The sequence below is a fragment of the Tachypleus tridentatus genome, chromosome 2, assembly GCF_004210375.1.
Source record: "Tachypleus tridentatus isolate NWPU-2018 chromosome 2, ASM421037v1, whole genome shotgun sequence".
NCBI classification, from domain to species: Eukaryota; Metazoa; Arthropoda; class Merostomata; order Xiphosura; family Limulidae; genus Tachypleus; species Tachypleus tridentatus.
The window spans coordinates 139248216-139366886 of NC_134826.1; the positions used below are offsets into that span (position 1 = coordinate 139248216).

General features: G+C 34.4%; 2 protein-coding genes and 1 long non-coding RNA gene across 9 annotated transcripts; 2 read left to right on the forward strand and 1 right to left on the reverse strand.

Moving 5' to 3' along the window:
• Nucleotides 1-6701: 6701 nt before the first annotated feature.
• Nucleotides 6702-90737, reverse strand: LOC143245234 (transient receptor potential cation channel subfamily M member-like 2). 6 transcript variants are annotated; one of them, XM_076491356.1, is made up of 30 exons: nucleotides 90286-90737; nucleotides 77584-77739; nucleotides 72604-72783; nucleotides 67925-68137; nucleotides 65479-65677; nucleotides 62928-63120; nucleotides 56270-56426; nucleotides 53192-53285; nucleotides 52171-52298; nucleotides 51251-51442; nucleotides 50608-50936; nucleotides 49075-49327; nucleotides 42682-42775; nucleotides 42237-42336; nucleotides 39148-39274; nucleotides 37533-37676; nucleotides 37064-37294; nucleotides 36330-36504; nucleotides 30127-30192; nucleotides 28418-28526; nucleotides 26017-26218; nucleotides 25030-25172; nucleotides 24347-24486; nucleotides 21301-21496; nucleotides 20258-20407; nucleotides 19339-19425; nucleotides 18211-18304; nucleotides 12786-12887; nucleotides 11226-11402; nucleotides 6702-10519 (listed from the first exon to the last, which is right to left on the reverse strand). In XM_076491356.1, exons 1-30 carry the CDS (start codon nucleotides 90286-90288, stop codon nucleotides 10409-10411), a joined length of 4545 nt encoding a protein of 1514 aa, XP_076347471.1. In that variant the 5' UTR covers nucleotides 90289-90737; the 3' UTR covers nucleotides 6702-10408. The 6 variants fall into 6 exon arrangements, with proteins under 6 accessions (XP_076347471.1, XP_076347470.1, XP_076347469.1 ...); XM_076491355.1 differs by lacking the exon at nucleotides 90286-90737 and adding an exon at nucleotides 88871-89460; XM_076491354.1 differs by lacking the exon at nucleotides 90286-90737 and adding an exon at nucleotides 82837-83260 and having other exon boundaries at nucleotides 39148-39271.
• On the forward strand, nucleotides 87837-108437 carry LOC143245236 (uncharacterized). 2 transcript variants are annotated; one of them, XM_076491361.1, is made up of 5 exons: nucleotides 87837-88148; nucleotides 103320-104424; nucleotides 105794-105862; nucleotides 107142-107234; nucleotides 107600-108437. In XM_076491361.1, the coding sequence occupies exons 2-5, from the start codon at nucleotides 103441-103443 to the stop codon at nucleotides 107696-107698; spliced, it is 1245 nt and encodes a 414-aa protein (XP_076347476.1). In that variant the 5' UTR covers nucleotides 87837-88148; nucleotides 103320-103440; the 3' UTR covers nucleotides 107699-108437. The 2 variants fall into 2 exon arrangements, with proteins under 2 accessions (XP_076347476.1, XP_076347478.1); XM_076491363.1 differs by lacking the exon at nucleotides 87837-88148 and adding an exon at nucleotides 99782-99874.
• Nucleotides 108438-110164: 1727 nt separating this feature from the next.
• LOC143236653 (uncharacterized) lies at nucleotides 110165-113029 on the forward strand. The gene is made up of 2 exons (XR_013019646.1): nucleotides 110165-110510; nucleotides 112541-113029. It is a non-coding gene; the product is annotated as an uncharacterized LOC143236653 (long non-coding RNA).
• The last annotated feature ends 5642 nt before the right edge of the window (nucleotides 113030-118671 follow it).

The following is a 118671-nucleotide window of genomic DNA, read 5'->3' on the forward strand; positions in this document are numbered from 1 at the left end:
GTGCTAGTCGTCCCTAATTTAGCAGTGTAAGTCCAGGGAGTGAAGGCAGCTAGTCATCACCACCCACCACAAACTGTTGGGCTACTCTTTTACCAACGAAAAGTGGGATTGATCGTCACACTTTAACAACCCCACGGCTGAAAGGGCGAGCATGTTTGGTGCGGCGGGGATTCGAACCCGTGATCCTCAGATTACGAGTCGAGCACCTTAACCACCTGGTTATACAAGGCCTGGAGCAGGTTGAAGAAAATTCACGTACTTTTGTTATTCCGAGCAATAACAAAGTAAGCACGCACCCATAAAACATCTTTACAAGATTGATGAGGTTGACGAAACCCATGGGTATAGTTCTAAGGTCGATACATGGTTCAGGTTGTGAAGTTTTGTTTTTCACACTACATTAACTCACACTGACATTTTTGGTTTGTGATGTATTTGTTACAAATTAAGGAAAACTACATTTAGTGATGACTCGTGATTTTCCACAATTTTTTTTCTCATATTTGAACTCTGGCTGCACTCCTACCACTACAGTTCATCTAATATAAACTTTGGCTTCATTAGCTCCTGTCATCGTTTCTCCTGATAGCCTTGACACAAGAACCAAACATCGCCTGGAAACCGCGAATAAAATGGCAGATTCCCACGCAAAAACTAGGTCAATATCTGGACAAGCTGCTTAAACCCACTTTACACTGGGTACATCTGTACTTTATATCATCAACACCAATTCCAAAACCACATTTATTATTGAATCCTGCAAGTTTCAGTTTCTTTTCAGTCAATTAAAACTCTTGAAGAACATAACCACTAGAGACACCCAGTCTTCTTCCCCACAATAAAAGGATTAAATATATATGTCAGAACGGCTGATAAAGTATTAACACTTTTATTGATAAGCAGAGAACAACGTTTCGACCTTCGCAGGTCATCTTCAGGTTAACAAAAAGGTCACATGAAACTCAAGTTCTCATACGTCATTGTTGTTTTTGAAGTTAGGTAAAAACTACACAACAGGCTATCTGCCCACCACCGGTACTAAAACCTGGTTTCTAAGAGGTGCGAGTCCACAGACATTCCGCTGTGCCACAGGGAGGCAGTTCTCATACGAAGTACAAGATGCTGTTGTTTTTGAATTTTGCCAATTCTTGGGCTACTCTTTTACCAACGAAATTTGGTTTGATCGTAACGTAACGCCCCCACAGTTGAAATGGAGGGCATATTTGGTGTAATAGGGATTCGAACCTGCGACCCTCGGATTACGAGTCGAGTACCTTAACCACCTGGCCATGCTGGCCCAACTTGTACAATCACCAGTTCAACACTATCTCATGTTCTCTTCAAACTGAAGAGACCATGCACAATGTCAAAGCTTATAAGTATGTTTGTATTTTAAATATTTCACTGTTAATGTAAGTAAAATACACGTCTTATTATTACAGAAAATCGAGTAGGACCCGTATAAGTGAATATACATACATACTAATATAAATTAGGTAGTTTATTAAAGCTGTAAGAATACAGTATAGACTTTTAATAAAAACTTGTACATAACACAAGCAGACAAAGTTTAAAATAAAGTCTAAATTCAAGAGTTTATAATAATGGATAAATCACCCGAAACGTCTTAAACATAGCACCATTTAATGTCTTTTTAATTTATCAAAACTTTTCACGATAAAAAAAATCTACAGCTTATAATGACAGAGTATAAATTATTTATCTGTTTTCTTAAGTGTAAATAATTCTACAGGAACATTATGACGAGTCATACCAATTTTTCTGGAAGGAAAAAAAAAGGCTTGGTCTATTTCGTAACAATTCGTAGAATTCTTTTCACAAAGTTTACAATCAAATACGAATAATAGACAAAAAAAAATCGCATGAAATGTTTAACATTTTGTTTTAGCTACTTCTATTTGTTGTTAAAAGCTAAACTATACAACAATCCATCTGCTCTTATGTCCACTAGGGTTTTAACATTATTAGCCCTCAAACTTACTGTAGTTACACAGAAAGTCTTCATATTCATGGTAATAATATAACAATTTAAGACTGGAAAAATCATTAGCCCACAAAATATAACTGTAACAAGCTTTTCAAAATCACGAACAATAATAATCAAACCCACGGCACCCATATCACCAAACAACCTTTACTAACAACTCCAACTGACTCGCAAATCAAACACTCTCAACCTCAACCAACACGTACTTACGCGGACGTAACACGCCCGAAAACAACACAAGCATTCAACCCCACAGAATTCACCACAAACTTACTAGCAATGCTAATAGAATTGAGTGATCTCCCCCTCATTCGAATCGAGGCACGAGTCACTCAAGGCTGTTTGCAGCCTTGCAAGTTATTACTTTAACCTTCCTCACCTCAAACCACACCATCTTTCACTCAAAATTCATGCAAGGGAAATAAAACAACACAATGATACAACACATTAAAATCTTACACATCAACTGCCAAGGAAATCTCAAAGACAAAAGGATAGAAATATACAACAAAAACAAACATATAAACGCCAACATAATCATCGTTTCAGAAACACTTTGCACAGAGAAACAAAACACCACAATCCCCGGATTCATCTCACACAGCATACCTCACTCAGAAAACAACAGAGGTATAATAACTTACTTTAGTACGAAAATATCGCATTTAATCTCGATAGAAGATTCCTTTAAATCTGACATTAATGAAACCATTTTTTGTAATATACACTTTAACAACCGGCTAACTATTCCGATTCTAGCCATATATTGCTCACCAACCAAAGATATCGACATTAACTTCCTTCAAAAAATGTGTTAATCGTAAACCCAAACCAATTATTATTGGAGATTTTAATTCACCGCACACAGAATTAAGAGGTAACAGAGACACACGCAGAGGATCGTGCATAAAAAATTTTATCTCTAGCAATAAAATGCACTTAATTAATGACAATACACCTACACATTTCTCAGCCGCTAACGGCTCATACGATGTACTCGATTTCATCATCGCACCCAAGGACATGGTTAACAGAATATCTAACTTTAAAGTGCATCATGAAATCGCCAGTGACCACTTCCCCATATCATGTAAGATAAACCCGCGCCACCCTGCTGTGGCGTACGTGACTCCTTCCGCATACACCTACACTGAAACAGACTGGCTCACTTTTAATGCCTCTCTGGACTCATACCTACCCCATCCAATCGAACATGTAAATAACAAAACAGAACTAGACAACTATGTTGATCAAATTACAGAAGCCATAAAAAACACAATTCCTAAATCAAAAGAAAACAATCACTTATTCAATGGACTCTAACACCAGAAATTCACGCACTAATAACCAAACGCAGACAATTAAGACGAACACACTACATCACACACGATCCACACATTAAAACAGAAATCAATGCAACAAATACAAAAATTAAACAAGAAATTAAAAAAGTCAGAGAAAACAATTGGCATAACTTCTGTAAAAACTTAGAAAAAACCAAGAACAATCCAAAAGAATTCTGGAAAAAATTCAAGAGTATTGCTTCAGACAAAAACACAAATCACATGCTACAACACATCACACACAACAATAAAATCGCAAGGACGGACGAAGAGAAAGCTGACTTATTAGCTGACTGTTACAAATCCTCTTTTAGCGATTTAAACTCAGTAGATTTTGACACACAACACCAACACCATGTCAACAACTTCATAAATACAAACCAAGCTTCATTCTCACCAGGATTCCCCGGCGAGACACTAGAAGCATACTCAAATTCAATCAATAGAAAAATAACCATAACCGAACTAAAGATTAATATCAAAAACTTGAAGAACACTTCTCCTGGACATGACCAAATACCGAATATTATTCTGAAAAAAAGCTCCACTCTCCTACTACAACACCTCACAAACATCATGAACATTTCACTAGCGACCGGGTATTACCCTGACACATGGAAAAAAGCCATCATAACAACGATCCCCAAGAAACAAACTAACAGAACAAATCCAGATAATTTCCGCCCCATCAGTCTGTTAAGCTGCCTTGGCAAACTGATGGAGAGAATTATCTCCAACCGTCTCCTCCATTTTTGCGAATCAAACAACATCCTTCCAGAATCTCAAAATGCCTCCAGAAAAAATAGACAAACAACAGATCACCTCACACGACTCACCGAATCAATCTACAAAGCTTACAACAACAATCAAGTAACCATCGGGGTATTCCTAGATGTCAAAAAAAAAAGCATTCGACAGCGTTTGGCACAACGCCATCATATACAAACTAAATCACCTACAAATAAATCCTACGTTAGTCAAATGGATTTCAAATTTTTTAACCAATAGAACAGCACAAGTAAAAGTCAATAAAACCATATCCAAATTATTTAATATAACGGCAGGAGTACCCCAAGGATCAGTCCTCTCTCCACTTCTATACATAATTTTCGTCAGTGACATACCTTTTCCAAATCTAACATACACACACAATTCACAATACGCAGACGACATCGCTATCTGGAGCACCTCCAGAAACCCAGTAATGGCCATGTCTCGCGTACAAGAATCACTAAACAACGTCTCAACATGGAGCAACAAGTGGAGGGTCGTGTTAAATCCGACAAAAACACAAGCAACCACCTTCTATAGAAAACTAAAGAAGCAAAGAAAAAATCTAGAAAAAATAAAACTATCACTTGGAAACACAACCATTAACATGAGCAAAAACATCACATTCCTTGGCGTCACTTTCGACACAAAACTAACATGGAAAAAAACACATAAACAACATACACTCATCAATCAGAAAAAGGATTTCATATCTAAAGACTATAACTGGTAAACAATCGAAATGCACACCGAACACCATTATACAAATATACAAGGCTTACATCCGTCCACTAATAGAGTACGGATGTCAAGTAACATACAATATGTCAAACAACACACTCCAAAAAATCCAAGTGCAACAAAACAAAATATTAAAATCCGCATTCAGTTTACCATCTTTTACGCCAACAAATTATCTACACCAAATTAATAATTTACCAACTATAAGAGATAGAATAACAGAACTTTCTCTCAAATATTATCTAAAAGCAGAAAATAGAAACAAACTAACGGCATCACTACACAAATATTATCAAGTGCACCAACAAAATACATATCACCTTACAACATATTTCAAGAATCACAATCCACTTAACAAAGAATCTAAATAAATAAAATCCATGTTATTAACATGAGTTCCTTTTTTTCAGGTACAGGGCACACGACAGGCAAAACTTTCGGCGCCTGTCGTGTGAAAGTGGGTTTTCTCGGGGCACTCTCGTTTCCCCCCACATCAAAATCTTTAAGCATTGGATTTCTAGATCCCAGCCCAGGCAATTCTTTTGCCAGACCCTGAATCGTGCCGTTTGATTTGATCTGGATTTGAATGAATTATATTCATGTTCACATCTGCCCAACTTCTTCCTTTCGGGACAGGTCCCGGCCTTTCTTTCCACTGCTGCCTTTGCCTCCACCCAAAACAACATTTAGAGAGACATCCTCCACCCAAAAAGTTAAGAATAATAACAATAATTAATTTATTAAATAAAATAATAATAATTGAAAAAAACCCACCACTTAATCTTAATAACAATCCACGAAAGGGGACGAAGAGGAACCACAACGTTCCTGAACACCCCGGTTGGAGAGAGAACTCTTCTGATTTCTCTCTCTCTAAACTGAACCCCTGCCACGTTAGTTTAGTTTAGTTTAGCTAATGTCATCGTTTCTCCTGATAGCCTTGACACAAGAACCAAACATCGCCTGGTAACCGCGAATAAAATGGCAGATTCCCACGCAAAAACTAGGTCAATATCTGGACAAGCTGCTTAAACCCACTTTACACTGGGTACATCCTGTACTTTATGTCATCAACACCAATTCCAAAACCACATTTATTATTGAATCCTGCAAGTTTCAGTTTCTTTTCAGTCAATTAAAACTCTTCAAGAACATAACCACTAGAGACACTCAGTCTTCTTCCCCACAATAAAAGGATTAAATATATATCTCAGAACGGCTGATAAAGTATTAACACTTTTATTGATAAGCAGAGAACAACGTTTCGACCTTCGTAGGTCATCTTCAGGTTAACAAAAAGGTCACATGAAACTCAAGTTCTCATACGTCATTGTTGTTTTTGAAGTTAGGTAAAAACTACACAACAGGCTATCTGCCCACCACCGGTACTAAAACCTGGTTTCTAAGAGGTGCGAGTCCACAGACATACCGCTGTGCCACAGGGAGGCAGTTCTCATACGAAGTACAAGATGTTGTTGTTTTTGAAGTTTGCCAATTCTTGGGCTACTCTTTTACCAACGAAATTTGGTTTGATCGTAACGTAACGCCCCCACAGTTGAAATGGAGGGCATATTTGGTGTAATAGGGATTTGAACCTGCGACCCTCGGATTACGAGTCGAGTACCTTAACCACCTGGCCATGCTGGCCCAACTTGTACAATCACCAGTTCAACACTATCTCATGTTCTCTTCAAACTGAAGAGACCATGCACAATGTCAAAGCTTATAAGTATGTTTGTATTTTAAATATTTCACTGTTAATGTAAGTAAAATACACGTCTTATTATTACAGAAAATCGAGTAGGACCCGTATAAGTGAATATACATACATACTAATATAAATTAGGTAGTTTATTAAAGCTGTAAGAATACAGTATAGACTTTTAATAAAAACTTGTACATAACACAAGCAGACAAAGTTTAAAATAAAGTCTAAATTCAAGAGTTTATAATAATGGATAAATCACCCGAAACGTCTTAAACATAGCACCATTTAATGTCTTTTTTAATTTATCAAAACTTTTCACGATAAAAAAAATCTACAGCTTATAATGACAGAGTATAAATTATTTATCTGTTTTCTCAAGTGTAAATAATTCTACAGGAACATTATGACGAGTCATACCAATTTTTCTGGAATAAAAAAAAGGCTTGGTGTATTTCGTAACAATTCGTAGAATTCTTTTCACAAAGTTTACAATAAACTATGAATAATAGACAAAAAAAATCGCATGAAATGTTTAACATTTTGTTTTAGCTACTTCTATTTGTTGTTAAAAGCTAAACTATACAACAATCCATCTGCTCTTATGTCCACCAGGGTTTTAACATTATTAGCCCTCAAACTTACTGTAGTTACACAGAAAGTCTTCATATTCATGGTAATAATATAACAATTTAAGACTGGAAAAATCATTAGCCCACAAAATATAACTGTAACAAGCTTCAACAATAGAAATAAATTTTATTCAGTTCAATTTATCACTTTAAATTAATATGTTCCAGTCTCAAAGTCTTAAAAATTGCAAATAAATTAACCCCTTCAAACATTTGTCCATGATAACTCGGGGCAATTTTAATGTTTCAAAAAAATGTTTGTTGAAGGAAACTATTACTTGTTATATTTATTATTTGTCAGAACTTATTCACGTATTACAGTAGTTTATCAAAGTGAAATAATAAAACTTACTTCCTTATTCAGCATGTTTCCAAAAACAATCCATGCATGAAGGAGTCAGTAAACAAATTATAATCCCAAGAGTAAGGGTGTTCTCCAATTACATAATTTTCCAGGTGATACTGGAAAATTTATGTATATTTCTTGGAAATTACTTGTCACAATTATTCAACTAATACAAGCAAAGTTGACAAAAAACAACATAATAATAATATCACATATAGTAAAACCTAAATACCATCACGTTATTAAAATGTACAGAACAAAAACCTTTCCTAATATGGTAAAAGCTTTCACAAAATTTCCCTATTTGTTATTAAATAACATCCTACATGTTAATTGTATTTATTGTATTGTTAATAATTTACTATTGTTGTTATTACTTCTCTAACTTTTATTGGTGTTTCATTTTAATACTGCTAATTACTAGTTTTAAATTAATTCAAGCTTGTTTGTTTCTTTGTTTTGAATCTCGTGCAAAGCTACACGAGGGCTATCTGTGCTAACTATCCCTAATTTTGCTGTGTAAGACTAGAGGGAAGGCAGCTAGCCAGCACCACCCACCATCAACTCTTGGGCTACTCTTTTACCAATGAATAGTGGGATTGACTGTCACATTATAATGCTCTCATGGCTGAAAGGGCGAGCATGTTTGGTGCAACAGGGATGTGAACCCACGACCCTCAGATTACGAGTCGAACACCTTGATCCACCTGGCCATGCTGGGCCTAATTCAAGCTTAAATTAACTTTATATTTTTAATTTCAGAATTATTATGGAAATGCAAAATAGTGTTGCAGGAAACTTCTATTAGATACTGAATTTATTTCTTTTATTTACCTTTCACTTATACATTTTATCATTCAGCTGAACTATGAATTTTTAGTTATACAAAAGCACTAACTGACCTTCTCGCTGATTTAAGTATTGTGAAACTAACATCAGCTACCCTAGCACTGATATACATATATTAAAGTTCTGAAAGACTATGCAAATTTATTGTAACAGCTAGTTACATGAGACAGTCTTGTGGTCTAACAACTACATAAAAGCCTTACCATGAGCTTCCACAAGTTGGTTCACAAGATACTGGTAAAATGTATTACCACTGGTTGTTACTCGATGTTATTAATGATTTTGTTTAGATTCAAGTGTATTATTATTATTTTAGAATTAGATTTTATTTTCTTAACTCGTTTATTTATTGCAAAAACCTAAGATTGATACTTATGTCTTATATTGTGTTATCCATTTATATTTGTATCAAGTCTTGGACAGGAAAAAATTTATTAACCCTGTTTTTCATAAGTAATGAACATTATATCTTATCTGTTTGAAAGTTTTATTTTAGATTTCTGACGTTGTCAAAATTTAATAAATTGTATTTTTTCATTTAATCCTGGTTGTAGCTGCTTCCTGTTTCAATCCATAATGCTATTAGAATGAATAATTAATTTTACCATACTTTGTTAACAGCAGAATATGGTCCTTTACACAAAAATAATTATTATAATTCAATAAAGTTTTCATCTGAATGTACAATTTTTTAAGCTAAAGAAGACATTTTGCATAAATGAATTAAATCACATAATATTGTACTAGCTATCACAGATAACAAGTAACTTCTTACCACTTACAATTAAAGTATTATTTCCTAAATTGTAGATCTTAAAATTTCTCCATAAGTTTAAATGAGACAAACTGAATTGTTCCTGTTGAGCATGCATGTTTTCAAAGTGAATTAAAAGAGCCAAAACATTAAAAGAACTTTCCAGGTACATCGCATAATTTTTCGACAGTGATAAATGAACAACGAAAATGTCCCAAGACAATATTTTCCACCCAAAAAGAGGTTAATTAGCAGCTATAATGTATCATCAACACTAACTACATGTGCAATGAAGTAAGTTTAAAACTTACAGAATGCTAAAAATTTAAGTTTGAGTGAAAAAAAAAATTAGTTCTCTTTTCCCCCACTTGGGGTCTAGAAGCTCATGCATCCCTCAAGATTCAGGTAGTAAACCAACAAGAGAAGTAGCAACTTAAATTTCACGTTTTCATCTCTCCTCCTTTTTATACTTTACTTCAGTAACTGTTTGCAGAATCTATAATGCATTAATAATTCTTGGTCATTGAAAAACTTACTTTGATGGGAAACGTTATGCATTTGAAGAGCCCTTTCAAGATTTTATATGGAAAACCTTTATAATTATTATTTTAAAAATTTGATATATGTTTGTTTTTATCGTCAGGTTAAATGACTTCTGTTTGACTTTCACACAAATAACTTACTGACTGATACAGTTAAATACAGGTCAACTTCTATAAAGTTAAAAACATTTTTTTTAAAATAACAAAACAAAAAATTTAATAAATCATTGAAGCTATAATAACAATTCAGGTTAGAAATATAATCAATAAAACTGCCCAGTGTCTTTCCGATGTATTATAATGAAAAAAAAACAAACATTTGTCAATGAATGACTTGGAAGAACAATGGAAAAATATTTACTACTTCTTTTCTAATGATTTTAGGGTAAACAGAAACTACCATTATACAATTTAAGTTAAAAAAAAACAGCTGTAGTCTAAAAATGGAATAATTTAAAACATAACCTCCTGTGTCAATAAGTTAAAACTCTCATACCTAATACAAGTTCACTATTTTCTAAATAATCAAATTACTTTTTTTTTTCATTGTACTTTATAACTGGTTTAGCTCCAGAAACTTTTTATAAATCATAATTAATAACAAAAAAACAAGTGAAATACTGCATTACTCTTCAAACTGCTGAGCTATCGCAAAACACCAAAGAAATCTCTATATCGGAAATTAGTTTAGAAAGACACTCTAAGCTGTCTTTCGAATTAAAGTACTAATGGATGATAAAGTTCGATTATCTTCTGAAGAAGCATGGCTTGTCCTAATGGTAGCTTCAAGAAAACATCTTCTGTCACCACTCTCCAACTCAAATTCATCTTAAACAGAAAGACAGTTTCATTAGCTTATAAAATAATATTAATGTTATTGACTCTTATATACCAGATGAATACATTAAATATTTTAATAAAAACTGTTTGAAGTAAATTAGTTGTAACAATGTGCGTTTGTAAAAACTTCAATATCTTGAATAGATTTAACTGAGAACTTGATTTGTTTGTTTTATTATTCAGTGTTTGTAAAAATAAAAATATTAACTCATAAGAACAAAAGAAGGTTCTACGTTCTGATAACCTTTCACTTAACCCTTAAATAGCAGCCATCATCAACTGATGATTCCATGTTTTACACTCAGTAGAGCTATTATCAATTGATGATATTAGTTTCAAACCCCTTACACTGTAGTGATTGCATCCAAGTCATTTTCTCAGTGTAAGTCGCACCGTGCATTGGATAATGTTTTCTTGATTTTCATACCCTAATAAACATTTGAACTTGTAATAAACAAGTCTTCATTATGTTTTTCTTTTAATTTTATTTCATATTTTGTTCAATCAATATTCATAATAAAAATGCCAAAGATTATGTTTAAGATTTTTTTTTCCAATTTTTTACATCTGTGGCGAACTGCCACCTACAACATTCCTGCTGTTTGAGGGTTAAAATACGATTTATTATTAGAATAACATGTAGAAGGTCTCAATTCGTAAATGTATACAAACTATCCACAAAAGAACCAAATACCTGTAGTTTCTCTGCAATCTCTTCTTCCTTTTCATAATGAATACTCCATAATTCAACTTCTCGCCAAGCATGGTCAGTGTTCAAGGGGTCATCCATATATCCGCGTTCAACAACTTCACATTTCACGTCAGAACGACTCTCTTCATTTTTGGGAGGTGTAATACAATTCTCAAAAAACTGTAAAAAACAAAAAAAAACGAACGTTTAACCCATTTCATAGTTTTACCAACTACAGGGTAGCCCGTAAGTCCCTACCAATCCATATGTTATTATGTTATATTCAATTACGCATGTATTATAAATTTGTTTCTTTTTTTTCAGAGAAATATGGCCGATGTAAGCCCATTTACACTTGAAGAGCGTATTGTGCATAATATTATGCAGCGAGAATATTTTGGTTCTGTCCAACACCGAACATTTTGTTACTGTCCAACACCGAACATTTTGGTTCTGTCCAACACCGAACATTTTGGTTCTGTCCAACACCGAACATTTTGTTACTGTCCAACACCGAAAATTTTGTTACTGCCCAACACCGAAAATTTTGTTACTGCCCAACACCGAAAATTTTGTTACTGCCCAACACCGAACATTTTGTTACTGCCCAACACCGAACATTTTGTTACTGCCCAACACCGAACATTTTGTTACTGCCCAACACCGAACATTTTGTTACTGTCCAACACCGAACATTTTGTTACTGTCCAACACCGAACATTTTGTTACTGTCCAACACCGAACATTTTGGTTCTGTCTAACACCAAACATTTTGTTACTGTCCAACATTGAACATTTTGGTTCTGTTCTGCTGCATCCACTAGGCTCTTGCTCTTATTTCTCTATGAATGTCTTATTAAGGACAACCCAAAGAAATTACAGTGTAAGTTCAATACAGTAATCACTTTGTTGATGCTGATGATTGAAATCAAATTGGTAAAGTTTCTAGTTTGATAGTAACCTCAAATTAGAAGTAATCACGAGCTATAGTTACTGTTTAATTTACAGTTTACAACAAGAATAATCACTCATACTACATGTTTATTAATGATACAAGTTTTTCTCCTCTGAACTGGCAGATACTCACACATATGTAAACAACACACGGAATGGCAAATACAAAGATCACTTTTGGAACACAACACATTTATTTCTAATTAATTTTTAAGTAAAAAAAATGAATATTTACATAAGCGTGCATCATATCATAAGCAATGCATCATTACCGAAATTTTCTAAAATGTCACTTGTGTAAATGTTATTCTGGCTTTTATGAATGAACAGAATATAAAAGAGGCACACAATTATTCTATTTACTTTATGAAGTTTAATGTAGTTATTAGCCATAAGAGAAATAAAAAATGAAATTGTCAGTGCTACTTGTTTGTAAGTCTACAGACATCAGTTGAGAGATATGATGTATTAAAGTACAACCTTTCTCCCAATGAACATTAATTATTCAGGTTCACAAGAACCGTTTTCATCAGTTATCAAAGAGGAATCTGTTATACACCACTTTAGTATCAGTTACTGAACTTTTATTATATCACTACTCTGCTTTACCTGCGTCATATCTTCAGCACTTCTCCACGGGGTACTGCTTTCGGCTTCTGACTTAAAAAGTCCACGTATAATGTCAAATTTGTTTTCTCCACTCGCAAAACCCTAGAGTCAAAGACAGTTAGAAAATAATAACATGAAAAAAACAAACATAATTAAACTATTTCAAATATATATATTTTTTCCACAGATACAAAAGTGTTTAAATAAAATTTATACCTCATACACAGCTTCAAATTTCCTCAGTTTCTATTTGAAACGTGTTATAAAATTTAACAAAAGGTCTTTTGACTGGTCTGATCAGTTTTAAACAACCTGTCTACTGTATGTCTCACATAACTAAAGCTGTATGGATGCATGTTTAAATGAGAGTGAAACTTTTGTTCAGACATGCCCTCTATATGCAAGCATTTTTTAGAATGCCACATGCTTTGAGCTCCTATGTACATAATAAATTAATTCAAATGTATCTTGCATATAAATTATAATGCAACAACAATTCACCAATAAGAGTGCAACATGCATGACCTCCTCTATTCAATTCTATTGAACTATAACTTTGAGATTTGGCAGAAAATGAAAGCACTGCTTTTCAGTGGGAAGTGTAAGGGAAGGTAAGTACCAATGGAAAATTTATAACCTCTGACATGTTACATCACCTCCACTTACAGTCCCACACTGAAAAGGTGGAAGGACTGATATAGGGGAAAACAAAGAAGAATTACTAGAGAGCATCCAAAGAATACCTAAAAGGACAGACCCTCAAAAGAGAGGATCATAAGAGGAGATCACACCACTTCTGTACCAGGTATACACTTTATCCAGTTTGGACTGAGGTGTCACAGACATGGGTGGATAAAAAAGCAGGGAGCACATCCCTATGAGAGACAGCAATGATGGGAAAGGGATCCAAACCATCATATAACAAATCTCTACGTCACAGAGTATTGGAATCTAGGTGAAAGTAAAAGAATGTGCCTCTAAGTGCAGAGTAGCTATGGTATGATGAACCATACATGCCAAGTCAACTAGATCCAAAAACAGAAGTCACTGGAAGTTAACATTCATGTAAGGGTAGGAAAGATGATCACACCAGCAGCAAGTCAACTACAATTCAAAAGCCAGCCATTTATTGAGGATGGGAAAGAGGGTCACACCATCTTCACCTCAAGCTCAGCAGACAGGAAGGAATCTTGTAACCCCTGATCTATGAACGTGACACATGATAGCAACATGAGGAAGTGATTGACCAATCTGGGAATCTAACATTTGAATGATTGGTATTGTAATGATGTCTGTAATGTAAGCTATCCCACTCAAAACCAATCAGACAAGAATCACCCCTAACATAACAACATCTTCAGTATAATATCATTATCAAGGGACATCATAAGGGGAAGAACCATATTAATCTTCAAGTAACACCATCATGACCCTTAAAACAGATGGAGGAACACTTCCATAACTGATAAAAAAAAAAAGAGAGAGATCCATAATCACATGTGAGGGCTTGCGTTGGCTGGTTCTGCTCTGAATTCAAAACCCAGCCACTGGAAGCCATCATCCATGGATGGGGGCAGAGGGTTAGAATGAGAGATCCCAATCAAAAAGGTGCTCTGCAGTTTGGATGGCTCACTACAAAGCTATGACAACCCCTCAGATAACCCCATACAGAGATGAAGCAACACACTAGGGGACATTTCATCACCTACACCAGCAGAACACCACCACCCTACTCTCAACTGAATGGTATTATTATTATTATGGTACATTTAGTTTATCACAATCACATTCAGAAAAATGCTTTCCTGGTTCTCCACTCCAGTAGATTTGAAATTAAAAGTAGAAAGAACTCTCATACTCTACTGGAAGAAAACAAGGCAGAAGATGCAGTGGAGAGTCTAGAGGAACAATAACAACAGAGCCAGTGCAATGAGCAAACATGAAAACCTATTTTGAAAAGCATACCACTTGATTTATTCAACCTAAGGCACGATACAGTTTGGAAGTTAGCCCCTTCTGCTTTACCCATGATGTCCATTGGCAAATATGGTACAGAATAGAAATAATAATGAAACAAAGATATCACAGGACACACCTATTAGCAAGCTTGTGAAACACACTCTCTCAACATTGACTATGGATATTAGAAATAAGTAACCAATGTGGTCTGAAAGTGTAGATCTGATTATGTGAAGCATACCTGATCAAGCACCACTCACCACAGAGTGGGATCCAGACAGTAATAATAATAATAATAAAAATGAAACAACAAATAGCTCCTGAAAATGGAGATATATAAAAGATAACTTACCCAGTTGCAGTCTTACTGAAGTCTGAAGAATGGCTGCAGACTGAAGACAATGACCTCAAAATGAAGATGCAGATAGAAATGCATGTGGAATAGTCCACAAGCATGGCTCAAAAAGTCCCTCTAAGGGATAGTGGACATGAGGAGACACTTTGAACACATTACAGAAAAGAGATAAGGAAGAATAGGCTAATTGAATTAGAAACCAAACCCAATAGGTCTGGATGGAATGAGAGAGGTCATAAACAGAAGATGCCTACCAAGGAAAGAATAAGTGGAATTGAGCATAATGGAAGGAAGCCACATGGGCAACAAAACAATGAAAATCATTGACCGACCAAGGATAAAGATAGAAAATGGAAGGAAGGGAAATCAGTGTGAAAGAGGCATTATCCTCCTGAGCTGTTGAAGTATTAGGAATGAAAGATCAATATAGATAAAGGAGAATACATGTGGAATTATACAGAGCACAGGTAATGGAAATGGGAAATAAATCCAACCAATGATGTCCACAAGGTAGGAAGAAAAGGAAATATGCTTTAGGGAATAAGTGAAAAATCAAGCACAAGTACAGAAGTTCAAATGCAAACAAAGGGAAGAACCATGTTAACATCCCACTCTGAAAGAACAACATGCTGAGGTCAGTGACTAACCTGAAAGAAATGCAACATGAGATAAAGGGTAGGAGAGGTAAAAGCATGATGATACTGAGAAAAATGAAAAGCTTGGGGTAAAGCAGTTCTATAACTTGCAGCCAAAAAGACAGAAGACCCCTGATCAAATGAGGAAATCTATAATATAAGGAACAGTAAATCTCTCAAGTGAAAACCCTCAAACCAATGACCAATGGCAGAAAACATTCCATGTGTTGATAATCATCCCTAGTAAAAGGGTGAGTGGAAAAAGCCAAAAAGAAGTGACTCATCTTGATAAACCAGATTTTCTCACCAAGGACCAGATGAAAGACAAGCATGAAGGAGGAGGACAAGAAGTGCTAGATGAAATGCCAATAACTGGGGTTGATGTAGAATGGATGAAGAGTAAGAGGGAGATTGTAACAGGAACCAGAGTTGTGATCACCAGTAAGGAGCAATAAGAAGGACCTGCAATGGGGTTGCATGGATGATTGAAATCACCCTGAGAAGATAGATGGGAGGATTAACATACAGGTATCTGTTGGTGCAATCTTGACTGAAAGCACTGACAGACAGAGCAAAAAAATGGAATATTAGAGCCCAAAACACAGGTGATTTAGTACTAAGGGATGTGTCTAGAGGCCCAAAACACAGGTGTTTTAGTACTAAGGGATGTGTCTAGAGGCCCAAAACACAGGTGATTTAGTACGAAGGGATGTGTCTAGAGGCCCAAAACACAGGTGATTTAGTACGAAGGGATGTGGCTAGAGGCCCAAAACACAGGTGATTTACTACTAAAGGATGTGTCTAGAGGCCCAAAACACAGGTGATTTAGTACTAAGGGATGTGGCTAGAGGCCCAAAACACAGGTGATTTAGTGCTAAGGGATGTGGCTAGAGGCCCAAAACACAGGTGATTTAGTACTAAGGGATGTGGCTAGAGGCCCAAAACACAGGTGATTTGGTACTAAGGGATGTGGCTAGAGGCCCAAAACACAGGTGATTTAGTACTAAGGGATGTGGCTAGAGGCCCAAAACACAAGTGATTTAGTACTAAAGGATGTGGCTAGAGACCCAAAACACAGGTGATTTAAGTACTAAGGGATGTGGCTAGATTTGACTAAAAATTTGATTTCTTCCTTTTTCTTCAGTGTTTGTAAAAATAAAAATATTAACTCATAATAACACAAAATGTTCTATCATTCTGATAACCTTTTACTAAAAATATAATTTATTATTAGAATAAAATGTGAAAGGTCTTATTAAAAAATCTAAACACTTGTAGTTTCTCAGCAATTTTGTCTTCCTTTTCATAGTAAGTACTCCATAATTCAACTTCTCACCAAGCATTATGACAGTAATAGAACCTTGTAAGCTGTAACAAAGAGAGCAGTAAGGGGTCAGAGAACTGAAAGGGATATTCAGCTAGATGGTAGAACAAACTGATCTGAAACCTGTGGAGGACAAGGCATGATGGTACCCTAAACCATCTGAGAAACAAAATGCTCCACGTGAACCTTGATAACAGAGGAAGAACCAGGAAACAAAGAAGAACAGGGATCATACAAAATCAGGGAAATATGTAAAATAAAACATACCTGAGAAATCATGTCTAAAAATATCAAGTCTAGCTGATTTCACAGCAGGGGTATAGGAAGACAAGGCAAAATCAGATGGAGAAAGAAGGTTGTTAAAATCCCCTTCCATCTAAACAGATTTGGTAAGTTCAGGAGAAATACAGGCAAGATCAAAAGAAGTAGATTGATTCAAATACAATTCAATACAAAAAAAAATCAAAAATTGGGAGAGTAAATTGTATGAAAAGTGATTAATTGTTGAAAAACAAAATATCTATTTCAGTATAATAACAAAAACAAAGGTCACAAAGTTGAACAAATTCAAAGAGCACAACAAAAAATGACTAAACATGTGTACTGCCAAACATAAGGTAATAGTTTCGTAGAATGGACTCGAGGACGTCACAAGTCAAGACTGCATGTCGCACTCTTATCTTTTGGAAGGTTGTCCGTTACGATTTACATGTGAGACATATGAATTAGTTGATTCCATGGTACGTAGAAGCTCAACACTTGTTGCATGCAAAAAATTACTGCACATAGAGGGCAGTACTAAACTAAACAATAGAGAAATAGAGATAATAATTAGCCATATTCTACGTAATATACACAGTTATATTAATTAGAGAACTACTATTCAAATAATATAAATCTGGTGAAAACATAACTGGAACATATATACATCAAACAAAAGAACAACAAAAAAATAACAAATGAAACAAAGATGCACACAATCTTTAACTGACACTAGGAAGTATAGAGAAGTGTGAGTTAAAACACAACTATTGAACTATGAACTGTAAGAAGCAAAAATATAGACCAATTGCCATATATAGGAGCTAAAATAATTCTTAATAAGTGTTAGATTCTATAAAAAAAATGCATAAATCATATTTTTTGTTTTACCCCTGGTAAGGAAATGTGATTTTGGTCAGCCGTAAAGAGGGCAATAAACTCCATAGTTTTGTTTTCTTTTACTAGCAATGTGGTTTTCTGCCATCTAAAATTACAAGATACAACTTTCAAATAAAGCCTGTAAACAGTACTTAAAGTTAATTAATAAGTCCAATACACATCATTTCCATTAAAGGATAGCAAGTACGAGAGTACAACCAAAACAGCACTGAATGAAACACAACAACAAAACACTAAACTAATAATTACAAAATAAAAATATTTTGTAATACCAACACAAATATTTTTATACATTAAGTTAAATGTTCTCAGTTAGTCATTAATCTGTAGAATAAGAAAAACATGATTCCATTTAAACAAATTATGATAAAAAAATTCATGAAATTTACATTCATGTGAAAAAAAAAAATTTTGATCAAAATTCTGCCTAACCGATAAATTTTGTTATTAAACAAGAGTCCTCTTCGGCAGTGACTTTTACTACAAAAGATAAATCTGAAATGCCACTTTCACATGCTCGTAATTTGAAATTTAGATTTTTTTTTATATATTTTTTGTTCAATTATGAAATATTAAAATGATCATTGTACAACTGCTATTGTATTCACTGCCTTGGAATGCCACATTCTTCAGTAAACTGCTGAGGTGATCAGATCAAAGTCCTAAACAGATATAGGTTACCTGATATTTCATAAAACATACACATTCAAATATGTACTTAGATGATACCGTGTCAGCTTGCAAACATGTGTCTACATCTGACGAAACAACATGGAGTTTTTTTATCTGAACGTTTTAAGCTGCTTGTATAAACACTCTGAACTACATCAATGTGCCACAAATAATTTCAGCCACATATGAATGATGAACTAAGAATATAAAGTTTTAACATTTTATCTTTTGAAACTACCCACAAACAAATAACTTTGAACTATATCTTCAATACATTTATATGAAACCATACAACTGTGACATCTCCTTTCAACATAATATTTCATTAGCTCATTGTAAAGGCTATTAATAGGAAGACTTTGAATTAAAATTTGAAAATATTTAAAACATTTAAAATTAAAAATGTTTACAATCTTTTTGCTAATTTCTGGCAAACAAGGATATTACCTTGTGATGACAACAAATATGTAATGATTTGGTCCCCAGCGAGGTAGGGCACCCTTGCCTCTGAGGCCAGTTCGTCCAAGTGGATTTCTGGATTTACAGTAAAAAAAAAATATGGCATTTATAGCACGCTGTATACATGATTCTCAAAATCCTTACATCCATTGATATAAAATCCAATTTCTTCATTTTAAACCAATTTTACAGATAAGTCAAAGTTTCACACCATTTTATAAATGCTAGCATTTTGTTATTGTTTCTTGCAGGTTTGAGGAATACCAATTACTCTGTTACACATTTGATGACAAAGTATACATACTATTATTATTTACTTACATTTTTATGATGTTTACACAGATATTATTAAAAGGTGTGTTACAAGGACATACATTCAACATTATGTTACTAATGGATTTTTTTAAACACTTAAACAAGCCTTAGACACTGTTTATTTCTTGAAAAACAGCCTCTCTCTCCTTGTTGGTTTAATGTCTAAAGATTTAACATTTTTACTGTGCAACTGAGAACACAGTATCTGAACAATCAAACTCGCATTCACATACACACAAATGTATATATATATATATAAAACTTTTACTTCCAAACAGAACAAACAGTATGTAGTTTAAAAACCACACACTTATACATACATATACATCTTTTACTATCTAGGTGAGGATGCACATGTATAGACAGTTAAACTTGGTCAAAATACAGCCTTTTCTAACCAACTGAGCTAGAACATGCAATAATCATTCAAACAGACAAGCAAGATCAATATATGAATACAAATTTTACAATCTTATTACGAACACATTGAGGATACGACCAATCAATCAAGATCAGTACATGTGTGACTGTAGCTACAAAAGTGAGGGCTCGCAGCATACTTAACTAATTTTAAACTAAATGTGGTACTCACACGGGAAGTCCTTCTCCATTTAACCTATACACCAAAGATCTTCCGTCAGAATCGGGAATCCAAGACTGTCTGTCAATACTAAATCCTGCTGCATTAACTGACAAAGAGTTCCACTTAAGAACAGGAACAGCACACTTAGATCTGAGAAGGCTGTCAAAGAGTTTGGAAAATATATGAAGTAGAAATTGAACTATTTCAGTTGACCTATGAAAAACTGACCTTTAATCTAATACCAGTAATATTCATCATCCAAGCAATTATAATACGTAACACACACCACTTGAGTGAGTTTAATAAAACACTAATCACAAATACAAGAGGTTTTTAATTTGAAGCTAAAAGAATGTTTCCTTTTACGAGCATTTCAAATTAAAATAAAAAGCAGATCAGGTTAAAACCAAAGGATTTAGAAGAGACTGAAATAAAAAATAAAGTCTACAGTATCATTTCACTGTTTATTGTAAGTTATGCAAACTAGTTTAATACTTCCGTTAAAAGAAATTTAAAACTTTAAAAAACATGAAACACTGAAGTTTCTTTATAAAGGCTTAACAATTATATTTTTAAAAAATGTGCAAGTTATTCATTACATAACAGTCCAGAGAGCTCTAAGATGGGATTATTACACATAAGTTCATACATAATTTGTTTGAAATGTGAACGATTTATTTAAGATACAGATTCAGCTTTTTAAACATATTGGTTATCTTGCTTAAAGATGGTTTTGAGTTCAGGATATTACTAACGTCAAGCCCCCTTGTTTGTGCTTGGAGGAAACACAGTTACTGCGATGACAAGCATTGTTTCAATTTATAGGTTTTGTTTTACGCATACAGTAATAATTCTAACCTGCAACTCTGTCCTGGTATCACACTTTTATTTTTACAGAAAATTTGAGCTTAAAATTCCAGAACCTTTAAATAATTAAATTTATTAGCAGAAACAATTAGGGAAGTACAAGAGGGATATCTTATATGATGACTGTATGAAACATGGGTATATGATAAATCACAAACTTAAACACATTGAAAGTAAAAGCTTACAGCAATATATCGTCATCAACAAATGGTTGAAGATGAATTGGAAATTGTGAACGGTGCTGTGAATATATAACCGGGTCATACTCCACCCATAACACTTCCCATGCCACATACTTGTCTGGAACTGGAAACCGCTGAACAGCAGTGCCTTGGTAGGGACTTTGTCGAGCAAGATAATGAAGGGATATCTGAACAGATTCTAGAAAAACAAAAAATAAATTAATAAAAAATTAAATTAGGATTCACTTTTTTTCAATTCACTTAAATGTAGTATGACTGTACACTTATTCCTTCATTGTTAAAGTACAAAGCTACACCATGAGTTATATTTGCTCTGCCCACCACTGAGACATTAAATTACAGATGGTATTGTTTTTATCACTTAAGCATGACAATGGTAAGAAATAAATGTTATTTAAAACAGTTTTAATTGGTTGTTGAGAATTCATTTTAGGTTATTGGTGTTTCTTTATTCCAGAGAAGAAATACTGCTGGTTTTCACTTTGGGTTATTGTTTTTATTTATTTCAGAGATGAAACACTGCTGGTTTTTTTCTAACTTCTGTAGTTTGGCAATAATACTAGCACAGATCTTCATCAGGCCACTTGAAACAGGTTTGTTGTTTCCAAGTTACTTCAAATTGATGAAATTTGTTAACCTAATGTATCAAAAGCTACTCCCTGGACCAGCTCCAGATTCGACAACAAATGTAGGCTATAATTTTAAATCTATTACATCTATGTGAATGAAATATCACAAACTATTAGTAAAATGTTGTACACAATAAACCCGATGTATTACAGAAATATTTATACTTGAGACGTCTTTGAATTGATAATGCCTGTCTGACTTGGACTGAAAAGTCAGAGCACAAAGTGATTTTTACATGACAAATAAAAATACTTTTGTCCAGTCATGCAGTTTGGATGTTATATTTACATAACCTCTAAACTTTTGTTGTGCATATCACACTTTTAACACAGTATACAGGGATAATGTAACTGGTAATTACTCTACTATGAACTGTTACCAAATCAGCAAAGTAGGGTAGAGTTAATACCTGATAGCTCTAACATCAAATATACAATATCAAGTGGAATGGCATTCTATAAAAGGTCATAGCATATGTGCATTGTGATCCCCATATGCACATCTAGTGTTAATACACTATTCAAAATGACACTTTAGATCAGATATGTTTCAGAAGATTCTGGTCAAAATACCAGATATTCTTTTAATTAGTTGTTAATGGATTATCGTTCCTAACACTATTAATTTTTACATGAACAAAATGTTTACAAGTCTCGTGGATAAAAATGTCACTACGTGTTATCAAAATCTTAAAACTTCTTGTCTCCGTCTAACTCATCCTAAAACACTTCGATCAAAACAATTTAATACTAATTAAAGAAATGCTACACGTAAAAGTTAAACCATCCAGAATATCTCATTATCCTCTTGGGCATTTCACATTCTATCAATAGTTCATAAAACATACAAGTTTTATGATAACTGATAATTTTTGTTCGCAAATAGAACACTACTTCTGTGCAGCAAATAGCTTTAATAGAGTTCTTTTAAATCTTAAACTCACAAAATCATACAAAGAAAAAATTATTCTTCACTGCTAAAGTATTCACAACATAGATCTAGAAAATGTTTCAAAAACAAATTATTTAAACCTAATTGTATCATTGTGTTCAAATTTCTTTCACTATACTCTAATAAATCAACCTGTAATTGTTAAATAATTTCTTGATTAGTTATAGGGTTGCCAAACAAAAAACATTATTTTAAAAACTCGGGCACCTTCATACAGATAATTCATTACACTGGAAGGAATTTTAAAACCTTCATGTGACTATGAACTCAGTCAACTAATGCAGATTAACCAATTGCATTTGGAGTACACAGTTTTTAGGTAAAAACTGAAGTAAACTCCATGCATGATATTCTTATGGTTATGCATCCAGGCTTCCCAGATATTAATAAAATTTTTAAAATTATTTTTCCAGAATACGCATATTTATTCAGTCTTTCAATACAGTGGTGAGGAGATCACTGACATCTTACTCTTAAATTAATAATGTAGAACAATTTATTTTATGTTAGTGTATGTCAAAACCATCTATTGATTAAAAAAAAAAGATAGCATATACAAAAATAAAAATCAAAGTTTGTGGTTTTAGAATACCATAAATTCAGAGAATAATTAGTCTACAAATACATTATACAGGAATCATGCAAAAACATTAGCAATAACAACTGAGGAAACAGATGTCAACTAGCTGAAGCATATGTCATTATAAATAAGAACATTTATTATAATTTGCTAAAGATGGTTATATTATAAGATTAACTTACGTTCCCTTCAAATGCAAGAGAAAGACACAGGAGGACCAAAACCCATTTAGAAGCCTTTAGGGATCAATTTGTCTCTTTTTGTTTGTTTCTTAGGAGCTTCGTGGGATGATCCCCCCCCCCGCTTCAGTTATCATAATTTTTTCTAAGCTTTCTTATTCTTGTCCTGCTGTTCACTTACTTTATCTTTCTCTTGATTAAGCAATGTTTTCTTTCTTTCTGAACTATTTTTAATTATAATCAGAACTTTAGTTTAGAATTTATCTCATAGATGGTGTGAGAAGTGTCCAAGCTTGATGCTATAAACATGCCATCTTGTAATTAAAATGTTAACCAATATCTCAAACCCCTGAAAAACCTCTCTGTGAGAATACGGTGATTCATAACAAACAAATAACATAAAATTCCAACTCCACTTTCACATGAAAGTCGTGTGCTGTAACTACCAAGACATTTTGATATCAAGTGTCTGAAAATAACAAATATAGTTTAAAATACTCAACTGGGCTGATATTTTAATGTAAAACCTCTGTCTGAGGTTCGGTTGCACTGAGACAATTTGAGTGTTACCAACAGACACTGGTTTTATATGTATATTTATATTTCATAGAACTAATTTTGTAGCTTTTTACTGAGTATATGAATTATCACAGTTAGTTTTATGCTGAATAGCAACACCACTTTGTACCATCCTTCTGTGACATTTTCTTCAAGTCTTCCAGGACGACTTGAGCTTGATTCATCATTCTTTCTAACTCCCTCATTTGTCCTCTGATTTGTGTCATCACGTTCTTCTCATAATCAACATCTTCAGCTATTGTAGTTAATCTACAAGAAAGAAAGAAAACCATTTAACTCTTGGAGTGTCAGTAAAGCAAGTGCATTGGTAGGCTGTAAACATTAAATAACATCACACTTTTCTGGAGTGACACCCACACACACACAGACATATATATTCAAATTCATCACATTATTATAGGACTCATGATTCAAAACTTTGAAACAAATTATTCAACATACAATTTCCATGGTTAACGTAGCTTACTGAACACCCAGGTTCTATCAAATCTGAGATATATTTAAAATAATCTAATTTTCCATCTTCAAAACTATTTAATATCATTAATTATCTCCACCACAATCTTAATATATCAGGCAAACTACAGTAATTAGTATTGGTCAAAGAAACATGACTACCTATCTCTTCACACTAATATCGAAACTATAGTAATATGTACTGGTCAATGAACCATGATGACTTATTTCTGAACATACTAATTAAAAGTTTTAATAATTAAAAATATATAGAAAATAGTACACATCAAGTAAATATATACATTTGTTACCATACTAAGAGACAAGTGCACTTACAGTTCCATCTGTTTCTTTGGTATATCACTGTTTCTAATTTTCTCTTCTTGATGTCTGCAGTATTCTTGAGCCAGTTCTTTCCAGTAGTTATAGTCCTTGTCCTGGAGAAGTCCAAGCAGATCCTTGCCAAACAGACCTCCTTCCTGTGCACATGAACAAAATTTCAGTATTTTCCAAAAATATCCCGTAAAAATACAATCAAAACTAGAAAAACCTACACACTGTTTCAAACACTATATAGATTACTTACATCAAATCTCAGATTATTACTTTAGTGATAAATCTGAAATAAATTGTTTTTTACACTTATTTTATTTGTACATTAGTAGTAGTCTAACTTTTGAAAAGTAATCTTTAGATTGCTCTAAATTTCAGCATTTTATTACCTTATCTAAGCCTCAGTTCTTTGAAACAACTGTTTGTCAATTGTGTTGGACAATAAAGATCTTTAAACAGTCACAGTTTGTCAGACACTTTGATATAGCATTTGTAAAATAAAGATCTTTAAACAGTCACTGATTATCAGACACCTTGACAGAATACTTGTAAAATAAAGATCGTTAAACAGTCACTGTTTGTCAAACACTTTGATATCGCATTTGTAAAATAAAGATCTTTAAACAGCCACTGGTTGTCAGACACCTTGAGAGAATGTTTGTAAAGTAAAGATATTGAAACAGTCACTGGTTTGTCAGTAGCGTAAGACATCTTCATGATACTAGATTTTATAATAAATGATGGTCTTGAAATGCTGGTTTGTCCATAGCTCTAAGAACTCATAAGTGAAAGGATAAGAGAATACACTGTATGTTAGCTACATTGCATCTTCTGTATCCTATATTAATGATAGCTTATCCCAGTACTGAAGATAATCAAAATATAACAGATCCAGTAGTGATCTGAAGTGCTATCAACTTTTATATTGTTAGTGTCACAGGCCTTCTTGATTCTAGTATTTATAATAGAAAATGATATTAAAACACTCACTGGTTTGTCAGTTGTGTCAGAACTCTTCCTACACATAATACAACACAATCCACGATAAATCCATTCACCAAGTCCAGCAAGATAGCTGAATATACTAAGTGGAGCCGGAAGTCTAAGACGATTTGCGAAATCAACAACTAGCTGATAACGTTGAAACTTCCATATGGCATCAGTCTCATCTTGTATCTTGGATGCAGTTGCACTAAAGTATCGAAATGACCCTTCTTCATATATGTATATAGCAAAACAATATTACACATATAAGACAAGAATATGAATCAATCCCAATGCAATTAAGTGCAGGAATTATTTCTATCATAAAGTAACATCTAAGATTGATTACAGACTATATATATTTAACTTTTACTGAGTATTTCAATTCTAAGCATTATCTTCTAACTACAGTGGAGCCCCTCACTAACAACTTCAAAAATGCCTCGACAAAAAGGTCGTCAATGAGGGGGAGTCGTTAGTGAGGGGTGGATACCCAATTCGTTACCAAGACTAAAATTATGTACGTTTTTATAATAGGCAAAGTGTTCAAATACTGACTGGATATACGATCGTAAACTAAAGAAATCACTAATGTTCATGCAGACTAAAAATACGATCATAAAAGACATTTTCTTAAATCACTAATCATCACTCTCGATTTCTTCAGGACCCGCGATAATATTGTCAGAAACTGAATCATCACAAACTGGAGTTTCGTTGTCGAAGTTGACATATTCGCCAAGAGTTACACCATTCAAGACAGGCCTGAAGTCGAGGTCAGATTGGTTTTCTGAAACATTGTCTTCACTTTCGTTTGACACTTCGCCTAAACAGAAGTTAAAGCCGCATTTCAAGAAACACTTTTGAATTGTGGAAGTCTTAACTCGAAGCCAAGCGATGCGTAACCACACAATGGCATTCAGAAGAGTGATTTTTTTGCACAACTCGGGACCTGTAGCCGTCTGGTCGTTATCCATGTGAAACAAAAGTTGTCTCAAGAATGTTTTGCGATACAGCAGTTTGACGGTCTGTATAACTCCGGCGTCACAAGGCTGTAGCTTAGAAGTTGCATTAGGAGGAAGTAAAACGATTTTTACATTAGATAGAGGGATTGCAACATGGGCAGTGCAGTTGTCGATAAAAAGTAGAACATTGCTTTTCTGAAGTTTCATTTTGTTGTTAAATTTTTTTGCCAACTTTCTCTTCGACATTCTGGTGAAAAATGAGTCTGTGTTATGAGGAATCTTCATATTATGCACACTAATCCTGTCTGTTAAATAATCCGATTTAGTGTTCCTAATTCATTATGTACTATAGAATAAGCGCACTGAGAACATTGAGAATAAAATTAATTTACCAATGAAAATTAATCTTCTTTTCGATTCGACACACTGAAAATAGATTTATTGTTGAAGTAGATTACGTAATACTGTTTAACTACGGAATAATTAAACTCATTTGTAATATGCCATAAATGAGAAGGCAGACCACTATGTAACTTCACAGAATATGCCACATAATAATGTCACTTAGTCATTACTGAGAGGTAAAATAATCAAAATTGTTGAATTTGGTAGTTCGTTAGTCGCGTTTGAGGGAAAGTCGTCCACGAGGGGTCAATTTAATGCAAACAGGGTACCGTCAAAAATTTTCCGGTCGTATGATGGGAAGTCGTTAGTGAGGGGCTCCACTGTATTTACATAGAAGTTGCATTCGATTGCAAAGTGAAAATGGAAATATTATGATAAAACATTTGTTTTGAAGTTTTATACAACTCAAATTTACGAAATATATTACGAAAATTACTTGTCACTATAAAAACACACAAAAATGTATTGCATAAATTTTATTTTTAAACAAAAACACAACCAAAAATTAAGAACCTAATTTTATCACTTTTTTATTCATGTTTTAAAATATCCACGTTTACACTGTGTATTTTTTTCTTTGCATACTTTATATTTTATGTTTCTATCATGGTTTGATATTAATTTTTTAGAGAGCTTGATTATTTTCAATTATTCTATTTTCTGAATTACTTCATGCACATAGGGTTAACTGTGTGGAGCAAACAATGTACATTCTTTTAGTTATTAGAGATTATGAAGTTAACCCATAATTGGCCCTAATTAATTCTGTAGTATATGAGCTTGCGTATGTCTACTTCACTGACGATGTTACAGACATATATTTATAATGTTACTTGATCCAGTGATGCATTGCCGATTCAGTTTTTGCTACAAGTCCAATTACTCATAATAAAATTTAACTATCTTATTTTTAGAACTTCTTAAGTTCTACTATATTAAGACAAGAATATTCATTTTAAATCTTAGTTGCATATGTTTTTCAAATATTTTATTTTCCATTAAATTCAACATCAAATAGCATTAGAAAAAAAACAAACCTGAAAATAGCATATAACAGAGTTAGCAGAATCAGCTTCAGCAGAATAAAGTATTGAATAGAAAATATGTATGGCCAAACACCCGTAGTAGGACAAGTGTAATCTTTATCTGTAGATGGAAAAAACAAAAATTTAAGTCTGTTCCGTGGATTTTACAATAATTAGTATGACATAAAATAACACATACAATCAAATTAAATGTGATGTGTTTGTTTTTAAACATTTGAGAACTCATTGTTAAACAGGTTCACCCAATGCTCTGGACTTATCTCACTTCTTGCATGAATTACAGCAATGGCTCATAATTTTCTAAATCAGATTTCATCAACTCGAATAAAAAAATATTTTGAAGATAGGAACATTAATGGAGAAAAATACATTTGTGTATGTTTTCTTTATGTCAGTATTACATCTACAAGTGATTTTATTGTACCATGTTGAATAAACTGATTTGAATCGAATACCTTCCCTTTGACATTTGTTATATAAATGGCATATGTCTAGTAGCATTCACTTCAGTAGCAATCTTTTCTTGCACTCAATAAAATGACAAGGAATGGTGGCATTGGTGATAAAAATCCACCAATGCTACTCAGCATAGCTGAGCACTCTTATTTTGTTTGATGCACCCACTGCATCAAAAAACAAACATTTCTGTCAACAGTGCATTGCAGTCAGTCTCCTCTGACTAAAAATAAACACAGTGTACATTTCCTTATTGAACTAATACAGAACGACAAAATATGATCGTAAATGGCCCTCTATTTAATCTCATTCATGTTATGATCCAGGGCATTAGGTTACAACATATTTCTTTACATATTCATCAACATTTGTAGAAAATTTGCCATTACATTTTTTTTTAATGGGTAACTACTGGGACCTTACAAATTCATTCCGATACAAATTAGCAAAGCTATGATGGCAATTAGTTGTTTAATAAATAAGTTTCAGAGTAAGGAAGTGCAACAAGTACCTAGTCAAATACAATGACCATTGAATGATGTACAAAAGACCAAATGTAACATCACAAAGTATGGTCTAGCATGGCCCTCTTGCATTTTCATGAAAATATTCTAGCCAGAAAAATATAAGCAAGTGAAATAGAATTGAAAGTTAAAAGCTTTTCCATTGGTTTAAATGAAATTTATAATTTATAAGAGACAAAAATTAAGTAAATACTACAAAATAAGATTGTTGAATCAAAGTATAATGAGAAAAACATTAAATGAAATTAATATGTACACGTTAAAAATTTTATGATAAAAACAAATTGAAGAAAACTGTTTTAATAACAGCTTTTTGTGGTAAGTTTATTATTTCAACGACATAAAAATATCAAAATACTGAAACTTTATTTGTTGTTTATTGAATAATTTAGTCAAATGAAGATAAACAATTGTAAGTCAAAATCACAAATAGAATAACTGAAGGTATCAACACTGCATGTTCTCCATTTCTATTTTTTATTTTTCTATAAAAGAAATGGTAAAAATTCACTAAATTGCACAAACCATCAGTATTGTCTATGTCTATGGAACATAATGTAACACTACGTCATTAAGTCATTCACCAATTTCCAATGATCTGTGATTTAAAATCTTTTCTTTAAGTTTAGTTAGAAACCAATCTATACATATTACTTTTTGTTTAACAATGAAAAATAAATCCACATTAAATTCAGTAAAATAGAAACATGTCACACTTACAGTTCCCAACATGGCATGTATCAGAACTGTTCCTGTAGAACCACAAGTTATGACACCTATCTTGTGCTGCAACCATCATAAAAACAAGATATTAAGAAAAGAAACTTATCTTGCACTTACAAATATTCAAGCACAGTCTTCCAAAATATTCTGTTATTAATTTAATTTACATCTTGTATAAAAATAATATACAATTTCAAAATTAATATGACGTCTCAATTGTACTAGTTTGGTTTATTTTGAATTTAGTGCTAAGCTACTCGAAGGCTATCTGCGCTAGCTGTCCCTAATTTTGCAGCATAAGACTAGAGAGAAGGCAGCTACTCATCATCACTCACTAACAACTCTTGAGCTACTCTTACCAACGAATAGTTGGATTGACCATCACATTATAATACCTACATGGCTGAAAGGGCGAGCATGTTTGGTGTAACGGGATTCAAACCCTCTACCTTCAGATTACGCGTCAAGTGCCTTAACCACCTCTGGCCATGCTGGGCTCAATTCTATTAGTAACAGTCAATGTTTAATACTTCAATAGTCTCTTAATCTAATAATTTCCAATATTGAAAATGTCTTTCCCATAAATACCCACCTCCTCTCACATCTGACTCTTCTTGACTCAGTGGTGCCCTCTGTGTGGACTATATAACTCACCACTAGACTTAAGGCTTCCACATAATCCCAAGTGCTTTTTCATGATATTTCTGAATTGTTGAATGCAAATGAGCATACTATAACCTCCACTAATAAAAGTGTAACACCATTTTCTAGCACAACAAGCTCCCTCTATACCAAGTATTGAATCATTACCTCTCAATTAGACAAGAAAGTAAAATGCATCAGAATGAGTAAGAAAGGTGGGAAGTGTGAAATAACTGATTATCTATTGGAAATACATTTTCAGTGTTTAGAAATGTCAACTTCTGTAACCTTCACTAATATCTAGCTGTAATTCTACATTTGATGTGATGGAGAGATTAGTACAAAATTTCACCTATGAGTTCTCTTTAGGGAAGCATCCCACCAAAAAAAAAAAAAAAAAAGGTTACATTTGTGGAAGGTAGCATTTCATCTATACCAAGATACACTCTTACATTAGATTTTTAGAAGTGCTGTACATGTAGTCTGGCTACATGTCAGACCATACATGTTGGGTCCACTTCATACCAGAGCTAGGAAGAAATTTGATTTCACAAATATACCATCTTCAACTCATTAAGATAGAACAGGAAAGTAACATCTACTCAGCAACTGAATGAAAACTTGTGTTGGCCAGTTTGAAATCAATACAAGACCAAATAACCCTGGAACCTGACTCCCAAATAATGGTATAACAGATGAAAACTGACCAGCAGGATGAACTGAATTACGTGGGCTGAGTAGAAATGGTCACATTCAGTAGGTATACTATATAGTTCACAACCAATTGGCTAAGAACTGATAAGTGGCAAGAGCCCCCACACTCCACTAGAAGAAGAAAGGATGGAGAAAAGCAAGGAAGAAAGATCCAAAGGAACTCATCTCTGTAAGACAATGCAACAGGTTACCACAAAATCCCTATTGATAAAAGCAAGTCAGTACTGGGATTTTAATTAGGGATGGAAAATGCATACTTTATTCAGTGGGCATAGCTGGATCAAGTCTTATTCATGAAAACAAGGTTACCTCAAGTGGTCTTGTGGAACAACATATCTCCAGGGTAAGTGGGATATAAGGGAACAAAATGTACATCAAGTACATCTTGGCAGGCAACACTTTCCACTGAGGTGGATCCTATACAAACAGGGTAAGATAAAAAGAGAGAGTTACCCAGTCAGAGACAGCATTATGTGTAAGAATAATGACGAGGAAGAAATCACCAGTTTACTGTATAATGGGTTGTCTCCATACCACTTCAAATAATTTCTTCCAACAACAGTGGAAGTGAGAAGTCAGTGAGTAGGTCAGTTGATGCACTTGATGAGAGGACAACTGATGAACAACATGCTTCTCCATCCAACACAATGAACACTCAAGATGGCTAAAGTGTCAGACCCATTCAGAGAAAGTAACAGGAGAAAGACTGAAGAAGATGAAGGATTCCAGAAAAGAAACAGACAGGATCAAGAATTAATAACAACAGCCAAATAACAACAGAAACCCTAATGAGGCAATGAGGACTAAATTAGAAGTGAAGGAAGAGATATAGGGATGAATGCACTTTTCCTTACGTGCAACAAACACTTCATTGAAAACATTGCTATCTGGATGGTGAAAGATGGAGAAATGATGGAATAGTAATGACGAAGAATCAGTTCTAAAGGATAGATGGTACACAAGAGATAAAGTCAAATGTTCAGTGATAAGTAGGGTAAGAGCTTGGAGAACAACATTAAGGACACAGTCAAACAATATAGAAGAATAAGAAGGGTTAAGGAGAAAAAAATTACAACAGAATAGGAAATCTGGAAAGTGCCTGAGACAGCCACTTGGTAATCAGGAGTAGTAAAGACAGATAAGTTCTGGTCAAAAACCATATGAAGAACACAGATTGATGGGAAACAGAAAGATGGGAAGGACTGACTCGAAGACAAGCAGCAATAAATACTGATGAACTTCTAATGAGGATGGGCAAACAGGATGAGATGAGAAGAAGATTCCCAACCATCTTGCAATGAACCAGACAAATCCCGCCCAAGAAACCAAATGATGGCACAACTGGATAGAAGAAAGAAGTGCAAGTCTGAAGAAAAAGGAATTGAGAGAGTAGAATAGGGCGTTAGAAGGTTAAGCTGAGGAAACCATGATTGATCTGGACAATAGGGTGCCACTAGGATGACCCTTAAAGTATCCTAAATGAGGGAGAGAACTTGAGGGAGGTAAGCACAAAGAAAGAAACTGGACCATTCCTGATTGAACATATCTACTGCCAATGTATATGGGTGCAGAATAGCAGAACAGAATAGGGAAAGCTGCATGGTTGTAAGTAGCAAAGGCATCAATGTGAGGAATGCCCAAATAAGAAAAAAAGTCACAAAAACACTTCAGAAAAAGAAACTTGAAAAAAGTATTCCACTGATGATGTAGAGCTTACAGTAGAAGATACATGAGAACAATGCAAGAAGTTATGGGGTTCCAAGATGGCCCAAGCCCCCAAACAGATAAACCTTTCTTGTAGAAAAGAAAGAAGAGGCTAGAGCTGTGGAAACCAAAGCCTCCCTGGTCCACAAACACAGTAGTGAAGTGAAGAACACATCCATATTGGATGTATGAACAAGATATTGGAAGGATGTGAAACTGAAACTCCTCCAGTTTAACTAGTCACCTCCCAATGAAGGAGAATGGTATGGTTGGAGAAGTCCTGTTAAAATTAAACTAAAAGAAGCAAAGTTTCCATATACTGGTAAAATTTCAATCCCAATATGTGAATGTGGTGATCAAAGACACATATTAGGTACCCAGAAAGCAAATATTGGGTTGATGCCAGACCAAAAGTAAGAGCACAGAATAGATAAACTCAGCTGTGAGGTACAGACCAAAAATAGTCTGGATGTTGTGAATATGGAAACGTGAAGATAAGCATCAGAAACATCAACCTAGATCATCCAAAACCTCAGAAAAAAAGACAACCAGTGGTGAGAAAACTCACTTCTGGAAATTAGAAAAGGTTAATAAAATGGTGAAGACAACAACATCAGATGCCAATTTTCAATGTGTTGAAGAATAACAAATAGATGGGAATAAACTTCCAGAAGAAGATGGTTGAAAAACCATTTTGATAGCAATCTTGGCCAAAATATCTGACACCATCTCACAGAGACATTGTTGGGAGAATCCTTTGGAGAACGAAAAGGTGTTTGTGTTTTCTTATAGCAAAGCCACACCAGACTATCTGCTGAGCCCACCGAGAGGAATTGAACCCCTGATTTTAGCATTGTAAATCCGTAGACATACAGCTATACAAGCGGGGAAGGGCAAAAGGGAAAGGAACAGAAGACAGGAAAGAGAAGAGAAAATATGAATTGGAAGATAATTTACAGAACCTGTAAACCAAAGTGGTTGGTGCAAAATTAATTCATATGTCCAAAAACTGAGCCCACAAAATAGTCACTGACAAGACTGTTGCTACTGAAACCTAGAGACAGTACAAGAACAGAAGGGAGACAGAAAGTGTAAGAAAAGGAGATTGGGACAGATGGGGCACAAAGGTATTCAAGAAAAATGTTGGTTTATAGCCTTAGCCCACAACTACAAAGACCCAACTACCCTACCAAAAAACCCATTGGTAGGAGAAAAGAAACCAAGATGAAGGCCCCTCAGATAAGAGGGAGATAAACATACTGGAAACCTCATAGGTTGCTTCCAAAATGAAATGGAATAGAAATAATGTAAAAGGGTAGTGAAGGCACAAAACTGAGCTTGAGAAAGACTAAGAGAGAACCTCTAACATGAAGATACTGATTCTCAGGTTTTGGGAGTCCAAGGAAAAGGCTTTAAATCATCTGTAACTTAAGGCATATGTGCAACTAATTGAGGATGATGAGGAATACCATCACCAGAGTGAAGTTAAGACAAAACATGTTTTTCAGCATGGACTCAAGTATCAAGGAAAGGGGAAAAAAACAAAATTCTGAAGGAGGAAAGTAAATAAATAGAGAGAGAGAGAGAGAGAGATAATAAAGATTGTAACACACCTAAACCAGAAAGTCCCAGAGGGATGCAGAATTTTAAATAGATCAACATCTGCACTGGAAGAATTGTGTGTGAATACAGACTGTTAGAAATGGCTGTTGAAAATGCTTGTCCTTATGGTCAGGAATTATTGGATACAAGTTCATGTCAAGGTATGAAAAAGGTCCTGGTTACGTGCAAAATTGCAGCACCTGCTGTGTGCAACACCTTTCACGTCCTCTAACAGACAAAGCACCTGATGCTATTGTGGTAGTTGATCTAGACTGAACAAAGTTCAGACATTTACCACTAGACAGCATGAAAATTATCATCTTGGAGTAATTCATGTTGTGGAAAATAAAAAACATTAAGTCTGCAAAGGCAAAATTGCTTGAAAATTAAATTTCATAACAGTTGGTTTTGTAGATACCTCAACAGAAGATTTAGTTGAGAAACCTCATGAGAGAAAAAACAGATGTCATAACACGAGGGTGTCAGTATTGAGAAGTAATGATTGAACAATCATCATGGAAGGAGTCAGATGCTAGGAGGCCAAGTCACACTCCTACTGGTGGAACATTGTCACATGATCAGTTGCACAAAACAATACAGCAATATCAGAAGACTAGGTGCAAACCTCAAGATCAGTGGTGAGCAAAATAGTTTGCATATAAAGAAAAGCACTGAATTGGGAGAGTGAGGTGTGAGAGAAAGTCATGTAACATATCAGAAGATGTGGTTTAAAGGTTTGTATATTAATATACAATTGATATTCATGTGGTATTCCCAATTTACAAATATAATGGCACAAAAGAAACTATCTATAATTTTAATTTAAAACAAATGTAGATTTTCCAGGCTCAAGAAACAAAGTAAAACTAAAAGAACTGGAAATTCATAATTATCAAAAACAAGGAACATATACCTGAAAACACAACACTTTTAGACACATCTTGGCCCTTTCAAAACAGAAACTAATCTCTGAGAAAGAACCAAAATCTGCTCTCACAAATACCATTTTATCTGTAGTTGACAAATTACTGACTGGATTAAAAGAATCTATCTGTTCCATGTGACTGTTGTAAGGCAGTCTTACATAAATGACGTAAAATGAATAAATAGAATTATCTCAAAATCATTAATAACTTTTGTGATCAAACATGCTACAGAATGTATAAACACCTCTGGTTAAGTTTTGCACATGATTTGAATCAGATTTAGTGCATTCCAAAATTAAGCTTGAAAAAAGTTAAAATTATTATTTTTATTAGATATATTGTGAGATATGTAATATTTGCATACTTCAATTATCACGTTCTATGGGTTTTGTAGTAATTGTTTCAAATCAAATCTTTGATATGCAACTATATTAACTTTCCTAAAGTTTAGTCAACGTAGAATATAATTACTAATATTATTCATACTGAAATGCACTTAACATGCTGCAGACAATTCCAATCCTTCTAAAACTGAATAACAGAACTATGAAGAAACTTAAAAATTATATAGATTGTAAATCCTGGTGTAAAATAACCATCACACAAGCTTACCCTCCAAATCAGCAATTGGCGTTAGGAACATGGAAAACCAGGCTCTGTGAAACGTGCGTCTGAAAAGTTCACTAGTGAGTGGATAATCTGGGTAGATAGTTGCATGTATGACTACACCACAACTTATAATCACAAGCAAGGTCATTCTCATAAAGTTTATGAAGTCCACAGTTACCTTGTTATGAGAAAAAAAAAAGTTAAAAATGTTTAATAACTAAAACTCGATAATGAGAAATATTAATCTATATATATATATATATATATAGTGATGCAAAGTACAATTCTATTAAAGTCCTGCCCTTATTTGTCTTTTGCAAGTCATGTTTTTGTTCCACTATTTCCCTCTGTTTTTTTACAATACTTGGTTGGAATGTCATGAATCTTGTGAGAATGTGTTGAAGGAATCCTGCAGTATGTGACAGGATATCAATGATACACATCCTGGACATCTGTAATGAAAGAACTTGGAAGAACCATGATACTGAACGACTATTGCATCATCCTATATAACAGTTTATAAAAAGTAAAATGTAATGTATTTATTAGGTCAAAGGTAACACAGTAATGTACAATTCAATAAAAATTTGAAGTCTATACTTTCAGTGTCATATATAACTGCTTTGTTCAAATTTTATCATGAGAATTTATAATACATATATATCATTAAAATCTCAAGCAAACAATTTGAGCTAAACAGATATACTGAAGTTCAACTGAACATCATATCCACATACCATTAACCTCACTCGATACAGAAGAGGTCCTAAAGTTGGAGATATTGGAAGGTATATAGCAATGAGTCGATAATAGAAGTACAGGAGACCAAGGCACAAAAGCACCTTTCCACTGTATGGATCATAAAAGGCCCCAAGTTGATAGATCCGACCCATTGCGTACAGACACACGAAGGCTATTATCAGCAAAATTTCACAACATTTCAGGAACAAGGGAATACTGCTGTATTTCTATTGGAAAAATCAACATCAAATTGTTTGTCATATTGTACATCAGAATTGCCTCTTGAAGAAATAAAAGACAATGCTCTATTTTACACTTTTATAAGTAAAGTAAAATTAAATCCTTTATGTAGACAGTTCTTTTTCCCACATGTTCATCTATATGATATCAAAGTTAACAGTCTATAAACATTATTACTATTAAATTATTGAGTCACATCATAAGAAGCCAAAAACTTGTATCTACCCTGTACAAACGGTATGTTCGTCTTATGGTTTCCACAACCATGAGAGATGTCCAGGCACAAACAGTTATGTCTAGATAGTAGTTTCCACAAGAGGGCCACAAGACAGCCAAGCTGAACAAACCAAGGTAAATCATGTAAAAAACCTAGAAATGAACAGGTAGCAAAACTTCAAGAAAACAATGAATGATAGAATATCCTCTATTTTAAAAAAAAGCAACAACATAGAACAATTTGCACAACATGAAAACTAATACATGACCTGACTCCAGTATATATTCACTACCAATGTATCACCAACATTGTTTATCGTAGTGTCCTTAAACAGCAGCCATCATCAATTGACGGTGCTACTTACAACATTCCCATTGTTTAAGGGTTAACCTATATAAAAAAAGCTTAAAACTAAATACATTATACTATCGTATAATATGGCATAAGGGCTATCTGTACACAGATAATCCTAATTTTAAAAGTTATATACTAATGGAAAGGTGGCCAGTCAACAACACTCCTACAGTCAACAAGTACAGCTCCAGAATGTAATTTTTGTTATGGTAATAGAGAGCTTATACACAAGTAGCCAGAAACAAATATATTATTTTAGAGTTATATCACACAATTCAAAATAATATAAAGACACATTAGCAAAATGTACCTTACAGGATATAATCACATATTTACAATACCATACAGATTTAATAACAAGTATTAAACTACTGTTAGTTCATGGTATTCTAATTCTGAAATCATTGCTTTATTATGTAGAGTAATTTAGTTATGTTACCTGCTAAAATGCCTAGAACTTGTGAAAGGATTTATGATAAATTAATGGCAGCTAAAATACACTAACAATGCACATTTCTGAGAAAATAAGACATTGTTGGAACTTCTAAGCAGTTCAGGTAAATATATTCCCTTACATAAAACTGATAACAGCTGTATATTCTAGAAATACATCTCTAAAACCTTTCTTGTGTAATGAAAAACTGAGCAATAATTAGATAATACAGTTATATTTTTATTTAAAACTGAACACGAAAATGTCAAAAGAACAAAAATCATGAACATAGCATAAATAGATTCAAATCTTGTCATGATAAACAGAAGAATGGTGGTATGTTAAAGTATTAAAATAACAAATCATACGTAATACTTACATTACATTTTGAAACAGGATTTGTCTATGTAAAGAATACATTTACAAAATACACAAAATTAACCTACAGTAATGTAAAACAAAATTAACCTCTAAAGGTAATGCTAAAAACAAAATGTACAAGTCCCTCAATGACACACTGCACATAAGAAAATACAACACACAACAAACAAGTTACCTATTAATAAAATACTACATATATATAATAATTTCCCTATTATCTTTACATACAAGAGATAACATTCAAATAAAAACACCCTACACTACACAAAGATAAACTCTGAACTCAAAAATTATTACACAAAGATATCTTTTAAATGAAAATAAAATGAACAAAAATGCAGAAAGCAAAATAAATACCTCTAACGACAAACAAACTAAAGAATGTAATTAGTCATTATTGAAACAAATTACACTTTACTTTTTGAGGACAATACAGCTGGAGGTTCAGTTTTCACCTGAAATGTCCACAGTTTAGTGACAGGAGCACTCCACATGAGGTAAATCATTCTCCACAGTGGTGGATGTGTGACTGTGACAACAGTTGGTGGTTCCTGTTCCAATTCTTTCTCATCTTCTCTACTTCTAAAAACAAGGAAAGACAATTTTTATAAAAGAATACAGAAGTTATAGAGACCAGTTAATAACATTACTTTTTAATTCTACAGAACAAGTGCACGTACAAATTACACGTGAATACCATCAAGTGATTAGCACGTGAACCTTATTTCTCTGGAATATTTTTGCCACATGAATAATGATAAAAATGTTAATTAACATATGTAAAGTAACACGAAATTCAAAGAAACACATTTATCATGACCTTACATATTCATCTATGTTTTCCAAATATTACATATTGAATTCTTCCTTAGGCCTTTAAGTTCATTTTTTTTGCAGTCAGGTAACCTAGCATTTGTGCATACAGAATGTCTGTGAGCTATACTAATGATGTGATTACTTTATCTGAGATATATTGATGTTGTACTTATTAATTTATCCTCCAGAAATATTGTACTGAAGAGAACAGGTACAAAAGTTTCTATATCCCTGTCTTCAAATTCACCTGAAATACTCCTACTAAAATAGAAGCATGATTAAAAGACATGCCACTCCTGGAGAGAATGTAATAGAGGTGTTCCTATCAAGGCAACAAACTGTTAGCATGGAACTCGTAACATGTGTGACAATGTTGCAAACTTGTTCACGTATGACAACATGTACAAAGAAGACATGCCACTCCTGGAGAGGATGTAATAGAGGTATTCCTATCAAGGCAACAAACTGTTAACATGGTACTCGTAACATGTGTAACAATGTTGCAAACTTGTTCACGTATGACAACACTATTGGGAAGAAGACATGTTAGCTGCTCTGGCAGCTTAGATATGATCTAATACTACTCAAGAAGGTATAGTCCAGTCAATATGTATGTTAGAAATTAGTGCAACAACCCATGGCGAAAAATGTTCATCCTACAAAAACCTCAGACTCATTATCCAATGAATGTTGTTCACGTATGACAACACTATTGGGAAGAAGACATGTTAGCTGCTCTGGCAGCTTAGATATGATCTAATACTACTCAAGAAGGTATAGTCCAGTCAATGAGTATGTTAGAAATTAGTGCAACAACCCATGGCGAAAAATGTTCATCCTACAAAAACCTCAGACTCATTATCCAATGAAATCGGATAACAGTAGAAACAAATAATATCGTTATCAAACTACACCAGTAAGAAACCAAAACTGAATCAGGCAAAGTGATGTTCAGAGACAAGATTATAAATGGACATCTAATCAATCACAAAACAGAGTCTACACATGGTAAAGAATAATATAACTAAAACTGCATCAAAAAGGTTAGAACCACAAAAAAATTATATGATTCATTCCAATGAAGTTTAGGTTCATGTAAGGGATCCACAGTAAGCTAGAAGGCAACAAAAAAAAAAGACACTCAACTGAAGAAATAATAAAATAGCATATAATTCTTTGTTAGTCTAGAAAAAAAATCTAATCAAAGCAAAGACATAACAGACACTGCATTCTTTAGCCAACTGATGTTAAAAAGTAATTTTAAAGGAAACAAATTTTGAAGCAAAGATAAACACACACATATGGTCAGAAGTATATATATATACCTGTTCATATATAGCTAAAGACACTAAAGACTGTATATTAGAGTGCCGATGTGTTAAAACATTTTTCACTCAATGAAAACAAGTCCACTTAAATTTAATATTACATCTAAACATCCTGTGGAAATATATGCTTCATTGTTTGTTGCTAAGCACAATGTTACCAAATGGAATTTCTGTGCTCACTCACTGTGGATACTGAAGCCCACTTCCTTGTGTAATAAACTTTCAGATATACAGCTGGGCTACTGTGAACTTCTCTGTTGGTGCGAAGAAAGTTAAAACATAAAATTTAGAGTTACAGGTAACATGTAGGACATAACTTTGACATATTCTATTAAGGAGTTTTACAGCAGTAAGGTAAAAGTTAAAATGCCACATTTGACAAAATAAGGTTAACCATCACAGCAGAGGTAACAGGTTAAATCGGAATCAACATTTGTCATGTTATGTGTATGACAAGATGAAGTAGAAACAAACACAGTTCTCACTTTCAGCTGGGTACAAAATTAAAATACTGTTAACACGTCATTAACTTCAGATCCAGTTTAATAGTAACAAAAACTCAAATTGATAATCAGGTAATTGTAGAGAAAATTAACCATCACTAGTTTATAAGAATAAATTGCAAGACAAGTGATACATTATAGCAAGCATGATCCGAATGTTATGTGCAACACGTCTGATATCTATGTGATAATTCAAGAATGAATCAAGCACACAATTATCTTTGCAACAACAAGCTATACTTGGGTGAAGGAGTCAAAATGTTTTATTACTGAAGATGAAATTAACAGTGGTTGAGTGTCAATTGGTTTCAGTATTTAAATAAATGGAAATAATGAAAGATAATTTCACACAAGCTTCTCTTGAAAATATGTTGGAGATAAAACACAACACATGCCCAACAGAACTCACAGACATATCTTCTGTAAAAATACTTTACTAAACAAACTTGTCTATTTGGTGTACAACATTATTTTAGTTTTCACTAGAAGCTTGCCATATGATGAGACAATACATTTAACATAATTAGTTACAGTATGTACATTTCATGGTTAAATGGCAGTTGCAAGACCAATTAAATCAACACAGCCTATCTACGTAGGGTTAATGTAAACATTTCTCTTGACTTGGCAAACACATGTAATTAATGGTTTGAAAAACAGAGTAATGAGATCTGTTATTCTTCTATAGGAACTTTATTTACCTGATTATAGACCCAACACGAACTGCGTTGGTTCTGTACCGGGAACGTCGATCAATTAGCCCTGACACCTGTTATTTGTCTATAGGAATGTTATTTACCTGATTATACACCCAACACAAACTGCATTGGTTCTGTACCGGGAACGTCGATCAATTAGCCCTGACACCTGTTATTTGTCTATAGGAACTTTATTTACCTGATTATAGACCCAACACGAACTGCGCTGGTTCTGTACCGGGAACGTCGATCAATCAGCCCTTCATGTTCACCTTCTTTTTCATTGTCTGAATCAATAGCTGAAAACATGAATATTAAAATAGAAATTATCACAGTTCAAGTCTACAATGCAAGATGTATCTCTAAACCACTATGTTTCCATTTTGAGTAGTACTTGGATAGTAAAATATGAACTTAGAGTTTTATAAACAGAAAATTTATGGTTAGTACACAATGTCTTAGTACTAACAATATGAATAACAGTGAAATGTATTTTTGGTGTTAACATTTTTATCTGAAAATAATAAAAGCAAACATGCCAAGGTCGAATTTAATTGACAAAGTTTGACTCTGGTTTTAATAACTATCATTTGAAGTTGTTTCTGGAACATGCTTAAGTGCTACAACACGGAAAACTATCTTACCATAATCAGCAGATACTGGCTCACAGTCTTTGGAATCAGTTTTAAACCTCACCCAAAAATACATGGGAAAAATGAAAAATGCACACATCAACACCTGAATAATAAAAAAAAAAAAACAGAAATATAACTGTTATAAATGTGCTACACATTTCACTAAAAAAGTGTGCAATAAATAACATAATATTAAAAATCAATATACTGTACAATTAGTTTACAGATACAAACTTATTACTTCTTGAATATGTTTAGAGTCGTGAAGTCAGTGGTGTATTTAAGTTGGATTTGTTGGTTGATTTCATGTTTTATAGCACAAAGCAGCTAGGCTATCTGTGCCAAATGTCCGGTTAAAAGGTAAAAATAAATTAAATGTAGTAAAATACATAAAAGAAAATGAAGGTAAAACAAAACAGCATTGAAAAACAGAAAAAGCATAAACCAATGTTGACACCTAGTCTACAATGGTAAGAGAGAAACCAGAGTAAGAGAAGTTGTAAAGGACTTTCTCTAGCATAAAGGTAATGATCATAACCCACCAGGAAGACTAACAGGTAAGTACAAGAACCACTGTCAGTCACCTAAAGTTGGCCTTTCCGGTCCTGGTTCTGGGTTATGTTGTCATAACAACCATTATCAAAAGGTAACATAAGAAAAGTTCTGAAAGACATGCAGCAAAATCGTGATAATAATTAGCCAAATGTCCAGTAAAAAGGTAAAAGTAAAGTAAATGAAGTAAAATACATAAAAGGAAATGAAGGTAAAAACAAAACAGCAAGTAAAAACATAAAATGGCATAAAACCAATGTTGACATCCAGTCTACAAAGTTGTAAAGGACTTTGTGTAGCATACTGGTAATGATCATACCCTGCCAGGAAGACAAACAGGTAAGTACAAAAACCACTGCCAGCCACCTGAAGTTGGTTTTTCCAGTCCTGGTTCCAGGTTATGTGTCATTATGACCAGTACCAAAAGGTAAAGTAATAATAGTGGTAAAAGACATGCAGCAAAATTGTAATAACAACTCGCCAGGACGACTAATGGGTAGTTCAAATGGATAGTTCAAACAGCAGCGTTAGTAACCTGAAGTTGGCCTTTCCAGTCCTGGTGTTGAGTTATTTAATGTTCTGGCCATTTCCCAATTTCAAATTGAACTAGAGAGATTGAGACTCTTAAAAGGGAACCACAATTAAAAAGGTGTAATGAATAAATATTAAACACTTAAATGAGATTAAAAAGATTAATGGCTATTAAAAAACTAAAAACTTTATCTAGTTGGAAAGTGTCACCATCACCAATAACACTGTCTAATGTTATGAACAAACCTTGGAACAGAACATGTTTAAAATAGTACCGTTGTTGAGAGTCGTAACGATGGCAAGAAAGTAAAATGTGGCTTACAGTGATTTGAGTGTTACACAAACTACACACTGGTGCAACAGTTCTGAACAAAAGAAAATGATGAGTTAAAAAACTGTGACCAATGTGTAGTCTAGTTAGAACAACTTCCTCCTTCCAAACCATATGGAAGCTAGACGGCCAAAGCCCAATATAGAGTTTTATTTGAAAAAGCTTGTTGTTACGTTGCTCACTCCAAGTGGACTGCCAGCTGGCACAGAGCCGAGCCTTGAATACAGGACCATTGACCATGTATGGAATAGGTACAGTGGTGATAGTGCCAGAGTAGATAGATTTAGCTGCCGTGTCTGCAAGCTCATTCCCTCGAATACCAACGTGGCCTGGTATCCAGAAAAACTGGATAGAAGTAGATGTTAATGTGAAATGGGCCAGTCGGTTTTGAATATCAGCGAGAACAGGGTGTGAGCCAACGTGAAGCAATTCCAAGGCCAGTAGAGAACTAAGCGAGTCAGTATAAATACTGCATTTGGAGTACTGCTTAGCTTCAATATAATCCAGGGCAAGATATATGGCATACTGTTCAGCAGTGAACACATAAGCTGTAGATGGGATTCTAAATGCAACTACTGAACTGCAACAAACCATGGCAGAGCCCACAGAATTACCTGAGTTGGAACCATCCGTATAAATTGGAATGGAAAGATTGTTCGAAAGATGTTCAGTAAAGAGAAGACAGTACTTCCAATCAGGAGTATCTGCCCTTCTCAGATGACTTAAAGAAAGGTCACATTTGGAGACTGTAATAAGCCATGGTGGGATGGGCTGACCAGATTCTGCAATGTTATCCAAGGACAGACTAAATTCATCCAATTGCACCTGGATGCAAAGGCCAAAAGAAGCAATGGCAGATCATCTGTTTTGAAAAGTAAGGCCCACTGAGGAAGGAAAACACATCTTCAAGTGGGATGTAAAAATTTTTTTAATAAACATGGGTAAATGGCCACATAACCCATATATATGGAAGTCTCACAAAATGCCATACCTCCATGTTGTGTCATAAGCCTTCTCAATGTCAAAGAATATTGATACAAGATGTTGTTGTTTGAGAAAGGCTTCTCTGATTGATGTTTCAAGTCGAATTAGGTGGTCCGTAGTGGAGTGCGGTCGTCAGAACCCACACTGGGTGGGCGAGAGGAGGTTGTTTGATTAGAGGAACCAAACAAGACGAGCATTAACCATCCTCTCTAAGGTCTTACAGAGACAGCTCGTCAAAGCACTTGGATGGTAGTTTGAAGGAATCTTGGGATCTTTTCCTGGCTTAGAGAAAGGTAAGATAATAACCTGGTGCCAGGCATTAGGAAAAACATCCTCCTGCCAGATCCGGTTAAAAACAATTAGAAGAATATCAAGAGAAGCAGGAGATAGATGGCACGGCATGTTGTAGTGTACATCATCAGGTCCAACAGATGTACTGCCAGACCGATAAAGGGCCATTTTCAGTTCCACCAGTGTAAAGGGACGATTATAGTCAAAGAGATAGTCAGTTTGAAAGGAAAGAGGTGAATGCTCTGCCCAAGTATTGATGGCCAAGAAAGTGGAGGAACAAGCAGAAGTGCTTGATACCCAGCAAAAGCTTTCACTGAGAGTATCGGCCTCCAAGGGTGTGTTGAGTGACAAAGACAGAGTGGGCACATGCCGATCAACCAACAGTGCCACCCCTCCATGTACTCATCCATCACACAGCCTGTCATTTCTGTACAGAGAAAACTGCCGAAAGGTGACTGTATCGGCAGGTTTCAGAAATGTTTCGTATAAGGAAAGACATACAGGATGGTAGGAAGCAATCAATGTTTTGATGTCTTCCAGATTAGAACGTAAACCTCGACAGTTCCATTGTATCAAGGTGGCCATTTTTAATGATGGGTAGGTGAAGTGGCTGGAGAACCCTTCTGTTTAGAACCACATCTTTTTTCCTTACTGTCCTTATTCAGAGGAGGTTTATGTTGAAGATTGCTGCTCAGAGTCTTCAAGACGTGGTCATTTACCTATTGACTGTTTTTTCACTATTTTATTTAAATTTTTCGTAGGAGGATCCATAGGAAGGAAGGAAAACTTCAGTACCCTCTGACCCCACCCACCATGGAGCCCTACGAGAGGATGCACTACAATGTTATGCAAGGGCATTGCAGCAACGTCAGGGTTTTGTGAGCACTATACCCAAACACCGGCATCAGACACAATGTAAACACCTGTTGAGAACTTCCAACACTGGTACTTGGTTGACTCTAGCCCAAGTGGACCAGCCGAATGACCCAAGGGGGGGCATCTAAAGGCTGCCCATCTACAGGAATTCAAGGCCAAAGTGGTGTGTCAGGGTTGGACTCCTCAACCACCAGGATCCTCTCCTCCACTTCATGGGTCGCCACGCACTGCAAACACTTGGGTGGAAGTTTAGATCCCAGAGGAGTTAACCAGAAAGAACAGAACCTTCCCTGGGAGGTCCCCTCACCACGTACAGGAATCCACACCGAGGGGATTTAAGTTGGAAATAAATTACACAATACAAGATTAATTCACAACTGAACAGCACATTTTAATGTGAATCATATCAAATAGAGTAAATTAAATAAAGAAATTAATCAATGTTCAACTGCCTATTAAGTAACTATAAAAATTATAGATTCACATTACATTATCCTATTACTGAACCTAAATTTAAGAACATTACATTAACTTGTGTAGCATTATTGATGAGGAACCTTTAACATACCAACATTTTTGAGAATCGTGATAACTTTCTGATGGGATATTTAAACATCTTCCAATTCAATCCAAAAATCCCTCTATTAACAGATACAATGCCTAGCCTCTGTAAAATTATTATTATTTAAGGTTTGTTTTTATTTACTTTAATTTAATTACTTGTATTTATCATTGTGATCATTAACTGTCAGTTTAAATAAGTTTTGTAACCTGTGAAGCTCAAAAACAAACATCAAGTAAAATATTGAAAGCACATTATAAAGATTGTGTCCTAGTATGAATGGAGTGGCCACATGTATATTTATTATTCATATAAAGCTTTTACTGATTAGTAGAGTAAAAAGTAGTATCCATTGTTTATTTAAAAGCTCCCATTTATTAGTGGACTTAAGGATAAGTACTGTTCACACAAAAGTTATTACTTATTAGTGGAGTTGAGGATAAATATTGTTGACAAAAGTTTAGTGAAGTTGAGGATAAATATTATTGACAAAAGTTATTAGTGCAGTTGAGGATAAATATTATTGACACAAAAGTCAGTGAAGTTGAGAATAAATATTGTTCACACAAAAGTTATTAGTGCAGTTGAGGATAAATACTGTTCACACAAAAGTTATTAGTGGAGTTAAGGATAAATATTGTTGACACAAAAGTTATTAGTGGAGTTGAGGATAAATATTGTTCACACAAAAGTTATTAGTGGAGTTGAGGATAAATATTGTTCACACAAAATTGTTCAAATTGTGCATAATATTGATATGTAGTTGGTATAAGTGTTAATATTAAGTTGCAGAACGTTAAACTACTTAGTTTGTTGATCTACTATTTAAGTGAATTTGAAATTGTAATAGAAGTACATCAGTTGTTAAGAGGTATGATCCATTAAAAATATGACTTCGTGAACTTTAACAGATATATATATTTGCATCACAGCCAATGAATAATGCAGAATGTCTTTCTCAAAGCTAGATGTTTCATTCCTTGCAAACTATATGTTTTCAAAACAAATCTATCCTGAAGCTTTCTAAAAGAAAACAATTTCATACATACATTTAAAACAGAGAAAATGTAGAACTAAAACAGTGATATTTTGTACAGTAACCAGCATAAGGGATCCAACTTTAAATTGTTAATATTCTCAGTATAAAAACAACGAATAAAACAGTAACTTACAGAATGAAATCCATGGCCACTTTAAACTGTATAAAACTAATAGTTGTAAAAGTACGTTAAACTAATAGTTGTAAAAGTACGTTAAACTAATAGTTGTAAAAGTACGTTGTACACATACACATACCTCATCTTTATTTTGTTTGTTTGTTTTTGTTGTTTTTTTTATTTTGCACAAAGCTACTCGAGGGCTATCTGTGCTAGCCATCCCTAATTAGGCAGTGTAAGACTAGAGGGAAGGCAGCTAGTTATCACCACCCACTGCCAACTCTTGGGCTACTCTTTTACCAATGAATAGTGGGATTGACCATCACATGATAATGTCCCCACGGCTTAAAGGGCAAGTATGTTTGTTGCGACCGTGATTCAAACCTGCGCCTCATCTTTCGTACTTCACATTTTTGCATCAATTTCATGTCACATACCTTGGTGTTTACACATACCATGTGTCTTACTTAAAATCATGTAAACATTTCCAAATAAAGTTTTGAAAAATCAGTATATATCCAGCTTTTATGTGCACTTTATTGTTTTAATAAGGTTATAGGAATGTTTTACTGCATTGTTACACAACAACAGTTCTACCAACAAACTTTCACTCTTATAACACCTCAAAGCCTAAGGGGATATTTTGTGGTGTCATACAAATTGAAGAAATCGAACCAAGCTCATCACATCCAAAATCCTGTGTTCTACCACAGGGCCAACACAGCACTGCAAATGGTTTGATTCTCCAATAACTGAGATGTTCAATATACATTAGAAGATTGTAAACCTCAAATCTTGTTAAACTGATAAATTATTGAAAAGCTGTTGTAAATATTGATATTATGTATTGACTATACACAGAACACTGTTTACACCTACATTACATTTCTATGGACATCTAGTACTTCCAAAGACCACAATAGAGGGAGCTTTCCAAGTTCAGTACAACAAAATTTAAGATATCAATAATTTAAAACATTGAGCACTTTTAACTTCATTTTACAATTGTTGTTCGAAGTCTGAACCTATTAAATTCAATTAATTTATGTAACTATATGAGATTATTCAAGCATCAGTATCCGTAGCAGCTGTAAGAGTTATGTAAACATTAACATTACCTTGAACCACTGTGGGAACTTCATGAAACCCCAGCTAAGTTCCCTGATACGAATGCTGCCTAAAAACAACCACGTCAACCACTTCTGACAACATGGATGAGATAAAAATGTCCGATTTTGGGCATCTGCTGCGAGTTCCACTGCTGTCTTGTATGACCAATCTGGGCTCTCTTCGCTGAGAACATCAAAAGACCTACAGGTTGCTTCCTTGTAACTAATGTCGAGAACTCCAACTGCCAATTCAGAAAACTTTCTGAAAGAGTCACAATGAAATGGGCAAGATTTTAAAAAACAAAGAGGTCATTCTATGGTGGAACTTGTAACTGTTCACAATTAATAAATAATGTATCAGTCCAAAATAGCTAAACAAACAGATTACCAGTCATATGTGGGAAAATACTGAACAATTATATTAATAATTTCAGGGTTTGTTTGTTTTTTATAACATTTTTTGTGTAAATTACAATTAAGTTTATAGTAGATGAGTCCAAACATCCAATTCTGTTAAAGTTAAGATTCACATATTCAGTTTTGAAAGCAAATTTAAGTCTTTAAGGTAAAGGCCATGATGACATGAATATCATGAAAACAGCTGACTGATACACAGGTCCTCAAACTGGACAAAATATGATGCAACTTATTACTACACATAAAACATACTGAGAACCATTTACAGCAACTACCCTGTTAGTCTGTAGAATGTCACCTACATAAACAAAAAAGTGATTGAATGTTCATATGTGAATCATACGGGCGTTTCATTTTACTTGCATTTTAGTAGTCAGGGGCAGTTTTTGACAGCAAGCCACTCTCTGTTACTAAGAAATGATCACAAATGCTGATTCAAGCCATGCAATTTTCTACAATTAAATGCAAACAGCATTTACATAAAACATGCAACATAAAGCAGTATACAGTAATTAAAGTCTGACAAATTTACAGCTAAGTTTATCTCAGTTAAATATTTCAAGGTTTCTGTTGGATCAACAGCAACAAAACACTACCAGTTTACAACTTGCTATGTTGCAAGTTTGACAAGAATGCATTTGAAGAGCTCCATCATCATTCTCTTTGTCACTGTTTAACTCTTTTGATGTCCAGTAGAATTCCTTTCTTCACAATGAACTTTAACTGACCCAACCAAGGCTACTTATAGCCTTCCAAAAAAAATTTACAGATGCACAACTTCGCGACAATGTATATGACAAGATTTTTAATACAAAGCTAGTTTTGACACTAAAACAGAAGAATGGATGAATATAGTATTAAAAACTAGAAACAGGGTATCATGTATCTTTCTGGACAAAATTATAACAAATATTGCAAAAACAAAATTGTAATTATTTGATATAATTAACAGTTTGATGTTATTTCCAAAACTTCAAACCAATCTAATTAAAAACAATCATTTCAAATTACTTAAAATCAATAGTACAAAAAAAATTCATTATTGAATTTTATACATAGAAAGTTTTTTGTATATTTTACATCTAACCAAAATTTCAAATACGTACATTAAAACCAGTACTTTACCTTCTTGTTTTCTTCATTTCTACTTTGTAGCCTGATTCTGAAGTGTAATTTTTCAATACGTCACACATCTTCGAAATAACAAGAGCCAAATGAATAGGTTGGTCGGAGTTCTGCCATAACACTTCTGCAAGTGTTATTCGGTTTGTAAAGATTGCCCACATTGTCAGAAGAGTCAAGGCTTTTCTCTCAGCTGCATCGGGACTAACAATGTACATGCCTACAGCATTTACAGAGAGTTCCTGAGAACAAACAAACCTTGGAAAACCAGTTGCTGTCTCAATAAGCCAATTCAAGTCTTCTTCAAGGAAATTTTTGCCAATCTTTGACAGCTAATTAAGACAAGAAGACTCTTTCAGATTATAAACATTTACATACATAAAATAACCATTAAGTTCATTTTTATTTTACAGTACTGATTTCAATTGCCTATTAATAATTAATGTAAGTAATAATATTGAGGTTATTTACTTCATTATATATATTTATTTCTCAGAGGAACTTCCAAGGAATATTCTTGAAGGAGTCAGATTCTATTGTCCAATATTTAAGACCCATGACCAGTGAAAAATCTAACTCACACTTTAATATTTCTCAAAAGTTTCTCTGTTTACATAAACCATTGTTTAAGAATACATGATCCTACCATTCCATGTCCAAGAACTCCTTCCCAGCAGACAGACTGAAAAAACTCCTGATTCTGGACTCGAAGAAACAAACTCTTGAGTCGCTTGGGTGTTAAGTACTTGTGAAGCTTGAAACCTTCATTGAGGAAGAGATTTACAAATCTCTCACGATCTGGACGAAGTAATGCCTGTTCAAATACCTCTTTGGAAACCTGAAATAAAATTTTGTCACATAACACATTTGGTATGCAACACTTCTTTTAAGTGGAATGTGGCCAAGTACACACGCCATTACAATATAATACATATCAAAATCAAACTGAAAAGCCAAACCAATAGTACAGAAGCAAAAGTTGACACTTTGAACATCTAAACTCCATTGTTTCTTCTGATTAACCAAGTTTTCTACTTATTAACCACTACCTAACACAAATATTTAATGTTTCTCACATTATCCATTGTTCCACTCATTACTGAGAAAATATCACTACAGTAGCAATGCAACAGAACTACCCTTACCAACAAAAAATATTTTACCTGTGTTAAAATATAGGTTTTTTCAAGCAAGCAGTTACCCACACAAATAAATAAATCACAATACGTAACATGAGGAGTGAATCTTCCTAATCTGTTTGATTATTTAAAGAGTCATTACACAAGAAATGATTATAGAAAATTAAGATTTTAGACAACTTAAAAATATTCAGCTTGTTTAAAAATCTAGTTGACTAGATTTTGAAATTTACAAATTTATTATGATCCATTGCCATTTTTTTCTTTTAAACGAAAATCTGACAAAACTCACATAAAAGGTACAAAATTGTTGCAATACAAGAAGTCATTAATATTGATGAATTTTATCCAAATGTGTACTGCCAGACACTATCCTTCAATAGTGTTAAAACACTTTGTGAAACCATGATAGTTTTTTTCATAATACCTTGAACTTATTGGTAAGATCTTTTGCAAACACTTCGTTTGATGCTACGTGAGGACTGTTCCAATCAATGGTAAGATAAAGGTCTTTTTCCATCTGTTCATACCATTTTGTCACCTCTGGTTGCTGAGCTGTACATAGACAGAAATTATTGCTGCATAGGTACACAAAAAAAAAATCAATACATTTTTACACACTGAACAAATAAAAGTTTATTATGGTTAAATTACACTTTTATTTTAAATCCCCATTTTCTCTTATTAGTCCATTGATACAAGTGTAATATTTAAAAGTTTTATTTATGGCATTTGAACTAATGTTTTCAAGCAACTGTGGAATTCACAAAAGTTGCAACTAAAGATTGATGCAACAGTTTTTGTTTTTTTTAAAGAAAGTCTCACTGATGCACCATATAGAAGTAATCTCAAGAAGGATAGTCTAACATGTTTTATTATTAACCTCAATGCAATGAATAGTAACATATTATCCAAAATCGATACATATACACATCCTGTAGTTTATAGAGATAGATAGGGGGTGTAAATTTCATGGTGTTATTTACTGAGTTGTTCTAAATAACATAATAGAATCAGCATGTGATACAACTGTAATTTAACCTTTAAGTACACATGATGTTAAAATTTGCCCTGTTATAACCAGAGTAAACTCATATTGTTATTAATATACCAGTTAAAGAAAACATAGCACATGTGCTATCTATTATTTATTTTAATTATTCAGAAGATTATTTACCCCATTATTATTGAATGTTATTAAAGGTAATATCAAATCTTGTACACAACAATATATACCTATTTTCTATTTACATTTTAGTTTAAAAAAAAAACAGACATATATTGGTTATTGAAACAAGTATCTTTGGAAGTATTGTGAAGGTTTATTAGATAAAGTTATTTATTGAATTGCTTAAACAGTTTTCGAACATCGGATCTGAAATAGCTTACCCAAATAGCTGTGTGTGTTTGTCTACATAGTGGGGGGGAGGAAAAACAATTGAACTTACATTTGAAGAGAGCTCTAAGAATGTATTCATCCAAGTTTGTAAGGTCACAAGTATGGCTATGAATGTTTAATATAGTCAGATAGGTTTGTTGACCCTGCAATAAATAATTATAAAAAAAACATGTACAGGATATGTTGTATAGAGGTCTTGCAATGATATTAAAGTCATATGGTCTGTGGCTTACTATGCCAGATTGGATATCAGGTACTTGTATACTTTTTCATTAAAAAAATGACAAACTCATCTTTTATATTGCATAATCTGTAAACCAACTCTGCAATATACTTAAAGAAAGATGTAACAAGAAATGGAAAAGCAGTAAACTTTCAGATTTGTATCTTCTACCATTGTTTATGTTTATTCCATTGATAGCATGTAAAGCTTTACTGATTCAGGTATCACTGAATGGAATGTTTTATATTAAAGAAAGAGAAAGTTTAGTGACACAAAGTGCGAGACCTCGACACAAACATTTTTGCTCACAGATGTTAATAAAAATAATAAAATAACACATTACTATACAATTTTCTGATCAATTAATGACTAAACTTTTAATCCATACCTTCAACAGTTATTCTGTATTGATTATATCTTTAAATGTCAAAACAAATAACTTTAAAAAAGAAAATGGAATACATACAATACTTAAAGAAGCCAAAAGAAATCACATCCAACTTTTTGTAATGCTTACTTAAATCACAATAATCCAATTTTAACAATGATTTTAGCCAACATATGACCATAATCACATACTGTAAAAACATTGTTTCAAAAATATTTAGAAAAATTCATTTACATAAACATTTTTTGTTTAAAATGCCCTTCATGAAAATATAGATAAATATAGACACACACATACATATGTAATTTAAGGATAACAAGAAGCCTATTGGTCTATCTAGCATATTTCATCTACTAAACTACAAAATAAAAATAAAACATTCACAGCCAGCATTAATCATTCAAATATTCATCAAGCCTTCCACTGAGTTTCCTCACGTTAACTGAATCACTTACAACCAAAGGTAACCCATTCTGAAGGCCACCCACCTTATTATAAAAAATAAAAATTCTTAACTGAAGATGACTCTAATCCTGTCAAAATTTATTCACATTTGTGTCTAGTCCTACCATTCTCATTAAGTACAAAAAGAGACGAATCAACACTAAGTTCCCTTTACAATCTAAAACACCTCAATCAGATATGTATCTAAGAACAGCTGGTACAGACATTAACAAGATGACCTGAGAAGGTCAAAACGTTGTTCTCTGCTTTATTAGTAAGTGTTAATGCCTATACCAGCCGTCCTGAGATGCATTTTTACTTCAACCGGGTTTCTCATCATCACAAATACCTTGATCAATATATACATTGTTACAACACTGCTGCAAAATATTCAACAGTTCATTTCATTCATTGTTACAACACTGCTACAAAATATACAACCATCCATTTCATTCAATGTTACAACACTGCTACAAAATATACAGCCGTTCATTTCATTCATTGTTACAACACTGCTACAAAATATACAGCCGTCCATTTCATTCATTGTTACAACACTGCTACAAAATATACAACCGTCCATTTCATTCATTGTTACAACACTGCTACAAAATATACAACTGACCATTTCATTCATTGTTACAACACTGCTACAAAATATTCAACCGTCCATTTCAATTATTTCTAAATTCCACAAATTTGCATCACCCTCATGCTTCATTCACAAACAGAAGACACAAGTAGCATTATAATAAATGTTTTATCTACTAAGTTTTGATATAGTACATATAAGGACTTGTTGACATTGACCTCTAACAGCAAAAACTTAACTGAAATAATTTATACACTTTTTACTATAAACCAATAGTATTATCAGATTATAATTTCCATTCTACTGCAGTATGTTTCAAAACAACTGATGAAGTAAAAAGGATAATGCTTCGCTTACTCTAGAATTATACAAAGAAAATTAAAATTATTTTACTTCTAAAATAAGAAATTAAAAGTACAAGAGTAAATGTAACCACTAGATACTGATACAATTTGCTATTATTAATTACCATAAACCTCAAAAACCAAATACAATATTCCTGTATTAAGAACACAGCTCTGGTGTAACATTATATTACATACGTTATATATGAAAAGTTAAAACAAGTAGAGAATACATCGACTGTTTTTACCTAAATGACATACACTTCATTACAGTTCAATTTAATGTTGATGTTGTAGCACAATGGGCAACCTGCTCTCTGCCAATTCAGGGATTAAACCCTGGATTTTAACTTCGTAACTACAAGTTTACTTTTTTCCCATTGCAGTACATTAACAGTTTTTCAAAAATCTTACACATAAAATATAACTATCTGCACAGTAGATTTCACTGAATATTGCACCATGTCAGGCAATCAACAATAATAAAAGTAAAAGGTGAAGCATATCCAAGGTACAAACACTGTGCTTATAGTAATCTTTAACAGCATTATATACTTTTGAATAAAATTCACTCAGACATTACTTAAGCTAGTTCAGAGAGGTGTAATCTTTAAATTTTTTTTGTTCTGTGATGCAAATAACTAACCAGGAAAGAGACAAGCAAAAATAATAAACTGAAAACTAAAACAATTAATGGATCACCCAATAAAGATCTAACAGTTGTACCTAAATAATAATGTTTGAAAAATTTTATTAGGGTTTTAGTTCCTTCTCTACTAGCTATTTGTCACAGAAATTAAATTCACCACATACACTCACACTTTTCCTTTCACTTATTGGGAAATTTACAGTAGAACACAAATGAAATAAACATTTAGTTAACACTAAAAATGTTTTCATTTTAGGAGTATTTTGTTAGATAACTACTCATAGCACACATTACTGATTAATCTTACATAACAGCACATAAACACATTAAATAACCTTAATTTAAACTGTAGTCTGTTATCAAATACTGACATCTGATACTCACCAAAAAAAAAGTACTTAACTTTATTTCATAAAATCTTTTATAAGCTCTTAAGAAATATCACACTATTTGATAGAACTCATACGGCAAAGCATCAGCTACTCACTTGTTCTGCATACCGTGTACATTCTAGTATCCTGTCTCGAAATATATTTCTAGCAATGCTATTTTCTCTAAGTCTTGGAAAGTTTTCTACAATTTTTGTTGAAATTTCTGGCTTCAAGAAATTCTCCACAAATTCTGGTTCCCACCTTCCTTGAGTTCTAGAAGATTATTTCAGACACTTTTAACTAGTCCCATCTTGTTTGTATGAAACGTGAATTAAAACAGACAGGAAAAGTATTCCGATCGCACCCACAAGTGGGACATAAAAATTGTTCTCACATACTTTCTAAAATATATATGTAATATTTATCATCTTTGTTTCACTTCTTATCAAATACTATTTATCTACTTCTAACTTCATAATCATTAATTATCTATCTCAAATTTCTATTCCCGTGTTATATAGTGGTATCACGTTACCTCAAATATCACCAAAATAATGTTACAATACACCACAAATGAAAGCCAATCAGTTGAGTAAATTTGTGAGTGTTACTAATAAACAACAGAGACAAAGAATAATATACCACAATTAATAGTGATTCTGTTTTACTCTATTAACAAATAAATTTAAAATATGCATTGTCAACTGTACAGTTCTCGTCAAACGGAGCTAAGAAGATACTACGTACACACAAAAAAGATTCTGTTTTACTCTATTAACAAATAAATTTAAAATATGCATTGTCAACTGTACAGTTCTCGTCAAACGGAGCTAAGAAGATACTACGTACACACAAAAAGATTCTGTTTTACTCTATTAACAAATAAATTTAAAATATGCATTGTCAACTGTACAGTTCTCGTCAAACGGAGCTAAGAAGATACTACGTACACACAAAAAGATTCTGTTTTACTCTATTAACAAATAAATTTAAAATATGCATTGTCAACTGTACAGTTCTCGTCAAACGGAGCTAAGAAGATACTACATTACACACAAAAAGATTCTGTTTTACTCTATTAACAAATAAATTTAAAATATGCATTGTCAACTGTACAGTTCTCGTCAAACGGAGCTAAGAAGATACTACGTACACACAAAAAGATTCTGTTTTACTCTATTAACAAATAAATTTAAAATATGCATTGTCAACTGTACAGTTCTCGTCAAACGGAGCTAAGAAGATACTACGTACACACAAAAAGATTCTGTTTTACTCTATTAACAAATAAATTTAAAATATGCATTGTCAACTGTACAGTTCTCGTCAAACGGAGCTAAGAAGATACTACGTGACACACAAAAAAGATTCTGTTTTACTCTATTAACAAATAAATTTAAAACATGCATTGTCAACTTACAGTTCTCGTCAAACGGAGCTAAGAAGATACTACGTACACACAAAAAGATTCTGTTTTACTCTATTAACAAATAAATTTAAAATATGCATTGTCAACTGTACAGTTCTTGTCAAACGGAGCTAAGAAGATACTACATGCACACACAAAAGATTCTGTTTTACTCTATTAACAAATAAATTTAAAATATGCATTGTCAACTGTACAGTTCTCGTCAAACGGAGCTAAGAAGATACTACGTACACACAAAAAGATTCTGTTTTACTCTATTAACAAATAAATTTAAAATATGCATTGTCAACTGTACAGTTCTCGTCAAACGGAGCTAAGAAGATACTACGTACACACAAAAAGATTCTGTTTTACTCTATTAACAAATAAATTTAAAATATGCATTGTCAACTGTACAGTTCTCGTCAAACGGAGCTAAGAAGATACTACATTACACACAAAAAAGATTCTGTTTTACTCTATTAACAAATAAATTTAAAATATGCATTGTCAACTGTACAGTTCTCGTCAAACGGAGCTAAGAAGATACTACGCATTACACAAAAAAGATTCTGTTTTACTCTATTAACAAATAAATTTAAAATATGCATTGTCAACTGTACAGTTCTCGTCAAACGGAGCTAAGAAGATACTACGTACACACAAAAAGATTCTGTTTTACTCTATTAACAAATAAATTTAAAATATGCATTGTCAACTGTACAGTTCTCGTCAAACGGAGCTAAGAAGATACTACGTACACACAAAAAGATTCTGTTTTACTCTATTAACAAATAAATTTAAAATATGCATTGCCAACTGTACAGTTCTCGTCAAACGGAGCTAAGAAGATACTACGTACACACAAAAAGATTCTGTTTTACTCTATTAACAAATAAATTTAAAATATGCATTGTCAACTGTACAGTTCTCGTCAAACGGAGCTAAGAAGATACTACATTACACACAAAAGATTCTGTTTTACTCTATTAACAAATAAATTTAAAATATGCATTGTCAACTGTACAGTTCTAGTCAAACGGAGCTAAGAAGATACTACGTACACACAAAAAGATTCTGTTTTACTCTATTAACAAATAAATTTAAAATATGCATTGTCAACTGTACAGTTCTCGTCAAACGGAGCTAAGAAGATACTACGTACACACAAAAAGATTCTGTTTTACTCTATTAACAAATAAATTTAAAATATGCATTGTCAACTGTACAGTTCTAGTCAAACGGAGCTAAGAAGATACTACTTACACACAAAAAGATTCTGTTTTACTCTATTAACAAATAAATTTAAAATATGCATTGTCAACTGTACAGTTCTCGTCAAACGGAGCTAAGAAGATACTACGTACACACAAAAAGCTTTGGTTGGGTTTCTAAGAAGATACTACGTACACACAAAAAGCTTTGGTTGGGTTTCTAAGAAGATACTACGTACACACAAAAAGCTTTGGTTGGGTTTCTAAGAAGATACTACGTACACACAAAAAGCTTTGGTTGGGTTTCTAAGAAGATACTACGTACACACAAAAAGCTTTGGTTGGGTTTTTACCATTACTTCTCTTTTGTTCTAAACGAAGGTAAAACCTAACAGTGAAACATCAAAACAATACTTTATTTACTGTTAAATGACTTAGTAAAAAAAACAATCCTATTTGATGTTCCAGATAACAGTGCTTAGTACAAGTAATGTTTGGATTACAAGCAATTAAAAATGCATTCAGGAGTGTATTCACACCCTGATCTGGGTTACCATTTAAGAGGAACAATTTCAATAAGACATCAAACAAATACTTCTACTCTCCACCAGAACCAAAAGAATAAGACATGAAAGCAAGCTACAGGTAATCCTATGTTACTGAAATTAGCCCGATAACAAAGACAAGCTACAGGTAATCCTATGTTACTGAAATTAGCCCGATAACAAAGACAAGCTACAGGTAATCTTATGTTACTGAAATTAGCCCGATAACAAAGACAAGCTACAGGTAATCCTATGTTACTGAAATTAGCCCGATAACAAAGACAAGCTACAGGTAATCTTATGTTACTGAAATTAGCCCGATAACAAAGACAAGCTACAGGTAATCCTATGTTACTGAAATTAGCCCAATAAAAAAAACAAGCTACAGGTAACTCTATATTACTAAAATTAGCCTAATAACAAATACAAGCTATGGGTACTTCTATGTTACTGAAATTAGCCTGATCATAAAGACAAGCTATGGGTAATCCTATGTTATTGAAATTAGCCTGATACCAAAGACAAACTATGGATAATCCTATGTTACTAAAATTAGTCCAATAACTAATTGTTTCACCCAACAGTTGAGATATTCAGAATATGAATGTACACTTGGCAGTCTTGTTTTCTTATTTAGAAGCACACCAGGATAACCTGTCAGATATTAACACAACCTAATAAATCAGAGAAGGGAGAGACTTCTTCACACATGACCACATCATCTAAAGCTATCATCTTCCTAAATTGAAAATGTATTTCCAATAATACTCATCTCTGTTTACAATATACCTTCAACAGCAACTTTGATTCTCCAAGCACTGATCTCGCACATTACAGTCTTTTATACCCTACTTAAATATCCTTTTCAATACCTAATTTGCAAATTTCTCCACCCTTGTCAATGCACCCTCTGTCCTGCTACTGTTTGTGAGCACTTAATTCAGATAATGTACTCATTTTCGCGAGACTTACACCGGCTCTTATCAGGGTTAGCAAGGCAGGAGATTGTCACCAAAGGTCAGTATTATTGAAAATACATTTTCCATTTAGGAAAATGTTAACTTTTAAAACATACCATCCATTAAAATATGGCTAGAATCCTACAATGAGAAGCTAGAGGGGTTGGTGTAGGTATGATCAATACAGAAAATGTCTGCACATAGCAGGAGTGTATCAAGAGAAAAGTGGTACACAAGTGGGAGTGCCACACTACACTTAGAACAGGTATGCTACAGAGCAGGAGTGTATCAAGAGAAAAGTGGTACACAAGTGGGAGTGCCACACTACACTTAGAACAGGTATGCTACAGGAATCTACTTCTTGTATCAAGAATGAAATAGCACATGAGCAATCGTCATTGTACACTAGACCCAACCATCCCTATATCCCACATTGGTGGCGAGGGTTATTGGACAGGTAGGATTTCCTTTAGCTTCATACATGATTGTCCATGAGTGACGGTCCATGATAATACGATTGTAATATCTGGTAAGTGCCTAGATGGTCTTATAAAACACTTCATTTCTACAAAGCTTATTGCAGTCAGTAGAAAGAATAATCAAATTGTTGCTATTGCAGAAATGGACTAAGAGAATATCCTCGTCTGGACAACACAAACTACAAAGTGGGATCCGGTGAAAGCAGTATTTAAAGTACCCTAGAAAATAAAGAAACAAGACTGTAACAAAAGTAGTCTTTGATCTTTATAATCCAGCAGATGTTAAAAGTAGCCATGGGGTATGGGAAAACCCCAGGAGAATGTTGCCCAAGCATGTAAACAATGTGACAGAAAAGCAATGGGAGAAGACTAAATACCAGCCCATTAAATGTCCTCCACTAGATATATGTACAGTAAAAGATGAACTTTCTGAATCTGATGAGATATAACTCAGAAGAAACCTCACCTGTAAAGACCAAAATATTCAAAATAGATATTTGGGAGTCTATCTCTAAGGAAGTGAGTAAAATCAGAGAAAACTGAAGGATCCCAATAAATACACCAGTGAGACAATCACCACAAAAATATGTAAAGTGCATCATATAACACTTTCAATTGCCAAACTAAGAAAGAAAGGGCCTATTGTGATATAGCAAGATTTAAAGGAAAGAGAAAGTCGTGTCAACAGCCTAAAAATACACTTCTACCAAGAAGCAGAAAACCAAGACAAGCAAACAGACAAAGGAGGGAGGGCAAGGTCTATTGATCTCATCATGAAATAAAACAATAAATATACCAGCTTGAAGCAGAAATTCAGGAAAGTGAAGAAACTACTTAGTCCCCCCCATACCACCAACAAGGAAGGAGTAGACTAAAAGCAGACAAAAAAACACCCCAAAATATCACAAATCCAAATGATTAATAGAAAAAGAATAGCATCCACACTGAACTCATGAAAAATTTAAGAAATAAGTGTTAGAAAACAGAATCCAAATTCTTCACAGAATCAACAAGAAAGACAACTCCAGAATCCCTAGGAGAAAACACTGCAGGCCAAATGAATGTCTCCACCTCTCAGCAGATACAAACATGAACAGCTCTAATCAAAAATGACCTTTCAAACCAGAAAGACGTCAGATAACAGAAGAGGAGGTCCCATGAGTCACCTTGTTGATAACAGTGTTACCCACAAATATCACATCTAATTTGTTTTTTTTATTGTAATTCTACTAAAATTGCCACGGTCGTGCAAAAATCACAATCCAATGATGAGATAATACACAACACTTTGTCAGAGAAAAAAAAAAATCACAATTCATAATTGGATAATGCATAATACTTTGTCAGAGAGAACTGTGACTCACATTTTGTTGAGAAAAATGATTACATTATCCAAGGGAAGTGTTTATACACAATACAGGATAGAAGGAACATTGAATATGATGGAAAAATTTGGAAATTAGATACTGCAGAGGCAATTTAAGTGAGGTACAAAGACTGGAGCATGCGAGGTCAATGCTTAGAGTGGCAAAGCCAATGTTAAAGAATAGCTGTACTGTCATCAGATGGTAAGTATATTTTGAAATGTGTGAAATTCCCAGGTTGTGGTTGCATCAGACAGAGGTGAACTGTTAAAATCAGAGTAAATCTGAAAGTTTTAACAGCCAAGTTTATATACAAGAATAAAACTAACCTGAAATATTTCAAAACTTACAGGAATCTGAGCAATAATTGTCTTACATCCAAGGTTTATAGAAGAGACGCTTTTCCCGTGAAACCTACCCAACACGTTTGATGTTAATATAAGCCTCCAACTTCCATGTTTAAGCCATACTTTAGATTTTACTTGTTCATAATTTTGTGACATACTTTGACCATTTAAGAACTTTTAAACACTGAGTTAACAATTACCAACCTATTAAAAAGTTCTGTGTATTTCTCAGTAAATTTACTGTTTTACATATAAGCACTGAAGAGACATGTACTATAATTTTAAATGTAACTTAATGTACAGTAATGTTATGCATAACTTTGGTGTTACTGGTATTTTTATCTTAATTATACCTTATCCTTTATTTAGCTGTTATACTAATAACACCTATTTTTACATTAAGTGTACCCAACTCTACATACAAGTTACCTTGAAACAGTAATCAAAATGCATCACACCTGTGCTTAAGTTCCAAGTATGAGTAGGCTATTAGGTCAGCTAATCCTCCACTTCCTTGGACCACCATTACAGGAAGCTGGTTTTTTAGGTGTTGCATGACAATGCGTGCACAGTCATATCCCCCCTGCACCAAAACTGCTATTACAGGAACCTCCGAGCCTTCTATGTGAAACTTGTAATCAAACGTCATTACTGCAAACATAACAAAAACAATTATATGTGATGCACAAACAATAGAGCTTCATCATAGACTAAAACTACAAATTCTTGATGAATCACAATGTCAAAATCCACAATATGGCTCAAAACTCATAACTATTTCACAAACTGTTTGTACGCACTTCGTGAGTCATAACTTATATTTCAACATGCAGAGCTATGGTCTTTTGAATATTAATAACTAAACAGTGTACAGTAGTGAGAAAAAGAAAACATATTATAAAGAAACTTTAACAACAAAATCAAGAAAAATCACATACATGGTCTTGTCTAAATACTCAGTAGAACGTAAGTACAACAATATGACAGCTTACTCCTAATTATTTACATAAAATGATGTACAATTATAATTTTATTTATAAATAGGTTACTGTACACAAAACTATCTGTATCAAAGGTTTCTGACTTAATTCTTGTTATAATAATACTATGTTACAAATTTAATTTTTTGTATAAAAACAAACTGACAATAAGATGAGCTAAACATTTGTTTGTTTGTTTGTTTTGAATTTTACGCAAAGCTACTCGAGGGCTATCTGCGCTAGCTGTCCCTAATTTAGCAGTGTAAGACTAGAGGGAAGGCAGCTAGTGATCACCACCCACCACCAACTCTTGGGCTACTCTTTTTACCAACGAATAGTGGGATTGACCGTCACATTATAATGCCCCACGGCTGAAAGGGTGAGCATGTTTGGTGCAACCGGGATTCGAACCCGTGACTCTCGTATTATCAGTCGAACGCCTTAACAAACTATATATATGAGAACTTTCAATACAGCTCAGACATAGTTTATAAGTCACATTAACGATAGTACAAAACAGTTTCTATTACATTTACTTTTAACTAGAAATAATTTGTCACTATTAATATTCTCTAATATACTGTTATTTGTATGTCTGTGATATCCTAGTACGATATAAAACATTACTTCTACAAACATACTAGACAAACAAATAAAACTCTCTTGAAGTTGCAGTGAGCTGTTTTTTATTACCTAAATTTTATAGTGGAAAAAAAACATTTTGTTTTGAGTTTACGTGAGAATAGGTGGTGCTTGTGGCACTATTACCAACAGACTGATAACCCTTGTCAATACTTTTGTGTATTAGACTGGTATCCTTCAGTAATGCTTCACATTCAATGTCAAATGTATTTATAGAAAAAATGTTAGTTTAATAAACAAAACTTAATTATTTAATAACTTATATAGACATATATTTAGGAACATTTTAAAGTAATCAAAATATTTTAGTATTTCAAAATTACTATTAAAAAGTAAGCAACTGTTAAAATTGTAAATGCATATATATCCTGCTAGCCATACCTATTAAATTTAAATCTGTGGTCAGTAGAGTTGTATATATTTTACTGTAAACACGTTTTTATAGTTTTATTACTGCATTATTTCTTATAACTTAAACTTGGCTTAAAACTCTGGACTAAGAGGGACTTAAACTGAACCTGCTGGTAAGTGAAACTATAAATTCTCCTCAACTAAGTTTGTTATATCAATAATATTTGATTTTTAAATTCAATATAAAGTTTACCATGAATTCAGTTTATGTTTTTCAACAATATTTATTTTTTAATGTTACAAAACATATGCCAAATTTGTTCTACAAGACACATAACTAAACATTTCATTCAACTTTTCATAAGTTATCAAAGTAGAAGTTCCATTCACAGCTATGTATTTATTTGTTTACATTTTTCTCAATAATTATACAGTTTTCAGACTTTTACTGGTTTGTCATTAGTTGTTGGAAAAACAATTTTTAAATTTAGAAAAGTCACCAGTCAACTATATCTATGCAACTTTAACAAAAGAATATACCAATGACTAAAGTACAACACTGTTCTAAAATCTAAGTACCTTCAATATGGAACATGTCAGAGTGTTACCCAATTATGTACAGAGCTAACTAAGTATCAAACTTTCTACTCAGTTCAGATTCTGGGAAGTATACAGTAATAATTTAAGAGTTATCCTAACATAATTATTAACTTCACATCCATGTTTCAGTGTTATAGTTATAAATAACTCTGGTTATTTCATTGGATGTTTACTATGAGACCAACTCCGAGGAACGTACCATATAATGTACCGTTTTAACTTCAAAATATTTTTCATTATTAGATCTTTGTTTCAATCCCATACATCACCTAGTATTCTTTTTTATCCATTGCAACCTGCACATTTTGTGTTGTTACCTGAATGAATAACTTATTTCCAATTTGGAAAGCTTCTTCCTTACCATTTCTATTAATAAAACTTTATTTTTGTACAGAAGTTACAGTAACTGTGTATGTTTAAAACAAGCCGACCATACCGGCATCTCCATCTAACTCTACTTCTCTCAGCTCCTCGGTGTCAGCAATGTACTGCTCTAAACGATACAAGAACTGGTTGGCACCTATCTTGTTAACACTCTTATCCTTGATGATTATAAAATGTGAATGGTCCGGATTCAACTCGTACTTGTTTTCTTCTGGTCGATTTCCGTCATTTTCAATCTCCACACGTCCTAACTGTGGATATAAGAAAGTGAAGGAGGGGGGTGATAATCACTACAATACTAATATATATATATATATTAACCACACTGAAATATTTATCATTCAATTTCCTGTTTAGACAAGAACTATTTAAAAAAACCTGCATTGCAACTGTACATATAATTACCTGGAGTTACAAGTAAAATGTTGTAGGATCTTCAACAAAGACATTATGGTTCAGTTTTGAAGTTTATCTAAATTACTCAAGTGTCAAAAGAGTTGAGATATAAACTGAAATTCAACCAAATCTCTGCAATACTGCTAAAACGTGGGTTATAAACAAGGGTTAGCCATACACCTTTGGTGTTGGATGTGTAAATATCATAGCTAAATCTTAAATCAATATCACAGAAGTTTAGATTAAAACTTCAAAAACTGTCTTAAAATAAGCTAAAACTAATGCCTACATGTAACTAAATCTTTGTTGCTTAAATGAGATTCAAGTTACATTTGTATCTTTATCAAATATACCTTTAAAACTTGGGTTCAATCGAACCCCAGGGGTTTGGCAGAGGTCAAGACACCCACACTGTGTGTGTGTCTGTTCCTTTCACCCCACTCCTATGATTCGTGATGTCATGCTCCACTTAACCATCATTGGCTGCGGCTGATCACGTCACATCACTTGGCCTCAATATCTGTGCTGCAGGGAACTTCATGCGCTTAGCAGTCAACTTGTGACTGTAGTAATCGTGCATCATTTGTGATTTTTTTTCCTAATCTTTCAATCCTTCATACTAACTATGTTGAGCAAAAACAGAAAGTGATTGGACGAATATGTACAATATGGATTCACGTGTATAACGAAACATCACAGAGTCAGCGTCCTCAATGCATGATTTGCAATGTCAAGTTGAGCAATTCTAGTCTAGCACCTGACAAAATTATGAGAAAACTCCCTAAAGCTGCATGGAGATGGGAAAAACAAGAACACAAAGCTTGCTGAATTCAAGGTAAAGAGAGCCAGGTTCGATGAAAAGGCTACTTTGCTTTTTCTCGGGTTTGTACCCAGCATCTATGAAGTTGCGTACTTGATTGCAAAGCAGAGCAAACCACACACCATTGGTGAAATACTTGTAAAACCAGCTGCGTTGAAGATGGCGAATATCATGCTGGGAAAAGCTGCTGAAAATAAGTTATCCCAAATTGCAGGTCGGTGGAGTCAACATCATCGAAGCGGAAGAAAACCTGAAGGCTCTTCAAAAAAGCTACCATTATGGAAACTACGAACAATGAATGATATCTTCGCAAACTTTCCCCTGCTGGATGACTGTGTAAGTAAGATCAAAAATGTATCTGAAATCGGTGACATTTCTGTACCCAGGGAACTGAAGCAAGCAATTGCCACTCACTTAGATGAGCTCGCAAAGTCTCTCGAAGGATACTTCCCCACCAGAGAGTCATATCCAGCATGGGTGAGACAGCCATTCACGTTTGGTGTTGCGACAGCAGATGTCAATGATGAATACCTCGAAGAAATCATTGAACTTCAGCAGAGCCAGGTTCAACAGCAACTTTTCAGAACAACAACGCTCTCAATGTTTTGGTGACATCAAATCGTAGCATACCCTCTTATTGCTAAGAAAGCCCTTGAGATACTCATACCGTTTGTTACAACGTATCTTTGCGAGCAATCCTTTTCGAGGATGGTGAACATAAAAACGAAGAAAAGGAACAGACTTTGTTGCGATAATGATACAAGCGTGGCACTTGCCAAGGTGAAGCCGCGCATTTCTAAACTTGTCTCTGAAAGGCAAAAGCAAAAGTCACATTGATTTGCAGCAAATATTCATTGAGTTATGTTTTTGTTTTTGTATGAAATTCATGTTTTGTTGGTTTTGTTCTTTGAACACAGTAATACTGTGTGCAACTGATGCATGGTTCATTTTGTGCACTAATAAAATATCTACTTTTGTTTTGAATTTGAAAAAAATTCATATTTTATTTTTCCAATTGCTAAGGGTTCAGTGAATGCAAGTACAAAACATCCAGGTTCAATACCTCCAACAAGGTTAAGAACCACTACTTTAAAATTACACAATTCAAAATGAGAACTCAAACCTAAGACTCTACAGTCTCACTAGAATTTAGGTTAAGAGTCTGGAAATGTTCATAATATTATAATTAGAAGCAAACATAAGTCAATTCCTTGTTTAGGTGAGAATGTTGTCCCCCTAGAGAATTTCAAATATTGTATTAAATTAAAGATTTTTTATTCACCTCATTGAGGATTTCTGCATAATCAACCATGTCTTCCCTAATAACACCAATAACTGTTAGAGGTGTTGGAACAGGAACAGATAGGTTAGGATGTTTATGACAGAATAAAGATTGACGGTGAAGAGTTTCTTCAAAAACAGCATCTCCAACAGCTTTGACAATTCCTACGTTGGCGCCATGAGTCAAAATCCACATGTTTGTTGTATTGGCTGCCTGCAAAAAACACACAAATCATACTGAAGAAAACCATGAGAACCACTTTCTTTCTTTCTTTCCTAAATAAGTCACATTTGTAAATTAATCAACTGAGTACAACTTTTGGTGTAAATGTTGTCAACATGTCCATAATAAAACAACTGTACAACTACTGAGTTGTCCACTAAATTATAATAAAAATACATTTCAAGAAGCATAACATCATATTCATAATTCATATTCCAATCATTATGTATGAATTTTCAAAATCTCAATCGCATATTGGTTTGTAAAACGTTTGTCAAATTTACAATAATGGACCAAGATTAAACACATTTATATATAGTGTGCCAAATTAATTTTAATGCTCTGAAAAACGTTTTTTTATTAATCCAATTTATAAATTTTCTTCATTAAAATCTATAATTTATGTATTTCTTTTTACTTGCAACTTTAATGATTGCGAATAATATTTAGTTTCTATAACATGAATAAGTTTCTTAAGCACAATAGTGACTGAATATTGTTAAAACTAAGTCTTCTAATCAACAATAATCTCTACATGTATTCTAAAATATAATAAGCATTAATTAAGGTCAACCATGTTAATTAGTTTTGTGTGGTCAATTATAAATCCAAAAATTGTTTTCTTCATCTAGAATCTCAGGCATGAGTTTACACACACATATTAGATATAGTTTTCAATTCATCATAAATAAAATTATCGAATTACAGATTTTAATTGAGGCCAAATTCAATGATCAAGGTTTTACCAATTTACTAAGACTATTTAGGTCCTAATTTCTACACACATTCTCTTTAGTAATCGGTATTTTTATTATGATATTGTTAGTTAATTTTGAATTATTACTGTCAAAATCCCTAATCATGTTATTATGATTTCCTGTGTTCAGTAAACATGTTAAGTTTCCTTTTGTTGATGTTAAAATTATTTATTTTTGAATGACACCTGGGTAATAACAGAATTTGCAAGTTGTACTAACTCAACAAAAATACAGAGATAAACGTTTTACATTTTTAGAATTAATTTCAAATAAGTACTTCTGAAATATTGTAAAGTTCAAGAAAGTTGATCAAAGATGAAATTAAAAATCCAAAAGGACATGTGAAAACAAATTTGGCTGAAAACAAATATTAACAGTAATAAGGTTTTTTAGCACATTAGGAGTAAACAAACTTATCTTGAGATAATCAAAGAAGGCTTGTATCTAATGGTTATGAAATGGCAAAGTTATTAAATTATACTTTTTATTCACTTTTTACTGATGAAGACTTAAGAAGTAACCCTCATTTTGAGCAATTCTGAGCTTGTTAAACAACATTTCAAAGATAAGAATGATAAAGCTTCTGGACCAGATAATATTTCTTTGAGGGTTTTAAAGGTGGTCAAGGATTAGGCATGTGGGGCACTTGTCACAGTTGTTTTTTTTTTTGTAAGTCCTTTTGTATAGTTTTATAAATTTAGTTTGGCATGAGGAATGGGATAGCCATGATGAACCAGCAAATTCCTTGTTGTCCCTAAACATTGTGTTACGAGTTTGCACTTATGCTCTCAACAAAACGTGCGACTCTAAAATGCTGAATTCCCTTTATGTAATGCACAGTGTCACTTAACTAATCTCCTACCTCCCATGTGATTTATTGTTTATACATCAGGAAATCTTACATAAACACTGCTTTTCTTCCATGATTATTGAAAGTAGCAATCTTGATGTAACCTTGTTGTGGAGATAGAAGAGGAAAGTTTTTTTCAGACTACTAATATAATATTATAATTTTTAGTATTAAAATAAGTTTGAAATAGGTGTTACCCCTGAAATAATAGAAGCCATAACATCTACACTGAAAATGAGTTGGGCACCATTGAGAATGGAAATAATGGTCAGAGGTTTAAAGGCAGGATAGTGAAAGTCTACACTACACTGAAAGTACAACCAGAATAAAATCCACAATTAGGTTAAAAATAAAAAGCCTAAGAGATGGAATTAAGGTGAGTCAAGTAAAATGGATTCACCTTACAGAAAGATGAAAACAAAAAAACAGACCAGGTTGATCAGTAGTAGTTACTAATTCATTAATCATTGGTTCTATCAATACAGTGCTCCTCAAATCACATGTCCATACACGAAAAACAAAAAGCTGGAAGTAGTTGTTGTTATTCATTATTTCGATAATAAAAAATTAAATTTGAATGTGGGTGCTACCAGACAATTGTCTTCCACTTAATTTAGCAATTAAATAAATGAGAACAACAAATAGCATTAGTAGCTGTGTTTTAACAAAGACAGGACAAACAAACTGTTTGGTGCCAATGGGAATAAAACTTGAGATCCATAAATCATGCAGCTCCCCCTTGAACCACCAAGATTGAACAAACTTGAAGTCACAAAACAACTTCTAAGATTATAACTGTGTAGAGTACAAATAGTCCATTATGTAGTTTTTGTGCTAAGTAGCAAACAAACAATTACAATTATTTCAATTAGAGTAATAATCAAAAGTTAGCCTTTTTCCTCACCAGGAAATTCACTTCCAAATAAATACTTACCCCTACACACAATACCCTGATCTCTTATGTATAAGATTTCTGTTTACTTGCTTTGAACTCCCACCTAACAATCAAGTGTTTAACACCCACTGTACTGGTACACGATGACATTATCGTGTGATGATAGCCCTCCACCAATATGAGGGCAAAACAAACTATCACTACCCTAACATATTTTTACACTTAATAAACTTAAACAAATCCTTAGTGTTAATTTTTTACATTTTTAGATAACTTTCTTGTTAATGCCACCAGCCCTTGCACTATTTAAATGTAAACCATCCATAACAAAATGCTCTCTTCTTCCAATGAACTGATCCTACAAATCCAAACAGCAAAATATGCTCATCCTCATGTGCTAACCTAAGTCTAATATTTAGCCCTTGTAACCTACTTATAGTTTTATTCCCACAGATAATTCTGGACAGTATCCCTAACAAAGTTGTCCTTTTTCTTTTAATGTTTTTACCAATTCCTTGTACTTATTAATTAGTTCCTCTGACTTAGCTTTATCCACATCACAAACCACTACATGCACCACAAAAACTGCATCTCTGTTAGCTGCCTTTATTATATCTCCTGTTCTGTCAGTTATATCTTCCCCTGTGCCCATGGGTATCATAATCTAATTCTTTTCTTCCTACTTAACCCACAGATGCCTCGTGAAAAAATCAGCTGTACCTATAACCGTATCATCTACATCCTTCTCTGACAATTTTGTTTTCCTTCCCTTCAAATTTCCTCATCTGCATAAATCAAGAGCTGAAATCTGTTGTTCAACAGAACAGGCTCAGTGTAACAATATTCATTACTTTTAGCCCTAATAGTTCCATTTCTAACTTCCTGAAAGTAGTGGTTAGCTGACGTATTCTTTACATGTAAAATCTTAAGCTCAACCTGTAAACCTGCTACCATTTCACACAGTCTACACTTCTCTGTATCTATTACCTCTACTTTAATTAGGATAGCCTCCAACTTCACCTTCAACCTAAAAACTCTACATACAGATTGTGCGTCTTCATTATTACTAGCTTCCATAAAAGTATGTTAGTCCCAAGTTCCCAAATAAAGCCCAAACATGACACCCATTACACCTAACAAACTCTGAACACTTAACTCCTACACTAGTCTTAACTATGGTATTTACACTTACAGCTCAAAAATAAATACTTAATACCGAATACCAGTAGTCTATTGTTACCACTGTTTCTGTAAAGACTAATTTTTAACACCCAATAACATTACTTATTTATCACTACTTTGTTTTAACACTAAACTTTATCTTTAATTATACAGAACGTAGAACTTATTAATTTGTTATAACTAACGATGTACGTAACATTAATAATAAAATGTATTACCTAAGTTGTAACACTAAGCTGAATTTAAAACACCAAGAAAAAAACAAGTTTTTACATTTTATTTCTTTAATAAAACAATGTATCCATCCTATTTTATGATCACTAGTAAGTTGAAATGTACCTTAACCTAAAGTACCGTTACATGTATCAAGCCTATTTTAACAGTTTTCAAATTTACACCTAAAAATTCTAAGTAAAACTTTTCTGTTGTAGTTTTATTTACTAAAATTACTGTGCCTAGTTACTATTGTGTTATTTGACCTAAATTAATAAAAGTTAACACATTAATATCAAATAACTTTCAAATGTTTGTAAGAACTTAACTCTTCAACATAAGAATATGTAATACTTACTTTGAGCAAATGTATGCTTTTAATTTAACATTTCTGTCAGCGGTGTGTTCTGTAAACTAACTGACACATACACATTTACACGCCATCAATTTTAATAACAATTAAAACAATAATAATTTTAGGTCTATTTCTGCCATACAATGACAAATTACTGTGTACCTAACAAAGATAGTCAAATAAACAGTATTAGGCTGAACTTACCGTGACTAAGCCCTTTAGAAAATTATTAAGTTTCCTTGTATTCTTCCAACCAATGAGAGGTTTCACATTGGAAACCAAGACCAAAACAATTCGAGGACTACAAAGTTTCCATTCCTTATGCAACACTTCTCCAACATGGTCCATGGAAACATCATGTTCAACCAGAATAAATGGCCGACCCTACAAAGGGCACAAATATACAAGGATGGTTAGTTATCATATTACTGTGTGTGTGTGTGTGTGTGTGTGTGTGTGTGTGTGTGTGTGTGTGTGTGTGTGTGTGTACAAGTATAAAGATGCATTATTGATTTGCATTTATTTTCAGGTTTAAATCTATATGAACTAACATAAAACATCCATGTTTTATCCATGTAATAATTCAGTGCTTCACTGAATTATTACACACACAAAACTCAGCTGCACTCTACAGCAAGGCAAAGATATGATACAGGAATACAGACAGACTGATGTAAAGGTTATTAATAATAACCAATGTGCAGCAGAACTGGAAGATTAGTGGAATTTTAAACATTAAGATCATATATGTGGGTTATTCTCACGAGACTTCGACAGATGTAATAATTAAAAATAGTAATAATTAAAAAGAATTTCAATTTTTAATTATCTTCACGAAATTGTAATCCAAATCAATTAAGTTAAGCAACCTTGAATTAATCAGTAATAATAAAATCGAGAAACAATAATGACAATATTTCAATTAATTAGAGTTGAAATAATTGAAAACTGTGATAGCCAGAAACACTCAAGAAATTATTAATTTTACTACTTGATGTTTTAAGTACTACTTTGAACACAAGAACTGATTCTTTCTAAATGTTAATTCACACCCAATGTGAATTACTTCACATTTAATAGTGTTGGAACATAGTTTTGATGTTCAAAATTATCCATGTCCTTCTGAATTAACACAATATCATCTATCATATTAGCTGTGTATAGCCAAATGGTTAAAAGTTCTGCCTAGGGATATCCAATTTACTGAAACAATAAACAGATTCTATCCTCAAACCAAAAACAAACTCTTCCAGAAAAGTTCAATGTTGAATTCCTTCACGATATTTGAAGCATACCTTATCAGTGTTAGACATTAAAATTTCCTGAACTTCACAAACAGTAAAATTTATAAATTATCTTCCTCACTAAAACTAGATTTAGCAGTTTAGTTGCTCCATTTGAAACTCTGATAATTTCCTACTAATGATTTATAACACCATATAACGTATACCTGTACTTTTTCTATTCACAAGATTCATATAGGATCATTTCTTATGGTTTACAATACTCTAAGTATTACAGTGGGTCAATTGTAAAACAGAATTTCCACTATTGTTGGTAATAGTGTGCCTAATGAATAAATTCACTGCAACACAATTTACTTTACATTAGTCTTACCAGATGACATCCTGTAACTAATGGTACAATACCTGGAAGTTATTTGGAAATACGAAACTTTCACTCATATAAAGATGTCTAATTGGAGATTTGAAGAAAAAAACAACATTTTAAACTTTTGCAGTAAATAGTTTCCATAACAGTGTAATCTTCTTACCAAAGGGTCATTATTTTGCCTTTTATTATTATTTAAGTTTTGAGTACATATACAACAGTGAAAATTAATTTTTTTTTGTCAGGTTGGTTTAAATAGCACACAACATTTACATCAAAAGAAAGACAAATTACAGGTTAACACAGAACATGTCTTAAAGTAAGAACACTACCTATCTGGAACATTAATATAAAAATGTGTTTGCACTCAGCAACATTATTTTGGTAGTTCCAACCACATACATAACAACCAGATAAAAATAAATACTTAAACAATCTCACTGCATCTATCAAGTGAATCTTCGGAGGTAGAAAAAGTTGTCTTTAACGTGAAAAAATAAAAATTAATCTAATTGGTGAAGGAATCATTAATGCAATGTACATACAGAAAAACAAGAATCATACTGTATATTAACTGAAGTCTTCAGAGCAATAGCAAAGCCATAGAAAATATTTTGAAAAAAAGTGATTAGGTTATGTATAATTGTTTCAAACATGAAGACTAATAATATTCTAAATTAACTAGATAAGCCTTGATGATGTGAAACTAGATAAGCCTCGATGACAAGAAACCCATTGAAATAAAAATGTACCTCAGAACAGCTGGTATAGAGATTAATACTTTTATTGACAAGCAGAGAACAATTGGTCTGGTTTGTTTTGAATGTTGCGCAACACTACACCAAGGCTATCTGTGCTAGCCATCCATAATTTTGCAGTGCAAGACTAGAGGGAAGGCAGCTAGTCATCACCACCCACTGCCAACTCTTGGGCTACTCTTTTACCAGTGAATAATGGGATTGACCATCACATTGTAATGCTTCCACAGCTGAAAGGACAAGCATTTTTGGAATGACTGGGATTCGAACCCACAACCCACAGATTATGAACTGAGTGCCTTAACCACCTTGCCATGCCAGGCCAGCAGAAAACAAAGTTTCAACCTTCCTAGGACGGTTGAAATGTTGTTCTCTGCTTATCAATAACAGTGTTAATACCCATACCAGCCATCCTGAGATACATAATGAGTTAAGCACTGTCTTCTACTCTTCATTTGTAATATTTTAACTTTTTCATGTCAAGAAACATTAGAATACTATATCAGCATGAAGGCCAAGTTAATATCCTATTTTTAGTTTGATTTACTCTAAAAATATTGTGCAAAGACTAATGATCTAGATAAGGTGAATCTGCATAAGTACCTATTTCGTAAATCGATACGTATCACAATTAAAGATTGTGCACACCAAATTCAAACACAATTTTCTGATACGCATACTATTCCTGTACATAAGGATATTTACCAATTCAATACAGACAAATATCTGTACTGATAAGGAAACAGACAAAGCAGAGAAGATTGTTCTCACCACACACTGATTAACAAGTTGTATGACTGATGTAAAGTGGAATTATACAAAATGTGAAGGCCTACTGTACATTTGGTTTCCTCTCTCAAGCAGTACTACAGAGCAATCGTCAACAAAACTTCCGTATACTGCAAATGTACAAGCAACTTGAAGAACATATCAGAACTGTACATCGTGCATAGTTTCTTTCTGTTCTTAACTGAAATTACAAGTGTTTAGTTGTGAACAGAAAGATTTACACAGAGATAATACCAGTGGCTGTAACCTGTAGCTGAAGGTTGCTGCTGAACTGGAAATTATGCTCACCTAATTTTATCAATCTGCTAACAAAACTCTGACAATATTGAACTTCTGCTGTTAGTTCTTCTGTTGGTCCTCAATAAAATGTTTGTACGGAAAGAAGAAAAGCAATTGTGTATTAAACACAAACAAAACAACACAAACAATGTCATACATTTAAGGATACAAAAAAAAGGTCACTGAGCCCCAGATTTTTGAAAAACTTTCAGTATTCCACTTAATTTTGAAGTGTAAAATACTACATAAAGTTTATCTGTAGCACTGAATAAAAGTCATTTTCCAATATGTTAACATACTTCTGGGATTAAATGCATATAAAACAATGTTCTAATACCTTAAGCACCTATCAAAAACTCAAATCTATTTGTAATGAACAAAGAACAGTGTATAATGGGGATTCTTAAAGGGATAACTGTTTGCTCATTGAGCTGTGATACATAATAATAATCAACACAATATGTTTAAAGTATTACACCTTGTTAATATATTTAAATTACAACTACATATTAAAAAAACTACCATTTTACTGAAGATGGACAGTAAAAATGTAATCAACCACTAGTTTTACTAAAATAACAAGAATGCAACCGGTACAGTACACTGTACTTTAAACTGTGTAAGCCGAGACTACTTCACCTGATGCATAACGAGGAAATAAAATTGTTATTCACAGAAATGAACATCCAGCTTTATTTGCTTATATCAGCACTTCACAAACTCAAGTGGATCAGCTAACTTGTGTACATGTTCAAGAGCATTTCGTTTCTGAACAACCACTTCGTTTGGATTCCCACAGACCTATCCTGCACTATTAGGCAAACATCCTGTGACCAAAAATACTTCCTTGTATACAACCCTTATCAGTACAGACACAAGTGTTTTATGTCCATAATGCAAGTACAATAAACAGACTTGCTGGTAGCAACATGTCACTCACATAAGAAATTTTATCAATCAGAAGAACTGGAACTATCACTAACTGAATTAAAAATGACCCAATCAGAAACAGTCTTACACTACACATATCTTTACTAATCAAACCTCTTAAGTTACAAAAATATAAACACTATTTTTTTTTAAAACAACAAACCATTTTTGCAGGTATTTTTGGGTATTTTGGCTTTACTTCTTGAGAAAAAAACAAAATATCTAAATAGCTAAATGGACCTGAGTAATTTAGTGCAACTGTGTATGAAGGCAGTTAAATGTTCCAAGATATGCCTGTATTGTAGAAAGTTGCCATTATGTTTGTATTATACTCACAAAAACAAGAATCTTTGTGTGACGTTATTGGATAGATATTGTTTTGTATATCCCACGATAAAGTCTGCCTTGCTTAGTGACAAAGTTTACCACCATATTACTTTGTAGTACTGTTTTACTTGCATAACATGGCAACGTTGTATAGTAATATTTTCATATGTACATACAAGTTCTAAATAAAGATTTTTAATGGTACCAAATACACACATGCACACACACACAATAGAATGGCACACACTTTGTATTTTATAAATACTTCAGTGTAAACTGAAAGATAATTAACATCACTAAATCTTTACAAAATAAACTTTGAAACTAATTCCACAACATATATGTTGAACTTACACAACTAATTCTTTCTCAGATCAGCTACAAATTCTTGTTTTCAACATAAAATTCATAAATATAAAAATTCAGCAAGAGTTACAAAACATAATATCAGATGTTTCGTAAGTATCAGGAATAATTTTTCATAACTCACCTCTTTTTCATAAGCACAATTTCTCCAAAAGCAAACACAGCCATTTCCAAGTTTTCCCGAACCAGTGATTCCTTCAGACTGTCTTATGGGTCTTGAAGCTTTTTTTTGAGTTTCTGAGAGCTCCTGGGTGTCAATCAAATGGGCAGACGGGTCACCCTACAAAAAAATATTTTAACACATTACTCAAGTAGAAATATTTTGCACTTAAAAAGTAATTTCAAGATTTTCAGAGTGCACTATAAATTTCAAACTTTTTAAGTTTATTCTAAACTTGAAACAAGTTTACAAATGGACATTTTCTCAAAATTTGATAAATTAACATGCTTTATTAATATTCTTTTGTTGACACACTGTTTCATACAATACAGTATTGAAATGTGTAAGTTAAGGTCAAGTTTAAATTTTGTTTTAGTATTACTTCCTTCGCTCAACTGCCTCTGTGATCTAGAACAACTCTACAGAATTAATCAAATACCATCTTAGCTCGTAACCAGAGGAGCCAAGTATGGGTCAGTGGTCAGTATTTTGGCATATGGATCTGCAGGTCAATCATTCATATCCCGTTACTGAAAAGAAAGGCACAATCAGGTGTCATGGATGCACTAAGAGTAACAGTCAGCTGTAGGTGTGTTATTAACTGGCTTCCCACTTGCCTGTCAGTTCAAAACTAGGAATGGCCAGTAAAGTAACTTTGATAAATATCCAAACACAAACAAGAACAACCATAAATAAAATTACTAAACTGTAGATGGTAATTTAATTTGTTTTTTTTATTACTTTCAGAGCAATTAGTTTGACAAAGGTTTCTTAATTCAGTGCTATCTGTCTCTCTCTCTCTCTCTCTCATAGAATATTTTCATGACTAACATCTATATATTTTTGTAGCATTTTTCACACAAGTGACTAATATACCCTAATTAACACAAAAAAAATAAATATAAAACTTATTTTATCCTTTACAAACAATAAACTGTTCTAGTGATATTCATAACAACTTAAGCCTGTGTTAACTTTATAAAACAGATTACAATTTAAATGTTTAATTCATAAAGACTCATGTGAAGTCCTTATAAAACCCTCAGTAGTTCAAGCTGTTACGTATACTTGAAGTAAAGAAGGTTTGGTTTGTTTTTAATTTCTCACAAAGCTACTCGAGGGCTATCTGTGCTAGCATCCCTAATTTAGCAGTGCAAGACTAGAAGGAAGGCAGCTAGTCATCACCACCCACTGCCAACTCTTAGGCTACTCTTTTACCAACAAATAGTGAGATTGACCATCACTTTATAATACCTCTGTGGCTGAAAGGATGAGCATGTTTGGTGTGTGAGGAATTCAAACTCATGACCCTCTAATTATGAGTCAAGTACTTTAACCACCTGGCCATGCCAGGCCAAAAAATAGAAGGAAAATTTAATATATTCAAAAGAAATTTGTTTTTCCATATAATCATAAGAGTACAAAAAAATCAGTTTGGAGACTTAACAGAGTACAAAGTGAGCTATTACATGGCTCAGGTCCATGTGGATGTCACACAAGTACTTAAAGGTCAAATAAACCCACAAGAAAATAAATGAAACAGACTAATTGTCAACCTTCGAAAACCATTACTAGAACACTTGTTTAAACATTCTACTAGTTTGTTTTTTATTGTATTTTATGACAGAAAATATAAAATATCAAATCAAATACTTAAGAATTGGGAAAGCTTTTACTTAATTAAGTTCTTAATTTCTAGTAAATTGTTTTGAAAGAGCTTGGAACTCTTTTAGATACAAAATCTCCCCAGCTTGATGATATATGTTAAAATAGAGAGAGACTGAACAAGACAGGATATGTTGAGACTTAAAAAGATTCCCTTGACACAGTGATACCACTTGGATAAATTCCAATAATGTTTATATTTCTTATTTAATTTCTGTATAAAAAAGAAAATATTTGAGAAAGAGGCAACAGTTTAAGATGTTTCTACCAAAATTCAAGAATTTATTCTTATGCAAGGTCTGATCAAAAGTTCTAAGACTTCCTCTGTTACAGGTGCTAGTACAGAGACAGTGAACTTCACTGAGGTGTGAAAAAGTGCAAATTGACTTTATACCCATGTTGTGAGAAACATGTCCAAAGACAAGACGTATCTCTTGCCCCTGTCTTAATAAAAATAAACAGAAAAGAGCAGCAACATGTTTACATCAAGTTTTGTGTGTATAATGGTAAAGGAGGAACACAAATCCTTGAAATGTTAAGAACTGCCTTTGGTGATGACTGCTCAAGTAAGCCTGTCATTTATCAGTGGATAAAATGCTTCCAAGACAGCTGGGATTCGGTCAAAGATGACCCACCGATGAAACGGTCACTAAGGTGAAAGAAAACAAATTCGAAGTGACAACAATTAACTATCTGTGAAATTGCTGATGAACTGAACATCATGAGAACACACCTTCACACACTGTTGTGTCTGTGAGAACTCCTACTATCACTAGTAATGTGAAAGCAGAACTTAGTCACATAACAGTTGAAGACTTCCAGCATAGGTTCTGAATATGGCAGGAACATTGGAAGAAGTGTATCAGCTGGGGGAGATTACTTTGAAGGTGATAGCATATAATATTGATGTATGTACATTATTCTTTGGAATAAAAGTGAAGTCTTAGAACCTTTTTTTTATCACATCTCATATTACTCAGAAAAAAAACCTTTGACTGGTGGCATTTAATGAATAATATTTACTTTCAACTGATTTTCCAAAAACTTATTTGGAGAAATTTAACATGCAAGTTTAACTTACTAAATAAGTGAACACATGTTCAGTACTTTCAGACATGTTAAAGGTTCCCATTTTGATCAGTTCAAAGTCAAACATTATCCTTAAGACTCAATATTTGAAGCTAATGTAACCATAAAAGTCTATTTTGGTGAAATATTATACTTATGGCAATAAATACTTGTATTCTTTCTTAGTTTCAGCAGGTTTCTTTCCCTTCTTTTACTTTACCAGAGCTATCCTCAATTTAATCATGAAATATATATATTTTTAATGGGAGGGTAGAGTGAGAAAATGAGACTGCTGGATTTACAAACATGTACAACAGTGGTAGCCATGTAGGGTGTGCAATACATGGGGACCCACAAGTTTTTGGTGGTCCACCAAGCCCTAATCCAATTAACTTTAGTGAGCCCACTTATGAAAAGTGGCAAACCAAGAGCAGAAAAGTTTTCAAAATTTACTCTGCACAAGGGCCAACAACTAAATATGGCCACCATTAGTGCACAGTAATAACAACATTAAGGCTATACAGACAGATTCAGTTTCCACTCTAGTACAAGTCTCTTAACAGAATTGTGCCTTTAGCTGCTTGCAGGAAGGAAGGAATTATTAAGAGGTGAATGTAAATATACTGACATCTCTCTTATTAAGTATAATGACAAATGTTATTTGTAATTAAGTGCATCAAAAGACAAGAACTAGGATTTACCTTTCATGTACTGAAGTAAATAATATTATAAAGTGTTGACAGTTTAGTTGCTGATAGCAAGGACCATTCTCTTTTTATAGTGAACACAAAAGTAAATGGTTTTGATCACTGTAAAAATATAAAGAACTCCTTCAGAGGTTTAGAAATGAAAACAGACATGAGATCCTTTTGGAAATGCTCTCTCTGGCTGGATACAAGGATAAATATTTTAGCAGGATACAATGTTTAAAAAAATTTATTAGAGATATGCTTAAAGCAACAGATGGCCTGGTTGTTCTTATGATAGTCTTGTGGGTAAAGAACAAATTGTGTGTTAAAGATAATGCTCTGCTTGTAACAATTTTGAACTTTTACATTGGAATGTTTGCTGTGTACAACACAGATTAAACTCAATACATCTAGTTTGCCCCAACACTCTCAGAGTGGTTCTCTTCTAATGGGTTAGTCTACAGTTGTGGACTACTGGGTCTACAACCTCAAGCACATAGCTTCTATCTAATCATTACATACTTAGTGAGATTGGTGGTAAACTGTTTGAGAAGCTCCAAAAATATTAACTTAAGATTGTTAAAATGTTTCTCAGTAGCAAATGGGCTGGAAAACTGGAAATAAACTACATGATTAAATACTTAAGGCAACTTACAAATTTTAACAAGTTCAGGAATAAGTTTACTTGTAGTTATTATTATAAACAAAATGTCCAGAGCTCAACTTCAAATGGGAGACAATTATACAATGGGGATTACTGAAACCTGGTTATATTTAGAAAACACTGATGACAGGAATTATTATGATATTTCAGGTTGTGAATTACTGAAAACTCAGACTTTGTTTCAAGGGTATTTTAAGCAGTGTAGATGTAACAGAGATTTGGCTTTAACAGACTTTTTCTAACTGTCACATCATCACTCTAAGAATATCAATGAAACAGGCAGATGCAAGCCATTAAGTTCGAAACTTTAATGGTAAACCTGTTAAATGAGGTTAAATGTGTAAAACAAATTGCAACCCATTGAAAGTGTAAACAAAAAAATTAATATTGGAGAATTACAATTAGGGTTTCAAAGGTAGGAATGTTGTAATTAGTACTTGTTATAAACTACCTAGCCAGAGAAAACATGTTAATAATAAACTGTATATTTACACCAGGGTTATTACTACAATCAGTACTGCTGTAAAAAATTACAGGAGTCTTTCATTTATAAATACTGATTGGGATTTGATGGAGTCAAAGAATGAAAGAGGTTTCTCAAAATGACTCAGAATGTGGTTTTCTATACCAGTGGCCACAGAGCCATCCAAACACAGACGATTACGTTTTACGATTTATTTATTAACCATAAATGACGATACAACAATTAAAGTGACAAAATGTTTTTGAAAAGAGAGTTTAATGTGTTTACTAAAATTTATGATAAGAAATGATAACATGTTAGTTTCAAATTCTTTAAAAGGCAATTTTGAAGCCATGAGACAAGATCTGTCATTATATAACTAGTTATGGAGACGCGAGACTTTCTTTTATGAATTTAGTTCAAGATAAGTATGTTCACAAAAAATGGAATATAATAATAATAATGAAGTGGCTTTACTATAGACGTACTGTACAGAAGTAAAAATGTTTCCTTCATTTGTACTCCTTGTGTGCTAGTTCCTCTATCTAAACGAAGCTAATAGCAATACCGAAGTCTTCCCCATAGCTACCTCTAATTTATCTTCAAGTTTCAACTAGAAATATACAAGTTAAAAAATAGCATGTGTATGATATACTATCACTCTTTACCTCAGTTCCTTTAAGTGTATATCCATGTCTTTTCATATTTCTAGCCCTTAGAGGGCCCGGTCGAATGGACTGATTTAGTCTTCGCACAACATCTCCAAAAGTTTGTCTCACAAAACTAAACCTGTAATTTCTTTCACTTTGTCTGTTTTCTGCTTCCGCTCCAGCAGTATTAGTTTCAACAGAATGTTCTGAATTGTATACTGTCATGTTATTACTACCTGAGTACGAACTACCTGAAATTATTCATTATTAATAGGACTTGTTACACTAACATATTGACATACTATTGGAGATGGAATCAAGTCTGTAGATTATTTGACTCAGTCATGCTTTGAGAAATTTATCAACCGTCTTTGGCTGAAACGTTTTAAATTAGAAAGCGAGACCGGTTGGTTATCCGCAACGATGGAACAACGCCAACATACAATTGAAATAAGCGCAATATGCTAGCCCACTTTCCAGCCAATCACAAGTTTCCTTCTTTTAGGACCTTCGTGAATCATCTTGGACACGAATTTGTAGATCGGGCATGGGCAATGCGCAGTTTGTACTGTTTAAATGGGATTGGTTGAAGTGCACCTTACCACGGACTGCAGTCTTTCAAAAAGTAAGAAAAATCTTACCCTATTGAGCAGTAATTAAGTTTCTTTCAAAACGAAACTACATTGAAAAATCTTACCCTATTGACACAAAGCTCATCTTGTTATTTGAATGATATTGTTTATTTTAATATTGAAACCTCGGTATCATATTTTCATATATTTCCTCTATAATAGACATAATAAAATAAGAGGAAATTTCTAAAATGACCTTTCTATAGTCATAGTTACTATGACAAAAAAACCCTAATGGTACTGTGGTATGTCTGCGGACTCACGCCGCTAAAAACTGGGTTTCGATACTCGTGGTGGGCAGAGCACAGATAGACCATTGTGTAGCTTTGTGCTTAATTCTAAACAAATAAAAATATGGCAAAAATACATTAATTATAGTCACTAAAAAACTACATTTTAATAACTTTGTTTCAAAGACACTAAATGTCTAAAACAATGGCAACCAAGATTCATTTTTTGGTTTTAAATCATCGAACGTGGTCCGCAAAATAGCAAGATATTAAACATACAATGTTTTGCAGAGTTACACTAAATTGTTTGGGCAGCTCGTCCATGGTCTTAACAGAAGCCTAGAAACCTTTATGAATCGTGATCACTCTTGGAAGCATATCTCCCAGAATGGAAGGGCTAACAACTGTAATCTGGACCAACACATCTTCACTGGTCAATCTCACTGTCTCAGGGGACACCTCTAGTTTCCTTTAACCAGCTGGCCTGGCATGGCCAAGCGCGTAAGGCGTGCGACTCGTAATCCGAGGGTCGCGGGTTCGCGCCCGCGTCGCGCTAAACATGCTCGCCCTCCCCGCCGTGGGGGTGTATAATGTTACGGTCAATCCCACTATTCGTTGGTAAAAGAGTAGCCTAAGAGTTGGTGGTGATGACTAGCTGCCTTCCCTCTAGTCTTACACTGCTAAATTAGGGACGGCTAGTACAGATAGCCCTCGTGTAGCTTTGTGCGAAATTCCAAAACAAACAAACAAACAAACCTTTAACCAGTGGCGTAGCTAGGGGGGGAAGGGGAAGAGGGTACATTTGTCCCCGGGCGCAGCATTAGGGGTATGGGCGCCAAATTGATGTTACATAATTAGGAATTATGGCTTACATTTTGTCATGAGGGAGCGCGAAAACTGACTTTGTCCCCGGGCGCTGAAAACCCCAGCTACGCAACTACCTTTAGCTGGTCTCAAGTGATATTGTCTAAAGGTAGGATTGAGCTAGTTTTGTCAACAAGACTTTTGTTGAAACCATCCTGTTAAGTCTCAGATTTGCCAGGTCTCGTACTGCTAAAGTGATCCTTTGTCATCTGTGCTACCTATGCACTAATATTGATCTTCAAGGATAAAGAGAACTTGGCCAGCGTTCCTGGGTGCACCATATTTATACCATCTCAATTATGTGGCTGCGCTAAGAATAAAGTTATGAACGTTCTCAGTACTGGCAAAAGGTCGATGTTCATGACACCGCTCTCAGACCCACCTACTGACAATCATCTGCTTTCAGTGACTACATTCTTCGACTCATAGAAAATTCCATTTTCTCAAGAATAAATCCGTTTTAAACTTAATAACACAAGAGATAAGAAAATGTACTCATGGAGAAACTTCACATTAAAAAATCCTATGGTTACATACCAAAACTTCTCCTTTATACGTTAGTTAGTTATCACCATTAGATTCCATCTAGGAACATAGGGCCGCAATCTTAGGCTAGTACAGCGGTATGGGATTTACAACGCTAAAATCAGGGGTTCGATTCCCCTCGGTGGGCTGAGCAGATAGCCCTATGTGGCTTTGCTGTAAGAAAAACAAACAAACAAAGCTTGCGGATTCTTCAACAAGTATTTAAGTGAGTAGGCTGTTAGCCGACTGCACCGAGCCGTCCCTAATTTAGCAGTGTAAGGCTAGAGGGAAGGCAGATAGTCATCACCTTCGTAGCCAACTCGTGGGCTACTCTTTTACCAACGAAGAGTGGGATTGACCGTACATTATAGTGCCCTCACGGCTGGAAGGGCGAGCATGTTTGGCGCAACGCGGGCGCGAACCCGCGACCCTCAGATTACGAGTCGCACGCCTTACGCGCTTGGCCATGCCAGGCCCCTTTATATGTACCCTATGGTATTCTTAGGTTTGCTGACTTCCCTTCGAATAGTCATGCATGATCTGTAAGCTAAAGAAAATCCAATAACAACAACAAAAAAAGTTTCTTGACTGAGCTTAGTATACGAAATATGTTGGACACAGTAAAAACAGAGTGAAATAATGTTTAACAAGTAACACAGAGAAAAAAAAATAGTGAGTGTGTTTACTGGATCTTTCAGAAATCTTCAAGACCTAAAATTATCTGGTTTCTTCTGGACAGTTCCATAATGCTGTTATTCTCATGGTTCTAGCTTAAATCTATGTACATTTAGATGTATAAATAAGTATTAAACATTTTAAGTATAAAGTTATATAATGAGGATAGAAAATATCTAGTATGTTTGGATACTACTCAAGGACACAATACCTTACTAAAATAATTACGCAGTCTGAACAAAAAAATTAGATAAAGATTTAAAAAGCACAAGCTGAACTGTGTGTTAACCTCCACAGAACTCTGCTTAATCTACAAATCTACTAGATTAACGTTGAGCCACCTGAGAGAACTTAAGAGTGATAGATAAAACTTATCTTCCAAAAATTGTAATTCAACCCTCGTAAGAGTTGTAGATAACCTTAGCGTTACGTTTAGAAGCAGTAACAGGTTGATGAATGCCAGAATCTGTACAATCGGCTTCAATGTTTAGTCAATTAGCTTAAATATAATTTTATTGACGTGTCAGTAATTTCTGACTGAGGTTATAGAACTTGAATGACGCGGCGCACGTGGATATTACCTTATCCTATCATTTAAAACGCGTTTACCTTGTGACGTGTCATGGCTGTGTTCTAGTAGACCACAATTTCATAAAATACAGTCACATTTCGGTTATGATATTATATATACGTAATATGTACATACATTATTACTATCTTCAGATACGTTCTTACATTTCAGTTATTCTTTTTTTAAAACATAGTATAGAAAATAAAGAACTACAGAAAATAATTATCGCTTCTGGTTATGAACGTTTTGATCGTCAACTTCTTTGCGTAATTTACTGACCCTAATTAAATTTCACACGTATTGTGGATGAAATGAAATAATTTTATATAGTGTGTGTGTGTGTGAATTTTGAAACAACAAAAAATTACAGTCTACTCTATCCATACCCCAGAAATCCACTATATGTTTTCAGGCTTAGTAACTGAGCTGAGTCTACTGTATCGATATCCCAGAAATCCACTATATATTATCAGGCTTAGTAAATGAGCTGAATCTACTGTATCGATACCCCAGAAATTCACTATATATTATCAGGCTAAGTAACTGAGCTGAGTCTACTGTATCGATATCCCAGAAATTCACTATATATTATCAGGCTTAGTAAATGAGCTGAATCTACTGTATCGATACCCCAGAAATTCACTATATATTATCAGGCTAAGTAACTGAGCTGAGTCTACTGTATCGATATCCCAGAAATTCACTATATATTATCAGGCTAAGTAACTGAACTGAGTCTACTGTATCGATACCCCAGAAATTCACTATATATTATCAGGCTAAGTAACTGAGCTGAGTCTGCTGTATCGATACCCCAGAAATCCACTATATATTATCAGGCTTAGTAACTGAGCTGAGTCTACTGTATCGATACCCCAGAAATTCACTATATATTATCAGGCTAAGTAACTGAGCTGAGTCTACTGTATCGATATCCCAGAAATTCACTATATATTATCAGGCTAAGTAACTGAACTGAGTCTACTGTATCGATACCCCAGAAATTCACTATATATTATCAGGCTTAGTAACTGAGCTGAGTCTACTGTATCGATACTCCAGAAATCCACTATATGTTATCAGGCTTAGTAACTGAGCTGTATTTTTAAATAAATTGATTTTTTCGAGCTCAATTATATCTTATCACTTGGAATCTACCATGAAAATATAGTTTACCAATTAGATACTTTGCAAAGACTCAGAAAAACCAGTTGGATGACATTCTTAGCTTCCGTTTGGTTATACAAACGTCATTGGGCGAGGTGAGCAAGTATTTCCAAAAAATAAAAAGAGGTGGCCAGGGGTCACCTTGGTTGATTCAATAAATATAATAATATCTCAGAAAACAGGAAAGACAGGAGGTTCTTACCATATATTCTAGCTTGTCAACATAGGTGATTTCAGTTTCTAATTCATAAAAACTATTGACTTTGTATTTTAACATCACAAAATTGTAATACGGACCAATGCTATATTCAACATACCACGTGACACACATAAAAATCTATATTTAGGATTTTTTTAATATTCATTTTTATTTTAAGAAGTTAAGTAATTCATAATGCCAAAATCTTCATTTTAATATACAATTTGTTATCAAATTTATTGGCACACATTCATAAAATAATAGTTCAACAACATTTTGAATGTAAATCTACAAACGTGATGACATGCCTTTGACCCCGACCCTAGGAAGGCCCTTCTAGATAGAGCAAGCGGCTCAGCAGTAAACGTGATGGTGTATAATGATAAAAATCGTGTTTCAATACCCATGATAGGCAAGTTACAGATAACCCATTATGTTGTTTGGTGCTTAAAAACAAACATTCAGAGGTAAGGCTATTATACTGTGAATATCAATTACACTATTCTATTAAGATTAGTACTGCTGGACCAAGTGTTCAACGGTTCTTAATTAGAGATGGCTAAGGCTATCTCTTGAGGTCTCTGATCTGGCCACTTAGTCTGTGTCTAATATAAATTTTCATACAAGTTGGGCACGCGAAATGTAATCTTTTGATCTCATGTTTTATATTTTTTTCCTTTGAAAAATATTTATATGAAAAAGATAATAATAAAAAAATAATTCATTAACAATGTAAACGGCAGAATTAATTAGAGTAATTCATGAAGGGATTATACATCGGGTTCGTGTTTTTATATCAACGATTCGTATGATTGACAGTATAATTGTGTGTGTTATTTGTAGCAAAGCCACATAGGGATCTCTACTGAGTCCACAAAGAGGAATAAAACCCCTGATTTTAGCGTTGTAAATCCGTAAACTTACCGCTGTACCAGCGGGGAACTTGACAGTATAAGAAAATTATATATATAGACATATAATCCACACAAAATAATTCTGTGTAGTTTTACGACTCTGACAGTATAAGAAAATTATATATATACATATAATCCACACAAAATAATTCTATGTAGTTTTACGACTATGTGAACTATTTATTTTATGACTTAGTTACAAATTATTATTTTCACTATTAGCTTTTAAACATTTCTTATCAGTAATTCTTGCTCGATTAATGTGTATCCCTTACCACAAGCTTCTCTTCAGCTTCTTCCCCTGTACTTTCATCAGTAGAAATATGTTTGAGTGGAATCATTACAGGGTGCACAATCTACTTACAAAATTAGACAACAATCAGTGATTAAATATAGGGGAACATTCCACGGAAAGGCCCTTTCGAGCGTAGCCGTAGTCTTAGTGCACTGTTGTTATGGGCGTTACGACAGGAAACACAGTTTTACACTAGAATTATTATTCACTGTCTCGTCACAAATACGTTTAACAGTTTTACTGTTTCATTCTCGCTGAAAAAGCAATCATGAACTGACGTACACGTAGAGGTACACATATATAGTTATGTGTCTCCGCCTGGTATCCAGAAACGTATTGTCGAGCTGAGTTTTAAGTGCAGCAGTTCTTAGCACAAAGGAAATTCTAATTTTAGTACACTCGTTAAAATAATATATTTTTGGTTCTTGTATTATACATGGACGATGCAACAGCTGTATCGTGGTTTTAGTTTCATAACGAAATATTGGAGAGGTTTATCATCAAAATATTCATATCTGTCATTTTAGAAGTAAAGTTCTTCTATCAGGCTAGATAAAATTGCACTTTCGTCTGCTATTTGTTACCGTACGTAGTTTCCGTCATTATTTCTGTGTCAAGGGCTCACATTTGTTGTTGTTTTTTTCTTTTTCTGTTTTTTTTATAGCTGTTAAAAATAAAATTATTCACTTCTATATGGTGTTATTGTTTGCAGGATAAACATTTTTAATCTGCTAAATTTAGTTATGATAAATTACTTGCTCACACTTTCTCAGTGCAGTATGTTGTCTCTTTTCATTATTAGGCCTGGTTAGGCTAAGCCACAAGTTTACTTACGTAAGATCGTAACAATCAGATATCAGTTATTGTCATGGTTAGTATCCTTTTTTGTTTTTAAACAGCTTGAAATCGGGTTTCGATACCCATGGTAGTCACAGCACAAATAGCCCGTTGTGTAGAATTGTGTTTAATTCCAAACAACAACAAAAAGCATATTACGCACATAAATTTTGTTTTTGTTTTGTTTTGTTTTGAATTTCGCTCAAAGCTACTCGAGGGCTATTTGTGCTAGCCGTCCCTAATTTTGCAGTGTAAGACTAAAGAAAAGGCAGCTAGTCATCACCACCCACCGCCAACTCTTGGGCTACTCTTTTATCAACGAATAGTGGAATTGACAGTCACATTATAACGCCCCCACGGCTGAAATGGCGAGCATGTTTGGCGCGACGGAGATGCGAACCCGTGACCCTTAGATTACGAGTCGCACGCCTTAACGCACTTGGCCATGCAGGGCCGGTTAGTATCCTATACGCTCACCTAATGACAATTGTTAATGACTCACGAATACTTTTAAAACTGAACACGAATTACTAATTAACATATATTTTATTTTCCTACCATTTGGGATCTAGTCCTGGATTTCCTTGTGAAGCGCTATTAGTTCTTTTGGTTTCTCTCACTCATCGTGTCTTTAATGAAATAACCAGACTATTCGCTGACGACTGTGATAGTATAACTGAAGGTATTATCAGTTAGGTGATATGTAAGGCTTCTACTATACTTTCTCTCTTGTGTTGTTCGTATCCCATTTCATTCTAAGCCATATTAAATGAGTATATCAGTAATGTAGTCTTTCCTGTTCCAACAGCATAAAACAGAAAAAAATTATTGATCGTTTTCGGATGCCACAAAGTCTATCACACAACTGAAGTGCTTCGGAAGATACGAAGTGTATTAATGTGAGTCATTCTACCGAGTCCCTTCCTAAGGAAATTTAAGTGATATCAAACAAAAATTATTCACAACAACAAGTAACTAGGACACCTAAAATTAGACGTATTCTAGAACCGACGCGTCTAGTGAAACCAACACGGCGACGTACAAGCATATGTGAGCAACTTTTAAAATTTTCAAATGAACAAGAAATATTCGCCGGTCTAAACAGACACGAAACACAAACGAAGGTTAACAAGTGTTGCAAATATGAATTCTTGCTTCGGTTTGCTTGAATTTCGCGCAAAGCTACACGAGGGCTATCTGCGCTAGCTGTCCCTAATTTAGCAGTGTAAGACTAAAGGGAAAGCGGCTAGTCATCACCACCCACCGCCAACTCTTGGACTTCTCTTTTATCAACGAATAGTGGGATTGACCGTTGCTTTATAACGCTCACACGGCTGAAAAGGCAAGCATGTTTGGCGCGACGGGGATTCGAACCCGCGACTCTCAGATTACGAGAGGTCCTAACCACCTGGCCATGCCGGGACTTTTTGCTTTGGTATTATTTATCTGATGAAAAAACAAGGTGCAGCCCCCCAAAAAAAATTGAATGTGAAACTTGGAAGTATGAAATAGAAATTGGCAGCCGCAAACTGGTATATACCAATTGATCCAGATACATAATAATGTGTCGTGCGGTCAAAAATCCTGCAGGACACATTTTGTGTTATTGATAGTAGTGATAATTTAGTAGTTTTCTACTTTCCGTAGCTCTAAATTTGGTAATACAAACTATTAGACATTTTCAATGGATGTGCTCTACTATATCCTTACTTCACATAGGAAATTTTAAGGCAATATGTTATGAATCACGCGTGGCCCGGTGGTTAAGGTGCTCGACTTGTAATCCGAGAGTCGCGGGTTTGAATCACCGTCACACCAAACACACTCGCCCATTTTAGCCATGTGGGCGTAATAATGTGACGGTCAATCCCATTATTCACTGGTAAAAGAGTAGCCCAAGAGTTGGCGGTAGGTGGTAATAACTAGCTGCCTTTTCTCTAGTCTTATGTTGTTAAATTAGGGACGGCTGGCGCAAACAGCCATCGTGTAGCTTTGCGCGAAATTCAAAAAACAAACAAAGCACTGCTTGAAAATGGCTGACGAACATTATTTAAAATGTTCCACTTTTAAAAATATCCTTGAAAAGCAAATGAGGACTCAAAACTCTGTTTATCACGACTAACCTAAAATCCAAGTTCACCTACGTTTATAACGCCAGATACCAAAAAAAGTTTTAAAGGTATATTAAGACAACAAATCTGACTCTAAATGAGATTTTATTGGATTTTTGTTTGTTAGAAAAAAAATTAATTATCAATATTTTATATTTTGATTACATTTTTGTGCTGCCATCTAGTGTTCAGATATATATAACAATTTACCAGTCTATTTCACTAATTGGCACTTTAATTAACAACGTTCAAAAAACGATAATTGCATGTTTTCTTCGTAGCGTGGATATTTATTTGTTTAATATTTTTTGCTTATCTATTTAGACGTTTATGAGAAAACTGTGTACAAAATTAAAGACACTAATACAACGTGGTTTGTAGTAATATATTTATAGATTCAACCAGTAAACTTAAGAGAACATTAACCCTTATCAGGTTTTGAAAAATTCTGCACATAAGAGATATTGAGTAGAATTTTTCAAAACCTGATAAGGGTTAATGTTCTCTTAAGTTTACTGGTTGAATCTATAAATATATAGATTGCGCCGAAAACAGATTTTTCTGTGTTGAAATAGAACTTGTTAAGTTTTCAGGATAAAAGCTATTTTTGATTAAAGTTGGGAATGAAAGACGTTAATGGAAGTATTCCAGTTTTTACTTCAGCTATTTCCACATTTTTGTGTTTGTCAGTAAGATTTCTTGAAAACAGCTCAAGTAGAATGTAATGAGAGTCCATATACATTTGGGACTATGATCCAACTAGGAAGTTTTTAGTTTTTGAAGAATCAAGGTTAAAGTAAGTTCAAGAAAATCGAAAATAATCCCCACCCGTTAATATGGGAACTGATTTTTCACTCTGTATTTTTGCTCTATAACTCAGTTCAGGGCCGAATTAAGGGCAACTGATACCCTAAGCACAGCCCAACAATGGTGCCCCCCTTGGCCTATCCATTGCTTAACTGACAAGAAAGACATTAAGACTCTATAAGTGCTGAAAGTGAAATAAAAATTTGAAAATTTATAACCCTTCTTCAGTATATCTTCCAGGTCAGACCCCAGGCCAAACCTTACAACTGTATTAAATAAACACGTTTTTACTTTATTTATTTAACAGATTGGACATAGATCAAAATCAAGCAATGACTGAGGCCTTTTATTTAGAAATGATGAGGGAAATCACTTATTTGATTAATGATAATTAAAAATAATTATTTTTATTGTATATTTGTTTTCACTCTGAGTTAACAATTCTCACTTTGTTGTTAACAATTTCTCACTTTGAACTTAAAACCCTGTAAGCAAATTATTTACATATACCTTAATATTTATTTAAGTTTTAAAAAGTTTTCTTCTTGATTTTTTAACTGCAATGTCTTTGATCAAGTCCTCCAAACTAATTTGACGTAACAAATCTGCATTTATATTCAGCAGAGACAAGGCATCCTGCCTGTCTTGTCGCATAGTTGTTCTGTTGGGATTTTTAATATGCTTGAGTTGAGAAAATGAACGCTCAGCTGTGCAATTTGTGATCATTTATGTTAAAAATATACGCAATGCAATGTCTATGTTTGGAAACGCACACTCAATTTTTTCTTCTGAAATTATTTATAAAGTTCATAATGACTGAATCTGTTTTTTTTACAGTTTTTGTTGCACTAAACTTATGGCATACATATGAGTGAAATTGTTGAGGCTAGGCAGAGAGATTAGTCTTCTGGGTAAGCACCAATCAGCTTTTGGGAATAATGAGAGTACCTTTCAGTTTCAACAGATGAAGTGACATCATTTATCACATCACTTAGGAAAGAAAACCTGTTTGTTATTTGTTTGTACACCTCTCATCTTCTTATCATCTGGGTTTCTAGTTTGTTAACAATTGTGTAGAAGGTGATGATACGAAATTTATCTCTGGCATTCAGATCTACTTCTTGTGCATCTCTGTCATTGAGTACCTACTTTCTGACACGTTTGCGAGTTTGAGCTGCATTGTAATCAACATCTGGTAGTAGTTCCTTTGCATCTGCTTCATATCTTTAAAAGTCATCCCTTAAAGTGTGTAGTTGGTCAGCTAATGACCAGTACAGATCTGCACATGTTTTTAATTTCACATCCTCATTTTGCAGAATTTGACTTGCTTTATGAATATTTTGCAAAATCTCATCCCACATGATCAACATTAAAACAACTTCTAGCTCTTGCATTTTATTTGCAATATTGTCTGTTCCTCTTCTAGTGTCTCCCTTTTGTGACTGGTCTTCAACTATACATTCTAAAGCTTCCAAAATCTTAAAGAAAGACTTCGAAATTGCTGTTGTTGCCACAGCATGTGCCTCCCATCTGGTATCAGAGAGGGATTTTAACACACTTTCATTCCCAAGACAAGCTTTAAGAATTTTCTACCAGCTGGTTGAGGCTGAAAAAAAATGTATAGAGCAAATGTATTGTAGAGAAAAAATTAACTGACATTTGACAGCAGTCAATACCACTTCAGCCTACCAGATTTAGTAAATAGGCTGTACAGGGCACATATATGGCAAATTTATTTTCTTCTAAAATCTTTTGCTACATCCCCTTATAACGTCCGGGCATATTAGCAGCACTGTCGTAAGACTGACCTCTACATTTTGAAATATTAAGCTTGCAAACTTCACGTAAGTACTGCAATATCTAGTTTGCCATTTTTCTCACCGGTATGGCTTTTCAGTTCCAGAAAGATTAAAAAAGCATTCAATAAGCTGCCCATCTTTTAAGTATCGAAGTACAACACTTAATTGATCTATATGTGATAGATCTGGCGTCGAGTCAACCGACAAGCTAAAATAACCAGAAGAATTTACTTTATCAACAATGAACGTGTGGACCTTCTGAGCCATTGGCTCAATGAGTTCTACACAGGTGGTTTTGGACAAGTGGATCAAACTGACTTATGAGCTCAAGCAGCCATAAAAAATTCCAATTCTGCAGTGAACCAAATTTCATCTGTTCAGTGAAAAGTCAGGCTACGTTCAGCTAACGTACGAATAACAGCTATTACACGCTCCAAGACATGTTCCCAGTAATTGCACTCTTCTTTTATTTGTTTTTTCAGCTCTTGTCGCAAGCCTAAACCTTGCCTATGAGTTAAGTATGTTAACATAGAGTCTCAGTGAGTAGTGCTGCTTTCATGATGATCAATTACAATAGTATTTCACCAGTCACTGAACACTTCTCTTTCAACAAAACACGAGGGAACTTTAGGAGCAAAAAGTTTACAAACACAGCAGTAAACTGACCCTGTTGATGGTGAATACAATAACCACTCTCTCTTGTATTGCTCACCATTGGCTTTTACCCCAAAGAAAAGTTTTTGCGAACAGTATCTCATTGGTTTGCCGCTACTGAGAGTCCGGCAAGAGTTGCCAAATGGCCCATTGTGGTGTAGACACTTAGTGTGTCATCAAGCAATCCAATAAGTCACATCGTCAGAAGAGAAACTGAGCCACAACCCTGGATCTTTTGCTTTAGTTTCTCCATCTTTTGTAGACTGAAGTATTTTACCATAGTCCAGTAGATTTTCATGTTCAGCAATTATTTCAACTTCAGACTGTCTTGCAGAGCAACTTGCATCAACATTAACACTAGAGATATCAAGAGAATTTACAAGCAAAGTGAGATTAGTTGTGAGACTTGTGCCAGTTGAGCCAACCTGTGACACCTCAACGTCATCGTGATGTTCTGACCTTAACGTGGACAAAGTGGTACTTGTAGGTGTGGAGCTTGGTTCGACTTCAATCTTGTCAAAGTCAGATGCAGTACAAGTGACTTCCGATGGCAAAGATGGGTTTTGATTTGGAAGATCATGTTGTGTAAATTGAGTGAAAAAATTAGTTAGCTTTCCAGTCTTGGCCACTAAATCCAAAGTCTTTTGTTGTTTCTTTTTTTGGCCAGTTTTCTCTTTCGTGCACCACTTAATTGAATACGTTTCATCTTACAGTCTGAAAAATACAGAAACAAAAATAAGAAAAAACACAAAAGAATATGGATCATATATAGTTAAAATGATTAGAAAAACACTGACATTCATAAAGAAAAACATTGGTAAGACAGTCTACATTTAGACAAAGATTGTTAGTTATCCTAGGACCTAGGTCCATCAGCATATAAACATGAATTCATAAATACCTTTATTGATTTGCTGCATTCTGATTGGTTGAAAATCATTCGAGACTGGTTTCAATCCATTTTAGGAGAATTAGTTTTCAGTCATTGCAAAAGTTTCATTAAGGTTTTTGCTATGGTAGCTGTATGCAAGAAGCAATGGTAATATGCAAATATATTGTGAGCCAAAAAGTATTCCAAAACAATTTGTGATCGACAACACATACTGTAATAGTCTATATACACAGTGATCATTCTGTACTAGTACACATACATAACATATAATCAATTGTAAATTGTACTGCACATTGAACTACTAAATACTGAGTTAGGCCTTGGCTAGATTACTTTTATCCTAATCAAATATCTGAAGAATGAGTTGTAACCTTAACTTTGAGCTCAATTTTGACCTGGAGCCTTTAGATGAGCCAACAAACCATACATCAACAAAACAGGCGCATGTCTGGAACTTTATCTGCATGCCTGGATGCGAAGGCACGTTCAAAACGACGGCCTTAAATTAGGAATAGTCCACTTCATTATTCCAGGCTATAATAGCGTTTCCAGCGTACTTATACTAAACTAGTTTTAGTATTTAGGCCTAACGTTGTCACTTAGTACTCAGATAACAACACTAACGTTACGCTTAATGCTAATACATTGCAACTGAGACCACTAACGTTAAGCCTAGTACTCAGTACCAACCTTGCTTACATTAACTTGTTCAATTCATGCACTTTTTCAGACAATCCTAAGTTTATTTTGTTGATTTGTCGGTTCTTCACAGAATCTTTGTATAACCACAGTGCCATAGTACTGTAGTATAGTGTACGCATAACAACGTTAAGAATCATGTTGTCGTAAATGTCGAAGTCTTACGCAATTTGACCTAATAGGTCGAATTGTCGTCTTTAGACTGCTCCGATCAATCAATTGTTTTCTCAGCTTTTCAGAAATGTAATAGAACACATACTGATCTGAATTTATAGTCACAAAATAGTTGAATTACACCTAAAAGTTTGTCGTCGTTGTCTCAGATTGTTCGTTTGTTTCACAAAAAAATATCACCAGAAGGCCGTATTAGGGCATTATGACGTCAGGATAGGATCAAGGAAGAAGTAAGGAGAATATACTTATGATAACCATCCTAGGGTCTAAAAATGGCATATTTGACAAAATTTTGTTGGTTATTCATCCTCTAAATAAATCTGAGCTTCAGATTTGTTTATATTATTACACAATCACAAGGGAATACACACATGCCCAAATACTCTTAGAGATTACAGGTAATCTATGAACGGTGGCATTGCTTTCTAAATTTTTTCTTGGTATGATAACTTTCAAAACATGTACTCACACACAAAGAAGGTTTTTTTTACAGCAAGTTGTTTGAAGTTTAAAAAAATACGGCTCAGAAAAGCTTCAGTGAGAAACACTTATTAAAAATTACAAAATGCACACGAATAATGCAATACTAACGCAAACGAGACAATAACCCAAATATAACATACAAAAACAGAAGCCGGTAAAACATAAAACTAACCACGTCTCTGTACACATCTGTCACCATTTCGTTTGACTTATGTTTCTGTAGCATTATTCTCTTATTTTTTTGTAGACGTGACTGAATAAAGCAGTAAAAGGTAAAACAAAACAGTTTCACTGTTTATAATTTCTTATAAATAGTCACGACAAAAGGAATGATTGGGAAAAATATTTCATCTTCAAGGTCAGACATCATAACATACGATCATCTTTTACCTGAAGTTTTATCAACATTTTATACCGCTTTTTATAGTAATCTTTCGCAAATCAATGACTTCTTACTTCAGATACATAGTTAAGTAGCTTCTCGAAACTTTAGTCACTCACCGAGCCAAAGAAAACGTTTTAACAATGCAGAGTAAAGTTGAACACGGCAGATAAATGCAATCACAAAAAAAATCGACTAAGTCTGAGTGAGGCAGTGAAAGAGATAAGGACATGATAGCTAGGGAAAAACTCTGCGGTGCCTTCCTTTCATTGGTGCCCTAAGCACGTGCTTATTTTGCTTAATGGTTAATGCAGGGCTGACTCAGCTAAAAATGATTTGATTTTGATGAAACTTGACGGACAAATATAAAATATTATTTGTCATTTTCCCGTCAACAATTTGGTGTCCGTTGATAACAATGGACATACGGTTTGGCTTGGTTTGTTTTGAATTTCGCGCAAAGCTCCACGAGGGCTACCTGCGCTAGCCGTCCCTAATTTAACTGTGTAAGACTAGAAAGAAGTCAGCTAGTCATCACTAGCCACCGCCAACTCTAGGGGTACTCTTTTTGCCAACGAATAGTGGGACTGACTGTCACATTATAACGCCTCCACGGCTGAAAGGGCGAGCATGTTTGATGTGACGGGGGAATGGACATACGGATATGTTTTCATATTTTTGAAAATCGAATATGGTCAATGCTGTTTGGCGGAAATATGCGCCCTTCTAAGTGCCCCACTAGTTCTTTGGGCATGTTTCAATATTAGAACATATTAAGAAACCTCGAACTAAAAAAACACAAAAAACAAACTGTAAACTGGTCATATGTTATTAACCAGCCAAGTTACAATAATTCTTAGTTATTGCTGAATTTATTGTAGTTAATTACAAAGTTATTCAACGGACTATCTGCGCTGTGCTCACAGTGGATATTAAATCCTCATTTTATAGCGTTACAAGAGTTCAGGTTATTGCTGAGCCACTAGGGGGTGCTTATTTGTATTGGGAAGCTATCTTCTGCATACGATTTAACTAATTATTCAGAGCAACACTTTCATATGCTGAACATTGCTCAGAACAACACTTTCATATGCTGAACATTATTCAGAACAACACTTCCATATGCTGAACATTGCTTTAAAAAAAAAAATCAAAATTATTTTAAACCAAATCCCATAGGCGTCAGAAGCTTTAATTAGAAGGCGATTGTTTGCATTAAAAAGCTTTCATGTTACATGTAAATTTTAAAATATCCATACTTTTCATTTTGGAAACAACATTTTCAGTCCAAGTTCCCATCTCTTCTGCAACCAGACTTCTTTTAAAAAAACCCAAAAAAAACCTGTCTTTGTTGATCTTTTAAATTGTAGCCACAGTTTGTGACTTATGACCATGATTGCATCATACATGGCGAATAATTGTAAAGAATTGTTACTGTTGCGATAGAATAAGATATAAACTAAGATTATATTAAATGAAGATTTAATAAGGTTAGCAGTGTAAAATTAAATGGAAGGCAGCTAGTCGTCACCACCCACCGCCAACTGCTGGGTTATTCTTTTACCAATGAATAATGAGAGAGCGAGCATATTTGGTGTGACGGGGATTCGAACCCACGACTCTCGGGTTACGAGTCGAGTGCACCTGGCCAAGCCGGGCCCTCGATTGACTATTACAGCACTGCGTGATCTAACTCTCTGTACAGATTTTTTTTTTTTTTTTGCGAGGTACGAGAACAAACATTTTGAAGTTTTAATGAGATCACTGGAGCCCTTCCGGAAAACTATAGGTAAATTTACCGAAGAGAAATAGCACGTGTTATGATAAACGGCTTCAATTTCCGACTTTATATATTTTTTGTTTATAATTTTTATAAAGATGTTCCTTGCCTGTTGATATTACTTGATAATGAATATTTATATTAAGAAGTTATATCGAAAAGTTCACGAAGAAATGATCTTGTTGGTTTTTTCACGACACTTGCTATTTATCGTTATCAGATTTTTTTAGTGTTAAACTGCCCTTATAATATTCTGAGTTGTCCAAGTAAAACATTCTGCTTGACGAGTGGTTACCGAACCACGTTCGTTCAGAACTGACCTGGTCCCCTTAACTAAGGTCGTTTTCTTTCGTACTTACAACAGAGGTAAGCTTATTCAACAACGTATACTTTAACCAGACCGTATCATGGTTGACTTAGAACGATTTCTAGTAGTTTCGATTATTAACATTAAGAAGAAAACAGGCTTGGCTTGAAAGGACACCGGGTGTATTTTTGGGGTCACTAGTATTATTTATATTTAAATATATGGTCTACTTTTTGGACATCTTTGTATCATTTGAGCACTTTGAATTGTCTGTCTGTTTATTATTAATTAAGCACAAGGCTATACAACAGCACATCTGTGTTCTGCCCACCACTGGTATCAAGACCCTATTTTTAGCGCTACACGTTCTAAGACATACCGCCAAGTTATCGTGAGGCCCCTTTCAAGTGCCACTGACAAGTTCAACGCAGATATTTAAACATTTTGTATAATGTAATCTTACGTGTAAGACGTCAGTTTGAGCTATCAGAGCATGACACTAAATATTTCTGTACTGTCTGAGAGCGCAGGGTAACTCCAACATACATAACCTATACATATGTTATTTAACTACTTCTGTAATTAGTGTTAATCCAGATTGCTTCTTGTCTTATACAAGTATGATAAATGTTTGTTTTTTAATTTTATAACGACAACTAGGAATTGTTAACTGCATGCTTAGCTATGCAAGTATAATAATATATAGATTTATCCATACTTTGGCAAATCACTATAATTATGCTAATATGAAACAAAGTATCGATATATATTTTTTAAATTTCTCTCAACTAAATTTTTGTAGTTTTTACTTTCTTGTTTCAATATTTCTGTAGTGTTAAAACTTTGTACACATTACTATAGCTAGCTAGGTTACTTATATATCGATCCATACTTGTCTTAGAAATATTTTTTATTATATTTGTCTGCTTTTTATTGACTATATTTTTGTGCGTGAGGAACACCAAGTGGGGGCACCGTTATAACTGATTCGATTTTATCACTCAACAAAATTTATAACAACCCACCTTCAAATCTAATTATTTGCCTAAAATAGCGCATCGCTTGTATTATCGCTCCCCAGTGGCTCAGCGGTATGTCAGCGGACTTACACGCTAAAATCCGGGTTCCACTATACGTGGTGGGCAGAGCACAGATAGCCCATTGCGTAGCTTTGTGCTTATTTCAAAACAACAACAGCTTGTATTATATATAAATATATCATAACATCATTTTTTTTTGCTAAAACAAATGAATAATTGGAACCTCAGACGGAAGAGTTCTGTGCAAGATTTAAAGTGATTAGGTTTCGTATTTTCTCTGAATGTTTGTCAGTAAAAGTCGCTTACTTACTTAATGAGATACAAAATTCGTTGAAATAGTGACATTTTGATTCACTCCACAAACAAGTATGTAGCGATTTAGGCGGCCTTATAAGTACTATAAACAATAGTTTTGTTTAGTCAGTACTGAGAAATGTTGATATTCAGACATTTTGAAGGTTGTTTTAAACGGGCGATTATTTACTGCCGCCATTTTATGTCATCACCATTCCCCACTATTAAGTATTGTCGTACTTAATAATACATTTATATATACACACATATATATAACACAAGAGTATAAGATTTTCTACCTAATTTAAGAAGGAAAACGTTTACAACTATGTTATAAAATTAAATAGAAGTATAGAAGTTAAAGTAGTATTTGTTACTTCAAGTTAATTCATAATTTTATTTACTTTTGCTAGAAGGTTCAACATATTTATTTTTACTTCAAAGATTATTCTCATTTTATTGTTTATCATGTTTTGTTGAGTACAGGCCCCGGCATGGCCAGGTGGGTTAAGGAGTCCGATTCGTAATCTGAGAGTCGTGGATTCGAATCCCGGTCGCACCAAACACGTTCGCTCTTTCACCCGTGGGGACGTTATAATGTGACGGTTAATCCCACTATTCGTTTGTAAAAGAGTATCCCAAAAGTTAGCGGTGGCTAGTGATGACTAGCTGCCTTCCCTCTAGTCTTACACTGCTAAATTATGGACAGCTACCGCAGATAGCCCTCGAGTAGCTTTGCGCGAAATTCAAAACAAACAAACAAATAAACCTTCTAAAGCTAAAACTTGTTGCGATTCTTTATCACACACGCAGTTTTGTTTACACCGATGAGTTAACCTAACACAAGGTGATAAAGCTTTACAGAATTAACTGTGTGATTTAACACCTATAACCCACCCACATTCCCAAAATATGGAGCATATTATTGCAGCAATGGGTTGCGAACCGTGAGCCCTATAATTAGTAGCATACTCCCCGCTAGGTCATGCCTGGTCCAATAAGAGTTTGCTTAAGCGAAAAGTTGCATTATGGGCCATCTGCGCTGTATCCGCCACAGGGATCGAACGCCAAATGTCACCATTACAAGTCATTATTATTACCTCTGAATCTTTGGTAACTATTTAAATTTAAATAACCAATGATGAATAATGAAAAACTATCGAATTTATTTGCAGGGAGCTGACAAAAAAAATGTATTCGTCAAAGAAGTTTCAGAATAATTCAATATTGAGTTTGATTCAATTTCAGGGATTAAGATATATTTTAACGATCCAGTTGATGAAGAATGTGAACGAGATTCTTTCTTTTTGGATTATTTTATTTGATTTTAATAATTCCAAACGTATTGAATCTTCGTACTGGATTGAAAACCTTGAGTTTAGAATGAATAAATATGAGAAACACATTCATAATGTTGGGGTATTAATGTAGGATGTTTTTGAACATTGCAAATATACCCAGTCCATTCTTTCCTTTAAAACGTTCATTCTCGTTTCAATATATTTATAATTTTTTTTAATGGTCTTTCACAGTTGTTTGTCTGCGGACTTACACTTCTCTAAACCGGGCTTCGGTACTCGTGGTGGGTAGCACACAAATAGTCCTTGTTGGTTTGTTTCTTTTGAATTTCGCGCAAAGCTGCTCGAGGGCTATCTGCGCTAGCCTCCCCTAATTTAGGGGTGTAAGACTAGAGGGAAGGCAGCTAGTCATCACCACCCACCGCCAACTCTTAGGCTACTCTTTTACCAACGAATAGTGGGATTGAGCGTCACATTATGACGCCCCCACGGCTGAAAGGGCGAACATGTTTGGTGTGGCGGGGATTCGAACCTGAGACCCTCGGATTACGAGTCGATTACCTTAACCACCCGGTCATGCCGAGCCCACAGTCCTTTATGACTAATAACTAACGACATCGACTTAACAGCAAGTGATTAATAAGGTTTTTATCACGTTAAATGTTAAAAATTAAAGATTTGTGTATATATTTATATAACGTTGATTTCTGATTAGTTTATCAATAAGAAGCACGAATATTTTTATCTTATACGTTTAAAATGTGAGGTTTGATAAGTTTAATTCCTAATATTATATAAATATTAACAATAGAATAATTCACGAATATAACATTGCGATGTTTAGTGATACATCTGATAATTTGCTTTAATAGGTGAGACAAGCTCTGTAAGACTGATCTACGGGCGTCTGAAGACTGACGTGCAATACAAGAAAACTTACGTAACCTTCTACTTCTAGTGAAGTGAAAATTCCCACCAAATAATTCAAGTCTAATGTCTCTTCAACGGCAAAGTTCGTATTTTGAGAAAGACAGAACAGGTGGGGAGTTTTATAGACATTTTAGAAAACTTTCTTTCATTCATCAGATTTTTGGGGCTGGTTTTTGGGTGCAAATGCATGATGGGGATCCTCATAGGACCAGTTTTCACGTGGGTTTTTCGGCCTTTCTTTACATAGTTCCCTTATCAGTTTTTACATTCATTCAATATTTCATTTGGAAAATTTTACCAAGAATGTCATGGATGGGGGGGACCTACTACCACGTGGTGATATCCATTGTTAGTCATATGGTGTATGCCGGAAGTTCAATGATCAACCTTTTCACCATAGCTTTTCGATCTCCTAAATTCCCAAAATATTTGAAGAATTGGCTTATGATTGAAAATAAGAGCCATCTATCGACGAAAATGAAAAAACGTCTTCGGTCTCGAACGAATTACTTAATATTCTTCGTATTATTAATCGTATTTTTTACATCTTTACTATCGGCTGCTGGCCCCTTTCCCAAGATGATAAATCTCTCATTTACTCACTGGAACCAGTTTTGGAGCGTTATCTCGAAAATTACACTTTCGCTTTGTTCTGGAATTGGTACATTTGCAGCATTTTCCGTAGATATTTGGGTTAGTTTCTTTACAACAGTTTTAGAATTTCACTTTAAGGGTATCGTTAGCCGTCTGAAGGGACATCAATCACTGTGCCTCTCTTCTCAATCCTTGCAACAGTTTCTTCAACGGGAACGACTGCTGTACATTGAATTGGTTTCCCTTTGTGAACAAACGTCAAAACTCTTCTCACCCGCCATACTTGTGAGTTTTGTGGGGTTTACAGTAGCATGCTGTGGAATTCTATACGTTTACATCAACTTCATTTCAGAGCAAATTACCGAAGCTGCACCTTACTCGATGTATGTGTGTATCAGTCTTCACCTGCGGTGCTGGTTCATATGTGAGGCATCTTCAAAAATGGCAGTCCAGGTAAGTGGTTTGTTTGGTTTGGTTTGTTTTAAATTTTGCTCAAACCCACACGAGGGCTATCTGCGCTAGCCGTCCCTAATTTAACAGTGTAAAACTCGAGGGAAGGTAGCTAGTCATCACTATCACCACCCACCCCCAACTCTGGTATGACAGGGATTTGAACCGGTGACCCTCGATTTACGAGTCGAATGCCTTAACCACGTGGCTATGCTGGGCCTCCAGGCCCGTGAAGCAAGAGTTCAATAGTTTTATAATTAGGTTACTAAACGATTTATTCAGAAAAGAAGATAACATGTTATTGTGCGTATCATATATATACGTACATGTTTGTTTAAAATCAAATTGCAGTTAAAGTGACATGAGATTAAAATATTTAAATTTGAGTGGTTGATAATATGTAGATGAATGATCAATAAAGATCGAGTTAATTATTTAATCTGGCTATTTATTTAATGTAACTAACAATCTTAATCTGAGGGTCGCGGGTTCGAATCCCAGTAAAGTCTCATACCTAGGAGTTTGTGCAAATAAGGTAGTAGTTTATCAACTCGTAATCTGAGGGTCGCAGGTTCGAATCCCCGTCACACCAAATATGCTCGCTCTTTCAGCCGTTCGGGCGTTATAATGTGGCGGTAAATCCCATTATTTGTTAGTAAAAGAGTAGCCCACGAGTGGTTGGTGATAACTAGCTGCCTACCCTCTAGTCTTACACTGCTATTTAGGGACGGCTAGCGCAGATAGTCCTTGAGTAGCTTTGCGAAATTAAAAACAAACAAACTTTCACTATATATAAATATATATATCCCTTATAAAATAATTTACAATGCTCATGTACACCTCATAATAATAAAAAGCAAACCAAAATAATTAATGAAAAGTTAAATGAATGTGTTTACTTTCAGGTAATTTGTGTTAGTTGTTAAGCGCAATAATACACAACAATAAGCTGTCTGTACATTGCCCATCGCGTGTAATAAAATTTTTTTTTCAACTTAGTGTGTGTTTGTGTGTGTTTTCTTACAGCAAAGCCACATCGGGCTATCTGCTGAGTCCATCGAGATGAATCGAACCCCTGATTTTAGCGTTGTAAACCCATAGACTTACCGCTGTACTAGCGGGTGTCTGTTTTCAGCTTACTTTACTATTGAATAATTTCCTGAAGCTTACATGGTATAATGGATTACTTCTCAGAAAAAATACGAAGCAGCTAAATGATGAACATGTGTTTGGGTTGAACATGAATTTTTATAGTGTTGTGCAGTACTATATGTGATCCATTAAATTATGTAACGACAGATTACTGGGCGCTATAATTATCAGCTAATTATTATGTTGCTAAAATTATGTTATTTCTCAATAATTTCTTCAGGCAAACAAGGTTGTCAGAACAGTTCACGAAACTAACACTAGAGGGCTAACATCAGATGAGAAAAGAGAGGTAAGTAACATCACGAGAGAATATATTTATTCAGAAAATTTATCATAGTGTACATAGCTTGTATTTTTCATTTATTTTATTTGCAACTTTTAAGAAAGATCAGATGTGTAATTAATAATATGTTATTGGGTATTAGGTGTAATATTAAATCACAGCAAGATTGGCAATTTCATTGTACCGTTTTCAATCAACACCATTGAAGATTATTCTTTATTATATTTTTTGTAAAATATTTTGTTTATTTCAGAATTTTCATGCAAAACTACACAGAGGGCTATCTGCGCATAATAATCCCTAATCTGGACCGAAAGCCTAAAGGGTTTGGTTTGAATTTCGCTCAAAGCTACACGAAGGCTATCTGCGCTCGCCGTCCTTAATTTAGTAGTGTAAGACAAGAGGGAGGGCAGCTAGTCGTCATCCACACACCGCCAACTCTTGGGCTACTCTTTCACCAACAAATGGTGGGATTGACCATCACATTATAATGCCCCTACATCTGAATGGGCGAGTATGTTTGGCATGACAGGGATTCGAACTCGCAACCCTCGAATTACGAGTCGAGTGCCTTAAACACCTGGCCATGCCGGGCCGAAGCCTAAACGGGAAAGCAGTTTGTCAAAAACACTCACCACGAAGTTTTTAGCTGCTTTTAACTTTTTTTTTAGCCGAAATGATTACATCTGACCTTCATTTTTATAATGCCAAAACTTTCGGTGTGTGACATTAAAAGATGAAACTATGTGTTTTGAATAAATATGTACAAATTAAAAGCTGAAACAATCAAATTTAGAAACTTTTCATGCTACACTGAACCTATGCCAACCAAACATGCTCGCCCTTTCAGCCGTGTGGGCGTTATAAAGTGACGGTCAATCCCACTATTCGTTGGTAAAAGAGTAGCCCAAGAGTTTGTGGTGGGTGGTGATGACTAGTTGCCTTCCCTCTAGTCTTACACTGCTAAATTAGGGACGGCTAGCGCAGATAGCCCTCGAGTAGCTTTGCGCAAAATTCAAAACAAACCAAACCTTTCGTGGTGACTATGATTTTTGAAAACCTAGAATACTAGAATACGGTTGTAAGTTCGGAAATTATTTCCCAAAATAGATGACCAAATGTTTTCCAAGCTGAACTTGTATATAAAAAAAAAAGAGCAAACGATCTGTAGAACAAACCCTGATTTTTAATAAGATATAACTTTGAGTTATCTCGTCTCTTGGTGTAATTGGGAAAACCAACTATCTATTGTTTATGACATATAAATAATTATTTCTGTTTCTAGTTACAGATGTTTCTCATGACAACCACAAATATTAGAGTGCATGGCATCAGTGCTTCTGGATTTTTCACCATTGGACGTTCTCTCCTTCTTTCTGTAAGATCCAAATAGAATCTGTTATTGTTCTGTTGAGATTCAATAACATTCATAATGCTTAAATCACAATTCTCTCTGTGTGCCATCGGCTGGAGTGTAAGAAGGTTTCAAAGCCGTACCATCAGTTTAAAACGATATTCAGTTAGAAAGGCTCAATCAAAAATTGGAAAACAAACGATTTGTTTTAAAAATAAAGACGAAAACAAAATATGAAACTCTTATCTTGTAACTGCTTTAAAAAGTATAGTCAAAAACAGGCGTAATTTTGTTGGTTTTTATTATTTTGCAAACTTAGTTTTATTTTATAAGAAATTTGAACTGTCAACCACTTTCAAACTAAAATTAAAATTTTTATCCCCTTTCAGATCGCAAGTCTCGAGACAACCTATCTCGTCATTCTAATGCAAATACCGTCGATCACATGCTCAAACGAACAGCCAATTAGGAATGAGACATGGAGATAAATAATAAAGTCCTTATTATTGTCTACGTATTTGAATCTATCCGATATCATTTGTTCACAATATTCTACTATTATTATTATTACTGTTATTTTTTTGCTGCAAAATAGAGAAAAACAGGTTTTTATTTGCGTTGCTTCGTTTTCTTTTTACTTCTCTTTTTACTGAATAGTATAATTAATAGTACAATAAAAATCAAATTCGAAACAACCGCTGGTAGATACGTTTATTTTATTTAAAAACATAAGTTTGTATGGTGTTGTGAGCGACATGGTTTCCATGAGACATGTTATGATGCTGAACTGTTGTAAAACTCACTAAAATTAACCGTATTTATTGTATGAATTTAAGTATTTGTTTTTAATAGAGTTTAATAAACATCGGTTAAAATTATGAAGGGTAAGTTTCTTACATACCACTGAAGAACAACAAAAGTAAACAGTACGTGATACGAAATATCACTGAACGTTAGAATTATATGATCCTAAAATTGTGGTATAGCTGTTTCTAGTTTTTACACTATTGAACAGAGAAGGACAGCTAGCCAATGGAACACGCCGCCACTCAGTATATTTTTATCTGGCTCTCTAACAGCAACACACACACAACGGAAAATTGTATCGTAGTTCGAACACTTTGAACTGCACCTGGTAAGAAATAGAACAAGCCTGACCGAGCAAGTGAAAGATCAGAACAAAGGTGTTGAGTTGGACGCATTCTGGTTTTAAAATATTTATCAGTTCAGTTTACGTGTTATTTGTGATCTAATTCGTTTCCCCACTGAGGGATAGTTTAGGTTGATCTAACCAAAGTACCCGTCCCCACTGAAGGAAAGTTTAGGTTGATCTAACCAAAGTACCCGTCCCCACTGAGGGATAGTTTAGGTTAACCTAACAAAAGTACCTGTCCCCAGTGAGGGATAGTTTAGGTTGATCTAACCAAAGTACCCGTCCCCACTGAGGGATAGTTTAGGTTGATCTAACCAAAGTACCCGTCCCCACTGATGAATAGTTTAGTTTGATCTAACCAAAGTACCCGTCCCCACTGAGGGATAGTTTAGGTTGATCTAACCAAAGTACCCGTCCCCACTGAGGAATAGTTTAGGTTGATCTAACCAAAGTACCCGTTCCCACTGAGGGATAGTTTAGGTTGATCCTACCAAAGTACCCGTCCCCACTGAGGGATAGTTTAGTTTGATCTAACCAAAGTACCCGTCCCCACTGAGGAATAGTTTAGTTTGATCTAACCAAAGTACCCGTCCCCACTGAGGGATAGTTTAGGTTGATCTAACCAAAGTACCCGTCCCCACTGAGGGATAGTGTAGTTTGATCTAACCAAAGTACCCGTCCCCACTGAGGAATAGTTTAATTTGATCTAACCAAAGTACCCGTCCCCACTGAGGAATAGTTTAGTTTGATCTAACCAAAGTACCCGTCCCCACTGAGGGATAGTTTAGGTTGATCTAACCAAAGTACCCGTCCCCACTGAGGGATAGTTTAGGTTGATCTAACCAAAGTACCCGTCCCCACTGAGGAATAGTTTAGTTTGATCTAACCAAAGTACCCGTCCCCACTGAGGAATAGTTTAGTTTGATCTAACCAAAGTACCTGTCCCCACTGAGGGATAGTTTAGGTTGATCTAACCAAAGTACCCGTCCCCACTGAAGGAAAGTTTAGGTTGATCTAACCAAAGTACCCGTCCCCACTGAGGGATAGTTTAGGTTGATCTAACCAAAGTACCCGTCCCCACTGAGGGATAGTTTAGTTTGATCTAACCAAAGTACCCGTCCCCACTGAGGGATAGTTTAGGTTGATCTAACCAAAGTACCCGTCCCCACTGAGGGATAGTTTACGTTAATTTATCAATTCAAATTATTTGATGAACTTTACAATGGTTAATTGTGTTACACTATCGGTTTCACTCAGAGTCAAAGCTCTGAACTGCTACTACCGACAACTGTGAAAAGTAATTGTTGAACATTTTAGTCATGCTTTGAGCTCAACAGACCCGGCATGGCCGAGCGCGTAAGGCATGCGACTAGTAATCTGTGGGTCGCGGGTTCGTATCCGTGTCGCGCTAAACATGCTCGCCCTCCCAGCCGTGGGGGCGTTATAATGTGACGGTCAATCCCACTATTTGTTGGTAAAAGAGTAGCCCAACAGTTGGCGGTGGGTGATGATGACTAGCTGCCTTCACTCTAGACTTACACTGCTAAATTAAAGACGGCTAGCGCAGGTAGCCATAGTGTAGCTTTGCGCGAAATTAAAATAATACAAAGCATAAATGTAAGCAATTATACTGTAAATAAGCATATTAACTTAAGAAAAAACAATGTTACTTATTAGTTTGGTTAATTAACATTTGTTAGTTAGTGTTTTGATTTTAATTAATAGCAGAGACGCATAGAAACAAATAAAGCTTTTAACCTGGTTAGTGCTTCCAACAATCCTGTTTTAAAAGCTTGAAACCAGTTTTCAACTTACCCAGAAATAAGATTGTATGTACTACGTGTGTACCGTGTTACGTGTAACGTTGGTATGATACTGGGGTTATTTTATCAGTTTTTAACTGTTATCAATTTTCCCTTCATATACCTGTGCGAAGATCACATCTTCGAAACGATACGTTACCAAACATTTCGTGAGACGTGTTTTAGATTAAATTGTTACGAAGGTTTGATTGAACGTGCACGTTAAATCAGTCACATGACAGCTTTTACGTAATAACGTAACCTTCCTGGTCCATGGAACGAACATTCGTTTATTAAGGGTGCAGTTTTAACACCATTTCTGTCGCCAGCGATACGTTCGTGCTTGTAAGTGTTATAACTTTAATGTTTATTATAAAATATTTCTTTACAGTTCGTAATTTCGTAAATGCAAACAGTATTCTAATGTATTTTTTACTTAAATGTTTACTGTAATTTTCAATTGTTTTTAACTTGATTTTATAATTAATACTCTATCTAAAATGATTCATTTTCATTTACACAAGTGGATGAGTAGATTGGAAATATTACTTTATTAAGAGCTATAATTCCAATATATTTTAAATTTGCTGAGGAAACAATTCATCCTGTAGAGGGTGCTGTAACATTATTAACGTAAGAACGCGGTATTTGGCATTCTATCTAAATTCTTTGTGACTCGTTATATTGATAGGGAAAGGAGATCTACATTTTCTACTGTTAAAATGTTTTATTTAGTGATGTTCCTAGTTATATGGCAGAATTTTGACAATTCAATAGTAAAGTTCAGCTCAAGATCTTCATAGTCATGATATTATCATAACTACACGTGAACATTAAACCCACGCAGGCCATCACAAAGAAGGGAAGTCTGTTAAAACTATCCTTCCACCGACCTTGATAGCCGTAGATCAGTTTTGAGCGTACAGACGACAGTAACATAAGAGCGCTAAAATAATCAGATTTAGAAAAGATATAAACCCTGAAGACAAGATGGTATGTATTTTCTTACCCAACTTCCAATATTTATTGAGAATTCTGAACCACTTGTAGCATTCATATGATGTGGCTACTACTGCTTAACATCAGTGGTACCATGTGTTGCATTCACATAATCTGGTTATTACTGATCAACATCAGTAGAACCACGTGTAGTATTCACATAATCTGGTTAGTACTGATCAACATCAGTGGTTCCACGTGTTGCATTCACATAATCTGGTTAGTACTAATCAACATCAGTAGTACCACGTGTAGTATTCACATAATCTGTACTGATCAACATCAGAAGAGTCACGTGTAGTATTCACATAATCTGGTTGGTACTGATCAACATCAGTAGTATCACGTGTAGTATTCACATAATCTGGTTAGTACTGATCAACATCAGTAGAGTCACGTGTAGTATTCACATAATCTGGTTAGTACTGATCAACATCAGTAGAGTCACGTGTAGTATTCACATAATCTGTACTGATCAACATCAGTAGTATCACGTGTAGTATTCATATAATCTGGTTAGTACTGATCAACATCAGTAGTACCACGTGTAGTATTCACATAATGTGGTTAGTACTGATCAACATCAGTAGTACCACGTGTAGTATTCACATAATCTGGTTAATACTGATCAACATCAGTAGTATCACGTGTAGTATTCATATAATCTGGTTAGTACTGATCAACATCAGTAGAGTCACGTGTAGTATTCACATAGTCTGGTTGGTACTGATCAACATCAGTAGAGTCACGTGTAGTATTCATGTGATCTGTTATTATCTAATGTATTTTCATAGTTTGATATGAGATGCGTTATCTTTTCTCTGCTAATCACACTATATATTAAACAGATGGTTCTATGAATTATTTTTCGTATCGGTATTTCGACAAATTTGACTTTCTTGTCAGGAAGTTTCACTCTTCTATTTAAGGCATGTCAAGGTTACTCATAGCTAGATATCTTGGGCAATTCATATTAAGTTTTAAGACAGAAAAATTACATGTTTTGACACTAAGTAAAAGAAGTAAACGTGTAATCGTTCGTGGTTATTTTCAAACTGTACCAGATGTACCAGTATGGAACCTCCGTGGTGGTGATTTTGGCTCTTAGCGAATTTAGATTTTGTATAACATATCTATCATTCTTCACGAAAATTGTTCTGTATTATGCACAAAGCTACACAAAGAGCCGTCTCTTCTCTGTTCATCACGGGTATCGAAATCCGGTTTTTAACACTACAATATAATAAGCTATCTCGTCTTTAATAATACCCACTTCGCACTTAAAACCTTGAAGAATGGGCTTTTGCTTTTCAGTTATATAAACGTATTTAAAGTGTATTGTAACTAATTCAAGTTCTCTCTACTACCTACCACAGATGATACTAGACTGAACGTGATACAACATTGAAGCAATGGAAAAAGATGATGACGTTAAACCTGAACCTGAATGCGCCATAGAACATGGTATCGAACAAGGGAGCGTTGAGTTTGAAAGTCAAGGTCAACCTTCCCCGTCATCTTCAAAAGAAATCGGTATTTGCCAAGCTGCGCCACGGCCGCGAACAGTAAGGTATACAAAAGAACCCACGAAAGACAAAAGCGAAACAGAAGAGAAGTGCGAAGATTCTCTTAAATAAATGCCATTTCAAGTGATTAAAGATGGTGTTTCATTTTGATTGATTTAACAGAATAGAGCTTAAATTCATATTCTTATGTTATGGATATTCAATGTCTAAAATAACAAATAATTATGTTATTCAGGATACCCAGTAGATCCTAGAGGTACAGAAATCGAATATTTCTTTGTGTGTATTGTGCATGAGAGTTAGGTAATAAAACGTGATTATTTACCGTTTTGATAAAACCCATAATATAAAGTGTGAGTTTATCACAACAACACTTTCATGTGGTTACTTCTTAAAGGTCTGGTAGTTCCAGATTGAATGACGTGAACACGTTGGATATTTTAATGGGAAACGTATGGTAAGGCTTCCAAGTGGGCACGGCATGGCCTAGCGCGTTAAGGCGTGCGACTCGAAGTCTGAGGGTCGCGGGTTCGCATCCCCGTCACACCAAACATGCTCGCCCTCCCAGCCGTGGGGGCGTTATAATGTGACGGTCAATCCCACTATTCGTTGGTAAAAGAGTAGCCCAAGAGTTGGTGGTGGGTGGTGATGACTAGCTGCCTTCCCTCTAGTCTTACACTGCTAAATTAGGGACGGCTAACACAGATAGCCCTCGAGTAGCTTTGTGCGAAATTTCAAAACAAACAAACAAGCCTTCAAAGTGTAATATTTGAAGTAATAAGTCACACAGATAGATAGATAAGAGCATGACCAGTTACATATAACATTTAAAAGTTTAATTAGAACGTGTTTACACTTTTTTATTTTTTTACAATTTTCACCGTTTGCTAAATAATTTATTGTATATTTTTAGTCTGTTTGTTTATACCCTTAATTTGAATTTAGTATAAAAACCAACTGGGAAAATTAGCGAAACTTAATAAGCTAAGAGAAAGTTTTAATACATCTGTTTTCATAGACATAAAAACTTTAAATGATTTGGATTATCTCTAGCAGTGTGGTATTTCTGGCAATTATAATTAAATTACCCGTTTAGGCGACTAATGTAATGAATCAAAAGTATTTTGTGAAGAAATGTTAGTAATTTTGCTATAATATTTATTTAATTGTTACAATTGTTTTTCGATCACTACTTCATTAAGTGATTCGAAACCGTTTATAAATAAGGAAGGAATTCCAAATATAAGCGTTCACAACTTAAAATGTTTCACGATCTAGTATTTAAATCTGCTGCCATCTATGAGGTATTTTATTAACTATTGATCTCCTGACGTATTTTCAATATCTTCTGTTTAAACATGCCGATATTATTATCACATTCTTTGAGTAATCAATTTTATATAAATGACTAATATTACTGTTCGAATTTTGAAAGTTTGCTAGGATTTCCCGATTATATTCTTAAATTTCAGTTTTTATGAGATCGAATTGACCAATCTTTTTTGTGTATTTTTCACCCACAGTTTTATTGCCGTACTTTAGAACCCTAACAATGGTTTCTTGCTTTGAGCAGGTTAGTTTTAAATAATATTCACAGTCCGAACCACATAAATTGGAATGCGTGTTTACATTAATCGTGTCATTGATAACTAATAGTTATCCTTAAATGCTAACCTGAACGGCAATTGGATATTATTTCAGTTACCCAAACCACTTGTCCCTTTTCTGTAACCGGAATTAACTGTTAATAGCTCGTGTCCTTCAGAAATGTCCGACCCCCAGTGGCTCAGCGGTATGTCTGTGGGCTTGCAACGCTAAAAACCAGGTTTCGATACCCGTGGTGGTGAGATTACAGATAGCCCATTGTGTAGATTTGTGGTTAATTGAAAACAACAACATCAGAATGGACCAACGACATGCTGCAAATGGTCATCATGTTATGTTCAAAGAATTAATACGAATGTCTTTAGTTTTACTGTTTTTTTTTAATTAACCGCTCCAAAGCTAAAACAGCCTTTCTGACCATTCCTACCCTGTGGAGACCCTGAAGGATTATAAGTAATTATAAGCCTTGACCAATATATATCTGAAAAACCATACACGTCATGTTTAAATACTTAGAGTTTTATATTTTTTTCTATTCATCACATAGTGCTTTCTTGTGGTTCACATGCACTGTACTCAGTTTCTAAGTTTTAGTTGTTATTTACATCGAGTAGTTTTTGAAAAGAAAGCATTTTTATTGCCCCTTCAGCTGAAGTAGGTCGTGGCTCAGACTTTGTGAGTCAGGCTGCGTGTTGAATGTCCAAGGTTCAAACACTGTATATATTACTCTATGCTGTTTTTACTTTCAGTAGGTAAATCATAACTGAAATAACCAATCTTTCTGTTCGATTAAATGTAACTGCATAACCTTCGTTTTTATCATCACAATCCAAACAGTTCAGGAAATGATGTTTACGCACAAAACATTCTTGCCTTTTCGGCCGTGGAGGCGTTATAATGTCACGGTCAATCCCATTATTCGTTGGTGAAAGAGTAGCCCAATAGTTGGCGGTGGGTAGTGATGACTAGCTGCCTTCCATCTAGTCTTACATTGCTAAATTAGGGACGGCTAGCGCAGATAACCCTCGTGTAGTTTTGCGCGAAATTCAAAACAAACCAACACCGCAGTGGTATCACGGTGTACTCTTGCGTGGTGTATGTAAGTTTGTAAATTCTATTCAGAGTGGTGGGGTTGTTTGTGAAAATGTTGAGTGAACTACAAGCGGCACTACCATGGTATTTTCTCAGATTTAAAATGTATTGAACATTTATATTTTCATGTGTGGTTTTATTCAACATTTATATTTTCATGTGTGGCTTTACGACTGATTTGTTTAACAGTGATTTCAATTTCAGAGATTTACACTAAACGTTAACTGTACAGCTGTTTTGTGACTGTATGGAAGACAATGTCAATAATTCAATTTCGAAGAAGACTTTGTTTAAGGATTTTCGCCCCAAGCTACACAGGGGGCAATCTAATTATAATCGTTCCTAGTCCTGGACTGATAGATTAGACCACGAACTCTCCAATTAACAGTCCAAGCACGCTAAAAACCAAGCCACGTCTGGCTCCATTAGAAAACTCACACGAAGGTCTTATATGCTAAGCGTCTGTGATATATTCAAAGAACTCGATATTTAAGATTCAGCCAGGTTTCGAAAGCTAGTTCATAACAATAGCCCTAACAGGGCTCGTCTGACTCACCATTAAATTTGTTGTTCTTCGTTCGTCACAGACAACAGCAGGTAGTCGTTTCGTTACAGACAGCAGAAGGTAGTCGAATCCACCCCTTGAAAACACATTACGACCAAGAGTCCTCAGAGAGCTTTAGAAGGGTCCCTGGGAACACTAACTTTTACACATAATTCAAAATATATAGCCTTTTGTTTTCAGTGTTATTTCCACAGCGGGAACTGTTATCGGTTAAGGTCTGGTGTCCGCGAGGACTACGTTCATAATAAAGAGGTCGAGAACTGAGGCTTGTGTGTGTTTTTCTTATAGCAAAGCCACATCGGGCTACTTGCTCAGCCCACCGAGGGGAATCGAACCCATGATTTTAACGTTGTAAATCCAGAGACATACCGCTGTACCATCGGGGGGCAGAACTGAGGTACTAAGTGATTAAACATTGTAGTTTGGTTCGCATTTAGTACAAAGATACTCAAGAAATATGTGCACTATCCGTCCCTAATCACCAGTGGTAATCTAGAGAAAAGTTGGTGGTTGATTGTTTGGTGTTTTATGGTGCGAAGCGACTAGGCTATCTGCACCAAATAACTGGTAAAAATATAATAACATCAAAGGTATTGTAAAAAGTAAAGGAAAATCAAGTAAAAACAAAAATAGTGTCTCAACAGTAGATAAAAACTTAAATAGAATTAAAAAGCCCAATGACCCTTACAAAATCAAAAACATTTGTAAGTTGGACAGTGTCACCATCGCCAATGACACTGTTCAATGTTATGGATAAAAACATGTCTTAAATGGTGCCGTCGTTGAGAGTCATAACGATGGCAAGACAGTAAAATGTGGCTTATTGTAACCTGAGTGTCACACAGAAAACACACTGGTGCAACAGTTCTGGACAAAAGAAAATGATGAGTTAAAAAACTGTGACCAATGTGTAGCGTACTTAGAACAACTTCCTCCTTCCAAACCTCATGGAAGCTAGACGGCCAAAGCCCAATATAGGGTTTTATTTGAAAAAGCTTGTTGTTACGTTGCTCACTCCAAGTGGACTGCCAGCTGGCACAGAGCCGAGCCTTGAATACAGGACCATTGACCATGTATGGAATAGGTACAGTGGTGATAGTGCTAGAGTAGATAGATTTAGCTGCCGTGTCTGCAAGCTCGTTCCCTCGAATACCAACGTGGCCTGGTATCCAGAAAAACTGGATAGAAGTAGATGTTAATGTGAAATGGGCCAGTCGGTTTTGAATATCAGCGAGAACAGGGTGTGAGCCAACGTGAAGCAATTCCAAGGCCAGTAGAGAGCAAAGCGAGTCAGTATAAATACTGCATTTGGAGTACTGCTTAGCTTCAATATAATCCAGGGCAAGATATATGGCATACTGTTCAGCAGTGAACACAAGATTAAAAACTTGTAACCAATGCGTAGACTAGTTAGGAAAACTTCCTCTTTCAGATCCTTAAGGAAACAAGACAGCCAAAGTCCAATAGAAAGTTTTATCTGGAAAAGCTTGTTATCACGTTTTCCACTTCAAGTCAAGTGCCAACCGGCGCGAGGCCGCGCCTTGAATACAGGACCATAGTCCATGTATGAGACAGGCACAGCAGTGATCGCACCAGAGCGCACAGTCTTAGCAGCTGCGGCGTCAGCGATCTCTTTCCCACGAACATTAACGTAGTCTGGTATCCAGAGAAACTGGATAGAAGTAGATGAGAGAGAGAAATGGGCCAGTCGGTTTTGAATATTGACGAGGGGTGAGAACTGACGTGAAACGATTCCAGGGCCAGTAAAGAGCTAAGCGGGTCAGTATAAATAGTACAGTTCGTGTACTGCATAGCTTCTATGTGACTTAGGGCAAGAGAAATAGTGTACAATTCGGTAGTGAACACAGAAACTGTAGAGAGGATCCTGTGTGCAACTAATGAAGCACAACAAACCATAAGAGAGCCCACAGAGTCTCCTGATTTCGAACCATCTGTATAAATAGGAATGGAAAGATGGTTCAAAAGATGTTCAGCAAAGAGAAGACAGTATTTCCAATCAGGAGTGTCTGCTTTTCTCAGATGATTCAAAGATAGGTCATATTTGGGGATGTTAATAAGCCGTAGTGGAATGGATTGACCTGTGGAGACAGCAATGTCATCTAAGGGCAGACTCAATTCAGCCAGCTGCATCTCGACATGAAGGCCAAAAAACAATGGGAGACTGTCTATTCTGGAAAGCATGGCCCACTGAAGAAGGAAACACAACTCCAGGGGGATACTATGGTAAGGATCGAAGTTTTGATGTAAAGATAATTGCAAACGACAGAGGTATAGAGGAGATTCATGGGACTCAGTGTACAAACTCTGGATTGAAGAAAGCCCCCATGCAAAACCAAAGCCACAGATGGTGAATGGGGTCTAACATCTTCAAGGCTGAAGTTCTGGCAGAGCCATAGACCAGAGAACCACAGTTAAGTTTTAATACAACGAAGGCACGATAGATCTTTTGCAGGGAACATTTACCCACTCTCCAAGAGATGGAAGAGGGGACACGGACGATGTTCAGTGCCCTTGTACACTTGATGCGTAGCTGTTTGACGTGTGGAATGAAAGTCAGCTTACGGTCAAGTATAAGCCCCAAGAACTTTATCTCAGGGGCATCAGGAAGCAATACGGAGTTCAGGATCAGGATGAATACCCTGTTGGCAACAAAAGTGCATGCAAATGATTTTAGTGAGAGAAAAGGTAAAACCGTTTG

Coding starts and splice junctions, on each gene's coding strand:
- LOC143245236 (XM_076491361.1), top strand. CDS start 103,441: ATGTCTCTTCAACGGCAAAGTTCGTATTTTGAGAAAGACAGAACAGGT. Junction 104,425..105,793: donor CTTCAAAAATGGCAGTCCAG/GTAAGTGGTTTG, acceptor TAATTTCTTCAG/GCAAACAAGGTTGTCAGAAC. Junction 105,863..107,141: donor CATCAGATGAGAAAAGAGAG/GTAAGTAACATC, acceptor TTCTGTTTCTAG/TTACAGATGTTTCTCATGAC.
- LOC143245234 (XM_076491353.1), bottom strand. CDS start 83,043: ATGACAGTATACAATTCAGAACATTCTGTTGAAACTAATACTGCTGGA. Junction 19,426..20,257: donor AATGGAGAAGGACTTCCCGT/GTGAGTACCACA, acceptor CTGTAAATCCAG/AAATCCACTTGGACGAACTG. Junction 18,305..19,338: donor ATATTTGTTGTCATCACAAG/GTAATATCCTTG, acceptor TTGTAATTTTAG/ATGGCAGAAAACCACATTGC.